This window comes from Ochotona curzoniae, unplaced genomic scaffold (genome assembly GCF_017591425.1).
Source record: "Ochotona curzoniae isolate NIBS_2020 unplaced genomic scaffold, NIBS_Ocur_1.0 contig_4105, whole genome shotgun sequence".
In the NCBI taxonomy this organism is placed as follows: Eukaryota; Metazoa; Chordata; class Mammalia; order Lagomorpha; family Ochotonidae; genus Ochotona; species Ochotona curzoniae.
In genome coordinates, this window is record NW_024466129.1 from 1495503 (window position 1) to 1639681 (window position 144179).

Genomic DNA, 144179 nt, shown 5'->3' on the forward strand with positions numbered 1-144179 from the left:
TTGGCTCATTTTCCTTAGCATGATAGTTCCCAGTTTGGCCCATCTGGCCAGAAGAAATGCATTTCGTTTTTCTTAACAGCTGAGTAGTATTCCATAGAGGAGATGGACCATAGTTTCCTTATCCAGTCTGCTGTTGATGGGCATTTCAGTTGCTTCCATGTTTTTGCTGCTATAAACATACAGAACAGTGGGAGGCGGGAAGGGAAACTCCAAGGCCTATTACACTGTCACAAAAACAAAAAAAGTCGACACCGCAAATTCCAAGGTCGTTAGAGATGCCCTTGCATCTAACGCAACGTTCCCGAAGCGTAACCCTAACCCTTCAGAGAAGACAAGAGGCCTGTGCAAGAGCCTGGGGATGTTCCAACTCCCGAGCAAAGAGATGCTTGGACAATATTCTGCACACAGTTGGCAACGAGAATTCGACCACGAGATTGGGAAGAATTCTTTTCTACAGTAGGAAAGGTTCGAGATGTGAGGGTGATTTCTGATAGAAATTCAAGTCATTCCAAGGGAATTGCTTATGTAGAGTTTGTCGATGTGAGCTTATTGCCTCTAGCAATAGCATTAATTGGCCAGCGAGTTTTAGGAATGCCAGTCATAGTACAGGCTTCACAGACAGAAAAAACAGAGCTGCAACATTGGCGAACAATCTAAAGAGGGGATAGCTGGGCCTGTGAGACTTTACATGGGCTTGTTCACTTTAATGTAACAGAAGACATGCCTAGAGGAATCTGCACCTTTTGGAAGGGTTGAAAGTAGACAGCTCATGAGGGATGGTAAACCAGGGCATTGGAAAGGATATGGGTTTATTACATTTTCTGATTTAGAATTTGCCAAAAAAGCTTTAGAACAACTGAATGGATTTGAACTAGCAGGCAGGCCGATGAAGGTTGGTGATGTTACTGAGTGGATGGATGCTGCCAGTGCTGGTTCATCTTTGGACAGTGATGAACTGGAAAGGACTAGAGTTGACTTGGGAACAACTGGTCATCTGCAGTTAATGGCAAGACTTGCAGAGGGCACATGTTGGCAGGTTCCTCCAGCAGCACAAGCGCTGGGAATGATGATTCTTTGGCATTCGGCGCTGTGGCAGATTTGCGAACAAGACTTTCCCAGGAGACTGAATCAGCTTCCGCTTCAGCCGCTGCCGCCACTATTTAGCCACTTGCAACGCAGTGTTTCCAGCTCTCTAAGTATGTTTAACCCTCAAGCAGAAGAAAAAGTGAGATGGGACACAGAGATTAAGGATGTGTGATTGAAGAATGTAATAAACACGGAGGAATGATTCATTTTATGTCGACAAGAACTCAGCTCAGAGCAATGCGGATGTGAAGTGCCCAGCCACTGCTGCAGCTGCTGCCACTGTGAATGAATTGTGTGGCAGGTGGTTTGCTAGGAAAATGATAACAGCCATATATGCACCTCTTCCAACTTCTCACAGCCTGTTTCCTGCTTCTAAGCAACAGCAATACTAGTTGCAAGTAGACGACGAAGGAAGATGCAGTCCCTGTGTATATGGCATTTTTTGTTTCTTGAGAATTCATTTTGAGTTTTCTTTTATTTAGATGAAAATAAAGAGGCCAGGGTCTACTGTCACTTATAAGCAATTCCTGTTACCTTGAAAAAATAAAAATGTACACAGGAACGAAGTGTGTGCTTTCTCCCTAACTGGCAAATCCCACTGTGTACAAGGCTGTTCTCTTGTTCTGCCTTCTAAAATGTACACCTAGAAAAATACACTGAGAGTCTACCGGAATAGCTCTAGGGCAACAAATGTGCTTTCTGTATAAAGGCAGAGAGGAATGTAACGTTTTTAATGTTTTGGAAGACTAACTTCTTACACAACAGTTACATTTCACTACTGTTTATACTTGGTTCGTGGTTTAGCAGAGATTTCTGGCACACGGGTGTAGTGTGGAATTTCAAGACAGCTAAAGGGCTGTTTGGGTAACATCTCACTTTGCATTCTGATAATTCTATAAGAAAAAAAGGAGACTTCAAAATTATATTTCCTGATGGCATTTTTTTCAATTGCTGTATCTATAAAAGTTACTTAAGATTCCAAACAAAATGATCCCTGCATTTCCTGAAGATGTTTGCTTCACAAAGCAGTCTGAGTTAGAAATAGGAAATGCAGAAATGGATTTTGTCTGGCTACATGTGATCTTTGCTCTTTTTAAGCTCTGTGAGCTCTGAAATATATTTTCAGGTCACTTCAGTGTGTTTGACAAGACAGCTTGATATTTCTATCAAACAGATGACTTTCATATTGCAACAATCTTTGTAAGAACCACTCAAAATTCTCTTTAAAAAGCAAAAAACAAAAAAAAAACAAAAAAGTATTGGACCCAGCACAACAGCCACTATATCCTGGGGCAACATGACTGTAACACTGGGCTCGGCACAATGACTTAATGACTAATTCTTCACCTGGCACATGTCAGGTCCATATGTACATGTTTCGGCTGCTCCACTTTCCATCCAGATCCCTGCTTATGCCCTGGGAAAGCAGTAGAAGACAGCTCAAAAACTGGATGGCTCCTGGCTCCTGGCTTTGATTTGCTTAGCTCTAGCAGTTGCTGCAACTTGAGGAGTGAACCAGCAGACAGATGGCCTTTCCTTTCTGGGAATCTGCCTGTCCAATAAAAACAAATAAAAATCTTTTTAAAAATTAAAAAGGGGCCCGGCATGATAGCATAGTGGTTAAAGTACTCACCTTGCAGGCGCCAGGATCCCATTTGGTCGTGACAACAGGGATCTGAGCATGGCTAAGCCAAGAGAGAGCTCATTTCTACCATCATGCATTGCTCTGGTCCCACAGAGGAAACAGCACCAACTTAACATCCTACATGTTTCACCCAAAATAGGTCCAGGTGATCACCAGACCTAACAGCCAGCAGGCCCAGACCTCCACCAGTAACATATTGGGTGCCATTTTAGGTACTGAGGAAAAGTCTGTGGGGCTAAAGAAACAACAGTAAGATATACAGGTGCTGAACTAAGACAGAACTCATTTCCAGCTCAATGTGTTGCACTGCTGTCACTGAGAAAACAGTACCAACTATGACATCCTACAGATTCCACACAAAATAGGTCTGGGTGGCCTTCAGACCTAACGGCCAGCAGATTCTGGCAACACCAGCACCATTGACAATCCAGTTATTGAGGACACCTGGTGTCTCCCTAACCTTAGGAACTGCTTGGACCAGAATTGGGAGCAAAGTTGTACAGGCAAAAGTGCAGCCTAAGCACGGTATCACAGGAGGTGGAGACTGCTGAGTCAGGAGCTGGGCCTAAGGAGACTGAGATCGTGGCAGAAATCTAATGTAAGAGTTAAGACCTGACACTCACTGAAGGGAGTGACTGGAGTGCCTGCAAATAAACAATTGGGTAGCAAACGCAATCAGTAAAATTTAACAGTAGACCTGTGGGTGACACAGCTTCGAAACCTGCCCTAAGGTGAAGAATCTGATAGCCAGAAGTACAACAACCAAGAGCAAAAGAAGAGACAAAGGCACGATGAATATTACTGAAGACTCCAACGCGAAGGAGCAAAAGCCTTTGCCAACCTCAGAGTTCACTGAGAAAGACATCAAGAAAATGGGAGATACAGAACTTTCAAAATTTGTTATAAAGCTTCTTATCAACAAGAAGCACACACAGGGATTTAAATACGTCATACTAAAACAAAAATTAGCCTGGATTATTAGAAATGAAGGACACAATGGAGCAAATAAAAAAATCAGTGGAAAGTCCCAATAATGAATGAAACAGAAGAAAGAATCAGAATTGGAGATATATCATCTTGCCACAATGGTGACACAATCAAAAAGCTGGAAGAGGAACTGATCAAAAAATTGGGGGGGGGAAAAAAGGGGGGGGGGGGGGGGGGGGGGGGGGGGGGGGGGGGGGGGGGAAAAAAAAAAAAAAGGGGGGGGGGGGGGGGGGGGGTGGGGGGGTGGGGGGGGGGGGGGGGGGGGGGGGGGGGGGGGGGGGGGGGGGGGAATAAATTGGGGGGGGGGGGGGGGGGGTATTAATATATAAAGGTGGGGGGGTTTTATTTTTTTTTTATTTTTTTTTTTTTTTTATTATTATTATTTTTTTTTTTTTTTTTTTGGGGGGGGGGTTTTTTTTTTTTTTTTGTTGGGGTTTGATTTAGTTATTTTGTGGGTTGTTGGTGGTATAGTGGTTTTGTTTGTGTTGTGGTGGGGTGGAATTTGATTTATTGTTGAGGGGGGTTTTTTGGTGGATGGTTTTTTTTTTTTTTTAGATATGATGGTTTTGTGGGGGTTTATGGTATTTGTGGGATATGTTAGGAATAATGGGGGTTGGATTTTGGGTGATGATAACATGATATGGTGTATTGGCTGTAGAGTCTTAATCTGTTGATGTTTAAGGTTTTGTTAAGGTCCTTTTATGTACCTGCTAAAAAAAAATTGCGAGTTGAACAAATAGAGGAACCCCAATTAGACTCACAGCTGACCTCTACAGGAAAATTCTACTATGCCTGAAGAGTATGGTATGATTTTTACCTAGATGTCTAATAGGTAAAAAAAATTATGCCATGCAATGTATATATACAACCCAAGTAAATAACCCTTTTGTCTTTGAAAATGAAAGAAAATTCTTTCACAGTAAAGAAAAGCTCAAAGAATTAAATTCTTCCAGATCTGTCTTACAAATGATACTTAAAGATGTTCTATTGCCAGGGAAAAGGAATAGCACCCAACAAAACCAAAGACATATGTGAAGAACACCCCAGTAAAACAACAACAAAAGACTAAATCAAACAATGAACAACCCATTGCTAAAATGACAGAACCAAATTACCACCTATTCCTATTAACCCTGAATGTAAATGGCTTAAACTCATCAATCAAATATAGGTAAGTAGACTGAATTAAACGAAACCCATCTGTTTGTTGCCTACAGCAACCACATCTCACCAAAGATCAGTGAAAACTATATTTCATGATTTTGATGCTTTTGTTTTTATTTTTGTTTCATCAAAACAGTTTTTTTCTCATATTAAATTCATATCTGACTCATAGGTCACGCAGTAGCATCATTTTCTTCAAGAAGGTTCTTGATTTTCATTTCTTTGTTGACACATTAGTCATTTGGTAGCATATTATATAACTTTCTTCCTGTTGTAGATTTTTTGTGTGTGGCTTTTCATTTAAGGGGATGTATAGTAACTGTGTAATGGAGACTGTCATATCCAGATGTGAAGATACAATGCAGTATGCATCTCTACTTCCAGATCAAAGATGGACTTTCAATGAAACTCCCAATGAAACAAAGATGGACTTCCAAGATAAGTATATCTTGACGACAGGATGCTGGACTGTCTGCCATTGTCCACGCCCACAGTGATGGACATATGACTGTGTATGAAGAACTATACTGTAGTAATAATAGAGGGGAAATCAATGGGGGGGGGGCACGAGCAATCCCAGGGCCTATGGAAGAAACGAAATAAGCCAAAATCTAAATATGAATAATTTTAATGCATCCAGGTGGCAAAAAAAGAAATACATGAAATGTTCCAAACGTCATTATTCATTAGTAAAATACAACCACAAACCACAAAGGTATAAATACTATCACATACCCACCAGAACTTACAAAACTCAAATACATGGAACACCAAACTTGAAAAGCATTTAGGGCCCCTGGAGTTCTCATACTGTAATAATAGAAAAAGAAATTTCCGTGGTTATTTTAAAAAGTGTTTGGTGACGTATACTGAAGTGAAGCACAAATTTACCCTATGAGTTAATAATTCTACTTCTGGGCATTAACAAATGCATGTGAATTGTTATTCCTTGTACCAAAGACATGTACAAAAATATCCATAGAAGTGTTATTCATTGTAACTTCACACTGGAAACTACCTAAGTGACTGTCAATGATAGAACGGAGACATTTTAAAGCAACAGCACACTGCAGAGCAACAACAAAAAAGAACAAATATGACACACAAAACAACACAGGTAATTTTTCTTATTTTTCCTTGAAAATTCATTTAAGGATGAAGTACGTAAACATGTAGAGAAATGCTTCCAGCTACAGCAAAGTTGACACCAAGATTACCATTATCCCCAATTAAATTATTTGCCTCTTATTGCCATAATTCAGATCTTCCTAATCATTTAGGGGGGAAAAATGATTGTTCAGCATTCTTTTTTTAAATGTATTGAATATATGTTTAGTTCTTAAATATAGATTTTTTTATTTTTACTTTGTTTGAAAAATGAAATAATTAGAGAGAAAGAAAGAAATATTCCATCTGTTGATTCACTCACCAATTGCCTTCAGCAGTGCAACTACTCCAGGTCAAAAGTCAAGAGCCAGAAACTTCCTCTGGATCTCCCAGGTGTGTTGATTGCTTAGCATGCTGGACATCAGTTCACACTGTGTACGGAAACCTGTTTCCACAGTTCATAAAAATGGAATTACAATGTGTGTATCTTTTGGGACTTGTTGGATTTGAAATGTGCTGTTTTTGAAGTTCACCTCCGTTTAGTCTGCAGCTGTAGTTTATTCATTTTAATTGTTACATAGAATTGCATTATTTAAAAATGTTACCACTTAATTAACATTTTATGGGTTATTTTTCCAGTTTATGTCTGTAACAGGTGTGGGGCTGTAAACATTCTTGTACATTTCCTGATTAATGCCACTGCAAGCTTTGCTAGAGAACACCACAGTTTAACCTTCAAATCATAATGTTCGGGAAAAAATCAGCTCATGTTTCTGTTTATGTGACATTCAATACTGCACAAACATCACTATTAGTAGAGGTCTGAGTACTCGCTTCCTCTGTGTGGCCATCTGACAGGAAGTAGATATAAGAATTGCCACAAAAAGAGAGTGTTCTGTATCATAATGTAGACCTGCATGCATGTGAGAGTGTGAGTATGTGGTAGGAGTGCAAGTGAGTGCGTTATGCATGCGTGTATTTGTGTGTGGGTGAGTGTGGGTGACCTGCGTGTGCACGTGTGAGTGTGTGCATGTGTGAAAGGCAGAGAAAATTCCTTGAAACGTACACTTGAGATCTCTGCGCTGTACTGTAAGTGATCCCCATCGCAGTGTTTGGAAAGTCTACCGTACAGAAAGCACGTACTGGTGGAACTATGTAGAGAAACTGGCAGTTCCACCAGCCCAGCACGCACTGAGCATTCCTACTGCTCAAAAGCAAAATCAACAATGTCCCACGTTTTGCAAATTTTCAGCTCTGACATGATGTCACAAGTGAAAGGTTCCACCTCCAACCTCATGTCTCAGCTAAGCACAGTAACTCAGAATAAAACATATAGTGAGACATAAAACATAAAACTATGCAATTTGTAGAAAAAAATGTAAATCTTGATGATAAGATACATAAAATTTTCCTACTAAACTGAGAAAGCGGAAAGTATGAAAGGCAAAAATTTGCAAATTGAGCTTAATTGAAACTAAAATTCACTCTTCAGAGGAGTAGACTAGGAGAAAGAACATAAGCAGAAAAGATTTACAATGCATATGATCAACACAAAAACGTACGTAAAATAAAGGATATTTAGGACTGAATATGAAGGAAATAATCCGTTTTTAAAATGGGCAAAGCATGTGAATAATCACAGAAATTACACGAATTTCTAGTGAGAGGATGCCATCATTAGTCATCAGGGAACTGCAACATCAAACCGCCGTTAGGTGCCGCGGCACACCCACTGCGATGGCTAAGATGTAAAAGACTGACAGGAACAAGTATTGACGCTCAACTGAAGCTCACATATTACTGGCAGAAATTGAAATGATATAACCACTTTTCAAATACCTGGGTCATTTCCTATAAAGTTAAACATGCACTCACTACATGACCCAACAATTCCATATCTAAATAATTGCCCAGAAGAAATGAAAACACGGCTCCACACAAACCTGCATTTTTGTGTTCATAGCAGTGTTACTCATAGTAGTCGAAAGTAGAGAACAATTCAAATTCATCATGGAATAAGTGGGTAAGCAAATTGTCGTCACCCATTCCACAGAATATTAATCTGTAATAAAACTGACTGTTGTTTTTCAAATATTGATTTGCTTATTATTTGAAAGGCATGACAGAAAAAGAGAGGGAGAGGCAAAGGAAGAGATCTTGGAGCTTCTGGCTTACTCCATCAAAAGGCTACAAAAACCACGTGTGGGCCAAGTTGAAGCCAGGAGCCAGCAGGGAAAGAATAAAGACTTAGGCAGGATCCGGGCAGCCATGGCCACAGCACCAAGCACACACCTAATTGTGTCAGCGGTCAGGTAGGCAAGAAGAAGAGAACATGCCTCTTCCTAGTTCCTCCTAATCATCCTTAGCCAATACTGCTCTCACTTCCTTCAGTGGAAAACCCTGGACCCAACAGGTTCTAGGAACAGCAAAGATCAAGAACCCAACACCAGGGCCGCTGTTGTGCTGTAGTTGGTTATATCTCTACCTGCAATACCTGCATCTCATACAGACTCCAGTTCAAGTCCCAGCTGCTCCACTTCCAAGCCAGCTCCCTCCTGAGGCAGCTGGGAAAACAGCAAAGGTGGCCCAAGTCCTTGAACCCCTGCACCCATGTGGGAGATCTGGAAGAAGCTGCAGGCTCCTGGCTACAGACTGGACCAGCCAGTTCTGATTGTTGCAACCATTTAGGGAGTAATATCAGCAGATGGAAGAACTCTGTCTCTTTCTCTCTCTCCTTCTCTCTGTAAAACTGCCTTTCAATTAAAATTCTAACAATTAAAAAATAATTTTTAAAAAAAGACCCCAATACCCTCGTTATTTTCAACACTGCCTGTCAGCAGGTCACTGACACGCCTGGGGGAAATGTGATTCTTCAACATCTTCTCTGGAAACTGGAAGACAGCACACACTTCCCAGAGTTAGCTCGGTGGTAAATAGTTCTTCACTAGAATTCCTGCTTTCCATCCCAAGATGTAATGGTAAACAAGAGAATTTGGTGTCTAGCAGGAAATAAAGAGAAAATACGATAGCGTAGAATGCACTGGGTCATGGAAAGGCTCCCCTGCTTACCCATGGGAACAGGGCCAACTTCTGCGAAAAAAAGAAAATGTTTTCATTAGTGTCATAGAGCATCTAATCATGTCACACCATGCTTCCTTTGAGAAATCCAGGGACCCAGGAAGAGAGTTACCTGGCTATATAGAAAAAAAAAAAAAAAGAAAGAAAGAAATAACAAAACACCGATTTGAAGAATATATCCATCACAATCCAAGTAAGAAAAAAATCTAGGCAGTGGTATGTGTCAAGCGTGCTTTACAGATAAAACGCAGGTAGGATGTTGTAAGGCCAGAATGAAGCACCAGATTCACAACCAGTAAATCCTGAAATAATAGAAAACACAAAACAGTCCTGACCACATCTTCCCTGCTGCTTTGTGGTAATCACCCTGGCCAGGCATCAATGCCCAGAAATGGAAGCCAACCAGAAAATGTGTGGGTCCCAAGAGCGAGTGATTGCAGTCAAAAGCAAACTCATTGGGCCTGGTAGGGGCACTCTGGAGACGCCTTTGCTGGGCTATAGCTCCCACTGATGAGTGCAAGAGTCGGGGCTGTGGGGAGATGGCAGTACCCATCAGCATGCGTGTGAGATGGATCTGGGAGTGGACCAAGCTGAGCTGGACTCTAGCACCTACTGGTACGCAAGAGAACCAAAATGAGTGTGGGACAGGCCAGGCTAGGTCAACCCATCTCAGACTGGCCACAATACCTGCTGGCATCTGTAAGACCTTGGCCACAGAGTAAGCCTAGTAAGGGAAACTCCAGAGACTTCCTAGCTGGGCTGCTGCTGCTACTGTTGAGCACAAGAGCTGGGTTGGATCTGGGGATGGGAGAAGGGAGGGTGGCTGGTCTTGGGGTAGACCAGGATGGACTGGACTACTGTCCAGCTGGTGAGAAGCCTGAATGAGTAATGCCAGCCAAGTTAAGCCACAGCACCAGCTGGCAAGTGCCAGGACCGGGTGTGAGTCATGTCAGACTGGACTGCAGTACCCACTTGGCAGGCATAAGATCTAGGGCTGGGAACATACCCGGAAGGGAAACTGCGGGCACTCCCCCGCTAGGCTCGGCCTATCACTGGTGAGCCCAAGAACCAGAGCTAGAGGGGCAAAGCTAGACAAGGCGGTGGCACCTGTCTGGCGAGGTCTGGGGGTGGATCCAGCTGAGCTAATCTGCAGCACTCATATGTGTATCAGAGCTGGATGTGGACTCGGCTGGGCAGGCCACAGCAGAGGCTGGCCTATGCAAAAACTGGGGCTATGGGAGGGTCCAGTGGAAGATATTGGGGTAAGCCCAACTAGGCCATAGCACCCACTGGTATGCATAAGGACCAGCTCTGAGATAGCCACCCTTGGTTTGTGTGAGACATGGGGCTGAGGCAGAACTGACAAATCTACAGCCACCAGTATCTGCATTGGCTGGTGCAGGTGACAGACTGCACCTGATCCTGCATTGGCTGATGCTCACAAGAATCAAATCTGAGGTCACCCAAGGCGAGGTTTCTTGGGGGACTCCCAGACTGGACCCTGGACATAGGGAGAATCACAGGATGTGTGGTCCGACCTTGGAGTGTCAAGATTGGGGCACCTCAGCTGTTGAAGCCTCATGCTTGCGCAGTGGACAGCATGCACACCAAGGACATGACAGCCAGCAGGGATGTCAACTGCCTCATCAGAGAATGAGAAGCAGAACAGGTTGAATAATTCTGGCCAAGTTTTGCAGCCTGGTCCTGAGTCTGTGGATGCACTGAGGTAGACTTTGTCAACCAGTAGACCTCAGAAAGATTTCTCAGTACTGAAACAGAAAACATCTCGAGGCTATCAAAACCACTCAAGTAACATGCTTGAAACACTTCTCCCCATATCAGGGTCTCTAGCATATCATCAGAGGACCACCCCCCATCCCCACGTGAAAACATGGTTTGACAACAAGGAGTGGCCCTCTCCCCCTTTTCCCGTGTCGACGCAAGAGAAAAAGAAAAGGGTGGAGCATGTGACCCACACACCTTCCTCCATACCTGACCCTCCCCACCCTAATCAGAGACTCGCATGTATATTCATCCCTCTTTACTATGCAGACAATATTAAAAATAAAATTAAAGTTAAAATGGAGAGCCCTGCGTGATGGCTTAATGGCTAAATCCCCACCTTGCAAGCACTGCGATCCCATATGGGCACTGGTTTGTGTCCTGGCTGCTCCACTTCCCATCCCGATCCCTGCTTGTGGCCTGGGAAAGCAGTATAGGATAGGGCAAAGCTTTGGGCTCCTGCACCTATGTGGCTCCTGGCTTCAGATCTGTTCAACTGCAGCTGTTGTGGCCATTGGGGATAAACCACCGGATGAAAGATCTGTCTGTCTCCTTCTCTCTGTGAATCTGATCTGCCTTCCCAATCATAATAATTCAATATTTTCAGAAAAAAAAAAAAGAAAGCAAGGTTCATCAAACTCCAACCCACACAAAACTGCGGGAGAGAGTACGAGTGACACAGTGCATCCCAAGCTGTTTCCCTGACAAGAAAGAGGGACACACATGGAAGCACTGCGGGAGAAAGAAAGAAAGACTAGAAGGAAGCAAACAAAATATGAAACCGAGAGTCTCTAAGGGTAGAAGGGAAACCAAGCCAGCTGGGAGTGCCTCAGGTTAGAAAACCAGCTACTACACTGCATCGGACTTGACCGCGTATTTTTCTCCAGTTTTCACACCAAAACCAAGACTGCGCTATCACAGTTGATGAAGCTGAGAATGCAAAGGAATTTCGCTTGCTGTGGGTGATGTCCGGGGGAAGTCCATGCTAACTCCACTCAGACCTGAAGGATCGTCTCTTACTTTCAGGACCAGGACTGAGAGAGGGCTGCCAAGAGAAAAGATTAAAAATGAGACTAAAGCGACCACAACGAAAAGAGAGAGAGAGCTAGAGACTTAGAAATGTACACCCACCTGCTTTCAGACGAAAACGTTGAGTCAAAGTTTGTGAAGGAGGTGTTCGAGCTCATTTCGTCTCCACGAAGCTCCAGAACTCTGCCAGTGCCATGGATTTTCCTTTTCTCCCACAAATGTCTCTTCCTGGGAACAGAGGGAGAATATGTTCGGAGCTGCTTGGCAGGGCTCCTAATGGTAAGGATTGACCAGCTGATGTGTGTATGTCTCGTGCTTTGGTTTTTGTTGTGAAATTTGTGTCAAGCTAACCTGAGTTGCCATGGCCTTCAGCATCTTAGGAAAGTCCCACCTTTGTTCCTTATGTCTTTTCATTGGAAACTCTTACCCCATTCCTCTCTGTGTGTCCCCAGCCAACCGAGAACTCATCCCATGGCAGCTTCTCCAGCTGCCTCTTCGCCCACACTCAGGGGGCTTGGCCAAGTACCTTCTGGTTTTGTACACAACAAACCTGTAAAAATCAGCATATCCTTCTCAGCAACTGGAGAGGAAAGTGAAGATGAAAAGGTAAAATACCTCGTTAGCGGCCGAGCTCTGACAAGGATAGAGGTCGCTTCGTTCAGTATTTCTTCAAGCAGAGCACACTGAACAGACTAAAAGAAATACAAACCAAGTAAAAATCTAGTAATTACAGAACAACTAGCACCTAATCAAGTTAAAAAAAAACACATACATGAAATCGGTAACACATGCCACTTAGAGAAGTGGCTGGAACATGGTATTTACTTAGTTATATGTTTTGCACATTGCCGATGTGACATCCAGATCCTGGCATTTATGACTGAAATGCGCTTTCCACTTAGCATGGACCATGGCCGACAGCTCACAGCTTAGCACTTGTGAGCTTGGACCATGGCCGACAACTCACAGCTTAGCACTTGTGAGCTTGGACCATGGCCGACAGCTCACAGCTTAGCACTTGTGAGCATGGACCATGGCCGACAGCTCACAGATGAGTCACTCTCTAGGAACTGACTGCAGCTTGCAAACGCTACCTTTTCCGAGGTCAAGACTCACTCCTACAGCCAACCTGCATTCAAAGACTGGTAAATGGAGAAAAAAAGACCCGGTTTCCTGGTCTCATTGAGGATTCCACAGGCACCTGTGGGATCTTAGAAGGATCTTAGATGGATTCATGCCTCTTTAATACAAGATTTTAATTGGGGCTAGCATCATGGCGCACCAGGTTGTAGTCAGCACCAGATTTCTGATTATGCACCTGGGAAAGCAATAGAAGAGTACTTACGCCCTGCCATCCACTTGGGATTCCAGAACGGAGTTCTTGGCTCCTGCTGGCAGCCTGGCCCACCCCAGCCATTAGCAGGAAGCTGAATCAGAAGCAAAGTAGCCAAGATCTGACCAGTCACTGTCTTACTGATGTTGATGTCTCGGCTCTTATACCAAATACCCACTTAATGGACATTTCAAGCCTTCCCCCTTCATTTTCGTACAAGCGTTGTGGGATAAACACATTTGCACACAAATCTGCCTCATGGGATGTCTTTAGCAGAATCCTGTCTAGGATAAGCCTATGGAGACAGGCGGTGTGAGCTGCCTTTCAAAAACTTTTCCCCGCAAGGAATACACAGAAGGGAAGCCGAGATTATAACATAGGGTGGTGAACACATTTAAGAAAAGAACTGAGATGATAGGTACAAATTCAAGAGACAGACAAGTGTGTGCCCTGACAGTCTTAAGGTCTAACATGCAGCTGTCTTTTTGCTTTTCACATTATAGTAACTCTGCTGGTCAATGTGTTACGGTTACCCACTTGCGAAAGCAGCATCACACAGATGTGAGGGAAAATGCCAGAGTCTGCTGTTTACATAGTTTCAGGGAATTCAGAATTGTGTCTGCGTGTTTCCTTGAAATGTTTCTCTGCCACATTAGAAGAGTTAAATCTTAAAATGTAGATATTACATTGAAAGCGTTTAGCAGGTAGCTCACTAGTGATTTTTTTTTATTGACTGATTTATGAATCCAGAATTTTATCTTCTAAAATGACATATAACGACGATTTTTGCAGAAATAATATAAATGTGTAAGCATGGGTGCAGAACTCATGGTGACTAGATGAATTAGGATTTTACCATGACCCCAAAATACAGAGCTTGCAGAAAATCCCTAGAGGGATGAGGTAGGAGACGTGGGGAGGCTTTTCCTAAGAACAATATTTCCTGGCAGTATGAAGAGTGGACTGATGGGCTTCTCAGCTGCAAAGACTAAAGAATATTTAAATCACATGCCAGAAATAGAGTTTTGCCAAATTTTGTTTTAGATCTTTGTCAAACTAATGATTAAGAATGTTGTATCATTGTTACAGTTTTAATAAACTGATTGCTTTAAATGCTGTGAAATGATCATTGTTTTTCATTTGATCATTGCTTATAGCTCTTATCTGTATTTCCACTGACTATGGTCTCCATGTCTTTCACTCGTTGGAGCTTTTGTTTAATGGAACCTTGACTGTAATGTAAGTTGAAGATACCTTTTCTATGCAATGGGAGGAGAGTGGAACAGGGGTAGTGAGAGGCAGAGGGTGGTAGGAAGTGAAAGAGCGAGGGAGAGACTATCACAGATTTTTCTGGGTTTTCTTCCTCTTATTTTCTTTTCCGTATATTTTAAATTGTGTCTATGAATTATTACTGGGACTGTTAAAAGATCAATTTTTTATTTTACTGATTTTTTAAATGTCTCAAAAGATCACACACAGCCAAAAGAAAAATGCTCCTAACCGACTTATTTCTGCGTCTGGAAGGTATGTTTTGTTGATTGTTTAACAAGCTCAGAGGATCCTGAGGTCCCATTGGCTATCTGATGACTGTTCACTGCACCTCCCTCCTCGACAGCGGCCAGATGACAGCCAACACACAAGTGGACGTTGGTCTTCAAAGCTGTCCAGTCTTTTACTTTAGCCCACCACTACTGGGAACTTCTCCAGCCAGAAACTTCCTATGAGGAAGGAGGAGAATGCCGAGGGAGAACTCCTTGGGTCAGTCCGCAAAGGCATGCGAGAGAAGCTGCCGCTGGTAAAGAGACGTTCCTTGATGATCTAGAGGAGTAGCAAAGGTCCCTGGGGCACTTCGTTGTCACAGAGGGATTTTCATAGCTTGGAGATTTTCCCCAACACTCTGTCAAGTTTCCCTATCTGTAGTTGTTAAGGGTCAATCGCGTGACTGTCCACTGGCTTTGGACATCAGTGTATGCATCACACTGTAAGCATTAAGAGAAACATAAGTCAATCCTTTACTGTTAAGTGTTTTTTTTTCCATCCCTCAACTTAAAAAAAAAAAATTCTCGATATAATTGCTAGTCTCTGGAGTAAAAAACATTCTATCCAAACAGCTGAGACCTCTGTGGTCAAGCTGTGAAATTGTCTTACTAAGAGAGGGGGAATAACAGCATGATGTATTGAAACAGCGTATCTGACTTTGAATGCAAGGTGTGACACTGAGCCGGTTCCTTGGGCCTCTGAGTTTCAGGTGGTTTTTCACTCCAGATGGGCGTCTAACACCCATGCCATCGCAGCTGTGCTGAGCAATAGATGTGCTTGGAGAAGCGCGTGATTTCTGAGTGTTAGACAAATAACGGGCATCTTTCCTACGGTTTCACTCACCTAAATTCTCACTACAAAAAACCACAGTCACATTATGAAAATGGTTATTATCCTTGATAACCAAATGGTTGTAAACTAGTACCATCAGACTAGTTGAATTGCAAGGCTAGTCTCAAACTTTCTGTGACTTAGTTACAACATGTACTTGCCAACTGAGCCTTTCAAAGGGGATCCTCTGAAGCACAGAGGGTTTTCTGCTTACAGGAGAGGATACTGATAGCAGAAATGTCTTGTAACTCTCATAAGGAAAGAAAAACAGGGGAAACGTGGAAAGAAGGGAAGAGAAGAAGGATGAATGAAAGCAGTCAAGGCTTACACCTTCTGCCATCCTGACACGGATGCGCTACAGTCCTCCCAGCCACTGGCACTTCCATTCTGTCCAAGGAGACAGTGAAGTTCAGAGAGGCGACTTACCACAGGCAGGCTCCCGAGACACGAGGCCAGTGCATCCAACCTGCAGCCCCAGACTTTCCACTTTTGAAGCTTCCAAGAAAAGAGCAACCAGAAATCACATCATCATTTCCAAACAGCAGAGCGTTGCCTGTCTTCTTCCTTCTTTTATATGAGGCCCAGGGAAACATCACATGCAGTCACATGAGAATTAGATGATATGAAGAATTTCATAACACGTAGTAGTGGTTTGGCCACTCATGACTTTTGAAGGCATACTTTTGGAAAATGGTTTCACAATGTGATTGAACCCTGATATAAAACTTCCCATCATCCCAGTAGGAATTGAAGGAGAATTTATGTCAGGACAAGGAAGTAGATACAGAATGGAATTCTCTTTTTAAGTTGTAAATGTGTATGTTTTTAATTAGCTTAATGTTTGAAATGTGTAATGTTGGAACACATGTAGTTACACAGCAGTGATTTAAGCGGCTACTTTTGACACCAGCATTCTACAGAGTGCCAGTTTGAGTCCAGCTGTTCCTCTTCCAATCCAGATCCCTGCTTATGCAGCTGGAAAATAAATGGATGTCAGCCCAAGCGCTCGGGCCCTAAACCCATGAGGGAGACCAGAACAACTCCTGGCTCCTGGCTTTGGAGAATGAACCAGCAGATAGAAGATTCTCTTTCTCTCTCTCTCTTTCTCTCTCTGTCTCTCTCTCTCTTTTCTTCTTCTTCTCCCTCTCCCTTGCTTTGACAATCTTCCTTCCAAATAAATAAGGCTATGAAAAGATGAATGCTGTAGAAAATATCCAACACACTGCCCCCTTAAACATCTTCCCCATAGGTAATCGTCATTAACAATGTGTGATAGTCTTTATATACCATTTGAGTTTGCTTAAAGGGTACTTGAAGTTTTTTATTGGAAGTAGAATTCATAAGTTTATCTTGTACATATTGAGTTTTTTCAAAAACTGTATGGAAATATGCCTGAGTTTCAAGAAATGTGTGGGGCTGGTACAATAGCATAGCAGTCTAATCCTGTGTCTGCCAGTGCTGGCATATCCTGGGTGCAAGTTTGTGTCCCAGTTACTCCACTTCCAATCCAACCCTGCTTGTGGCCTGAAATAGCAGCAGAGGATGGCCCAAATCCTTGAGACCTTGCATCCACATGGGAGACCCAGAAGAACCTCCTGGCTCCTGGCTTTGGACCAGCTCAGCTCTGGCCGTTGTGGCCATTTGGGGAGTAAACCAGCAGATAGAGAGATCTCCATCTCTCCTTTTCTCTCTGTGCAATCTGCCTTTCAAGAAAAAGAAATAAACATTTTTAAAAGAAAGAGAAATGTGCATGGATATTTTTTAAAAATGCACCAAAATGAATGCCTCTTAATTCCATGAACTTTCAGAAGTATCCTTTCATATAATTTTTTACCTAAAAACATCCTCTGCACATTAATCACCAACCATTTTCTCCACTCTATATGATGGACAGTGGTGCAGGTCAATAATACAGATTAAGCTTTTTTGTTTCAATAGTTATATAATATATATGGTATAAATAGTATTCTCTTTTTGCATTTGACTTTTTATATCATTTCTCTTATTGATATGAAGAGAAAGTATCTAATTATTTCATAGGTAAGGTTTTCAAAACAATTCATTCAGTCACATTTTCAGAAGGGTGCTAAATTGCTCCTGCAGCACCCCCCTCACTCTCCCCTCCAGTTCTACCTACCTACGGAGCTCTTACAGTTTCTGTTTTAGGAATACAAAAAGGCATTGTTTGTTCTTTCCCAGAAGCTTTAGTCATTTGCTCTACTAATTCTGTGCATGTGGGAAACATTACCATGAAATAAATGTTCATTTCTAAACCAAAAGTCTTCAAATTGAGGCTATAATATCTTTTGTTTCTACAGAACTTTGAAAATCAAAATCCTTATCTCTTGAAATTCCAGTTGAATTCCCATGATCACAGGGTTAGCACAACCTCAGAGCACAGCAACACTGGGAATGCTTATAAACCCAGGAAAAGGGTTTGGATTTTATCCTGAAGGCAGTTGGACTGAGCGGGGCACAGAAGCCTGGGCTCACACAAGGGCAATATGGTCAGAAGAGTCTCGATGACGGTAGACAGTGGTTTAGAAAGAGGAATCAGAGCAAGGAGACCTCGGTGTTCACAAGGCAAAGATGCTGCAGGTGTTCTGCGTGGTTACGGCAAGGGACTTGGGCTTTGGTGTAACATGGCTGACAGAAGCGTAAACGCAAAGTCTGGTCCTTCCTTCCAAATTCTTCACCGTCTTTCATAAATTGCCCAAGGTACTGACAGCCACTTGCAAGACGGGGCTTCAGCATGTGGCTGTTGGAGGCGATCTTGGTCTTTGCCCAGGGCTTCTTTTACCACGTGGGTTTCTCTCTACAGGGCTGCTTGCCTGTCCTCAGGATAAAGCAGCTAGTTCCCCAACAAAGTCATCTGAGAAGTTGAGGAAGCCACACGTCTGGTTAGTTAGTCTCAGAAATCACTCATTATCACTTCCACCACAACGTTTCATTAGAAGTAAGCCAGTTAATCCACACCACATTCAAGGGGATGTCTTACACAGAAACATGTCAAAGAATTTTTGGACACCTTTTAAAACCACCGCAGGAATCTAGACTCAAATCTCGATTGACACCCTTGACTATCTCAGGCTGAAGACCTGTAATTTAGAATTCTCCAGAAATTCACAGAAGCTGAGAGGAGTTCTTCAGATTTTCTGGGTCCACAGAATTTGAACATCTGAGAGGCATAAAGGCCTCATGATACTTTAGTTATATAACAACTTCCACATGCTACCAAACATGCAAATGAGGTCATGAACACTGCAATTTTCAAAGTGCCAACATGGGAAAAGTTCAATTTCCTCACAAATTATGAGAACACCCCAACTATTTCAATATGTCCACGTATGCCAATTTTCAATTCCAATCAAGAAAATCTGACAGCTCTCGGCACTCGGGGGACGCTCTGAGAGGCCATAGAGGAAACCACAGACCTCATGACTTAGTCTCAGAAACCACTCCGTCTCCTGAAGCATGAGTCCACAGTCAAAGGGAGAGAAATTGGATGCGTGAGGTAAAGGAGGTATACCTGCTGGGCATCTGTGAAGGGCATGTTTGAGTTAGGAGTTCTTCTTCGGGAAGAACAGACTTACTGAATCGGCTTAGTGGACACCGCAGAGTAAAAGCAGCGATCAATATTTCTTTATATCACCCCTTTCACATTTATCTTTCCCTGGATGAACTCCCAGGCACATGTCATAATTCTTCCTGACACTCTCTGAAAAGTTAATATGCTCATCTGCTCCAAGGTAAATGTGTTTGTCCGTTTTTGCTTCTCTTTTTGTATGAAACCTGAATTTTAATGGCATCTCATCATTGAAAGGATATTTCTCTAGTGGAATAAAAAAAAAACGGAGCACCTTATCTACAACATCTCAAACTCAATCTTGTTTCTCCAGATTTTTTTTAATACAGTCAATTATAGCATTTAAAATCCTGTTATCATCAAATTTTAAAAGTTACTCTTCTTTGAACTCTGGCCTATTTCAAGCTCAGACGCCTATAATGAAAGAATATGGGCTACTTAAACTCAGCTCCAACTCTTACTCCACTTCACCCCATAGCTGCTTCATTGGGACATCTCAGGGATTGGAACAAGATGAAGAAAAGATAAATAAAAGCATTCTCTCACAGTACAGCTAGACGCTGCTGCTGGAACCCACTCTTAGCTGTCTAAATGTCAATTCTTTCTCTCTTGAAGTGGTTTTGTAGGTTTTCCAGAAATGACCTCCATCATGGGACATCTCTTGTCCTACAATTCCCTTGATGTACGCTACGGATCCCCCCGCCCCCAGTGGGGCTCAACCTCTTATGTTTGAGGTTACTGAAAAGCATGCAGCCATGACCATTCCTAGAGGTATTTCTTGGTACAAGAGAATCATATTTTTAAAATATACACATTTATTCAATATTATTTAAATATGCTGGTAAGGATATTGCTATGATATGATTCTGGGTCATATGGCAAATTTTATTTTTTTATAATAATTACATGGTTGGTCAGGGTGGGAAAGTCAAGGCTTAGGGAAAATTGGGTGAATTCATTGTTTCCAAATTTGCTATTTCTTCTTCTTGTTCCTGGGGGGAGAGGAAAAACAACGGGGGAAGCCACACCCAATTTTCCAAACGTCCCAATTCCCAGGGATGAGGAACCGCCACCTCATATCAACCCAGAGTCTCAGGGTGTACATATTCCGAGGGTTCCGTCCAAGTGGTTTGGACAGTTCTGAAATGCTGCCAATTTCACCGATCCAAGGATAATGTCACCCTCCCAGTGCCCACTGGCTGACACAGTAAGCCTCAAGTCTCCATTCATCGAGATTTTTTGCTGTCCTTGTTTGACTAGGGAAGTTGTCCAGTTTGGTTTGTTCTCCTTCTACTACATCAAATGAGCTGCCATATTCTCCTTTACATCAGGGTCTGTGTCCACTGCTCCTCCTTTTTCATTAAGCAGGACATGTTCCTGGAGGTGAGCTCAAGGGCCAGGTGTCCCAAGCCCCTCCAGATCTCCCACCCTGGGACTCACAAACCCAATATGCACCTCATAGGCAGGCCCCAAGACCCTGGCTAGACCACCCAAATCCCGCTGGATCCCTCACCCCTGGGTTTCATGAACCCAGGACCCACCTAGAAGGCAGACCCCAGAACCTGGGCCAGGAGACCCAAGTCCCACCGGACCCTCCATCCCCAGGGTTCACAAACGCGGCCTCCACCATGCAGGTGGGCCCCAGGGCCAAAGCCACCGGAGCCCTGGGACTCACAAACTCAGGACTGTCAGGTCTCCTGCCTGGGGCTCACGAACCCAGCCCCCTGTTGGCCCCAGGCTTGCATCGCTGGCCTCACATCAGCATCCACAATCTTATTGCACAGCTTGGCCTGGTCTAGCCTAACCATTGTTCCAGCTCCTGCTGGTGGGTGTGGCAGCCTATCCCAGCCCAGCCTCCTCACCGTCCCAGCCCTAACGTGAACTGCCTGGTGTTGTGGCCCAATATGGCTCCCTCTGCGCCCTGTCCTGGTTCTCAGATCTGCCAGTGAGTGTCATGAATTAGCCCATACTGCTCTGTCCCCAGACCTGACCCACATGTATGCCAGCGGGTACTGTAACCTGCCATGGTCTGGGCTGCTCCTTTGCTTTGATTCTTGCGCTCGCTCACCTGCAGAAACTGTGTCCCAGTGAAGGAATTTCCCAAGCTCCTCTATTGAGTCTCCTCCCAATGGCTGTTCCCGTATATACCATGGATCGTTGGCCCAGGCTGACTTTGTCCACCTCCTGTCCTGGTGGGAACAGTGGCCTTGCTCACCAGCCACACCCATTCTGGTTCTTGCTGCTGGGCACTGCAACCCAGCAACACTTGGTGTGCATCCAGACACAGATTTCATTTGGTTCAGTGGGAGTCAAGACCCAGCCCAGCCTGTTCTATACCCAACCTGGATTTCACAAGTACCAGTGGGGGGACTGGAGTCTAGCCTAATGTGTAACTCCCCAGACCCAGTGCACACCCACACCGGTACAGGCTATAGCCATGTCCAGCCAAGCCTGCTGCCCCCAGTCCTACTCTCCTCCTCACCAGTGAGAACTCCAGCCCAGCTGGGGCGCCCCCTTAGTGCCCAGCTAGCATGTTCCCATCCGCAGTTCTTGGGGGAGCCAGCAGAGATTGCAGTTCCATAGAGGTGAGCCCACATTCCCCCACAAATTCTGCTATCAGGCCTACTTCTCTCACTCTTGTTCTTCCCCTCCAAACCATGTGCACGTAAACCCCCTACTTAACCAGCACATGTCGTGGACTTATCTATGGAAGTCCCTCAGCTGTAATTCCTAATCTGGGCATAAAAAACACCCACTACCACCTGTGCAGTCCCATATCCCCTTGCCAACCCAGAGTCTTCAAACTGCCTGGCCACACCGCCGGACTGCCCATGGGGCTTCTCCCAGCACCTTTGGTGCCCAGGCCACCCGGGCCCTTCCAGAGGGGGCTAAATGGCCTGGCTGCACACACCTGGATGTGTGGGTGGTCCCAGGAGCCTGCTGAGCGTCCCTTCCCCCAGGGAACCACTGGGCTCAGCTGTATGTACCTGTGCCAGTTGGAAAGCCTCCAAGCTGGCAATCCTGAAGACCTGCCACGAGCTCCCCTCCCCCAAGGGGGCCACGCAGCCCCCAACTGCATGCGCCCATGCAGGTCAAAAAGCTTCCAGGTCCTGTTCATTGTTTTAAAAAAAATACCCATATGGGGCCTGGCATGATGACCTAATAGCTAAATCTTTAGCTTGCTCGCTCTGGGATCCTATGTGAGCACTGGTTCATGTCCCTGCTGCTCCACTTCAATCCACCTCCCTACTTATGCCTGGAAGATGACCCAAGCTATGGGACCCAACATCCGTGTGGGAGGCCAAGAGGGGACTTCTGACTCCTAGCTTCAGATCAGCTCAACTCTGACTGTTGCAGCCACTTGGGGAGTGAGCTACCAGAAAGATGATATTTCTCTCTGTCTCTCCTTCTGTCTCTAAGATCTACCTTTCCCATAAAATAGATGATTGATAGACAGATAGATGATAGATAGACAGATAGATGATAGATAGATAGATAGATAGATAGATAGATAGATAGATAGAGAGAGAGATAGATAGATAGATAGACAGATAGATGATAGATAGATAGATAGATAGATAGACAGATAGATGATAGATAGATAGATAGATAGATAGATAGATAGATAGATAGATAGATACACAGATAGATAGATGCGTAATGCTTTCCCCAATGGCTACACTAACTTGCATTCTCATTGCCAGTGTAGGAGTGTCCCTCTTTCTCCATGTCTTCATCAGTATGTGCTGTTTTCTGTCTTTTGGACAATAACCATTCTGACAGGGGGAGGTCATACTCTCATTGTGGATTTAAGTTGCGTTTTCATGATTCCAAGTGATGCCGAGCGTTCTTCCATGGATTGGGACAGCCTGTATCTCTTCTTTCGAGAGCTCTTTGTTGAGCTCCATTGCCCAATTCTTAACCGAATTTGGTTACTTTCTTCATTGTTGAATTTTTGAGCTGCTGTTACAATCTAGATATCAATCTTTTTTTTTTGAGTTCTCATTCTTTGTTTTTGCATTATTTGCTTTATTTTTTTATTAATTACATTGCATTATGTGATACAGTTTTATAAGCACTGAGATTCCCCCCCACCCATCCCCAAACTCTCCCCTCATGGTGGATTCCTCCACCTTGGTGCATTACCACAGTTCAAGTTCAGTTGAGATTCTTTCATTGCAAGCATATAACAAGCATCTTATTGTCCAGATAAGTTCAATGGCTTCTTAGGGAGACCATCTCTGGTCTGAAGGTAGAGCTGGCAGAGTACCATCCCAATCAATTAAAAGCCCCAACATAACATCAGCCACAACTTATAATGTTATGGAATTAATTGACATAGTATTGAGTAACCAATATGTTAAAAGAAGAAGGAAAAAAAATGTAAGTTCTTAACTACATCCTGTGACTTCTTCATTGACATTCCAATTTTAGTTTATATACAATCGGGTTCTATAAACCTTAAAAAGACTATAGATTATTATTCAGCTGTCTCGTGTCTATTTTCATTATAGTATTTAGCATTTTATAGCGTTGAAGCATAATTTTGCTGAACCTGGCTGTTTTTCGGGTAGTCTAGACTGGCTTATAACTCTAACAAGACATATGCCAACAGTTTAGGTGCAGAACAGTTTTAGGAGGGGTGTGCAGAGAAATCCTCAATACCCTAGTGAGGAGTAACTAATCTTTGTGTCCCACCTAGTAAGGTATAAGTGAATCCACACTGTTTCCTGTCTGATTCTAAGCTTTCCTTGTTGTTCTCTGTCTATCTATTCTAGATTGTTTGTTTGTTTTGAGGGGTTTCTGGAGCGATCCTGATGGTCATTGCTAGAGAGGGTGGGGATCCAAAGTTGAAACCAAGCAAGAACCAGAGAAAGCTCCCTTCCCTAGTCCGAAGGAACTTTATTGTTCTTCTGTTTCTGCAGACCGCTCAGGGCTCCTGGCTGTAGTTCCGATGTCCTTGTATCCTACAAGGAAGGTTTTGGACTTCTTCCATCCCATGTGGTAGATCCAGTTGGGGGTGGGTGACCTCAGAGTTCTCGGCCTCTGAAGGCACTCCAATTCCCCGTGGTCTCCTTGGCAGTTGGGATGTAGTCCTCGGCGCTCATACTGATAGTCCTTGGTGAGGATCCAGGAGTCTCCAGGGTTGGGATACAAGCCTCCTCCTGTCCACCTGCTCCACTCTGGGGTTACCCCTGCTCTGTGCATATGACCTCCTGTTAAGAGGTTGTCAGGATTGCTCTTGATTCCTCCCATATGCCTTTGTAGTTTTAGTATTTTCTAATGCTGATTCGAGTCTGTTGTCCATGAGTTACCAGTTATGATCCTGATAGGCCATACTTCACGTCTTCCTCACATATTCTAGGGAGATGGAAGATTTCTCTGCTCTCCTGCCCTGTTACAGAATAACAAAAGGTGTTAAAGGTATATTAGGTCATTCGATAAGTAGCTTACAAGTATTTTTCCTGAGTCAGGGGTCTCCTTCTCTCTATAAATCTAACTTTCTTGTAAGAATTAATAAAGTTTAAAAAATATATTCTTTTCCCATTGTGTCAACTCTCTTTTCATCCCTTTGATGTGCAAAAGCTCCTGAGTTTGAAGGAATATACTTTGTCTGGTATTGTTTTTATTTCCTGAACTTTGGGGATTTTGTCCAAGGAGTCAGAGCCTATCCCAATGTCTTCAGGCATCTCCCCACATTTTCTGTCAGTAACCTCATAATGTCGGGTAGAGGATGGCCCAAAGTCTTGGGACTCTGCACTTGAATGGGAGACCCAGAAAAGATTCCTGGCTCCTGGCTTTGGACCAGCTCGGCTCTGGCTGTTGTGGCCACTTGGGGAGTTAACCAGTGGATGGAAGCTCTTTCTCTCTGTCTCTCCTTCTCTATAAATATGACTTTCCAATAAAAATAAATAAATCTTAAAAAAAAAAACTACCATTCAAAGTGTCAAATCTGAGAAGCAACTGATGTTTCTATTATTTTTTCTCCTCAGGAAAAAAACCTCTGTTCTCACTTTTGCAATGCTCACTGGGGATCGTTTAAGGCTGCGGCACTCACACCAGGGGCCTGGGCCAGCCGAGAGGCCCCGGGGACTCACTCATATGCTTGGGTTCCAGACAGGTTGGGGCGGGGAAGAGGAGGGCGCAGACTGGCATGCCAGCATGGTGTGCTGGTGAACTGTGCTTGGGGACTCATGCGTGTGATTGGGTCCCAAACTGGCAGGACCAGTCTGAAGACCCATGCATGTTGGGCTCCTGGATGGGCAGGTGGGTCTCCAGACCAGCGTGCCATCCCACAGAAGATGGGGCTGCACATGTGCGGACGGTGGCAGTGGACCATTCAGGGTAGGGGGTATGAGATGAGCACGAGGGGAACGCTGAAGGAGGTCATTGCAGGTAAGGAATGACTTCTGTGGCACTTCCACCAACAAGACGACTGTACTTGCACTGAAGCAAGGGGGCTGAGACCGAGTGATTTCAAGGACCGAACTTGAACACTCTTTCTGAGTCAGGCCTGTGTGGCTGCACACGTGGGAGACCTTAGCTGTGCTTGCTGGCATTGACTGCTCACTAGCACATAAATGTTAGGTCTGGGGGCCTACTTGCCAGGGCTGGACCATAGTGCCTGCCAGTGAGTGTCAGAGCAGGGCATGGGGCAAGTTAGACTGGGCCATGACACTAACTAGCACTCAAAAGAACCTGGGCTGGGGGTTTTATGGGCTCACCCCTGTCAGTTTGCAATATCTGCTGGTTTGCTCAAGAGCTGAGAGCAGTGATGGACCAAACTAGATACAGCCATGTAACTCACTGTTACTCATGGGTTCTGGGGTTTGGAACAGGCTGGTCCAACTTTCAGCACCTGAAGGCAAACCCAAGAATCAGGTGTGGGGCAGGCCTGGCCGTGACATCCATCAGCATATGCAGAGGCAGAGTCTGTAGGGAGACTTGCTAGGTAAGGGCCTAGCACCCACAGACACATATGAGATCTGGATCTGGGAGTGGGCCCAGGGAGGTGGGCGCAGGCTATGGTGGGCCATAGCTCCCACTTACACATGGCAAAGGCAAAGGCACAGGGCTGGGTGTTGGTCAAGCAGGGCAAGGCTGCTTCACATGTTGGCAGGTGTGTGATATGGCTCGGATGGTGGACCAAGCAAGGCCAGCCAAACAACAGCACATTGGCATGTGCAGGAGCCAGGATGGGATGTGAGCCATACCAGGCTAAATTATCAGACCTACCAGTTTCCATGAAAGCCAGGAATGGGGGCAGACTGGGCATGGTTAGGCTGAAGCACCCACCAGCAAGAGTTGGGCCTGGGGGCTGACCAGGCCAGACCTGGCTGCAGCATCCAATGGCAAAGGCGAAACTGAGTGATGGCTTTGCCAGACTGGGTCAGAGCAACCACCAGCATGCACAAGTCCTGTGGTTGGGAGTGGCCCTGGTTGGGAGCTAAGGGGAATGCCCCTGATGGGCTGCGGTTCCCAGCAGCAAGCGTGAGAGCCTCAGTGGGCTCTCATGGCTGCAGTATCCCTTAGCATGGAAGTAGACTGACTCTGGTTGGCTAGGCTCCAGCACCCACTCGTGCTCACAAGAGTCTGAGTAGGTATAAGACAGACTGGGCTAAGTTTCAGCACTTGCTAAACCGTGAGTAAGCTGGATTTGGAGTGGGTCAGGTGGGACTAGGCATAGCACCCAACAAGAAGAGCCAGAATATAATGGTGTGACTGGTTGGGCAAGGTTCTTGTACCTGCTGGAACAGGAGGTGGACCAAGATCACACTGGTGTGCGCAAGATCTATGATTGAAAGGTGACTTGAAAGAGGTGCTTGGGGGACTCTTCTGCCAGGATGTAGTCTGTAGTCGCTGTAGGAGATCAAGCACCAAGCTAGGAGTGGTCCGGACCAAGCCATGTTACAGTACCCGCAGCATATGTGGGCTCAGGTCTGGGCTAGGCTGAGCTGGGCTGAGCCAGATCATAAGAACAAGAACAGGATGCAGGACACGTCTGTGGTGTTGGACCACAACACCATCCAGTTCACACTAAGGCCGGAAGTGGGAACTGGTTAAGTTGGGCTAGGTTGTAGCACCAGATAGCATGAACTGCAACTGGCAGAAGGCTGGGCAATTCCAGGCTTCAGTACCCACTGGCAAATGCTAAGATGAGGCAAGGCATGCCAGACTGGTCCAAGGTACCCAACAGCACACATAAGACCCCAAGGGGGAGGGTGGCAAGCTCACAGGAGAGCTACAAGGGCTCCCCTCCTGGGTCACTACTCCTGCTGGTGAACATGTGAGCTGGGACTTAAGGTGGATTAGGCTGGGCAGGGCTACAACACACATTGGCCTGCATGTGGCTGGGTTAGGAGGCGAGCCAGGCTGACCTAAGTGACCATACCCACTTGTGCATGCTTGAGCCAGAATAGGTGTAGGATGACCAGGTTTTGCTGCAGCATCCAGCTGACAACTGTTGGGACCTGGGACAAGTCCTGTCAGGCTACCCCACAGTATCACCTGGAACGTACAAGATCCAAAGCTGGGATTGGGCCTAGTAGGGAAACTATGGGCACACCTTTGATAGATTGCAGCTCCCATGAGATCCAGGGCTGGAGATCCAGACCTGGCTGCACAGGTGGTAGAATCCACAGGCCTGAGTGTGGGCTGGATAATGGGGTCATCTGGGCTACGCTGGATGGCAGCACCCAACGATTTGTACAAGAACTGAATGGCATGTGGGACCAACTGGACCATCTGTTGCATGAGCTGAGGCTGGGGACAAGCCTAGTGGGAGTCGGGGGAGGCCACTCCAACGAGGCTGCAGTTCCTGCTGGTGTGAGTGAAGGCCGAGTGTGTGGTGGACAGAATCAAGCTAGGCCATAATATCCACTGGTTTGTGTGTGAGATGTGGCTGGGGACAAAACTGACCAGGTCACTGCAACCACCAGTGTGTGTAATCTGAGTGATGAACTGAGCCCGACCCCACGCTAGCTGGCACACACAGGAGTCAGGTCTGGGTTCATCTCCTCCCCAACTGGACCGCTAGACTCAAAACTCCAACTGTCAGGAAAAAAGGCACAGGTTCCGTGTTTTGGCCGTGTTAGTGCGTGTATCAGAACCGCGTCTCCTCAGTCGCTGTAACTCGTGCAGCGGACAGCAGGCTCACATGACAGACATGACAGATCACCGAGGCCTGCAGGGGGTGTCTAGGATCATGGGGGCAGAACAAACCGGACAACTCTCCTGGCCAAGCTTTGACAGCAAGAATCTGAGCGAGTGGAGACTCTAAGGTGGACTGTGTCAGCCAAGGAAACTTGGAAGGGTTTTCTCAACCTTCGAGTAAATTGCTAGTAATCTATTGATGTTGCAGAATGAGGTTAAGCACAGTTGGTTGAAAATCTCCTCCATTATACTTTATCTGGTGCTTTATTCCTTGATGGCTGGACTTCCATCTCTGTGTGGGATATGGCTTTACTTCAGAAGAAAATGAATGGAATATCTAACTTATTAAAACAACTTTAAAAAATTCACCTTTGAAAAACATATTAAAATTAGACAATAGTCTGGCAATAAAGATAGTCATGTTAAACTTTATTGACATGGTACGTTAAATTCTTAGAACAAAGCTTTTTTTTTAAAAGATTTATTTTTATTATTTTTTCATTGGAAAGGCGGATATACAGAGAGGAGAGACAGAGAGGAAGATCTTCCGTCCGATGATTCACTCCCCAAGTGAGCGCAACGGGCCGATACTATGCCGATCCGAAGCCAGGAGCCTCTTCCGGGTCTCCCACGCGGGTGCAGGGTCCCAAAGCTTTGGGCCGTCCTCGACTGCTTTCCCGGGCCACAGGCAGGGAGCTGGATGGGAAGTGGGGCTGCCGGGATTAGAACCGGCACCCATATGGGATCCCGGGCGTGCAAGGCGAGGACCTTAACCACTTGCGCCACCGCGCCGGGCCCAGAACAAAGCTTTTAAAAAAAAAAAATTTATTTTGGTGATGTTTATGTAGTTGAGAAGGACAGATGCCCACTGTTGAGGATGGGAAGGTCTAGGAATGGGAGAAAATGGATGAGACCATTGTTTCTAATTTTTTTTCTTCCTGTATCTGGAGGAAGGGAGAAGAGGAGAGGAGAGGACGGCTCCCAGCATCTAACAGCATCAGTACCGGGGTTGGGGCACAGCCACTATTTTCTTCCAGCTCTCCCACAGGGCACAGAGACCCAAGGACCTCAGCCATCCCCTGCTGCTTTCCTGGGTCATCCAGGGAGCTGGATCAAAAGTGAAACAGCTGGGGGTTAGGGAGACAGGTGGCAGGGCAGAGAGCCCAGTGCAGTAGCCTAGTGGCCAAAGTCCTCACTTTGCATCTGCCGAGATCCCGCATTGACACTGGTTCATGTCCCAGCTGCTCCACTTCACGTCCAGCTCCCTGCTTGTCCTTGGAAAGCAGTCGAGGATGGCCCAAAGCCATGGGATCCTGTACCTGTGTGGGAGACCTGGAAGAGGCTCCTGGCTCCTGGCTTTGGATCAGCTCAGTTCCTGCTATTGCAGCCTGTTGGGGAGCAAAGCAGCAGATGAAAGATCTTTCTCTCTGTAAATCTGACTGAAGAAAGAAAGAAAGGGAGGGAGGAAGGAAGGAAGGAAGGAAGGAAGGAAGGAAGGAAGGAAGGAAGGAAGGAAGGAAGGAAGAAAGAAAGAAAGAAAGAAAGAAAGAAAGAAAGAAAGAAAGAAAGAAAGAAAGAAAGAAAGAAAGAAAGAAAGAAAGAAAGAAAGAAAGAAAGAAAGAAAGAAAGAAGCAGCTGGAATGCAAACTGAAATTCCTAAGAGTTGGCCAGTGCCGCCAGGTGGAAGGTTAGCCTACTGCACCAGCATGCAGGTCCCAGGATTTTTAGGAACTTAGGAGTGTTTCACAGCTGAAATATATTTGACTTCAAAATTAAACCTTGAGAAGTCAAGATCAACAAAATATGCTGCTATCGTTTTAATGAATAACTGTAATTGCTTCAATAATTATTAAGCTTACTGTTTATTTTTAAAAGTTGTTATGCTCAAAAAGGTGATAGCCAGTGCTGTTCTAAACAAGTTATTGTAATTAAAAGTCATGTGGAAGACAAAAACATCCTCTCAAAAAAATTTGTATGCAAAATTTCAACTAAGAGGAATAAGTTCAGAAGACCTAAATTTGAAGAATACAAAGTACAGGCAACCGCAATATATTTTATTTAAAATTGTTGAGAGTAAACTTCAGGTGTTCTGCGCATAAATAGGATCATCATACGAGGTTATGCATGTTAATTAACTAGCCATTCCACAATGTATTCGTATGTTTTTAAAGATTTATTTTATTTTGATTGGAAAGTTCACAATGTATTGATATTTTAAAACATCATATCGAACCCAGTAAGCAGACAATTTTACAGAATCACAAAAGAAGCACCTGGCTTCAGATCAGCTGAGCTCTGGCCATTGTGTCATTTGGGGAGTAAGCCAGCAAATGTCTCTCCTTCTCTCTATAAATCTACTTTTTCAAGAAAAGCAAATGAAATCTTTAAAATATATATACAGTTAATGGGCTTCTCCAAGGTTATGAATAGACATGGAGATGTCTTACAAACATTGTATCTTAAAAGACATGGAGCATTTTGTGCCTTTTCTCTTAAAACAAAATTAAGCATTACTTTCCCTTGGATTTTTGTTTTATATTGAAGTCTGTACAAAATCCACACATCTTACCTCTATAGCTCAGCCCATGAAAAATAATACAGAAGAGTATAGTATGGAATACCCCAGAAGGTTCCCTGGTTGCCTTCTCATCAAACGCACTCCATCACTGTTGATTAAATTGGTCTTAATCCCGTTCCGTAGAAAGAGAATCTTAAGGCATGCACTGTTTTGTTCCTGGCTTTTTTCGCTTGCATTCTGTAACACCGTTGGTTTTATACAATGAAACCGGAGTTCGCTCTTTTTGTTGATGTAGTTTTCATTCATTGCCACATTCATTATACCAAAATAGCACAAAAGTCATTCATCCGTTCTACAGTTGATATACACATTCTTTTTTTTTTTCACAGTGTGAGATTATTTTAAATAAAGCTTCTAGGAACACTGTTAAATGCTTCTGCAAGCATATACATTTCCTGTTGTTCAGTATCTCTGCAGCAGTGGAATTGTTATGTCATGGGCTGTGAATAATTGTATTATTTGAGAGTGGCATCTCGCACTGCCACCTATAAAGCCAGCCACGTGCCTCCTCCAGCTGGAGTGCCAGCTGCTCCACTTCCCGTCCTGGTCCCTACTAAATCATTTAGGAAAGCCGCAGGAAGCAAGCCAAGTCCTTGAACCCCTGACACTCAAGTAGGAGATGCCCTGGAGTTCCAGGCTCCTGGAGAAGCAAGCAGCAGAACCAACTCATGGTCCGATCAACATTCTCTAGGAACGCTAGTTCTGCATCGTGGCACCCACTCGGGGTCGGGAGTCCTTCCACTTCAGGCCTGCTGGTCATGGCTCCACAGTTTCCTTTTATCTGAAAACATCACAGGTATTGAGTATGCTTTTTTATCTTCATTAGGTATTCATTTTAGTTATGTGACTGTTTAAATCACTTTTAGCAGATTTATGTCTTATTGATTGAGCAGTTCTTTATTTTCTGGACATATTTTAAAACATGAAGATTATTACCTTCTAAAAAGTGCTTTAGTGTACGGTTGTTAATTTTAATAAAATCAGATGTACTCAGTTTTTATTTTGTGCTTCGTTCTTGCTGTGTCTATCTTAAGGACTCCTGCCTCTCCTGAAGCCGTGGAGCTTCCTCTCCCCGGTTTTCTTCTGAAAGCTGTGTCTTATTAGGCCTGTGATCCACCTGCTATGATAAAGATCGTCCAAGATCTGTACTGACCCTCTCTCCGTGAGTCTCACCTCTGTGGAGGTGGGCTGGCCTTAGGGTCTTCCGTGACCGGTTACACCGACAGGCACGTCACCCTAGGATTTGTGAAGCTAGGTCACAAAGTCTTAGAATTTCCACCAGCCCCTGGGAACAGTCACGGGAGTTTCAAGCTAGCAAGTTAGAGCTCAAATGACTTGAGACTAAAATGTTGTAGAAGCCGCTTGTATGCCTTGATTAGCAGTCCCAGCAGCATCTAAATTCCAGCCGTTCCCACCAAGGAGCCAGGTACGTGAATAAAGTGAGCGTGAATCCGACAAACCATCCCCCCCGCAGCTGAATGCTGCCGGCGCCATGTTCTGCGTGCTGCCCAGATGTGTGCATGTGATCTAAATTCATAAGAAATGCCATGACCATCCTCATGTGACGATCTCTGTGTCCAACCGGTACCGCAAGTGCCTCGGGCGAAGATGCTAACATTAAAGAGGGTATTAGTCAAATGTGTATCTTTCGTGTCAGCATTGGTTTTGCTTCTCGGGAGTCACTAAGTAATACATGTGCAATGGAATCAGGCTATTTAAAAGCAACTCGATTGGAAAAAAGTTATTCTTCCATCTGTTGGTTCACTCCCCAGACGGCTTCCGTGGCCAAGACTAGGCCAAATCGAAGCCAGGAGCCAGGAGCCAGGTGCAGGGGCCCAAGCCTCTAAGCCTTCCTCCATGGCTTTCCCAGGCTCATTAGCAGAGAGCTGGATCAGAAACTCAAACCAGTGTTTATAGGAAATGCCAGGATTGTAGGGAGCAATTGTTTTTTTTAATATTGAATACATTTATTTTTAATAAAAATATTATCTACATATCAGCTCTTGAATTTTCATCTCTGCATATTGATCTCTTATGAGCTTGTTTAATAGCAGTCTTCCTTTAAGAAGTAGATCCATATTCAACTTGCATTATTTCCAACATATTGTCTACTCAATACTATGTCAATTAATTCCACGAAACTGTATATTGTTGCTGATGTTTTGTTGGGGCTTTTAACTGACCGGGACTTTACTCTGCTAGCTCTGCCCTCAGACCAGGGAGGGTCGCCCCAAGCGGCCACTGGGCTTGTCTGGACAATAGGATGCTGGACTCTATGCTGGGTATATGCTTGCAACGAAGGAATCTCAACTGAACTTGAACTGTGGTTATGCAGCAAGGTGGAGAAATCCACCAAGGATGGAGGGTTGTGGGTCGGGTGGGGGGAATCCCAGTACCTATAAAACTGTTTCACATAATACAATGTTACTAACAATAAAAAAAAACAAGGAAACTAATAGTTGGCTTCTCGCCCACATGTAGAATAAATGATGGTTTTAAATATGTAGGGAGCGATTGTAGCTGCTTGTGCCACGGCACCTGCCCAAGAAAGAACCATTCCTGGATAGGAAAACAAAATTATCTAAAAATACTAATTATGATCTTCATAAACAATTTTGACAAAACTCCACCTAAAATATCAGTGCGATTTGGGGGCCAAAGAGGGGAATTGAGAGTGGTCATTTTAACATCCGTCCAAAGAACAAATAGCCAAGCATAGTGTTTTGAATTTATCTTTGAGAAAGTAGAGCACCAGGAAGAGGCCAAGGCATTTTCAAGTAAGTTTCAAGAAAGATCTTGCCAAGTCTGAAGTCGGCCCTGTGCTTTCGCAACCTGCTTCTCTATAAAACTCAAACCCTGGCAACCCTGGCACACCATAAATCACAACGGATAACCTCATTTAATAACTTCCTACTATCATTAAAAGGTAGTTCAAAAATAGCGATTTTGAAATCTAATATCTAGAAATAACTCAATTGCACTTCAAGGTGAAGAAATATGTCTTGATAAGAAAGATTCATTTTGGGGTCTGGTGCAATAGCCTAGTGACTAAATCCTGGCCTTGCATCTGCCAAGATCCCATAGGGTTGCTGGTTCATATCCTGGCTGATTGCTTCCCATCCAGCTCCCCTCTTGTGGCCTAGGAAAGCAATCAAGGACGGACCGAGGTCTTAGGGCTCTGCACCCACATGGGAAACTCAGAAGAAGCTTCTGGCTTCGAATCAGCTCAGTTGCACCACTGCAGCCACTTGGGGAGTGAACCAGCAGATGGAAGATCTTTCTCTCTGTCTCTCCTTCTCTCTGCAAATCTGCCCTTCCAATTAAAACAAACAAGCTAAAAATATTTTTTTAAATCATATATTTTAATAATGAAAAATGCTGAATTCCATTCTCATTGTTGCCTAGCAGACTTTAGTTTCAAAAGTCAGTTTAAAATAAAGCACAAACTTCCTTCTTATCAAAACACAGAACGTGATATTTCTCTGAGGTCTCAAGAATTGTGTGACTTTTCAACACTCCCCATTCTCTCCAATCTTCTCCCCTAGTGTCAGGAGCGATTACCGCACACTTCCGTTTCTCAAGGCCGTTTTGTATTCTGCCGTCTGGAACACCGCCACCGGGCGGGGTGCACGCGGTCGGCGGTGACGCACCTCCTAGGGGAAGTGCAGATTAGCCCCGGCTCAAGACTCACAAGCAGCCAAAAACAAAACCAAGCGCTTCAAAGAGGAAATTCAACTCCTTCCCTTTCAGAAAGGCTACGTGAAAGTCTATCAGAATAAAACTAAGAAGTGAAATCTGGTCATAGCAAAGTATTTACCGGCGTCCTTTTGTCAAAATTCACGATGTAACAGAGGCTTTTTTGTTCTGCACTCAACACCGACACCTCCCTCCGGGTTGAGTCGAGATACTTTTAATTATTTACTGTTAGAGTCTTATGAACAAGAGCGCTGGCATGGAGCCAGATGTGAGCTGACCCTGTGAGTAAAGTGCAGAACAGGCTTCCCCCGGTTAGAGCTCGGCAGGCCCTGGAGCCTGTGAACGCGGGAGCGATGCTGGGTACACCAGGGAGCAAAGATGGGACACTGATGCTCTCCAGGGGACAGCGGCAGGTGTCTGGCCATCACAGCGGGGGGTAAAGGTGCTGCCTGATCCGTGGCAGGTTTAGGCCAGGGACACCAACAGACATGCTGGAGGAAACAGAACAGGCTCAGCAACGAAGACTCACGCAGCCCAAATGCCACAAGCCACAATCTGAGCGGGACAGAATCAAATCACTCTGAGATATGCGTCCGAGACCCGAGGGAATCCCCCAGATGAGCCAGGACGACGCTCCACCCGGAACGGACACTCCCTGGCTCGGAGCTGAGTGTCCTCCCTTGGCATGGGTGAGGAAGCAAACGTCTCTTGCCCTTCTCCCTGGCCCACCGCTCCACAGGGCGTTGCGGCACAGATCTGAAAGGGAAAAGAAAAACAAAATGTCCTATTTCTTCTGTTCCTCTCAAAACGCTGATTGCAAAAGTTCTGCATGCCAACAGTAGACTCTGAAGAGCATTTTAAGCATGAATTTCCTTCTCTTTTAATTTAGAGGCAAAGAAACAAAAAGACAATCGAGAAAGACATCCAGGAAGAGAACTAGAGCAAGCACAAGGGAAAAAGCAAGAAAACTTGCGCCAGCTAGCTAGCTCTTTCTCCAGTGGCCACAGTGGGCAGGCGTGGGCTGGGCGCAAGCCGGCATTCAGGAAGTCGTGGGAATGATAAGGACCCGACAAGCTGAGGCGTCACTGCTCATCCTGGAACCTGCGTGAGCAGGAGGCCGGAACAGGAGGAAAGGCTGGACAAACCCAGACAGACTGGGCAGTGTCACCAATGACTGCCACACTACCTGCCTACCCCATGCGTGAGAGCTCTAGAGCGGATTCAGAATGTCTGGACTTGGCTCTCTAAACCCATCAGTGTTTTTTAAAAATGACTTAATTTGCAGCAGTAAGGAACATTAATAATCTGTGGCATAATCTGGCAATAGATATCACTATTGGACACTCCCAATCAACCAATGATAAGAAGGAAGGCTCTGAATAACTGTGTCAATAGTACTTTCATTTTTCTCAAACGTTATGACATTGACCAATTGAGCCCAACATGGGGAACAAAATGTTTAAGCTCAGGGACTTGCACTCGGCTCCCAAGCACTGTGTACACGACCCGAACGCTCCTGGAGGATATCCTTGCCTCCTGTAGCTACAGGACGGACATAAAGAGGGTCAGCCAGAGTCTGACTTTGCAATGGGCTGACAGAACAATTTCCAACACAACTTGAACTTGCAGACCTGTAGGTTGCCCACTGTTAAAACAAGGCTGTTGCTTAGAAACTAATAGAATCCCGAGAATTGGGATGGGCTGAATCTGATGAATCTAAAATGCAGAGATCCTAAATAATCAAGTCTTCTTGTCAATTAAGGAGGTATCTCCGACCCAGTCTCTGGGGATTAACGCTGAATTTCCCTGGAAACTTTAACAGCCTCCCCTGAGGTAGTCCCTTGCACGACAATGGCAAATCCCCAAGGGATCAAACTCCACAACAAACCTCTTTTCTCTTAGAGCTATATATGGACTCAAAACTCAGAAGGCTTCTAAAGAGGAGGTACCAGGGATAACCCCAGAGGAGACTACACTCCCAAAGGCCCCTTGAGCCTTCTAGTCTATACAGGCCAAGTCCTGGGAACACTTGCACTGAGGTAGTAGTCAAAGGAACACAGAGTCGGATCAGGTAGACCACGCGGAAGCAGCTGCGTTCTCTGCGAAGCACAGATCGTTAGAAGTGACGGTGTATTGGGTTGGTTGTTGAAATGTAACCCAACCGTGTATTATTACAACCGTGTATTTAGCATTTGCTTCCCTGATTGTGGAATCAGGATCATCATTGTGGGAAAAGCAAGAGATAATATCATGTTTCCAGAGAATAGCTGTGATTTGTATCAATACTAGGACCTGAAAGATGGGCAGGGGGGAGAGTTTAGCTCTCCTGTTTGGCTTGTGCCCAAGACAGATCTCAGAAAATTGCAAATCGGAAGGTGCCCCAAGTGAGGCTCCTGCATGAGATGTGCTTTCATGAGGGAGTCCACACACGCCCTGCTGCCTGGGATGCACCTGACAGGGCAAATGCCCACTGCTCCAAGGGGCTTAAGCCCATCTTGGCCAGTGTGGCATGATCCGATACTTTCCCTGCCTCACCTCAGGGCTGCAGCAACCCTTGGGCCTGGTCCACAGGGCTCACCATCACCTCCCCTCTCACAGGATGTCACACTGGTTCGCTCCAGTGATATCATGTGGACTGGACTAGTGACCAAGACGCAGCAATTATTCTAGACCTACTACTAAGACATTTTCATGTCAGAGAACAGAAAAATCTAAAAATTTAAGGGTATTTTCTTCAGTGAAATTTTTGAGAACCCAGTGACACGAAGCAGGTGGAGACACTGCTTCTCGGCGTGAAGGGGCACGCCCCTAGCGAGCCTTGTTGGATCCTGAAAGAAGCACCTTCCTCATCTGAGCACCTGTTGGCCAGCTCATCCAAACTGCTGGTTTTGAGTGAGACCTTGAAGAACAGACAACTGCGAAAGAGACCCATGTGGCAGGAGCGATCTGATGCAATGTGTCCCGTAATCACTGAAGGAGCAATACAAGTAGGTTCTGTAAGGGCAGGCCTTGTAGGATTTCAGAAAAGTTGTGTACTCTGAAATAGCTTTTTTCCTAATACTGTCCTAAATGGATACTAGATAATTAATTATGGACCCCAATATACCACTGGCTCTGAACTTAATAGCACTGGAGCCCACTGTGATGGCTCAGTGGGTAAATCCTCACCTTGAACATGCAGGATCCTGTATGGGCACCAGCTTCTGTCCCGGCTGCTCCACTTCCCCTCCAGCTCCCTGCTTGTGACCTGGGGAAGCAATAGAAAATAGTCCAAGGACTTGAGACCTTTTACCTGCGTGGGAGACCCAGAAGAAGCTCCTGGCTTCAAATGGCTCTCGCCATTGTGGCCACCTAGGGAGTCAACCAGCAGACAAAAGATCTTTCTCTCTTTCTCTCTATAAAGTTGTCGTTCCAATAAAAATAAATCTTAAAGAAAAAAGAAATGAGCAATGGATATAAATAGATGTTTCTCAAATAAAGAAATAAAAATAGCTAACAAATATACAGAAAAATTCAGTATCATGAACAATCAGGGAAAGGCAGATGAAAGCCACAATGAGATATCTCATCACTATATTTAGAATGGTTATTATCAAAAAAAATAATAACACCAAGCGTTAGAGGAAATATGGATCCTGCAATGACCCACTGGTGTGTGCAAGAACTGCCACTGGGAGGAGACTCGATGGAGGAGCTTGGGAAACTCCTTCATTGGGATGCAGATCCTGCAGGAGAGCACTAGACACAAGGCAAGGAGCAGCCCGGACCATGCCAGGTTACCTTACCCACCTGCATACATGTGGGTCAGGGCTGGGGACGGACCAGTCTGGGCCAGCACATGACACCCATTGGCAGATCTGAGAACCAGGGAAGGGGGTAAGAGGAGCCAGACCTGGCCACAACACCAGCCAGTTCACACTCAAACCCAGACAGCAATCAAGCTGGACCAGGATAGGCTGCAGCACCCGCCAGCAGGAGCTGGAACGCAGGGCAGACTAGGCTAGGCCAGGGAGCACAATAAGTCTGCGGAAGCTCAGGTGAGGCAAGTCATGCCAGCGTGGGCCAAACAGGGACCAGGTATGTAAATCCCAGGAACAGGGGATCTGATATGGCATGGGTAGATAGACTCAGGTCATGGGGTCCACGTGTGTGTTGGAGGATGGGTTCCTGAGCCCTGGGGATGGCGGAACTGGGGGAATTTGGCCCAGATCCTGGGGCTCACCTTCTAGGTGGATGTTGGTTCCGTGAACCAACCCGGGTCTCAGGGCTGGCATGATAGGTGGGTGTGGGGTTTGTGAACCCCAGGGGTGCGGGATGCTTGAGACACCTGGCCCAGGTTCTTGGACTCGCCTGCAAGAATATGTCCTACTTAGTGAAAAAGGCGGAGCGGTGGACACAGGCCCTGTTGTAAAGGAGAGAGAATATGGCAGCATGTTTCATGCTGTAGCAGAGCAGAACTAAATGGACAACAATCCCAAACAAATGATAACAGTGATTAATTTCGGTGAATGGAGCCAATGGACACTGGAAGGGTGACGTCATCCTCGGATCGGTGAAATCAGCAGCATTTTAGAACTATCCGGGCCACTTGGCCAGAACCCTCGGGGTGTGTCCACAGGGAGACTGGGTTGACAGGAGGTGGCGGGTCCTCATCCCTGGGTACTGGGACATGTGGAATGTCATGAGTGGTTTTCCCCTTTGTCTCTCCCCTTCTCCCAGGAATAAGAAAGGGCAAATTTGGAAGTAAGAATTCACCCAATTTCCACCCTGATCAACTATGTAATAATTATTTTTAATGAAATAAATTTAAAATTCAAAAAAAAAAGAAAAGAAAATATGGAGGCTGAGAAATTCTTTAAATACTGTAGGCTTGTAAATGAATATAGCCATTATGAAAAAACAGTATGAAAGTTTCTTGTATAATCAAAAAATACATCTGCAAATCTTAATATAGCAATACACTATTGGCAAACATCCAGAAGAGATGTGATCATTGCATCACATAGCTGCTACCCCGTATTTATTGCAGCTCTAGTCGCACTAGCCAAGGTGCCCATCTGCAGATAAATGAATAAACAAAACCTTGTGTGTACATATACAAAGTGAAACATTATTCAGCCATCAACAAGGTTAGAGCCCGTTATTTGCAGAAAACAAACGAACTGGGAGACACCATGCAGAAAACCCAACACAAGAAGGAAATGCCACATATTTCACCCCATGTGGAAGTTTGACGATAGAAGCAGCAGCTCAGTGAGCACAGAGCAGTGGCCCTGACGTCGGCCTTCTGGAAGGGAGATGGCTCTTCCCTCACGCTCCCCAGAAACTTGCAGGATGGTTGGTGACTTGCCGGGCTCTGACAACTACGCTGTCCTGCAGGTTTCTCCCCCAGGTTGAGCAGCTTCCGTCGCTCATTGAGAAGGATCCCCCACAAACAAATCACAATATATTACTTCTTTCCTGTTCCTTCCCTGAATCTGGAAAAATCACAACACTGAAGGCACATGATTCACAACAACGAACACCCCGGGATGGGTGGGAGGCTGGGCGGGGCTTCTTCCTTTATCCACCCCCTTACCCCAGATACAGAAAAAAAAGAGAGAGACAGAATGAGGAAACAATGGTCTTACCCACTTTCCTGCAGCCCTTGACCCTTTGTGCCCTAATCAATAATGTAAAGATCATCAAAATAAAATAATAACTTTTAAAAATATATACAGACATCTTGTCAACATAGTGTTTCCTGAACAATTCATTCATCCCGTGACAGCTCGGAGTTTCATCATGCCTGCCCCATTAACTCCCTGCAAACAGATGACCTATGCTCGGACACACTGAGAAAGCAGAATCCATTAACCAAAAACTCCAACTTCCCTCTCCGCCTCCCAACAACTGCATTGTGACAGTGAACGGTAACCAGGAAATCCACAGCTCTGCAGAAGCAGCTTTTGTCTCAAAGGGAAAAGCCCTTCTCAGGAAACTGGAAGTGAGCCCTCGGTGGGGGTGAAGGCTCGAACATTATCTGGGAAGGCGAGGGAAAATCAGTCAGCAGCGCCAACCAAAACAAAACGCTTTCCTTTCCCCTTTGCAAGGCCAACACTCGCCAAGGCTGCCACGGTGCTCCGCTCACAATTCCACAACAGTTCCCTACGGAACCACAGAGGGAATCCGGCCACAGAAGAGTTTCGGCATTTCTTTAACACTTCCCATGTCCTTACTTTGCACTTCTCGTTTCCTGGATGGGCCAGGGAAGCCCTTTCTGATAAAGTGACATAAACATAAGTCCTGAGGAAAAGTGGTTTGCCCACCAAGACATCTATGAGAAGACTGCATGGAGAGCAGGGCTGTGAGGTGAGAGACAAAGTGGGGAAAACAGCAGCAGGGAGGCCAGCAGTGATCCCGATGGCACGAGGGAGGCCAGCAGTGATGCAGTGATGCTGATGGGACCAGGGAGGCCAGCGGCGATGCAGTGATGGCAATGGGACCAGGGAGGCCAGCGGTGATGCAGTGATGTGGTGATGGCAATGGGACCAGGGAGGCCAGCGGTGATGCAGTGATGTGGTGATCCCGATGGCACGAGGGAGGCCAGCAGTGATGCAGTGATCCCAATGGGACCAGGGAGGCCAGCGGTGATGCAGTGATGGCAATGGGACCAGGGAGGCCAGCGGTGATGCAGTGATGGCAATGGGACCAGGGAGGCCAGCGGTGATGCAGTGATGCAGTGATGACAATGGGACCAGGGAGGCCAGCGGTGATCCTAATGGGACACCATTGTGGGCATCATTTCTCTTTTCCATTCTCATTTATCTTCTTGTTTTCCATTTTTTCCCCATTTTGTTTGCCTTCCCAACTCAATTGGGTTTTTCAGTCTCGGTTCAGATGATAAATTTCCTCGAAGAAGTCATCTCTGTAGCTCTTTCCCCAAATTCACCAAATGATCCTCTTCTCTGGACAGTCTTAGCACGCGCATCGTGCTGTGTGGTGAGCACCGTTCCTCGTCTTCAGTGATCCCGCACAAAATGTTTGCTGACGAAATGAGAGGACGGACAGATACATGGGACGGAATGAAATGTTCAGGGAACGGAGAGGTGAACTCAGCCCCTGAGGCTGGCTGCCAGCGGTGGCTGACAACAGAAACAGACAGGAAAAGTGGCCGGTAGAGACTCGCAGTAAGCCCGTCTCTGGCAACGCCATGAATGCCAAAGGGGTCAAGGAGAGAAATGGCTCCGAGTGAGTCTGTGGGGTCTAATAACTGGAAGGCCTAAGAAGAACAGAAATTCTTACAAGAGGAGTTTCTATGGAAGGCTTTGATTTTCATTGCTACGTCTGATTTTCTGCATTCATTTTCATAGCTCCTAAATTCCTTTCACCGTGCTAAATGCTGGTAATACAAACGGGGAAGTCGCTACCCTCAGATGGATAGAGGGACCAAGCCCGAGTCCTTACAAAGCAAGGCCGTGGAGTAATGCCACCACAGTCACACTGCAGGGCACACTCACTCCGAGGAAGCTGGGGGACTTCGAGCTTCTCAGACTGGCAGGAGGGAATGAGAGCAAAAGGGATCCCAAGTCAAACGTTCTGGCTTCCGGCCCTGCACCTGCACTTAAATGTTGGCACCAAGAAGCCATTTCGATTCTGGTTAGCCTGACACTTCCCATTTGCAAGAAAACAAACAAAATGAGACAATTAAGTCTGCTTTGTGGGCAGGCAGAGCCGCGGTCGCTGAATGAGAGGCAGAGCTATCGTCTCCTTGCAGACATCGCTTCACACATCCAGCCACCTACACAAACCCCAAGGAAGCCGGACAGAGGTCACTGCGTCTGCTTTGGATTTTATCATGATCACAGAGGCATTGGAGAAGGCGTCCAAGCATTGCCGGCCTTACTGCTCCCCAAATCCTGCTCCAAAATCACGCCCCCTCCTCAGGGAAGAGGGAGAGGCAAGTCAGGTCCTGAGACTTCAAACCCAGTGCCAAGCCCACCACGGTACACGCAAGGACGGGGCGGGGCTCCACAGCCCCACTCTCAGGCCAGTACAGCCACTGGGCCTAATGAGGAGGGACCGTGCTGACCACCCCTCCCCCAGCCTCTCCCAGACAGCAGGACAAGATTCCAGCCCCTGGGCAAAAGAAACAAAACTGAATACAGAACTCTGTCTTGGAATTCAGTGCCCAACTGATAAACCAGCCACTGTGCCGGTCCAAAGGCACCCTGCCCCAGGTCAGTCTTGGTGGACACACCCAGGTGCAGGTGCAAATCTGCAGTCCTCATCAACTGGATGGCTGTCCCAAACCTGTGGCTTGTTGCAGGACACCTCCGCAGCAGGCAGCCCGAGGCAGACGCACGTGTGTCTGTTTATAATTAGGTACTGCGTCATGGGTGGCCGCAGGCCTGCCTGCCCACTGGACTGCCTGCCCACTGGACTGCCTGCCCACCGGACTGCCTGGCCACAGGCCTGCCTGCCCACCGGACTGCCTGGCCACAGGCCTGCCTGCCCACTGGACGGTCTGGCCACAGGCACGTGGGCAGCCGCTGTCCGTCAGGAGAGGAAAAGAGAAGGTTTTCTATAAGCAAGGGAGGCTGTTTCCCCCACAGTGAGGCCTAGAGACACTCCTGGCCATGGGATAGTAACTCCGGGGGGGAATAAATGAGTGCAGTCTCAATGAGGAAGAGGCATGCGAGGGTAGACTTTCAACCAATCTCCCCAGCTATTCCGAACACATCCACCGTGGAGTGAGGGCAAACCTGAGGCGGGGCGCCCTCTAGTGCTGAAAGAGAAATAACGGCGGTGGACCTGCAGCCGGCTTCAACCCGCTGTGCCGAGCAGCTCCAGGCCAGTGACGGGATCCACAGACTCGGAGAAAATAGGCCCACTGCTTAGACAGACGAACATCAATCCAGATCACAAAGACTAGAAAGCATTCCCAGTACTTCAATGTGCGGGGAGTTTCATATGCCAGCAGGCATCAAGATTCTCAAGAGAGCCCAGTGTGACAGCCTAGTGGCTAGATCCTCACCTAGCCTCCATCAGGGACCCATAAGGGCGCTGGTTCGTGTCCTGGCTCATTCGCTTTCCATCCAGCTCCCTGCTTGTGGCCTGGGAAAGCAGTTGAGGACGGCCCAAAGCCTTGGGACCCTGCACCCATGTGGGAGACCCGGAAGAGGCTCCTGGTTCCCTGCTTTGGATCGGCGCAGCATCGGTCGTTGCACTCACTTGGGGAGTGAATCATCGGACGGAAGATCTTCCTCTCTGTCTGTCCTCCTCTCTGTATATCTGCCTTTCCAATAAATAATAAATAAATCTTTAAAAAAAGAAATTAATTTTCAATCAAGTAAGAAGGACGATGAGGCTTTAAGCTAAGATGCACGAAAGGGGTACCTTGGAAGGCCAGGGCCTGACAGTAATTAGCAACTTCTCTCGAAGTCTTATGTAGGATAAGAAACTGAAACAATGAGAAAATAATATGTCCCATGAACAGACACGGAAGGAGTGTGGAGACAAGTCACATTCACTAACTATATTGTGACAAATAATGCTATCAGTTTAACTATTACTGATACTTTGGAGTAGTTGTCCCATATACAGCCTACTTCACACCAGCATCTTCAGCCTCTAGCACTAAATGCCATTGCTCCTCTCTGCTAATTATGATAGAATCAGCAGGTGTGACGGAGGACGTCCTGTGTGGACCAGCAGGTCAGCAGGTGTGACGGAGGATATCCTGTATGGACCAGCAGGTGTGATGGGGGATGTCCTATATGGACCAGCAGGTCAGCAGGTGTGATGGAGGATGTCCTGCATGGACCAGCAGGTGTGATGGAGGATGTCCTGTATGGACCAGCAGGTCAGCAGGTGCACTGGAGGATGTCCTGTGTGGACCAGCAGGTCAGCAGGTGTGATGGAGGATGTCCTGCATGGACCAGCAGGTCAGCAGGTGTGATGGAGGATGTCCTGTATGGACCAGCAGGTCAGCAGGTGCACTGGAGGATGTCCTGTGTGGACCAGCAGGTCAGCAGGTGTGATGGAGGATGTCCTGTATGGACCAGCAGGTCAGCAGGTGCACTGGAGGATGTCCTGCATGGACCAGCAGGTCAGCAGGTGTGATGGAGGATGTCCTGTATGGACCAGCAGGTCAGCAGGTGTGACGGAGGACGTCCTGTATGGACCAGCAGGTCAGCAGGTGTGATGGAGGATGTCCTGCATGGACCAGCAGGTCAGCAGGTGTGACGGAGGACGTCCTGTATGGACCAGCAGGTCAGCAGGTGCACTGGAGGATGTCCTGTGTGGACCAGCAGGTCAGCAGGTGTGACGGAGGACGTCCTGTGTGGACCAGCAGGTCAGCAGGTGCACTGGAGGACGTCCTGTATGGACCAGCAGGTCAGCAGGTGTGACGGAGGATGTCCTGCATGGACCAGCAGGTCAGCAGGTGTGACGAGGATGTCCTGTGTGGACCAGCAGGTCAGCAGGTGCACTGGAGGATGTCCTGCATGGACCAGCAGGTCAGCAGGTGTGACGGAGGATGTCCTGTATGGACCAGCAGGTCAGCAGGTGCACTGGAGGATGTCCTGTATGGACCAGCAGGTCAGCAGGTGTGATGGAGGATGTCCTGCATGGACCAGCAGGTCAGCAGGTGTGATGGAGGATGTCCTGTATGGGCCAGCAGGTCAGCAGGTGTGATGGAGGATGTCCTGCATGGACCAGCAGGTCAGCAGGTGTGATGGAGGATGTCCTGCATGGACCAGCAGGTCAGCAGGTGTGAGGGAGGATGTCCTGCATGGACCAGCAGGTCAGCAGGTGTGATGGAGGATGTCCTGCATGGACCAGCAGGTCAGCAGGTGTGAGGGAGGATGTCCTGCATGGACCAGCAGGTCAGCAGGTGTGACGGATTTGTCGTGCATGGACCAGCAGGTCAGCAGGTGTGATGGAGGATGTCCTGCATGGACCAGCAGGTCAGCAGGTGTGATGGATTTGCCGTGCCTGGCTCCAATACTGCTGTTGCAGGCTCACTGGATTTGTCTTATCTCCATCACTTGCTTTTTAAATTAATTCATATTGGAAAGTGAGTGATACAGTCAGGAAGAGAGACAGAGGAAGATCTTCCATCCCTTGATACACTCTCCAAGTGGCCGCAATGGACAGAGCTAAGCCTATCCAACGACAGGAGCCAGGAACTTCTGGGTCTCACAAGTGGGTGAGGGGGTCTCACTTTGTACTGGATTCAACAAAAGAGTTAAAAACCTTAAGCCTGAGATGTAAAGGAGCCCGACCACACCCCTGCCCCCGCCCAGGCTTTCCTGGACTGCTGGCGAAAGGACTTGGGGCTTTTGCTGCAGTTCTGCCTAGCTTTGTGACAACAAGCAATGATTTTCATGTCCATAGCTTGGTTTCTTGGCTCAAAAGGTGAGTAGATCCTTTTAAGTAGCTTATGAAATAGTCTACAATATAAGCTCCATGAAAATAGCCATTCAGTGAGTAACTAATCATAGTTAAGCAACGCTTCTCAGAGGTCAGCCGCCCGATGTCACGTGCTCTCAGCATCCTCTGATCCATCACAGCCACAGTGGGCATTTCCTGCAGAATCCACATCCGGGGCAGCCCAGAAGTCTGTGTTTTCTGCCTGTTTCTGGCCCAGCTTCACCTCCTCGCAAGCTCAAAGGCACCAGAAAGGGGAACCATATGTTTCTACTTCCTTAAAATGTCATTAACCGACTCATGATTTCATAGTAAACAGAGATTTTCTAAGTATAACAAGTGAAGAAGTGTTTATGAAAAGGATTAATAAAAAATATGCTGAAATTGCATTCCTAAATTGACCTCAGTAAGAGAGTGAAACTGCAAGCCAAGGTCTGCAATGTGTGTGCCCAGCAAAGGATTCGTAACCAGAAAAGAGAAACAGTGCAAATCAGTCAGAAAACAGATCAGCAGCCCAACGTCCTGGAGATAGAGCGGTCAGTTGTTGAAACAGGCATGGCTCGCCTCACCTCGGCATTTGCCAGTGGGTGCCATAGCCTGGCCGGGCCTGGTGCAACCCCAATTTCAGCTCACACTGGTATAGGCCCAACCCAGCTAGCTCCCAGTCCTGGCCCTCATGTGAACCGGCTTCTGTTGTGGCCCAACCCAGCCAGACCCACATTCCATTCTGGTGCTTGGATTCAACAGCAGGTGATATGAATTGACCCAGCCTGGTTTGCCTCCGACCTGAACCAAATGTATGCCCATGGGTACCATCACCTGGCCAGGTCTGGACTGCTCCCTATTGTGATTCCTGTACTCACAGCAACCGTGTCCCAACAGAGGAGTTCCCCATGCTCCTCCATCACAACCTCTCCCAACGCCAGATCTCGCACACACCAGTGGATTCAACCCTACTTAATCAATCTCCTGTCCTAGCAGGAAGAGTGGCCTTCCCTCACCAGCCCTTACCCATTCCGATGTTTTACTCTTGGGTGTTATAGCCCAGCCAAACCTGGCCCACACCCAGACACAGCTCACACATGGTTCAGCAGGGGCGGAGACCTAGTCCAGCCCGTCCTACACCCATCCTAATTCTCACAAGCACCACTTGGGGCTGTAGTTTGGCCCCATCTGGCGCACCCCAGATCCAGTGCACGCTTGTGCCAAGGGACACTGCAGCCATGTCCAGACCAGACTGCAGCCCCTACTCTGGCCTTAGCACTCACCACAACCCAGCCAGGGAATCCCCTTAGCACCCCAACCAGATCTGTCCCCAGCCACAGATATTGCACATGCCAGTGGTTGCTCTGACCCGGTTTGGCATATTCCCTCACTTGTTATGACCTTTGTCTTTGGGTGATGTAGCCTGGCCTGACCCGGCCTTTCCCAGTCTCAACTCTTGCCAGCGGGTGCTAGAACCTGGCCCCGCTCAGTTCGTTCCCATTCCTGACTCATGCAAACCGGTAGATGTGACAGCCTAGTCTGGCATGACCTGTGCTCCAGCTTGGTTTCTGCACTTGCCCATGAGCTAAGGTTTGCTTGGTCCTACCTGGTCCACCCCCTTCTAAAACCAACCCACACTTGCCAACAGATGGAGCTACCTTGCCTAGCTTGCCCCTCCCCCAGACCTGGACCACGTGCTCACCAGCAGGAGCTATGACCCACTAGGGGAGTTTCCCACGTTCCCCCACTTGGCCCACTCCTAGACCTAGATCTCACACATTGCAGTAGGTGTTAGGCCCTTGTCTGGCATAGCCTGCCCCTCTTCTTGGCCTTTGGGTGAGCTGGTGAATGTTGAGGCCTTTATCACTCCTGCTTGGTGTTTTGACATTTTATTATTTTATCCCCAAGACACTGGTTATTTCCTTACTCTGCCTTCATTTTTTGCTATAGTCTTCACCACTTTTCATATGCTGTTCTTCCAGACTTTTGAGACAGCAACTTAGATCATTAACTCCGCTCTGTCTTTTCTAAATGTTCAATGCTGTGTTTCATTTTCAGCCCCTCTCTCACTGTGTTCCATGAGTGAGAATATTACTGTGTTAGACTCACTCGCAAGGCATCATCTTAGGTAAGCGGCTCTCAGCTCGGGCTAATTTTGTCTGTCTCCATGACCAGGACATTGGGTGGTGCCTGGCCCATCTTTGGTTGGTGTAACTAGGGGAGAGGAGCAGCTGGCATCTCGTCATTAGAGGCTCAGATGGAAGACTCGTATGCCAGGTCAGACACAGGACAGGCACACGGCTGAAACGTACGAACTGCTGATTTCTGGAACTTCCCACTCCCTATTTCAAGCTACTGTTGGCCACAAATCAGTGACTCCACAAAATGATCACCACAAATAAGGAGAGGGCTCTGTAGGTGACGTCTAACTCTCATTGTTAAAAGTCCACGAGACCTAAATCGCTTGGATGTGTTCATGCTCCACCGTGAAGTCTTTAAGCAACAGGATTTTATTTTCACACAGGACTGGAGATGAAATGCCAAGTACCGACCAGGGCTGCAGGTGGCTGCCTTCTCTGTTTGCATGGAGAGTGTTCTGTACTCGTCTCCGTGGAGAAACCAGTCCTCTTGGATTATGGCTCCACTTTTGTGACCTCTGCATCCTCACATTTTTTCCACAGAGGGCCTGTCACCAGCCCTGTGACATGGGGCTTAGAGCTCAGCAGGATTTGTGGAGAGACCCAGAGAGTCTCTGAAAGGTGTTGCCCCAGTTTGTCAAAGAACAAGCACCTAAGGCTGCCACCCTTATTCAGGTCTTCCTGCGCTTAATTCTTGCCTCTAGTGGGAATCATGAAACCAAAGAAAGTCAGGCTCATAAAGTGCAATAAATAAATAAATAAATAAATATAAATAAAGCAGAGCTCACAGTGTAGTAAGAAAGCAGTGGACGAGAGATGAAGCAAGTGTGTCTGCAAAGCCCAGTGCTGGAGTCAGAGGCTAGAACAAATCCATCACTTCATCACACCTGCTGACCTGCTGGTCCATATGAGACATCCTCCATCACACCTGCTGACCTGCTGGTCCACATAGGACATCCTCCAGTGCACCTGCTGACCTGCTGGTCCACACAGGACATCCTCCAGTGCACCTGCTGACCTGCTGGTCCATATAGGACATCCTCCATCACACCTGCTGACCTGCTGGTCCATACAGGACATCCTCCGTCACACCTGCTCACTATTGGGTCCCTGGCAAGCATACCCCTGCCTCTCATCCCTCTGGTTCTCATATATAGAGACCGACTGACACACTATTCAACAAACCCAACAAAGACTTCCTTTTTGACCAGACTCTAATCTGACTCCGCTGCCTCTCCTCCACTGGGCCCCACGCCAGCATCCATCTTTGTGAGGAATCCTGCTGAGCCACTCTCCCAAGCAGCTTCCAGCCCTGATACTGTGCCAGCTTCCTCTTCCCTCACCCTGACCATTGCAGTGAGGCCTGTCCGTTCCTGGCACAGTCATGGTTGACTTCACTCTCCCTCCCTCGTGCCAACGTCTGAACCTTTCTGTGCAGTTGTGCTGAATGAGGTGTGCCTTACCATGGCTTTTGCTGGTTTGTTTTCTTGAGGCCAAAGCACGCATCGCACTGCCTTTCTGCAGCTGCAGAGCTCCGAGCCTGAGGCTCAGCAGGTGTCTGCTCTAGAGACCAGAGAGAGGACCGTTAGGTCAAGTAGAGCCCAAACACCGCCCGGAGACCCAGTGAGCACTCTTGGGGTGGAGCAGCCTGAGGCCCAGAAGGGGGAGCAGGCCGGCTGCACACACTCCGCCGGATTCAAAGTCAGTTGGAGCCAACTGGGTCATGCTGCCGCTTTAGGCATTCCAAGAGCCCCAGTCTGGCGGATTCCCGGGGCAAGAGCTGGCACAGGGCCAACGCTGCCTCCGCACTGCCTGGCTGTGTGTGCTGGGAGAAGCAGCAGCCTTTGGGTCCTCAACTCCCTGTGTGTGAAGGAGAGTAATAGGAGCTTCCCGACAGGGGCAAGGAGCGCATGCGTGGGAAACATTTTTCTTTCTTTCTTGTAATGTCTGAGTCACAAAAAGACTGTAAGTCCTCTATCCAGAGCGCATGAAGACCTGGGATTTGGTTGTTTTCCTGATAGTGGTTTTTGTCCAAATGTGTACATCTGTAAGACTGATAACATTTGAGAGAAAAATGACAGCTGCACAGAACTGGTGAATAAAAGAATGTCAGGCCCAGTGCAGTAGCCTAGTGGCTAAAATCCTCACCTGACATGCACCACCAGGATCCCATATGGGCAGCGGTTCTAACCCCGACAGCTCCACTTCCCATTCAGCTCCCTGCGTGTGGCCTGGGAAAGCAGTTGAGGACGGCCCAAAGCCTTGGGACCCTGCACGCACGTGGGAGACCCAGAAGAGGCGCGCACACAATGAAATGACCTGCCTCTAAACTGGGTTGGAGAAGCCAAACTACGGAGCAGTGTATATGCGAGCTTAGACGTAAGTCCCACGCGAGCAGGTTAGAAAGGTGCTCCGCCAACCACCAGCTGAATGATCCAAGTAGCAGCCGTGGGTCTTCATGTCCACCAAGTGCGATGCCCATGCTGCGAGGCTGTCCGGAGCGACTGACCGCCACACTCCTCACCACGGCAGGTGCAGCAAGTCCGGGGCCACCGGGGCTCTTCCTGGTCTCACAGGCAGTCTTAAGTTACTAGGCTGGACCTAAGGGGAAGATCGATACTGCTCCGAAACAGCCCTTGGTGGACAGCTGGCAGGGCCAAGTTACCAGACGTCAGGGGCCAAGGCCAAAGTCCAGCAGAGCCAGAGGCCCCAAGGCTGAGGGCGCCCAGGCCGGGCTGACAGCTGGCACTCACACGGAGACCCTGCTCGCAGACAGAGGGCGTCCTGGGGCTCCACCGCCCTTCTCAGCACGGTTCCACCCTCTTCCACACGCTTCCACACAAAGCCTCATCCCTCACTCACGACTGGCTAGAGCACCACGAGTCGGGTTTTCTTCTTCTTCACTGCCTGAACCCTGACGAGCTTGTTTCCATAAAGTTTAAATGAGTTGTCAAAAGGCCAGCATTTTTAATTAACTTACTTATTTTGTGATACAGTTCCAAAGACTCTGGGATTTCCCCTCCCCCATTGATTTCCCCTATTTTATTACAATAAATTTAGAAAGTAGCCCTAAGTCCAGCATTGTGCTGTTTAAGTGTATCCTGACACCGCAGGCGTGGACAACGGCAGAGGCCGGCATCACATCCTGTCGTCAAGACAGTAAACAGTTTCTCTGGGAGTCCATCTTTCATTCAGAGTAAAGGACTGTTGAAGGGGCCTCTGAGCAGCAGGGAAAGGTTCCAAGGGTTCCGCAGCTCAGAGTCCCCGGGGCGCTCACCTCACACCCAGGCTGCAGCTCAGAGTCCCCGGGGCGCCCACCTCACACCCAGGCTGCAGCTCAGAGTCCCCGGGGTACCCACCTCACACCCAGGCTGCAGCTCAGAGTCCCCGGGGCGCCTACCTCACACCCAGGCTGCAGCTCAGAGTCCCCGGGGCGCCCACCTCACACCCAGGCTGCAGCTCAGAGTCCCCGGGGCGCCCACCTCACACCCAGGCTGCAGATACCTGCCCGGATGGCCTGGCACATCCGGCCTGCACAGGCCCCTGACTCCCGCACCCCACCAACAGCCAGCAGGCCTTGGGTCAGCCCCCAGTCTCAGGGGCTGTGCTCCAGGACAGAGAGGGTCTGCAAGCCCCTCAGGGCCTGTGCTCAGGCAGCACACCTTCCAAGGCCTTCTTACTGTTTCCTGGAACTCCCCCAGTGGGGCACTTTTGGGGTGACACCCAGTAGGTCAATGCAGCAGCCAGGGTGCCCGGGCGTGCTGTGTGGAGTCGCACTGGCGGCCAGCCCCGCTGCCTTTCATGAGTCATTTCAGTGCACACAGCTGTCAGGGCTCGGGCCGTGTTCCACTCGTAGGCGGCTTGAAAACTTTCATACTAAAAAAAGAAGTCAAGAAAACCATGATCATTCGAAACGGGGAGCACAAACAGAAGGCCTCCGGCTCGGGGTGAAGGGCAGCACCTAGCACTGGCCTTGACAGGCTCACCTGCAGGTGCGGGATGCCCGGGCATCCTGTCCCTCTGCTGGGACGCCAGCGCCTCCCTGAGCTGGGGGTGAGAAGGCCTGGGCAGATGCCAGCAGCATTCAAGGGCCACCAGAGGACACGAGGGGAAGACACAGAATAAACCAGCAGAACCTGAAGGACAAACTTGCTTTTTCATGTTTACAATGTATTTCTTTAAGAAACAAATAGCCCAGCCATGATTCCCTCCCAGAAGCCTGCCAGAGCCCTCAGCCAGGCCGGAGCCGAGCCAGGAACAAGACCCAGAGCTCAGGCTGCTGCCAGGACCCGATCCCAGGAGCAGCGCGGGACAGTGGGGCCAGGAGCTGGGCATGGAACCCAGGCCCTCCGACGTGCCCTTGTGAGGCTCGGTGGATGCAGCTAGCCCTTGATTTGCCCAGTATGAGACAGGAAGCGGGGACTCACAGGCCTCTTGGCCCGCAGTGTCAGCAGCCCCGTGCTTCCCGCCCCCTTCCCTTAGCCCCTGGCACACTTGTGCATGTAAAGTGAGCGCTGAATAAGAACTGGCACATTCACTTTCTCTTTGTTCTTTCAACCCCACTCTCGGAGTTCTTCCCGTCCCTGCCCTTGATTTGCCCTGCAAAGATAAAAAGGCATGCAATGCCACGGATTTGCTGAACTAAAAACCCTGAGCGGTTCAAGCCTGGCCCAGCCTCCGCAAGCCTCCAGACCCACAGCTCCTCCAGCACCACTGGTCCACGCCAGCCTTGGGCCTCCAGGGTCCTACCCGGGCTGGCCTGGGCTTCACGGTGTTCCCTGCCTGTCCTCCCTTAGCTGGCTGAGAAGCCTCAACCTCAGGCCTCATCAGAGGGAGCCGGAGAAACGGGAACAGCTGGTGGCCCTCACCAGCACAGGCGACCTGGGTGTCCCAGGCCTTTGGAGAAGTTCCAACAGGGACACACCTGCAGGGCAGTTGAGGACACCGCAGTAAGGGCCAGCCGCCACGAGGTGGCGGTAAAGCCCTTCGCAAGGCCAGAAGAGCAGCCCTTGGGTTGGAACAGCACAGAATTTCTTAAGCACGCTTTCCCTCCGTTTCAAAAGAAGCACGTGAAGACACAAATGTGCCAACTGTAACAGTGCAGGATAAACATAACTTAAGGAGCACGCCGCAGGAAGCAGGCTTTCCCCAGGTGGTTATTACGGAATTACAGCATTAATTTGCTGTGTTCCTCCCCGCCACGTTAGTAAGGCTTATTTACAGACATTGAATGTAACGTACCAGAAATTCTTCCCCAAGGGCTCCTTGTTTGGGAAATGCTACTTAAGGACGGCTATTAAATATTAACCGTCCTAGTAATGGTGTCCATTCGCTTTCAACTACACGCCGATTGCTGCTGTGAGGCTTACGTATGCTACGGTTTTATCTCCACAGTGCCCCTACAAGATCTTCCTAGCACCCAGCCCCTCGCAGGGTGGCCGGAGGAAAGCCGCAAACGCACTCAGGGTTGAATTTCGGGTGAGCGATACACAATATTTGAGTATGTGTTCCATGCAATTTGGGGGACGTATTTATTGCGAGGAACATACGTACCTCATGGGTACATTTCTATTAAAAGGAAATCACTGTTTATCTAAATTGCAGACTTGGTGGGCATCCTGAGTTCCGATCTGCTGGATGCGGGCAGCCGGAGCCCGTGGGAAGGCAGGGCAGCTGCTCGAGGCTCACGCGGTAGTCGGCCACAGCCTGTTCCCCTGGCATGTGACCCGAAACACCTGGGCAAGGAGCACCACCACGACCGTCGCCTGCTGGCCACACTGGACGGCGACCTCTCCAGCTCTGAATTTCAAATCAGTGAAACTTGAAAAGAGAGGTAAGTTTGGATCTCTGACTTTCACCTTTTCTGCTAACGTTTCTCAGAGCACGATTCAGTCAGAAATGAGCTAGATCGTTGTTTTGTAAGCTCTCCACTGGATAATACTCTCACAGTCTAATATTTTCCGGGCCCAGCGCAGAAGCCTAGCGGCTAAAGTCCTTGCCTTGCATGCACCAGGATCCCGTATGGGCGCCGGTTCTAATCCCGGTGGCCCTTCTTTCCATTCAGCTCCCTGCTTGTGTCTGGGAAAGCAGTCGAGGATAGCCCAAACCCTTGAGACCCTGCACCTGTGTGGGAGACCCAGATAGGCTCCTGGCTTCAGATCAGCGCAGCTCCGGCCATTGTGGCCGCTTGGGGAGTGAGTCATCAGACAGAAGATCTTTCTCTCTGTCTCTTCTTCATTCTGTAGATCTGACTTTCTAATAAATAAATAAAAGTAAATCTTTTAAAATATCTAAATATTTCCCAACAGAACCATTTTCTTATGAAAACAGCAATTTCCTTAAACAATAAGCTAAAGTACTTTAGTTCCTTTGACCTTGAAGATCCTTGCCATCTAGTCCTGAGGAAGCTGCTGTGCTGGGAGCACAGCGGGACAAGATTGGCTGGCATGGCACCAGGGAGGCCTCGTGCCAGGAGCGCTGGGCTCTGACAGCTGCCAGGCCTCCAAGGAGAAAACGCCGCCTCCTTGTGCCTCCCGGGTCCTCCACTGCCAAGCAGCAATTCATCGGCCATCAGCGAGCTAACCTCCGTGGAGCTTGCCCCTCCGGGAAGGTTGGCTGCCGAAAAGACTGTTTTTGCCAAAACCAGTACCCTCTGAATGAAGATTTCCGAGTCAGTGAGCTGCTTCCACAAGCATCGCCCGGCGTGCTGCCCTGCACCACCCGTGGTCCTTCCGTGGTCCCAGCATGCAGAGCATGGAGCACGTTGGGACTGGACACACTGCCGCTTGAGGGACCAGGGAGCTGGAACCAGCCGAGCCCTGCCCGCCGTGACCTGAGCACGCACCCCGACGTGCTCCACTGAATGGCCTGTGCGAATACTGGGCAAGGTTGAGTAGTGAGAACACGCAGGAAAAGGAGAAGCCAGGCAACAGGAACTCGCTCCTTGCTCCAGTCTTCTGCAGCCTGTCTGAAAGGACACGTCCACTCCCGGGCCGCCCCGTGCACTGGCTCTGCCAGCCCTCCATGCAGGAAGCCATGGCTAGGTGACCGCCGTCAGGTCTTTGCTGCTTTGCTCAGCAGACACCTTCTCCTGTCTAAACGCGTGGCCAGCGATGAATGGAGCGCCGGTCCGAGCGTGTGTGACCATGCTCTGCGTGGAACTGCGCGGGGCGGGTGAAGGATGCCCGCTGACAGCTAACACACCTGGGCAGGTGGAGGAAGACCCGTCCTTCCACATTAGCACATCACACATACCAAATGGAGCAGGTTGGTCCTTGCCTGAGAGCAGGTGCCCCATGAAGAACGCAGTGTCTGTGGTGAGACAGGTGGATTTCACAGCCGTGCACTGAGTGGGAATTCAGTGCCATGTCTATCGGCCTGTGTGTCTATTGGCCTGGCCCGGTCCGGACAATCACGCCCACGTGCCGACTGTTACACTTAGGAATTTTCGGTCTCTGCCAAACATTCAATAATTTGCCTTGTGGTATCTTCTCATTCTCTTGTCACTTTGGGGAGCCCTGGCACCGAAGAAGAGATTAGTAGGCGAGCAATCAATCGGCGTGCTTCCAGAACACGGAGTATGGTGTGGGTGCCAGCTTGACCCCTAACCTGTCACTTTGTTCCTCCCTAAATGCTGAGTCAGGCTCGGGTGGGAGTGGGAATGGAAGATGGGGCATAGGGGTGCGTGGGCGGCAAGGCTGTTGGCCATAGTACCCAGTAGTTCCAAGATTTGTGGGGTTTTTTTTTTAAGATTTATTTATTTTTATTGGAAAGGCAGATTTACAGAGAAGGAGAGACAGAGAGGAAGATCTTCCGTCCAATGATTCACTCCCCAAGTGAGCGCAACGGCCGATGCTATGCCGAGCCGAAGCCAGGATCCAGGAACTTCTTCTGGGTCTCCCACGCGGGTGCAGGGTCCCAAGGCTTTGGCACATCCTCGACTGCTTCCCCAGGCCACAAGCAGGGAGCTGGATGGGAAGTGGAGCAGCCAGGACACAAGCCAGTGCTTGAAGTGGGAGAGTTAGGCAAGTGAGCTGTTGTGCAAGGCCCTCAAGATTTATTTTATTTGAAAGGCGGAGTAACACAGAGAAAGGGAGAAACAGAAAGAGGGGGAGAGAGAAAGAGAGAGAGTCCTTCCATCCACTGGTTCACTCGCCAGATGACCACCAGAGCTGCGACTGGGCTAGGCCAAGGTTATGAGCCCAGAAGCCCAGGCAGGTGTTCATGGCGGTGGCAGGGGCCCGTTTTCCACTGCTTTTGCAGACACACCGGCAGGGAGCTGGGTCAGTGTTCTGATGTGGAATGCCGGCTTAGCCTGCCGTGCCAGAGCTCTACACTAGGCAGTTAAGTGTTTCCTTGCTTCAAAGGACTTAAGGTCATGAAATGCTCATGGTTTTAAAGACATGCAAACTGCTCAAAGCCAGGGGGATAAAAATCCTTGTCCGCAGAGCCTGGCACCCGTGATGCCATCCTGATCACTGATCCTGGAGTCTCAGGGGAGGCCTGGCCCGAGCTCGCTCACACAGGACTTTGGTTCAGGAAGTCTAATTTCTCAGCAGGAAGAAGGAAACACAGCAATGCCCACAGTGTCAGCTGATAGGCTGTTCTTGGCTGGGAGAGCCATCAAATGCCTCACGGGACAAAATGGCAAACAGTAACAGCCCCCCAGCCAAAGGCCCAGCCCTCGCCAGGACACAGCTGCCCGGTCCTCGCCAGGACACACCGGCCCAGCCCTCGCCAGGACACACCTGCCCAGCCCTCGCCAGGACACAGCTGCCCGGTCCTTGCCAGGACACAGCTGCCCGGTCCTCGCCAGGACACACCGGCCCGGCCCTCGCCAGGACACACCGGCCCGGCCCTCGCCAGGACACAGCTGCCCGGTCCTCGCCAGGACACAGCTGCCTGGTCCTCGCCAGGACACACCTGCCCGGCCCTCGACAGGACACACCGGCCCGGTCCTCACCAGGACACAGCTGCCCGGCCCTCGCCAGGACACACCTGCCCGGCCCTCAACAGGACACACCGGCCCGGCCCTCGCCAGGACACACCTGCCCAGCCCTCGCCAGGACACAGCTGCCCAGTGCTCACTAGGACACAGGCCTGGTCCTCACCATACTGGACTTTCCAGTCCCTAGAAGTGAGAAAAGACAATTCCACAGCCACACTTTAAATCACACCTGATGGCATTTTGTTACTACAGCTCCCACGGGCTAGTGCAGTGTACAACGCATCCGAAGTCTTCCCATGACCAGCGACGGGAAGAAGAGTGGATGGATCCACCGTGTGGGTTTCCTGCCTTGTCGGGAAGGCTTCTAGCGGCTCATAGTTACTGCTGAAAGGAATCCGCCTTCCATTGCTTGCTGTGCTGCACCTCGTGTGTGTGAAACAGAAGTTTCTCAAACGCTGAGGGCGGTGTCGGTTGCACTTTCTCACACTTTAAAAGTAGATGCACAGAAAACGGCAAAGCCAAAGTCGTGTCTCGGGAGACAGCCGCAGAGGTGCCAAGTCAGGCCTGGGTCCACGTTCAGGGTACTCGATACCCTCTCCAGAGTCCACGACGGACTTGACGAGAACATTCGTTTACCTACACGCGCAAACCTTCCCTGAATTTCATCTTAAATTTTATTTCTTGGGCCCGGCGCGGTGGCGCCAGTGGTTAAGGTCCTCGCCCGGTTCTATCCCGGCAGCCCTGCTTCCCTTCCAGCTCCCTGCCTGTGGCCCGGGAAAGCAGTCGAGGATGGCCCAAAGCTTTGGGACCCTGCACCCATGTGGGAGACCCGGAAGAGGCTCCTGGCTTTGGATCGGCACAGCATCGGCCGTTGCGCTCACTTGGGGAGTGAGTCATTGGACGGAAGATCTTCCTCTCTGTCTCTCCTCTCTGTATATCCGCCTTTCCAATAAAAAATAATAAAAATCAATCTTTAAAAAAATAAAAATAAATTTTATTTCTTAGTTTTATATTTTTCCCAAAGCATCCCCCGAGACAAGGATTAAAACCCAAGAAATTCATGTGAGGAACTGTTATGTGGCGTAATTGGTAAGCCTTTCACCCCTAAAGCCAGCACCCATACGGGTGCCAGTTCTAGTCCTGGCTGCTCCATTTCCGATCCAGCTGCCACACACCCTAGACAGGACCGACATTCCCCCGTGGTCGGTCTCCCAGGATCTGTGCCCTTCCCGAGGGGGCATTCCCCCGTGGTCAGTCTCCCAGGATTTGTGCCAGCCAGCCAGCCTTCAGCCCATCACTAAGGAACTCTGTGGCCTCAGGGGCGTCCCACACGGCACACCTGCTGCCTAAAGTGTTCTTATCAGAGCTCGCTGCATGCTGGCTTGTTTTTGTCCCTCAGGCTCCTGTTAACAGACACCGGCTGCCAAGTTTTGTCTCCATCCAAGCTTGCCCTGCTTTGGCAGCCCTGGCTCGGTTCCTTCCCAGGATTTAGCATAATTCATGTATTTATCGATCTTTCTCTCTCGGTTCTGTCTCCCTTGTTGGACTGCAAGCCTTAAAAAAAATAAAAATAAAAAAAGCTGAGGGCAGGCACCCTGGTGTAGCAGCTGGTGCTCTGTGGGGCCGGCATCCCACATGAGCGCCAGTTCATGTCCCAGCTGCTCCACTTCCCAGCCAGCTCCCTCTTTGTGACCTGGAATAAAACAGCAGAGGATGGCCCAAGGCCTTAGGCCCCTGCACCCACATGGGGGGGACCCAGAGGAGACCCCTGGCTCCTGGCTTCGGCTAGGAGCCACTGCATCCCCTGGATCCACTTAGGGAGTGAAGCAATGATAGAAGATCTTTCTTCCCACCTCTCCTCCCTGTAAAGTTGTCTTTCAAACAAAAATAAATTAATCTTTTTTTTAAAACTAAATCTGCATATTTCAAAATATTTATATAGTAATTCCATATTACCTGAAAATGATGCTATAGCCACTGTTTTCTTTCTTAAGGGTTTTATCTTCTTACGTCTGAGTAATATGCAATACTCATCTATAGTTTGACACTGCGACACATTCACGCAGCATCACGGCTCCCATAGGACTCAGCATGTCCCTCTCCTTACGCTGGTGCCTGCCAGCCCCTCTCTGCCAGGCCTTGCCGCGTCCACGGGGCAGTCCTGCGGACTACACTCACCACAACCTTCAGACCAGAACACAGGTTCAAGCTCGTGAGAAATCAGCTTCCTTCTCTTTCTTAGTCCAGTCTGAAACCAAGTATTTTGTTCAAAGAAGTTAAATAATCAGTAGACCAATGACACCTCCAGCTGCGGTAACTTATCAATTCACAGTGTCTTAGGTTTAAATACAGAGTACATTGGTATAATCCTAATGGTTGAGTACTCGCGCCATAGAATTACCACATCTTTAATTCTAAGTAGTTTCATAACCACTTGGAAGTGTTCAAAGTCCCATGAGAAATGCCTGGATTGCCAAAAACAATGAAGGAGGAAAATGGAAATACAAGCCTCCTTGCCCAGTATGATTGTTGTCGCATACGGTCACAGCAGGTGGCCCCTGGCGTCCCTGGCACTCCCAGTGCCACCCCGACCCTAAGCACAGCCGGCACCTCCCCTTGGCCCCACAGCCCACCCCCCTCTCGCCTGCTTGGCTCTGCCTTGTGTGTTCAGGACGCCCGCCTTTGCAGACACTCCCGAATCTGCTTCAGCTGAATTTGTGCATAAAGAGTATGCTCCTAGGTAGAAGATAATAAATGAATAACTAGCGAGCTTGCTTCTTGGGGCCCGGGACATGGCCCAGTGGACTAGGCCACTGCCTGCCAGATTGGCATCGCCTACGTAGACTGGTTCAAGTTCCGACTGCTCCAGTTCTGAGTCACCTCTTTACCAAGCTCCAGCAGACGAACCCCAAGGACTTTGGTCCCCACCAGCCACACTGAAAGACCTGGACAGAGCCCCAGGCTCCTGCCTTTTACAGCATGTCCTCCATGAAGTCTCCTCACACGTCTCCAGCCTCAGACCCAGGACCCCTTGGCTCACATGGTTTGGATCTGCGAGGAAGAGGAGTAGCTACTCACACCAATCCTACGATTATGGGGAACTGAAGATCAGTTTATTTTAAGGCTCATTTTTATGAACACTTTCAAGACTCCTTACATGCGTGGGTTTTGAAGTTTTTGCCGCCATAGTAAGCTTGTCTTTTAAAAATCAATCTTTTCACACGGTTTGAAGGACTCCCTATTAGCTGTGAGCATCTGCTATTTCCTTTTATCACAATTTTGGATACTTACTAAGAGGTTAAAAAGCAAAATCTTTTGAAGGGAACAAATGGATGTAAAACTGACAATCTCAGAGCAGCGTGGTGTGACAGGCCCGGCCTAGTCCTGCCCTTCTCCCCAGCTGGTCCTCAGGCACGCAAAGGGAAAGATTAATGCTGTCCTCAGGGCAGATTCCTGGCGGGTATTTACCACTACACTCCCAGCCAGTGAGAACATCTTATCCTAACAATGAGAAGTTCACCTTGCAGAACAGCTGGGGAGGTTTGGAGTGCCCACACCCACCTGCCTGCGAATGCCCGTCCTGGTGACTCCACTTCCAATCCAACTTTCTAGAGTCGCACACCGCGGAGGACGGCAGGTGTTGGCATAAGTACTTGAAACACACCGTCTTCACGGAGATCCAGATAAAGTCCCCGTCTCCTGGCTCAGACCCCATTATCTCATACTTATGTCACTGGTGAATGAAGCACACCAACAACAGTGTTTTATGGAAAGAATAATTGGCTGGCACCACAGGGTCCGGAATTTATCCCACCGTCTTGAACAGAGGAGTTCCACACAAGATAATGCAAAAGCAAAGGAACTTTATTGCTAGCACACTAGGGTCCAAGTCTCATCCAACACAGTGGAGTCTTGACAAAGACCCTGACCATACATTTCACATAGTTCATAAAGGGTTTTGGCTGCAGTTTCAGAAATGAGCCATGGATTCTACGAACAGGCATTGGCAAGATTGTAATTGACCAGTTTCTATCTCCATGACCACTCTGGTGGTCAGTCTCTCCCTTAACCGCACCCACCCCAGGGGTCCCTGATGACTAGGGACCTTTCAAGTCCCCTCTGATTGGTCGGTCCTGTCTAGGGTGTGTGGCAGCCAACTTGGGGGAAGCAGGTGCCTCAATCCTAGGGACTGACACTTAGGCCCAGCCTGTCAGAGGCCTGCCCATGCCTGGCATGGCTTTACCTTGGTTCCCTTTATAGCAAGTGGTGTACTAATCACAGAAGCCAAACTTAGGGTTAGCTTAGCAATCAGTCAATCAGCATTATTCTAACATCATTTATCCCATGTTCTAATTACCATTACTTATCCGACCATCTACTAGTTGCTATCTCTTAACACCTGCATGTTCGTTCTAATTACCTTATTACCAGCTACTTATTTAATGCTATCCCTTGACCTTAATCTCTATAATTATCTAATGTTATCTTTTAACACTTACATATTTTTGCCATTTGTCTATTACCTAGCACACTTCGAGCCGCTCAATACTACTTAGCTCCTTATTTTAGCACCTCAGTCTCACACCATCAGTTGGGAAATCTACACCCCACTCACTAGCGTATTGCCTGGACTCTCAGCTGCTCCCCTTCCAATCCAGCCTCCTGCTCTGTGCGCTCAAGGTTACACCTACAAACGTAACTGTCTTTCTCTGTGGATGCTGAGACTATCGGGGAATTTTTCTTGTTTTAAATTTTTGAACATTTCCAAATTCTCTATAATAATTATAATATTTTTAAAGTAAAAATATACAACTTCATTTATCTAAAAGATACAATTACGGATCTTTCAAGACAAAGAAAATTTAAAAGAGAATAGAGAAAATAGGCTGGGAAAAAAGTGAAAAGGAAGATGAGAAGAAAAAGAATGAATTAGGGCCGAGTGCAGTGGCCGCAGTGGCTAATCCTCCTCTCAAGCCCTGGGGTCCCATGGGTGCTGGTTTGTGTCCCAGCAGCTCCACTTTTAATTCAGCTCCCTATTTGGAGCCTATGAAAGTAGTGGAGGACAGCCAAAAACCCTGGGACGCTGCACCCATGTGTCAGGCCCGTAAGAGGCTCCTGGTTTCAGATCAGCTCAGCTCCAGATCAGATCTGTAAATCTGCCTTTCCTATAAAATATTTTTTTTCAAGATTTGTTTTAATTTTTTTATTGGAAATACAGATATACAGAGAAAAGGAGATACAGAGGAACAAATTTTCTGTCTGCTGGTTTACACCCCAATTGGCCGCAATAGCCAGAGCCGAGCAGGTTCAAAGTCTGGAAGCAGGAGCTTCTTCCCGGTCTCCCACGTGGGTGCAGATTCCCGAGGCTTTGGGCCGTCCTCGACTGCTTTCCAATGTCACAGGCAAGGAGCTGGATGGGAAGTGGAGCTGCTGGGATATGAACCAGCATCCTATGGGATACTGGCAGATACAAGGCGAGGATTTTAGTCATCTGTCAAATATTGATGAAATAATTCTGCATAATTCCTTCCAGAAGAAGGCAAGGACTACCACCCCATCCACTTTGTGAAGGGAGAATTACCCAATAGAAGCCAATATGGAAAAAAAATTTTTTTCAAAGCCAAATCTCTCATGAACATATTTTATATCTATTGTATAATACATAATTATAATTGTATAATACGATGCAAATATTTTTGCTAGCAATATATTAGCAAACTAAATCCAATGTTATGTTTAATATATATCATGACAAGTGGTACTCAGCCTAATATTGTAAGAGCCTTGCAATCGATGTAAGCCAACACTCCAATGAAAATACGTGAGAAGCTCACCGGGTGTAGGAAACATGTTGCAATGAACTTACCTGCATAATAATAATAAAAACGATAAATATTCTCAGCAGACAAGGGCAAAAAGGCACAGGAGGACTTCCTTAACCTATCACGACACATCTAGAAAAAAACTAGCAAAAGGTTAAATGCTTTCCTTTTAGGAATGTAAACAAGTGGAGGGGCTGACAGTGGCATAGCATGCTAATCTTCCACCTGTAACACCAGAGTCCCATATGGGCACAGCGTCGTGTCTTGGCTGCTGCGCTCCCATCCAGCACCCTGCTTAGGGCCTGGGAAAGCAGCAGAGGGCAGCCTAGGTCCTTGGAGCCCTGTACCCACATGGGAGACCTGGAAGAAACCCCTGGCTCTCAGCTTCAGATGAGCTCAGCTTCGGCTGTTGCAATCATTTGGATGGAAGACCTCCCCTACGTCTCTTTTTCTCTGTGTAAAATCTGCTTTTCAAATAACAATAAATAAATCTGCTGAACATGGAAGATGAAAACAAAGACCTAAATAGTTATACAGACATACGGTGTTCACGCGTTGGAAGATTCAATATTGATAAGCACTGATTTTCCCCCAAATCCTTTAGTAAACATAACCCCGATCAAAGCTCCCGCAGGATTTTTGGCAGATTCAGACAAGCTGATTCAAATTTTCATATTGAAAACGAAAGGAGCCAAGATGTCCAAAAAATAAAGTAAAACAAAACAAAAAACCTTGGAGTTCTCACACTGTGATTTCAAGCCAGAGCAGTCAAGTTAATGACAGAATGGAACTGTACTGCAGGCAAAGCAGTGAGGTGAAATTTCAAGTCTAGAAATAAGCCCTTCTACTTATGTTTACAGCCAGTTCATTTTTTTAACAAAAAATGCAGAAGGAATCAAAGGGAGAGATTATAATATCCTTAAGAAGTGGTACTGCAACTTTGGATATTCAAACGTAAATACAGTCGTGTACACAGCGTCGTGGGACTGTCTGGCTTACACGTGACATTTTGTGAAAAACTAACACGAAATGAATCGTGTAACTAAATACAAAACCTAAAGGTGATCATCTCTTAGGGGGAAGAAAGATGGTTCAACCTTCGTGTGTCTGAAGAATGAGCCCCCCGCGCCCCCTAAAACCATGTGATGACCTCACAGGAAGCAGGTGCCTTATAAAGGGGAGAACGCCACTCCCCTCAAAACCCTACCCCACAAGGATGACGTTTTAGCATGTTCCAGCAGCCTGGAAGGGGCAGCAAATCTTGGAGGAAAGCTTGGAGCTGAGCCCAGATTCCCAGGTTTGCCTCTTCTTCGGCAGGTCACTGCTTGCCCTGCAGAGTGCGGGTCAACGTAACTGAAAAGTTATGAAACTCTTGCAGTGTGCGCATCCCTGGGCTCGTTCTCAGAGCTTGTTTCCTCCAGCGGCCCACAGTCTTTCTGGCTCCAATTTAGGATCTAAGGCTGAAATACAAATACAAACATGAGGTAGGAAAGGTCAAGACGCTTGACTTGGTCTCAGCTAGTTCCCTCCCAACCAATGAAACACAAAGGCCAGCTTCGTGGTATTTGTTCTTTGCGAACAGTAAATATTTACCAAGTGAGCAAACCAGATCATGTGTTGGACAAACTGGAGTCCCCTGCCCTCAAGGTTCCATTTGGGATTCACAGTACATGCATGCCTTTATATTTTCATAAATTGTACCTACAGTTGGAACAACTCTAAATTCTTTTATTTGGGTGGCACACTTTTGTGCAGCCAAGTTTAGCAGGCCCTCCACAGGCTAGGGAGCTGGGCAGAGAGAATCTGCTAAAGGTAAGACTGTGTCAGAGGAAGAAGGGGAGGTACTCACAGCCAAGGTAAACTTTTTAGAGCTTCGAGTCCCGCATGATGGAGCTGATCTCAAAAGGGCATCAGGCCTTATGCGTACTCTCCCATGCCCCCATCGTCCCACAAACAGATCCTACTAGCTGCTAAGGGAGAGTGCACCAAGTACGGCCTGCCATTGCTCTAAGAACTACTCAAACGGCATATCTTCTAAATTTGAGTTGTCCAGATATTAATAGACAATTATTTTTTTATGAGGGGTCTTCAGCAATTTCATGATGGGGGTGGATGTTTAGAATGTCTGTTTCCCACACTGCAGGGAGGGCCTGGGCACAGTGCCTGCCCCTGGCTCCCGACCCCAGCTCTCGGCTAGCGGGCACCCTGGGCATGGTGCCTGCCCCTGGCTCCCGACCCCAGCTCTCGGCTAGCGGGCACCCTGGGCGCAGTGCCAGCCTCTGGCTCCCGACCCCAGCTCTCGGCTAGCGGGCACCCTGGGCATGGTGCCTGCCCCTGGCTCCCGACCCCAGCTCTCGGCTAGCGGGCACCCTGGGCATGGTGCCTGCCCCTGGCTCCCGACCCCAGCTCTCGGCTAGTGGGCACCCTGGGCGCAGTGCCAGCCTCTGGCTCCCAACCCCAGCTCTCGGCTAGCGGGCACCCTGGGCATGGTGCCTGCCCCTGGCTCCCGACCCCAGCTCTCGGCTAGTCCTGGGAGTGATGACGGCTCAAGCATTTGGGTTGCTGCCACTTACAGGACAGACCCGGATGGATTATGTTCTCGGGTTTGGCCATCTGCGGAGTATGACTTTGAGCAAGAGAACATACTGTCTCCCTCACACTCTCTCTGCTTTTGAGACAAATGAATAAGCTGCTTTTTAAAAGGAAAAATAATATATGAATTTTGAAATATTTTTGCAACAAAATAAACACATCTTTATTTCTCCAAGAACTTTGTGAAGTTCCCTCACATTATGTATTTAAATAAAAGGGGGAGTGGGGAATGAAAACTTGGAGGAAAAGGGAGTGACTTGGGAACGAGAAGGTGGAGGGGCTGATGGAGGCTTTGTGTCTCTCCACTCAGGACTGCGGAGTGTTCTGTGGCGTGAAGAGGTGAGCCGGGGGTGCGGGGGGAAGGAGGCGCACTCATAATTCAATTTTATCAAGATTTCCAAATACCAAGCAAACCAGAAGCATGAGGTCAAATTCCGGCCTTTCAATCTGCAAATCAAAACTTCACCAAGGACTTTGAGTGTTACTTGTAGAATGAACCAGAAAACTGCCCGGGGAAAGAATGTTACTGATTGTGTAACACATGTAAACGCTGCGTTTACACAGTCTGAAGATTGCTCAGCCCTCTGTAAAAACGAGAGACAAGTATGCGTTCCTTCTTAGAACACAGCGGCCACGTCCCTGCCCTGAGCGACTGCCCGGACAGTTGAGCAGAACTAACCTGGAAGAAGGGGAGACAGCACCCTAGCATCACAGACTGAGGAGTGTGCTTGTCTTAGCGTGACAACGCCAGGGCACGGTCCTGACAAGTCCAGGATCAAACAGCAGTCACCACGGCTCTGTCTCTACAGAGAATCCTTTCATTTCAGAGACTTAAAGTACTCCTTGGCTTTAGCTCTGGAGCTGCAGGAATCTGCATAAGGTGGATGATAAAGGCCTGACGTCATTGTTTCGCATGTAGATTCCCAGTTTCCTCGGAGTTCTCTGTTTAATGGACTCCTTTCCTGAGTACGTAGCGCTGGAATCCTGTCAGTTATTGGACTCTGTACGCTTTTTTTTTCATTTGAGCTGTGTGTTCTGTTGATCTATGTCTGTCCTTATGCCAGTACAATGTCATTTTGATTACTGTAGTTTTGTGCTATGTTTTGAAATCACAAAGCGTATAAAACCTCTGTCTTGAGCCCAGCATGATAGCCTAGTGGCTAAATCCTCACCTTGCAAGTGCTGGGATCTTAATATGTGTGTCAGTTCATATCCCAGCTGCTCCACTCCATCCAGCTTCCTGCTTGTGGCCTGGGAAAGCAGTAGAGGATGTCCCAAAGCCTTGAGACCGGGCCCAGCATGGTAGCCTTGAACACGCCAGGATCCCATATGGGCACTGGTTCCAATCCCGGCAGTCCCACTTCCCATCCAGCTCCCTGCTTGTGGCCTGGGAAAGCAGCCAAGAACTGCCCAAAGCCTTGGGACCCTGTACCTGCATGGTAAACCTGGAAGAGGCTCCTGGCTCCTGGCTTCAGATCGGCTCAGTTCTGGCCATTGCAGTCACTTGGAGAATGAATCAGCAGATGGAAGATCTTCCTCTCTGTCTCTCCTCCTCTCTGTATATCTGACTTACAATAAAAATCAATAAATCTTTAAAAAAAAAAAGCCTCGGAACCTTGCACCCACACAGGATACCGGAAGAAGCCACTGGCTGCTGGCTGCCTTTAGACTGGCTCAGCTCCAGCCGTTGCAGCCACGTAGGGAGTGAATCAGCAGACAGATCTTTCTTTGTTTCTCTTCTCTCTGTATATCTGCCTTTCCAATTAGAAAAATAAAATAAATATTATTTAGAAAAATTTTAAAAATGCCTCTTTGCTCTTTTTCAAGATTATTTTGGCCATCCAGGGGCCCTTGATATATATAAATATAAATTACAAAATATAAAATTATAAAATATAAATTCTGGATGGATTTCTGCATTTGTGGAAAATTGAGATTTGCATCGAGGCTGCACTCCTGAGATTGCTGCGGGCAGTGATGGGCTTGGGTCTGCTCTGGTTGCAGCAGTCTGTGATTCAAAACACACAAAAGTTCCAAGGGGCCATTCACAGCAAAATACTTCAGTTTTGCAATTTAAACCACAATCACGGAACTACTGTTTTTCACTTCATATCTGTTTTTGATGTTTATTTATTTATTTTATTGTTTGTCTTGTTCTTTAAGTAAAGAAACGATCACCTCAGGAATTGGAGACAGAAATTGGCCTGGATAATAAGTTGTACTATAATCAATTGACTCTTGAAAGGAAAGAGGTTCCTTATCTAAATCTTTTTATTTCCTTATTCTCAGTTTATTTCAGAGAATGTGCAAGGGAGGCGGATGGAGAGAGGCCTTCTATTTGTCGTCTCGCTCTTCAAAAAAACCATCAGCAGCTCTGGTTCTCGGAGGACACACAGCCATGGCCCCTCCGCAGGCTCGCCTCCTTGCCTCTGCTCACCCCAGCGTCAGGCTTCCAGCTGGAAGGCTGTTGGCAGCTTGCAGCTTGCAGGACGGGGCAGATCCCCTTGCAGCCCTCAGCGCGGCTCAGCTGTGGCTCCGCTTCTAGAGTTCCACCGCCACCGGGTGCAGCTTCTGCAGGCTTCGCCTCCCGCCTGCTCCGATCTGTGTGTTAGTGTGAGTGTCCACCCCCTCCACCCCGTGCCCATGGGCTGCAGGCCTTGTCGCCCACGTTTTAGGTTACTAGCTAATCAATTATGGTTGAAAAGTTAATCCAGTCGTGGTGTCTGACGGCAGAGCTGTTGGGAAGCGGTGAGAAGGGAGAAGGCTGCTAGGGCCGAGCCCTGGTGACCACAACGTGGTGACCTTCTCAGGAGAGATCACACGGCCAGGGGCATGCGTGCTGTTGGTGTCCGTCCTGGCTCAGGTGTGCCGCCTGCTCTGCAGGCATCCCCCCACCCCCCACCCACATCAGCGTCCACACCAAAGCGGTTTCCCAGTCTTGAACTGTGAATGAGTGAGTCAGGAGAAACCTCCCTCCATCGGTGGCTTACATGTAACTAAGAAGTCATCTTTCAGCTTCTATACCTACAACAAACGCGGGCTAAATCTCTCGTCTTGCCTTTCACCACCCCGGTTCCCTCCAAAGGCTGTTGGCCGAGCTGTATGTTGGCTACCATAGGATCAAACACTGAGTTCTGTGTCCTCCTTGAGGTTCGAGTGACAGGCCACGTGCCCAGCTTTCCTTGGGAGGACAGGCATTCAGAGGCTCCTCTACAGACGTTCTTTTCTCAGCTCATTCTTTCTCTCAGTTGCAACTTCTTTATTGGCTCTCTCTCTCTTTCCTCTCTCCCTCTGGGACACCTCTGTGGACAGACAGATGGGAGACTGGCATTCCCCACCTGCTGTAGGAGTCCTGGAGCAGACACGGCAGGGAGGAGCGAGCAGGCTGGACAGCCAGCAGCGCGAGGTGATCAGCCCCCTCCTGTGCAGGTTGACAGCACGGTCCTAACACCTGCGTAGTTTCCTGTGCCCTGGCCTTTTTGCATGGTTATAGAAAAGATCATCAAATCAGACCATTCCGTACAGGTGTTGCTGGGTTTTTTTAGAACCTAATCCTGCCACCGCAGCGTTGACCTGGAGCTTTAGAGGTCTCCTCTCGCATGCGCTGGGATTTTTACTAGGTTAGGACTTCGGCTAAGAACACGTTTCCCATTTTATTCCTGGATGCAGGGGCCAAGCAGCCTTGCTGCTGTGGCTCAGGAAGGCAGCGCCCACTGCTGCCCTTGGGTTTTGTGCCTGCGAGTCCTCGTGTGGAACAGCCACATGATTTGTCAGTAGCTCTGGAGCTGACCGTCTAACTACACCCTCTTCCAAGTGAAGCCTTCTCCGGGCCTGCCTCTCCTCTCCCCACCTGGGTTTCTCCTGGAAGGCCTTCTCTGGCACTCCGCTTTCCACTTCTCTGGAATGAGGCTCAGTCAGTGGGGCAGGGGGCAGAGGTTGAATCTCAGCAATAGGCAGGAGGGTATAAGCAATTACCTGCCCTGGCCAGTCAGGACAGCATTCCTCCAGCCTCACATATGAAATACGTGGGGTAGCTTTTGCCAATATGTTCTGTCCAGTTTTTCCTGAAAACGTGTGGTCAGTGACCCGCTGTGCAGTCTCACAGCGCTGCCACTCACAGAGCTGCGAGATCGGAGCGGCTCCTTTCCTCCTAACCGCTGTCGCTGCGGTGTAGGGGCCAGGGGCTCTCCGAACAACACGGAACTTCCACTGCAGTGGACACAGCGTCGCTAGAGCTTCTCACCTAGTGTTGTGAGAAATCATGTTTTTAAAATGTTCACAGCAAGGCTGGGCACGATGTCTCAATTGACTAACCCTCCTCTTCCAAGGCACAGGCATCCCATGTGTGCGCCGGTTCATGTCCCAGCAGCTCCACTTCCCATCCAGCTCCCTGCTTGTGGCCTGGGAAAGCAGTCGAGGACGGCCCAAAGTCCGGGACCCTGCACCCGCAGGGGAGACGAGAGGAAACTCCTGGTTCCTGACTTCAGATCAGCTCCAGCCACTGCAGCCACTTGGGGAGTGAATCAATGGATGGGAGAGCCTTCTCTGTGCATCTCCTTCTCTCTGTAAATTTGCCTTCTAATAAAAACATATAAAGTTTCTAAAATGTGCAGATTAGTATTAGGTTTCCTAGAGTGGCTACAAAATCTCCCAGTCATCTTACTATAAGTTCACTGAAGAACTGCAAGTACGTGACAAAACACATCACTAGGGGGAGCACCCGGGTCAGTGAGGACCAGCACCACGGCTATGGGAGCACCCAGGTCAGTGAGGACCACCACCACGGCTATGGGAGCACCCGGGCCAGTGAGGACCAGCACCTCGGCTCTGGGAGCACCCGGGCCAGTGAGGACCAGCACCACGGCTATGGGAGCACCCGGGCCAGTGAGGACCAGCACCACGGCTCTGGGAGCACCCGGGCCAGTGAGGACCAGCACCACGGCTCTGGGAGCACCCGGGCCAGTGAGGACCACCACCACGGCTCTGGGAGCACCCGGGCCAGTGAGGACCACCACCACGGCTCTGGGAGCACCCGGGTCAGTGAGGACCAGCACCATGGCTATGGGAGCACCCGGGTCAGTGAGGACCAGCACCATGGCTATGGGAGCACCCAGGTCAGTGAGGACCACTCTGATCTCTGTCAGGAGCCTCCCTGAACCCTACCACACCCCACCCAGTGGGTCTTCCCTGCGCTGAACCTCAACCCTACGTATCACCCCATCAACACCCATCACTGCACCAACACTCCGATGTCCACACACTGCCCTCCTGAGAGCAGGCCTCTAGCATGGTGACCTCTGGGCCCGGGAGCACCCCAGCCCTGGACACCCCACTAAGTCACAGCTCAGCTGGGAGCCGCCTCCCCCTCTAAGTGCAGCTGATGCCGCCCACATGGCCCTCCTCAGGCTCCGCTCGGGGACAGGCAGCAGTCTAAGTCCCCGTCTCCCGTGGCAACAGAGCAGTGAAGCATATTTCACCATGTACGTGTGGATTTCAGAGAACGTGTATGAAGGCGGTTCAGAAGGGAACTGGGCCGTGAACGGCGAGAAGGCTGAATAAAAATAAGAGCTTGGTGACGCTGCCCTGGCATTAGCATGGGGTTTTGGCTGCAGTCAAGGCACTTCCTCTAAGGCCCGGGCCTCGCCACATCCTCTGTGGGACACGCATGTACACTGCACGGCTGGCCTGGCGGGGGAGCCGCGGGGGCGCCGGGAAGGCGGGGCGGGTCCGCGCGGGTCCCGAGCCCGGGACTGCCCTGCGGCTCCCCGGCGCCCCCAGACCCACGCCCCGGCCCTCAGACCCGGAGCACCGCAGGCCGCCGGGGACCGCCCGGAGCTGGGCCCGCGTCACGTGTGCAGGGGCCCCGTGAGAGGCCGCGCGCCCCGCCCTCGGCCAGCCCCGCCCCTCGGCCAGGCCCCGCCCACCGCCGGGCGCGCCCCGCCCCTCGACTCCCGCTCCTCAACCCTCGGCCCTCGGCCAGCGCCCCGCCCCTCGGCCAGGCCCAGCCCCTCAGTCTCATTCCCCCCACCCCCGGCTCCGCTCCCGCCCTTCGCCCCGCCCACCTGCCGGCCCGCTGCTTGCAGCCGCCGCGCGCCTCTCCCAGGCCCCGCCCCCGGGCCCGCCTCTTTGCCTCGGCCCCGCCTCTCTACCCCGGCCCGCCTTCTGCCTGGCCCCGCCTCTCCGTCCCGCCCCCTCGCCCCGGCCCCGCCTCCGCCCCGCCCACCCGCCGACCCTGCTTGCCGCCGCGCGCCTCGCCGTGCTCGTCTGTCCGCGCTGCCGCCATGCCCGGAGGTCTGCTTCTCGGGGACGAGGCCCCCAACTTCGAGGCCAACACCACACACGGACGCATCCGCTTCCACGACTTTCTGGGAGACTCGTAAGTGGCCGCGGGGTGGCCTGGGTTCGGCCCGCGCCTCGCGCCGTGCGGCCGGGCCTGGGCGCGCCCGCTGTCCTGCCCGCGGTCACTGGCCGGGCCCGGTGCCCGGTGCCCGGGGCCCGGGGCCGCGCCGCCCTCCCAGCTGCCCTCGGCCTGCAGCTTTGCGCACCGGGGCAGCCGGGCGGCCCGTGAGGCCAGCGGAGGGCTGCTGCTGGCCGCGGCCTCTGCAGGGGAAGGGCGCGGGCTGCCCAGAAAGTGACCCAGAGACCGCCCGGAGCCTGCCCGGCTGGCCGCGATGTGGTAACGGCTGGGGAGGAACCAGGAACCGGCCTGTGTAGGTGTGTCCGGGGCACGGAGGTGCCCTGCCCGCTAGGCCTGGGCCGGCCAGGGCATGCGCGCCGACCCCTTTGTTTCCCGCGGCCCTGCTGGTGCGGCCCAGCGGGTGGCCGGCGCTCTGGCCTGGCCGGTGCGTGGACTCTGCTCCTGTGCAGCCCACTTGAGGGTGCAGAGTTGGCACGCGGAGGCTGATGGGCCTGTGCAGTTGCACGGGCAAGCTTGCAGGCAGGCGTCCACGCCCCGCGCCTCCGCTCTGCAAACTTTTCAAAGCACAGTGGCCAGAGAGGCAGAGAAGTTCATCAAAGCAGTGCTTGAACAAGCCTGTGCTGGGAACGTGGGCCAGAGCCTCCTACCGCAGGCCCACTCTGCCCCATCTCAGACCAGGGAACAGTTAACCTTGGAGGAATAGAATGGAAAATCAGTGAGATGGAACATTGAGACCTTGAAGGCAACGGAGTGTGCAGAAGCAGAGGTCGTGGCCAGCCTCCTGTTCAGAATCTAGATATTAGCGTTTCTCCAACCCTTGTGGGCCTTTCAGAACATACCCGCCTCCCCCACCTGCAGCTCTCACCGCCCGGAAGTGCTGACTGAAGGTGGGAAAGCATGCTGCAACCCCGAGCGTGAGGCCGGGGTCCTTCTGGGCTGCCGTTTCTTGGCCTGGGATCCCCCCCAGGAGTGACTGAGAGTGGTGCCCATCAGGGAGCCATCTGGAAGAAGAGGGCCAAGTGTCTGCTTCTGTGAGCGAGTAACACGCAGGCGTGTCTAGGGGCACACACAGTATAGAGAGGACGGTGGGCTTCGGGGGCTTGGTGGGCAGGGACCTCCTCGAAGAAGGCTGGAAGGCGTGGAGTGGTGTAAAGTCATTGAATTGCTCTTAAGAGCAGCAGTAGGAAGACTTGGGAAGAAGGCAGACCAAGCTGAGACATTCCTGGGGTTCAGCCCCTTTCTGGCCATGTGCTGGGTGGGTGTTTGACTGCCCGGTGGCTTAGTGCCCACTCCGTGGCACGGGTGAGCGAACCAGACTCTGTGGCCCACACCGAAACAAGGAATTTCCTAACTTGCTTCCTCTTTACCAAATTCCCGGATCCACTTTTTCTCTGCTTTGGTGGAGTCTCATCTCACTCTTGCTTAAATCCTTTCTGAAAACATCTAAGGCCCGGAGCTGGATAACTTGCCTCAGAAAGTCTGCGTCCCGCCCTGGCTCTTCATGTAAAGGAACCTGTTTCTTTTGTCTCGGGACTTCCGCCCTGTTTTTCAGTCTTGTCTCAAGAAGAAGGAGGTTCCCTTGTTATCTGTATTGTTCTTTTTGTGCCAGAGGTCAGCGTAGTGTCCAGGCTAGATCTACTGGCTTAGGACACCCCGTAATTGGTGTGAGTCAGTTGAGGGTGTGGAGAACTGAATGTTAAATGGAAAACTAAGCATTTATTTTCTCATCAGAAGCCCATATGGGTCTGCAACCCCCTCACCTTTGTGATAAATAATATAATTTTTTAAGAATTTCCTGTTCAGTTGAGAGAGCATTTGTTGTCAAGGAGAAGTGGCCCTCAAAGTTTCTTAATGACTCAAAATGTGCTGCAAATCTGTGTGGTTTTAGCCTTAAGAGGATGATGAAGCAGAAATCTGCATTTATCTGAGCACCTGCAGTTAGAGTCTATTACAGCTACCGAGCAGGAGCTGGGTGGAGCCACCCAAGTGTTCTGGGTTGTTAGGGCGCAAACCCTGGCTGTCCTGTTTGCACATTAGTGCATTTGCAAAAGGTTTTATAATAAAGCCAAGTGTCAGCTGCAGTTTTACTTGAATCAGAGAGGTCCCTATGTGGTTCGCTTACGTCACCTGTTCACTGTTGCAGGCAAATGTGCGCTTGGACACAGCACACATTGAAACATGCCTTGTCAGAGCTGAGCTTCGTGGTCTCTGCCAGGAAAACACACAAAACAGAGAAATAAAAAGTGACTTCACCAAGCTTTTGGCTTGGGTAGCACACAGATTTTATTAGCTAGAAGGGAGTCAGTCAGGGTGACTTGTTCGCTATTAAAAGAGACAACACCCTAAAATTGCTATTTTTAAATGCCATCTTGAATTTTGTATCTTTGAATTGGGCTGTAAACATAGGCCTCGCTGGAGGTAAAACATAAGCCCTCCCCAGTCAGTGGCTTCCTAAGCATTCATTTGAGAAAGTAAACCTTTTTTTTTGGTTTGCTTTGCTAGGAATTGTGGCTTTACAACTGCGCGATGTTGGCAGCTCTTCATCAGCTGTGTCCTTTGTTTCAGATGGGGCATTCTGTTCTCCCACCCCCGGGACTTCACCCCGGTGTGCACCACAGAGCTCGGCAGAGCTGCGAAGCTGGCCCCGGAATTTGCCAAGAGGAATGTTAAGATGATCGCCCTCTCAGTAGACAGCGTTGAGGACCATCTTGCTTGGAGCAAGGTACAGTACTGTGCACCTGGCCTTTCTGCTGGTGCAGCCTGTGGAGTCTCCAAAGGGATGCGTATGTCTGTGTGTGCTAAGCCGTCGACTGGCTGGTAGCCCTTAGCTGGCTTCAGCATTGGGGCTGATCCAAGGAGGGCGTGCTGAGATGACTTCCAGCCTCTGAGGAGGAGGAGGGTATGAGCTTTTCGTCAGCAGGCGGTGCATCTGATGAGGCTTCCACAGGTATTCCAGCACTGGCTTTGAGGAGCTGCAGGGTCGTTGAACCTGAGCCATTGCTGGGGAGGACTCGGTGCTCCCTCCCCTCTGCCCACACGTCCACCTGTGGGTCTCTTCATCACCGGCCATCCTGACAAGCCAGTAAGTGCGGCCCCTGGGCTCTGAGCCCTTTGGAAAGCTGACGGAGCGCCAGAGGGCTCGGGGACACACTTGATGGCCAGTTGTTCAAAGCACGAGTGTGAAATTCCCTAAAACTTAAGAGTGTCATCAGAGGTGGGGCCAGTCCTGTGGGTCTGGGGACCTCAGCGCTGGCCCGGTGGACCGTGTGAGAACTGGATTGAGTTAGGTGGCACCCGGGTGGTGTCCGCTTGAAACTGATTCATTGTTCCACATGCCACAATTACAAACTGGCTAATTACACATAAGCTTGGTTCTTGAGGTCTGAGTATACCTCGGGTTTAAGGTTTAGAACATGACCTCCGCATTGTGAAATGCGCCTGGCTCCGTCTGCCAGCAGTGTTCAGCTCAGCTATCACTTTGGTCCTCTCATGGCCTCCAGGACACCGTGGCCTAGCCGTCCTGCTCAGGCTTACCCTGATGTTTTATGCTAATTTATAGGAATGTTGCCCCAAATTTATTCTTGCTCTTCTCTGGTCTCTGCCCTCTTCCACTGACTCAGTCCATTCACTCCCATACTGAACTGCTGTGTAGATAGACACTGGTTTTCAACCCTCCTTCTCTAGGCCAGTTCCTGGGGTTCCAGGTTGGTGTGGCCACTGCCCCCTCTGACTGTCCCTCGGACGCCCAGTCTTCTCACGCCTCACCTGCCCAATCCCAGAGTCGCACTCCTCTCAGCCAATGCCAGCCTCATTTTTGCAGTTGCTCAAGCCAGAACCAAGGAGCCATTCCTAACTTTTTTTTTCATGCCATATGTCTGGTTTACGTATCCAGATTCACCTTCCAGATACATGTGTGTGGCTTGCCTGACAGTCTCCGCTCAGATGACAGCTATGAGGCTTACTTGTAAAGTGCTGGCAGCCTTTCGGGTCCGAGTCCCCAGCAGCTACCGTGTGCGTGTTGCCTTCTGCCCATGAGTGTGCAGGCTGAGCGCGAGCAGAGGCTCCTGGCTGGGCAGTGCTGCAGAGTGCTCAGGACCTGGCTCGTCTTAGGTGGTCGGTACTGCCGCAGGAGGGTGTACCTGACAGCGAGCGTGGTGGTCCAAACCTGCCTTAGCAGCTTGCTTTTAAAGGTCATAGCCACAGTGTGTTACTAAGCAGTGCGGCTGCAGTTTGAGGGCTGCCTGTGCCAGGCTCTGTGTCAAGTGCATGCAGCTGACTAAAGGACAGAGTAGTACAGCTTAGTCCTTATTGTCTCAGATCAGAAGATTGTAGGAGGAAAAGGAAAGGCGATCTTTTGTGGGGTAGATTTCTCTTTCATTCCTTACACTTGGCAGTGGATGGAGACCAGCATTTCTACAACATTCTCACACACGGTTTCCCCTTAGCGGCTTAGCGAGCCCTTGAGGTTAGGCGTGTCAGCTCTGCTCTCGTTTCAGGGATGAGATTATGTGTTTTTTTTTGTTTCACTCACAGAGATGGAGGGGTTTGCCCAACATTGGCCAGCTAGAAAATAATGGCAGTGTCATTTGAACCTCAAACTGACGTACTTGATACCAGGCTGGGACCTCACCCGGTCTGGGAGAGAAGAAAACGCCGCAGTGGTGCTGAGCCACGGCTCCTCTGTGTTGGTGAATAGAACAGGGTGGAGAATCACTGCACAGCAATAATCAGAATTACACTTCCTTATGGGAAGACTTCATAGCCAATTGCATAATACCTCCTGAGCAGTATCAGTGTCCCTAGGTACATTCTGCCAGGTGAACTTCCGCCCTTGAAGTTTAAAACATTGTGTCAGCAGAACAGTCCATACACTGTCAGGTCAGAAGCAGTGTCCCACTCCTGACGCGCGCTTAGCTCATGGGACGATGCGGTGTCCATTTGGAAGATGTTTAATGCCACATCTCTTGCTGCGAAGCCCACCCATGTTTCATATCTTGTGCCATCCGCCCGCTGTTTCACTTCCCAGGCTGCACATGATTAATAAAATACTTCCACTTGCAACTTTAAATCATCTTTTCCTCCACTTCCTGAAACGGCCAGCCAGGTTTTCACTTTCCTGTAATTGTTTCTGCTCTGACTAGCCTGCATGGCTCATGGATACCATCGCGACCCCATGTGCTGCTGTGCTGCGCAGGCCACCTGCGGTCCTAGCCAGCGCTTGCTCACACGGTCACACTAGGTGACACGCTGGCTGCCTGCCGTGCTGCGTAGGCCACCTGCAGTCCTTGCCAGTACTTGCTCACACGGTCACGCTAGGTGACACGCTGGCTGTAGCGCAGTTTCTTTTTAAAATTTTTTTTTTAAGATTTATTTATTTTTATTGGAAAGTCAGATGTACAGAGAGGAGGAGAGACAGAGAGGAAGATCTTCTGTCCAGTGATTCACTCCCCAAGGGGAGGAGTGGAAGAATCCATCGCCCTAGTTGGGAGAACCCCTACTGCAGTTCAGAACCAGCTCTGTCTTCTGGGCTTCGCCGGGCCTGCCCTCCATCTGCCTTTTTACTCCTCTGTCCTTAAAGTTCATACTTAGCTCCTTGGGTTGTTCCAAGTCTTGTGTTGGGTTTTTGTTCCTCTTTGATTTCTCAGTGTCGATCTTCCAGTTGAGTATCTGAATCCTGGTGCTTTGGAAGCAAAGATAACATCTACAGAATTTGCTTTGCTCACTGCAGTATCAGGCTTGTTCTAGAACTGGCAGCATTGTGGTGGCTTTCCCAGCGTCTGAGCACCCAGCACCCTGTGTTGGCATCTGGCTGTGCCCACTTGTGGAGCAGTGCTGTTGCGTTCTGCAGGCAGGCAGCACGGAGGCGGGAACAGGACCTCGAGCCATGCTGGTAGACCGAATGCCGACCCTCCTCACCCTCCTCGTCTGATTCCTGCAGTGAGCCCTTGGGAAGGGAGTTTGTTTTCTTACTGAAATTGTTCTCAGAAACATTGATTCTGTTCATAAGCCTGTTCCCTGACCCGGAAGACATACGTTGGTAACACTGAGAGGGTCCCTCAGCCTCGCGGTTCTCGTTCCGTGCCTTTCAGGATATCAACGCCTACAATGGTGAGGCTCCCACAGAAAAGCTGCCTTTCCCCATCATTGATGACAAGAACCGGGACCTGGCCATCCTCCTGGGCATGCTGGACCCGGCAGAGAGGGACGAAAAGAACATGCCCGTGACGGCGCGCGTGGTGAGTCGGCTCGGGAGCGGCGAGGGAAGCAGGCCAGTGGAGGGGTTGTTTATTAGTTACAGAGAGGGAAGGAAAGGCAGAAAAGCAGCTTTCGAGCACTGACACGCTCTCCACGTTGCCCCAGCAGCCAGGTCTCCCACACGGGCGTCGGGCCCAGGTACCGGGCACTCTCCCACTGATGTCTCAGCTGTGTTAATTGGGCTGCAGCTTAACGCCCTGCGCCCCAGCCCCTCAGCCAGATTTTTTTTTTTCTTTTATTTATTTTTTATTGGAAAGTCAGATACACAGAGAGAAGGAGAGACAGAGTAAGATCTTCTGTCCGCTGATTCACTCCTCAAGTATCTGCAATGGCTGGAGCTGCGCTGATCAGGAGCCAGAAGCCAGGAGCTTCCTTTGGGTCTCCCATGTGGGGTCAGGGTCCCAAGTCGAGCTATCCTCGACTGCGTTCCCGGGCCACAATGCTGAAATGGAAGCAGGGCTGCTGAGATTAGAACTGGAACCCATATGAGATCCTGGCACATGCTAGGCGAGGACTTTAGCCACTGGGCTACTGCGCCGGGCCCAGCCAGATTTCTTAATGCCTGATTTAGAGCTCTGGAGATTCAACAGAAAAATCAGCAGCTTTTCCCAAGACAGACTCTAAAACTGAGAACACTCCTCTAGCTCTCCAACAGCCCTTCATCACAGTGAGCCGTTTTTGAATCCTTCTCAACTGTGTCTTCTGCCTGCCAGAAACCAAACCCAGGCCCAGGAAAGTACGGCCATTTGAGGACAGGCATCGGTGCCCTTTGGCACTGGTGTGCGCGGTGTCTTCCCAGGGCCTCTCCTGAACAGCCAGCCCCAGTGTGATCCCCTTGTGTGGAGAGGGCGTCTGCTCCGGCTCCCCGGGGAGGTCCTGGGTGCTGCTGTTTGTGGGTGAGTGCACAGCTCCCTTCACGAGCCCTGGAGACACTTCCTGCCTCCCCGTGCCTGCAGGTGTTCATCTTCGGGCCCGATAAGAAGCTGAAGTTGTCCATCCTGTACCCAGCCACCACGGGCAGGAACTTTGATGAGATCCTCAGAGTGGTTAACTCTCTCCAGCTGACCGCAGAGAAGAGAGTTGCCACCCCGGTGGATTGGAAGGTACGAGGGGCCCCAGGGTGGGTCCCCACTGGCCTGGACAGCGGCCTGTGGGGTCTGTGCTGGCTGGGCTGGGGCGAACCCCCAGTCCATCAGGAGCAAGTGCGCGTTCTCAGGGTCTTGAAGTACAAACTCCCTGTGTTGCTTTCCGAATCCTACAGAATTTGGACAACTTGTTTGGTCAGAATCATGCCTTTTGTTAATACAAGGGGATTTTTTTTAAAGCCTTTTGTTAGTACTTTCCAGATAGCAAAAGCAGAATTGATCACTTTTCCCAAGTTGTGGCTGGAAGGCTATTGCCATATTAGCATCGTGAAGGATTTTATTTCTCTTAGGCTTCTGTCTTCTTTAAATTTTCCCAGAATTCTGTGAAATGCGAATTTACAATCCGTGGGATTGCTTCATATTTTTTAAACATGCTAACCTGAATATGAGGTCTTACTGGTTTGTTTTTATATGTTTTATATGTTTTTCTCCAATAGGCAAATCATGTAAGTTCTGTGTCCATTAACTGAGTCTGTGTTTACTGAGCCCAGACACTGGGGAGACGCCAAAACGTTGAAATACATGCTTAGCTTTTTCTTTGGATTTAGCATCTAATTTATTTATTTGAAAGCCAGAATTAGAAAGCGAGGTCTTCCATCCACTGGTCCACTGCCTCATTGGCCAGAGCTGGGCTGCTCTGAGGTCAGGAAGCAGGAGCCTCATGCAGGCCTCCCACGTGGGCGGCAGGAGCCCAGGCACTGGGTGATGGTGCCCTAGCAGGGAGCTGGATCGAGGTGGAGCAGCCCAGATTTCACACTCGTGCATGTGTGGGATGCCACTGTCACGGGCAGTGCTCTGCCCACTGCACTAGCTTGTGGGCCCTTTGTAAACTTGAAGACACTGCGCGATGGAGTCCCTGCCCTGCAGAGCTTGGATCGGTAGGTGGTCTGATGAGCAGTGATTTCAGGAGCTACAAAGAATCACCCAGCAGAGTGGCAGGGCATGGGGACGCGGGAGCGGGAGTGTTGTGTTCTCTGTGGAGGCATGTCTTTCTCCCAGGGAGGAGACAGGTGGCCACACAGTGCCCGCCTGAGGAAAGGGCACTCCCAATGAGTGCCCTTCACGTGAACTTGGCGTAGTAGTGCTATGGAAGGGAGGCCTAAACAGCAAGAGGTGGGGGCGACGGGACAAAACGTGAAGCAGGGGATTCATTAGCGCAGGATGGAGTCAGAATGAAAAGGTAAATAAAGGACGGTGGCTAGCCGTTGCTGATTTCAAAACAAGACCGTTTCATACCAGCAGGTGGAAAAATGGGCTCTGGGGAAATAAAGAACACTTGGTCATTCTCACTGGCTGCCTTTCCGGAGTTAATGTTTGAAGATCTTTAAGCTTCACCGTAAGATTGAATTTCAACATTCTCAACTTCTCCCAACAGGAGGGAGATAGTGTGATGGTCCTTCCAACCATCCCTGAAGAGGAGGCCAAAACCCTTTTCCCCAAAGGAGTCTTCACCAAAGAGCTTCCGTCTGGCAAGAAATACCTCCGCTACACGCCCCAGCCCTAGAGAAATCACGGCCGGGGCTGCTCGTGTAGCACAGTGAACCGCAACATGCCAGCTGCCAATCATGTTTTCCTAACAATTCCATGCAAACATCTCAGTTTAATCACCGCCTGGGTCTTTAGGTCACCGTACTGCTGACTTATTAAATGAAAATGACACTCAAGTACCTTGGGCTTCTTTACTGTGTGACGTCACCAGCGTTTGTCCCGTTCCCAGGCGTCAGCAGGCTGAGCTGGCTGGGCCCTGGGGAACACGCCATGTGTGTGAAAGCTCCCGTCTTGGTGGGTCTCTGCTGTTTGTGATCAATGAATAACATCTCTTGATTGAGAAGCCTGCTTCGCTCCATCCTAGGCTGACTGCTGCTTCTCTTAACTGTTCCTCTCTTCTGCTAACCCATTTGGAGAAAAGATCTCTGTAAATATCTACAGGTACTACCTGGAACCCAAGAACTTAGGAATTTCACTTGAAAGTTCTTTAATCAGTGTTTTAACCATAACCGGAAGAAAGATTGACTTTGTGTACTTTTCTAGTAGATAACTATTTTTAAAAATGGGGGGGGGTGGAGTGGTTGAAATGGGATCCATTTTCAGTTCAGGGAGAGGTTGGAGCAGAGGTGCACCACCCACCAGGGAGACAGCCAGAGCTGTGTCTAATGCCACGTGCCTTCCACACGCATTGTCCCCTTGATGTCATTGCACATGGAAGGGCTCACAGCATGATTGATGGACAGTATTTTATTACAGGACTCTTGCAAGGGGTTGCTATTTTTCTGAACTTTGCTTTCTGGAGATCAGCAAATAAAATTCTTCGTTAAAACCGGATCACAGAATTCTCTTGTCACACTTTGAAGAACTGCTGTGCAGTCGTGTCGCCAAGGGCAGAGGTGTCCTTGTTACTAGGATTAGCGTGAATAGGTTTCTCAGAAGACACAACCCTGTGATTTGACGCACTGAAAATGGAGAGGCAGCTGAAGGCTTCCCAGGCTCGCCTGCTTCACGTACTTCTGAGCCCTGAGTCTCATGGTCTGTTCTTGGCCGATACCTTACTGAGATGGCTGGGGCATGCGCTGTGGCACAGAGGTTAAGGTGCTGCTGGGGTTGCCCACATCCCGTACCTGAGCGCCTGTGTTCAAGTCCAGGCTGCCCTGCTTCTCATCTAGCTTCCTGCAGAGATACAACTGAGGCAGCAAAGGTTAGAGCGAGGACTTGGGTCTCTAGCACCCACGTGGGCTCTGTGCTCTTTGAGCGCAGCCACAGCCGTTAGTCTTGGGGATGAATGGTTTCTCTGCCTTTTAGACAAATCACTAAAATTTCAAACTATCGCTCCTTTGTGCCTCGAGTTTCCCTGTTTGTTGATAAAAGAATGAACCTTAGAGATAATGATCGCTTGCTACAGTCCGAGTCCACTTGGACTGCTCTGATGCAAGTTGTAGACTGGGTGGCTTAAGCGACAAGCGTTTCCTGCAGTGCTGGTCATTGAGTGGCCTGCGGGTCCGGGGTCAAGGCACTGACTGCTGAGGCCTGCCTTTCCCACAGCGCTGGTCATTGGGCGGTCTGGGAGTCAGGGTTGAGTCGTGGGCAGTGGCGGCTGAGGCCTGGTTCAGCATCTGTGGACAGCTGCTTTCTCGCTGTGTCCTCAGGCTGCGCAGTCCTCCATGAAGCTGGCTCTTGCAGAAGTCATTTGCAGTCCTTCGCCTTCTCTGGCCCCTGTGGGTCCTGAGAGCCTGGTGGCCTCGCAGCTCTCTCTGCTGTCAGGGACACACTGCAGGGATCCTGCAGCCACTGCTGTCGGGGACACACAGGCAGGGATCCTGCGGCCACTGGCGGGGACACACAGGCAGAGATCCTGCAGCCACTGCTGTCAGGGACACACTGCAGGGATCCTGCAGCCACTGTCGGGGACACACAGGCAGGGATCCTGCAGCCACTGCTGTCAGGGACACACTGCAGGGATCCTGCGGCCTCTGCTGTCAGGGACACACTGGCAGGGATCCTGCGGCCACTGCTGTCAGGGACACACTGCAGGGATCCTGCGGCCACTGCTGTCAGGGACACACAGGCAGGGATCCTGCGGCCACTGCTGTCAGGGACACATGCAGGGATCCTGCGGCCACTGCTGTCAGGGACACACTGCAGGGATCCTGCGGCCACTGCTGTCGGGGACACACAGGCAGGGATCCTGCGGCCTCTGCTGTCAGGGACACACTGCAGGGATCCTGCGGCCTCTGCTGTCAGGGACACACTGCAGGGATCCTGCGGCCTCTGCTGTCAGGGACACACTGCAGGGATCCTGCGGCCTCTGCTGTCAGGGACACACTGCCGGGATCCTGCAGCCTCTGCTGTCGGGGACACACAGGCAGAGATCCTGCGGCCACTGCTGTCGGGGACACACAGGCAGAGATCCTGCAGCCACTGGCGGGGACACACAGGCAGGGATCCTGCAGCCACTGCTGTCGGGGCCCAGTGGCTCTTCTTTTCTATTTCTCACTGCCACAGAGTAAAGGAGATAGTAACCTACACACGACTCCAAGTTGTTCTCTGACCTGTGAGAATTGGAATCTGCTTCACCTGGGCCCTGAGCCCCAGGCATAAGCATCAGCTCACTCTCTAGACAAGGCTGAGCCAGCCGAAGCCAGGAGCTTTGGGTGGGTGGCCTCTCAGGTTGTCCAGGCTGTGTTCCAAGTCACAGATCCGACGGGGACTGGTGGCTGACGTCACCACCACAGCGCTTCCTTCTCCCCATGTGTCTTTCAAAGCCTTTTTGAAATAGAGTCAGCCATGAAATTTGACTTTAACTTTGAAAAACAAGATGGGAAGACATCAGAAAGCACTACACAATATAAGAATGTTAATTTTTCCTAAACTTGGTTTCCAATAACTCAGAATACAGAACATAGTTCTATTTTTCAATATTTACTAAAGTGGGTGGAAAGAATAACCGTACTCTGAAAAGTATGAGGGAGAAACTAATTACAGCAGTTTCACAAATTAAAATGGCAGTGCCGTTCTCGTTGAGCTGCGGTAATGGACTCGCATAACTCACTGCCTGCTGCAAGCGAGGTTGCCTGTGCTGTGCCAGGAGTGCTGCGGGGAGCTTATGTTACCTGCAAGAACTTGGAACATTTCAAGTATAATGCAACTGCTGAAAACGGCAGGTGTCGACAGTCGTCTTCCGATCGCTCATAAAATAAATATAGCAGTGAATGCTTCCAGAGCTTCCGAGCAAACTCCTTGCCAGGTGAGCCCTCCCCGGTCGAGCTGGGGTATGAAGGTGGACATTAATTTGACTCCACCCCTCAGGGAAGTACGATGAATCTTCTTTTCAAAATGGACATACAGTAGCCCAACTGCAAAAATTAAAAAGAAAAAAAAAAGGCAAAAGTAAAAGATTATGAGCATTTCAAGAAAACCTTTTAACATGTTGAATGAAAGAACGTGTACCAATGAGTTTCCATTCAATTGCCTGCAAGTCCTCCCGTAGCGGATCTGACATATTCCAGGTTTTGAGGGATCCCTTATAATGAACCACATGTGCACCTCAACACTGCCATCCTGCAGAGGGATGCTAAGGTAATTCAGTAAGCCTATCAAAGGCGTGCTGAAGGAAAAGAGAAATCCAACAGTGACCTTATTCCAGAGTAACTGGAATCTGCGTCTTTAAACAATGGGGCCTGGAAACAGTCAACAGGAAACTCGGTGCTCCCACTCCCAATTCCTTTTCCCTTGTGAAATGGGATTCCTTTAGTAAGAGAGAGGATGATCCCAGGAGGACTGCCCAGAAAGAATCAAGCGGCTATTACTTTACCTTCTGTCACTGGGGTGAGTTTCCTACCCTGTGTGCCCAAGTGCACGAGCTGCAGCTGGAAGACTTTTCTCACCGCTGGCATCTTGCCATCTGACCTGATCTTATTTTAGCCATGTGCTAAAATATTCTAAAATATGCTAAATATGCACAGAAAGGAAAAGCGAATCACATTACCTCACCTTTGTGGTTATTTTCTCTCCCTTGTCATTCGAAGACCAGCGTCCACCGAGGCTAACCAAGCATAAGGAACAGAAAAGCCACGTCAGGAATTGAACTCTGCCTTCTCCCTGTCAGCCCCCCTTGCCGTTCCCCTCTTCCGATGGGCTCCTGACTTTCTTCTCCTGGAGCTTTGCAACAAATGTCCAACACAGGAACTGGCCAGCTCCAGTGCAAATCAGCACATCACACAAACACAGCCGTGCTGTCCCGTGGCCTGTGCCAAACCAGACAGTAACTATTGTCCCAGGAGCCAGCTAGTGCCCGGCTCTAAGCGCTGCCACACACAGCAATGAGAACTGAGTACTGGCCAACCGTCCCACTTTCTGTGAAGACCTCCCTAGATTTATGTGTCCATTCACTTGAAAGCGCAGAGGGCAAGAGTCTGAGAGGCAAAGATCCCCCTCTGCTACTTGTCTCTGAGTGCCCAGGGTCAGGGCTCGGCCACACTGAGGCTAGCAGTCAGAATGCAGTCCACACCACCTCCGTCAGCAAGTGACGCCACCGCTGGACCTGCTGCCTCCAGCATCAAACTGTCATCAGAGTAGAGCTGGCACTCGAACAGGGCACCCCGGCACCACAGGAGGCAGCTCCCGGCCGTGCCAAAGGTCTGCCCAAACCACTCTGAAAGTGTGAAACTTTGTATTTAACTCAGAAAATATGAAGGGTGGCAAAGCTAGAGTACAGTTTGGACTGCTGTCCGAAGGCCTACTCTTCATGACACGTGTCTCAGATCTACTGGGGACTAGAGTGTGGTGTGTTTCCTTCAATCTCAAAATGATTCCAGAGGGCTCTGTGAACCTAGGACTGATAGAAGTCTTTATTCTACTTGCTAGCCATGCTTAAGATCTCGGAGTCCCAGCCCCAGGTGCTATGGGGGCCGACAGAGGACCCTGAGCATCCCACCTTGCTGCAGCCTCTCAGGTCCCCAGAGGGCTCTGGAAGCAGTGGAGCACATGAGCTGAAGGACTGCGGATTGAGGAAGGGTAATCTCAGTGCTCAGCTACCTGGACACCAAGGAGCCCAGGAGCACACGACACTCTTGGAGTTGTGGAGGAGCATATGAGCCGAGCCCAGGACACGAAAGGGGAGCCCCGAGCAGATCTGAGGCTGGGGCAAGCACTCGGCACAGCACTTCAGACACTGCTTGAGACCCCCTGCGTTGCATGCTGTGGTGACTGGATTCACGTCCCTGCTGGTTCCGGCTCCAGACTCCTGTTCACTCACGCCCAGGAGGCAGCAGGGTATGGCTCAGGCTTGGAGTCCTGTCGCGTCCCCTGCTCCTGCTTCACAGTGGCCCACGGCGGGCACCTGGGAAACAGCCCAGCAGGTGGAGGGGCTCTCCGTCTTCCTCCCTTCCTCCCTTTCTTTCTGCCTTTCAACTAAGAAGTAAATAGATTTGAAATCTCAAAAATAGGTACTAGAATGTTTTTAAATCTGAGGTTGTAATTGTTGGTAAGGGCAAAAACCATATAATCACTTATTCAGTGTCTATTCCTCCCACAAGAGCTGCAAGCATGTTCGGTCCATTCACTGATTAGCACTTGAGATCATCCCAAGCACACAATGGGGTTTCATTTTATAAGAATTATACCAATGGGAGACAATAATGTATTAGTAGAAGCTGTTTATACACCCAAATTGAAATCATGTAGATTTTACCCTCAAATTAGCAATTCAGTATAAACTCCATGATACCTAAGCTGACTGGGGCCACTTGAGCGATAAACAGGCTGGTTCAAGTTTCAAGCTACGAGACTCGGAGAATGTTCATGCTGGGCTTGACGGAATGGGGACTGAGCACTGCATGGCGGAGCCTGAGGACATTTCTCTGGAGCAAGGCCTTCCTGTCTAGTTTTTCTGCATCTCCTTCAGCAGCGGGTGTACAATTGGATGATAATAAATGCTTGGTGGCTTTCAAAGCACACACCCGCAGCAGGGTATCTGACCTAGGACTATGAGCAACCATGGGTCAAGTTGCTGATTGCAAAACACTTGCATTCCAGGTGGGAGAGATGATCCTTTCCTCATTGCTACATCGTCTGAAACACCAACAGCACTCAGCAGCTCCAGCCTACCACGGCAGAAGGGTGAAGCGTGAAAGTTGCTCTCCTGAAGCCTCTGATCTGATGGATGAGCTCAGGATGGCAGACTGCCTGGGCCTAGAGGCGGAAACCAATGGGAAGCCCACACAAGGCCCTCACCAACACTTGGAATGGAAGGAACCCGGCACGTGTGGAAGTTCCTTCGCAACAGTTTTCTGTTGGCCAGGAGCTGTCCCTTACCCCCGAGGTTGGTGTTATCATCTTTGTCTGGATCCGATGCTTGGATTATCAGCAGTTTACTTAAATCTGAAGCTCCCTGGACCTAGAGGGGAAGCATCAACATTAACCAAAACCAAAAGATTCCTTGATTATTAAACTGCCTGCTTCCCAATCTTTCTAAAGATGATAAGAAATAAAGCAAAATATTGCACTAAGTCTTAACCCTAAGATGCACCTTTTCCATTAGCAATCCTCTCTGATGTTGTTTACCGGCCCAAAAGCAGGGAGCCTGATGGGAAGCAGGGCTGCTGGGATTAGAACTGGTGCCCATATGGGATCCCGGGCGTGCAAGGAGAGGACTTTAGCCGCTAGGCTACCGTGCCAGGCCCTGCATTAAGTCTTACATGCAAAGATGCAGCTTTTCTCTCAGAAACACGCTCTGATGTTGTTCACAGGCCCACATCTCAGACAAGTCGATTGTCCTGCACATTTACAGGCACCACGGAGGAGAGCCCCAACCTGACTCCCCAGCATCCTTTTGGTCACTTGAACTCCAGCCAGAGTTTCTGTCCCCCATGCTACAAAAGCCACCTCTCAGAATACAATTAGCAACAAATGATCGCTACCATCACGTCTCGAACCACATCATGTCACTTGAACCTCCTAGCCTGATGAGCCAGCTGCTCCTATGATCTCCATCTTAGTAAGGAGGAAACAGCATCAGACGAGTTGAGCAGCCGCCCTTCACTCATGCACCTGCTGGGTACGCAAGTCAAGCTTTTAATCCAAGTGTACCTGACTTCAACTCTCTCTTAACTGAACTCGATGGCTTTCCTCTTGATTACTTCTCTCTTTTTTAAAGATCAATTTTATTTATTTGAAAGGCAGAGCTACAGATTGTCTGTGTGTGAGAGAGGGAGAAAAAGAAGGAGGGCTTCACTCCTCAATGGCCACAATGGGCAGAGCTGGGCCAGGCTGAAGTCAGAAGTGAGGAGCTTCTTGCGGGTGTCTTTCCTGGATGCAGGAGCCTAAGCAGCTGAGCCACCTCCTGCTGCTTTTCCAGTGTGGGAGCTGGATTGGAAGTGGAACAGCCAGGACTTTACCCAATATTCAGATAGGATCTCAGCAATTGGGGTGATGACTTAACCCACAATGCCACGGCGATGAGCCTGACCATCTCTTACTCCACCTTTTGCTTCAAAGATGAAGCGATTTTCAGTTTCTAACGCAAATGCTAAAATTACCTTCATTCTCTAAGTCACTGAAAGATACTACACAAGAATATTACAAAGGGAGCATGCGTACGTCTTAACAAGTTTCCCTAGACAAAAAATATTTGCTTAATTAGGACAGTTGCAGAAATAAGAAATAAGTATCTGTGAGCCAATTTGAGCCCTAGATGCTGCACCTCTAATCCAGCTCCCTGCTAAAACTGTACAAGATGGTCCAAAAGTCCATGGGCCCTTGTACCCAGTAAGGAGACCTGCAAGAAATTCCTGACTCCTGGCTTCGGCCTGGTCCAGCTCCGGCTGTTGTAGCTGTTTGGGCAGTAAACCAGGAAATAGATTCATCCTTTTGTCACTATTCCTTTCAAACAAATAAATCTTTCAAATAATAACAATAATGAGTGTTCATTTAGTCCGTCGGTTTTTACAGGGTCACAGGCTAAAGGCATCCCTTTCAAAGATTAAGGAGATACTGGCTCTCTTCCAAGCCTTTTGGTCTTCCCCACTCCTGTCCATCTGTCCATGGTCCAACAGCAGGACAGCTGGCATACTGGGGCTTTTATTTCTGCCATTACAGATGTTCACATGCCCCCTGTCCCTACAGAGGCATGAAATGGCCAGGCCCTGCTAAGGGCCCACCTGCAAGTGGTGTCCACTAACCTGGCAACAATGCGAAGAGGCCCCAGCTCAGTTCCTTCTGATAAGCAAGGGTGGGCAGACCTTCCAGAGCCAAGGTACTGTTCAGCATCTTACCTTGCTGTTGGCCAGGGGAAAAATGCACCAGGTGCCATCCTTCCTCTGGGAAGGCAAGCGGCTCAGCAAGCAGCGAGTAGGCCGACTCAAGCCCTCCTGCTCCATGGCCACCCCTTATGGGGGCACGTGCAGACCCTAGGTGCCTCTTAAGGACAGGTAAGAACTGCAGGTTTTTACCATGTTGACTGTCCTCTAGGAAAGGGGACAGTTAGCTGAGGTTTGCTTTTTTTACTTCTTTATTTTTTACTCTGATCTTATTCGTTACATTTATTGCTTTTAAATGTATTTTTATTCTTTTTAAGTTGTATACATATATATTTTAAATTTCCACTTGACAAATAATTGTATGTATTGTAACATACAGTACGACATTTCAGACCATTAACACAATGTGCAACAGGCAGATCTGGTTAACTGGCGTATTTATCACTCTCAAAATTTGTCCTTCTTTTGTGTTAGAAGCAGTCAGAATCCTCTCTACTAACTATTTTGAAATATGCAAATGCTGCTCTGGGAGTTTTGAAGTCGCCTGGGAGACAACAAGAAAACAATGCCTCACAATGATTCCCCTCACCTGATCACAGGTTTTAGGTATGATGCACGGTGCAAAATACGACTCCTCGGTCTTGCTGTTGATCACATTGCCATACACGACGATAACAAATTTCATGGTCACATTATTGATAGGCAATTCAACATAGTGTGATAACGTCTCCACGTATGCGTGATTGTCCATCACACAGCTCTGAAACTTCAAGTTCTATAAAAAAAATTACATTATTTCTGTAAGTTACATAAAGTGACACAGAATACCAGGAAGGAGACATATTCAGCCATCTGTGTGAGTTATTTGAGGTAACCAGATGACACATGAACCTGGCACCCTGACTGGTTTCTGAATTCAAAGCCTTGCACCGTTGTCAGCTTGTGACAGTGGCTGTAGCTGCTCGGCCCGGACTTACCAGCTCTCATCAGCCGCAGTCACTGGCCACTCAGCTCCGTCTTGTCGGATCTCTATAATCACAAGACCCAGGCCCATTAACATGGGATCTGCAAGATCTTCAGCATTTCTAGGTTCTACTTAACAGTAAGCAAGTGTCCCCCTTGACAACTGAACAAACTGCACCAGAAACCCAACCAGAGCAAAGCACAGAACTGAATCCGAGTCATCCTCCAGGGCTCAGGAAGGCAGCCACGTACAGGCCACGGAAGGTATCCCAGACACAGGCTTGCACTGCACAGTAGGAGCCGAGTCGACCCAGCACCTGGATTTCACATTTCCGGTTTCCACAGCATTTGCCTGCTGAAGTCTGTGGCATGGCCTGACAGCAGCGCCTAGAGGTCAGTTCAAGGAGAGGACTCCTCCCGCAGAGCCTCAGGTGAGTCACCCACAGGCAAATCAGACACCTGCTTGTGCAGGGTGCCAACGACACTAGACATTAACATCGTGGCTGGACGCTTACACCCAAGTGAGCTTGCAAATAAAAGTGGGATTCCCACATTACAATGCTAGGCTTCCTGCCCTTTCCTATACTTAGCACAGCATAATACATTTAAATGTGAAAAAGTTAAGCATGGAACTTACATTGAAGGACTATACTACCGTGGTAAACTGGGAACAAATGGTGGAAGGTTAAAATGAAGAGAAAGGCAGGGAAGCGGGAGGGATGAACCCCTCTATCAATAAAACTGGTGAAAAATGCTTTTAAAAAAATAATGGGGCATCATTGTGGCACAATGAAAAATATGAAATGCATTTTGTGAAACACACAAAACCTACAAAGCATTCATCATGTAACTTACCTCGTCCTCAAGGCTTGCTTTGAAATACTGATAGGCGATACTGAGAGCGAGCTTTAGCCATATCTTATATTCCAGGGACGGCCAGAAGGCATCGAGGCCTTCGTATAAATCCTCCACGGAGATGAAAAAGGCCTGAAACGAGAGGGCACCAGACCATGAGCAGCAGGGTCCTGGACTCAGTGAAAAACCACCAGCATGCAAGAAGCCTGCCGAGTTCATCTCCATTCTGCCCCAAGAAAACTGAGCACCAACTCCAGCACAACCAGCTCACAGTGCTGTTTGAAAACAGAGTTGTGGAAAAGTGGTTTGCTATGATGAGATGGTAAAATCTGTGATCTAATTAGAGCTAGACTCAATAATATGCCAGGAAAACTCATATCAATCACTGTATGATTTGAAAGGAATGGCTCATGAAACCCAAGATTCAGGAACTGAGACCTACAAAGGTATCTCTACTGACTGTCACAGTAGGTGAAGCCACTTATTCGCCCTGCCTCTGGAAACCAACTGCTTACCCAAAGAAGGGGGACTGTTCTCTCAGATTTCAGGTTAAATGAACCTTGATGAGTCCAACTCAGTCTTACGACTACACGCATGCCTCTGTGCTTGTCCTTCTACTCCACACAGGTTGGAGGCTCTAGCTCCTCCCAGGCTGCATATAACAGTTCCCAAAGAGGGACTAGCGTTTGTAGCAGAAATTCAGGCTCATTCCCATTGGAACCTCCTCCCACCAGTAGGAGAGTGTCAGACCAAGTTACCAATAAGTAACTTCCTACTTGGCATAAAAATGGAAGAAAGATTATTTAAAAGCAAATACTCTTCAAAAGCAACGCCCTCTTAGCTGCATCAATGTAGGGTGGCCGAAATTGTCATACTCTCTGTGACACCTGAAGGTAGCTATTCTCTCTGCTTCATTACCAAGGACATTAACATTTAGAAAGGTTGAATAATTTGCTCCAGGTCCCGTGCCAGGGCAAGCTAGAGCTGGCATGGGAGACACTTAAGTCTGCCTTCTCTTAGCTAGCTTACAGAGTCAATTCATGGAAAATGGACTTAAAAGATAGGTCTCTTTTGGTGCAACAAATTTTGAAATCCATGCATCTAATGGGCCTTCAAAGATACTGTGGAAAATGTAAATCATGAAAAAATATGCAAGAGGGCCAACACATCAGCTCAACTGACTAATTCTCCACTTCCAAGTGCCAACATCCCATATGGGTGCTGGTTCAAGTCCTGGCTGCTCCACTTCTTACCCAGCTCCCTGCTCCAATGCCTTGGGACCCTAGCTTGGGACCAACACCCAAGAGGAGATCTGGAAGAAGCTCCTGGTTCCAGGTTTCGAATCAACTCAGCTCCAGCCAATGCAGTCATTTTAGGCATGAACCAGCAGATAATAGATCTTTCTGTCTCTCCTTCTCTCTGCAAATCTGTTTTTCCAATAAAAATAAATCAACCTTTTTAAAAAAAATATGCATGAGTTTCAAAATATCTTGAGGTCAAATTAAATACTTTTTAGTTGTGTTTTTCAACAGGCTATTATTTGAAGTAGCCTCGTGCACTGCCTGCTTGAAGGCTGGGCAGGGGAGAGAATGAGCTATCAGAAGCCAAAGGCAGGCAAGATGCTGGCATTCCTATCTGCTTGTGGAAGAGTTAGCCAACCCATCACGCAGTCAGCTTCTTGCCTGTAGGACAGTCTCGCAGATGGCGGTATACTGAATTTCCCTCTTCACCAGGCAGCTCAGCTCCCCCAGCACGTCACCGCTGGTGCAGTACTCCGTAAACGGGGCCTTGGCGTCCCCGCGAGGCTTCAGGATGCTGTCTATTCCAAAGGTAGGGGATGAACTCCGCAGCTGCAGAAGGGGAAAGCAGGCGCAGAGGACAATAACAGGTGAAAACTTGCTGATGGAGCCACGGGCTCTGGGCAAAGATTCCTTATGGATCCTGTCGGGGGCGCACAGAAATCGGCTGCTTTCACAGTTCAACACTCCAGAGCAAGGCTTTGCTTTCAATGCTTACCTTTACAAATGGCCTCTGTTGGCAACACACAGATATATGACAACAAATCCTCACCTAACCAGTAATTGCAGCTAGTACAATCAGCTTCTCCGAGCCCACTGGAACTCTGGGTCACAATGGGATGACGCCTCCAGCAGAAGATGGCATTTTCACTGTGTGGCGTACTATCCTGATGACACAAATCACTGTGTCAAATACGCAAATCAGTTCATGCCCCGGCTGCTCCACTTCTAATCCAGCTCCCAGCTTATGGCGTGGAGAAACAGTGAGGGGTGGCCCAAGTCCTCCAGCCCCTGCACCCATGTGGGAGACCCACAAGAAGCTCCTGGATCTTGGCTTTGGATCAGCTCAGATCGGCCCTTGTGGCCGTTTGAGGGGCTAGCCAGCAGAACCAAGAACCTTTACTCACCTGTTCTCTGTAATTCCTGTCTCTCAAATAAAAATAAATCTTTAGAAAATTATTATCAGGCTATGAATATAAATAAAGTTTTTGAGGTACTTCGAAAAACTTGTAGAAAAGTGGAATCAAAGTTTGAATTTGGTGCAAGAATTTTTTGAAACTCATGCATAGTGTTTGTCATAATATTCATTCTCCAGAAAAAAAAACACTTTGAAAGATTTATTTTTATTGAAAGGGCTGATTCACAGAAAGAGAAACAGACAGAAAGATCTTCCATCTGCTGATTCACCCCCTAAGTGGCTGCAATGGTTGGAGCTGAGCTGATCTGAAGCCAGGAGCCAGGAGCTTCTTCTAGGTCTCCCACGTGGGTGCAGGGTCCCAAGACTTTGGGCCGTCCTCGACTGCTTTCCCAGGCTACAAGCAGGGAACTGGATGGGAAGTGGAACAGCCAGGATACGAACCAGCACCCATATGGGATCCTGGCATGTGCAAGGTGAGGATTTAGCCACTGGGCCTTCATTGCAGGCCCACCAGGAAATTTTTGAAAATCCCTCATATATGGGCATAAAAGAATTTTGAGTTCAGGCTTAGGTCCTTTCCCCAGGCATCTCAAAATGTAAGCGCAAACACAAAATCTGAAAAAAAATCCAAAATGTGAAACACTTCTTTCAATAATTTCACACAGGGTGCTCAAGGTGTATTCCTTTCTTTCTTTTTAAGTTACTCATTTATTTTGTTCATTATCCCATCTCTTCTATTCTTCCACCAGAAAATCTGCTCTAAGAAGGCAGAGGTTTTTGTGTTTTGTCAATTCCATGCCTGGAATGAACTGTGTCTGCTACTCGTTAGCAACAAAGTAAATATTTGTTGAATGAATAAATCTTACTATGACAGTGCCAAATGCTTGCCGTATTGTTATATTGTGTCTTATCTATTATAGTTCATGTCCATGCGATTTTCATCTTAACGCTCGAAAGCCAACAATGAAGGTCTGAGACTAAGATTGTCATCTGAAGTTGGGAGTCATTTGGATTACCTATATGTGAAGCTGCTACACTTTTGGTTCAGTTCCAAAGGATTCCTGTCCCCACTGCTTTGCTGGGAACAGGACCTGGAGCCCGCAATCACGTACGGGTACCCGGCTGTGGGATCTTCCCTGCGTTGCACCAGCACCTGATCTCCATCCCACTGGACCTCTCTGAGCATCTGGCCTGGCAGCCTACCTCCTCATTCTTAAATGACTTCAGGTAAGTCATTTACATCACCCAAGTATTGGCTCCTCATCTGGACATTGCTGGAGTCGGTAAGGGCAATGACAGCATTTTGTAGTCTAGGAAACACACCACGTAGTATTGGCTCTTAGCGTCGTGCTCATTTGGAGCACAAGTGGTTTCATCTGCAGTTCCTGAATCTATCCTTATGTTATGATTACATATTTCAAAATACACTTTAGGTAAAGAATCAACAGGTCCTTACACTTGCCATTCCTGACACAATTAGGTAGATTCCTTGTGCCCTGTCGCCTTCCCTGCAGATAACGTCTCCATAGTCAAAGAAGGCAAGTTTGGTTCTTTCCTGAATGGAGAAAAGGAAGGGGCGTCAAAGGTGAGGTGGGGAGTTCACACACAAAGCCAAAACGGTTTTAGAGCAGCGTAAGAAGACAAACTACAATCTTGGTTCGTTGGTGAACTCTAACACGCTGTGTCACATCCCCTTCTAGGGGTAAGAAGATCAACTGCAGATGGCGACTACTCAGCAATAACTGATGGAGACACTAGGTAATACTTACCGAGGGAGCAGCGTTGTGGATAGAGCATTAAACCATGACTTTCTATGCTGGTGTCCCACAGCTGAGCACCAGCGTAAATCCTGCACCAGCGTAAACCCGTTCCAGCTTCCTGCTAATGTGCTGGGAAAGCAGCAGCAGAGTGTCCAGCCATCTGGACACTTGTCACCCTTGTGGACAGCCAGAATGGAGTTCATGCTCCTGGCTTTGGCCGAGCACGGCACCTGCCATTAACACCATTAACACCACTGGGGGAGTGAACCAGAGGATGGAGGATTTCTGTCTCACCATCTTTGTAACCCTCCATCTCAAAAACAAAACAAAACAAAGCAAAAGAAAGAAACCTTTAAAATGAATGTTTACAGGGAGAATAAATTAATGAATAAAAATTTTTAAGCCCCCATTTAGTCTTGGGTGATAGCTAAACTGACACTCTCCAAAAGACCTTTCAGTTAGCAAGGGTCATATTCACAATCAAGTGTGATAATTGTTACAAAAGAGACAGGGATAAAAATACGGAAAAAATGTAGAAAAGCCACCAAACCCTGTTCTCAGTTGTTCAGTGAAGTCTTTCCAGTTAAAGTTAAGCTGAGGCCTGTAAGAAGAGAGAAGATTAGCCAGGGCACGCTGGGAGCTGATGGTCACTCAGCATCTGGGCAGCTGTAGGAGATCCAGTGTGTCTCAGGCAGGAAGAGTCACCCGTTAGCCATCAGCAGACGCAGTGCCAAAAGTCGCCTCTTTTCTCCGTTTTACTAGTTCAAGCCACCATCATTTCTTGTCTCCGTTGTCTGCCCCTGATTGGTAGTCAGTTTTTAACACAACCATGGAATGGTCATTTCTAAATCTAAGTTACACCTTGTTACTTCTTTGCTCAACACTGTCACGTCTCACTCAGCTTTGAGGTTAGTGCCAAGTTGCTTGCAATGGCCAACACAGCGTGTGCACATGTGTCTGACTTCATCTCCTCCATCATTGCTGCAGGATCTGTGTTAGGCTCCTTAATACACCAGGTATCCTTGACTTCAGGCTCTTGCATTCGGCTGTCATTGGCCTGAACATGCCTTTCTGAGACTCTTCATGGCTCGCCCTCGTTTCTTTCAGATTTCTTTTCACTGCTGGTGGCCATGATTACCACACAGGAAACAGATGTCCACCACCTTTCTTCTTCTGTGTTCTCCACAGCACTTGTCATCATTTGGAGGATGCACATTTCCTTACGTGTTGGCGTGTTTATCGCCCATCTATGTCCATGAACTGCCAAGTCTGTGAACATACAGACTTCTCTGTCATATTCCAAAATCTAGAACAGTCTCTGGCACACAGAGGATTGCCTATAGATAAAAGAGTTCAAATCTCTTCAACAACTCTCAGCAGACTTAAGACAGAGTATGAGTTCTTGAATATACCATAATCCCTACTGCTCCCAATGATTCCTCACGTGGTTGGTTTTGTTTCTCCATTTTCTGCCTAGCCTGTGTTGTGATTTATTTCTATTAATTTTAATACTTGTTTAAGAGAGACACGCACATGGATAGAGGAGGGTTGGGGAGGGAAGAAAGAAATGGAAGACGGAGAGAGAGACAGAGAACACTCCAATCGACTGGCTCACTTCCCAAGGCTGGTGTGGCTCAAAACTGGAACCAAGAACTTGGTCCAGGTCTACTGGTCCAGGTGTACACAGGCGGCAGGTATACAGCTGCTGGAATCATCACCTGCTCGTCCCAAAGTGCAAATTAGCAGCAAGCTGGCATCAGACGCAAAGCCAGAGCTGGGACTCCAACCCAGGCACTCTGAGATGGGCCGCAGGCATCTTAACCACTATGCCAAATGACCACCATCTGAGACCTTGCTTGGAAAACTGTGTCTTCCCGAGGATACTTCCAGAAATCCGGAGCCCTATAACACAGACTAGAATGGAATCAGCAATAATAAGGAAACATAGATAGCTCATCCAAGAAGATAAATCACTATGAAATCATGTCTTCGCCGTTTGTCCGAGAATAAGTTGCTTTTACTTTGGGCTTTGCTGGGTCTTTGTTTTAGTTGGAACTGAAAATTACAGAATTTGTTCTTTGGATGTGCTTTTCCATTTTCCTTGCATTAAGAGATCGGAAAAGCTGGAAAAATAATTATCATCCATCCTGAAGCTGAGTGGAAGACAGCATCTTTACCTTGAAGAAATCAATGAGTACGTATTTATTTTCCAACCAAACGATGTTAGGAAGGTATTTGTCAGCAGTAGGAGGTGGGATTGCCATTGGAAAGTTGTTCAGTGCTTTTATTTTTGTAAGAAGAACCTAAAAACAGTCAAAATAATGAAAATGTGATTCGATGACAGGAAGTGACAAGCACTCGGCAAAAACGAAGGAAGTTAAGTAAACTCCTGTTGTGCAAACTTAAGCTTAGTTTCTGGCTTGCATGTGAAGTTGCCCTCTAACCTCTTCTCTCCTTGTTCTCTCCTTGTTATTATTTCCAATGATTTGCTTATCACAGTGACCTATCATCTTAATGATCCAGCTAACACTGTATCCTACTTTGTCTTAAGTCTCAAATTTTCTGAATCTCACCATTGATTACTATATGGTTAATAATCCTATTCTCCCCGTTTTTGTTTTTGTTTTTTTCTCCAAGTGCATGATTCACTCCTCTAACTCCTTCTAATTGCAGAGGGCGTGGCGCCAGCCTGGAAGCCTCTAAGGAGCCTTCTCTGGCTTCCCCCCAGGAGGGAAGAGAAAGCCGCGTTGTGTGCCTTATTCCCACGGCAGCACCTGTTAAGGAGCACATCACATCGCACTATTACCCTTAGCTACATGTCTCACCCTCCTTATTTTGTACCTTGTAGATTAAACAGACTCCAGTGTCAGCATTGTATTAACTGCCTCAACTGCCTCAAGCACCCAGGGCTCTTCATAATTATCCAACATCTAATGACTCCATTTAATGAGCAGATTTTCCTATCTCCTGACACCCAGGACAAATAATTGTATTCTTTTGCTGAAATTTATGCGAAATTAGCAAGCATTCAAGGATTAACTGTTCAATATCTATTACCTTTCTAACAAACCTACATCTCTCTCCATTCATAAAAGCTATTACTTATCTTAACCAAGGAGCCTCAAGCATTGCATTATTGTACATCACCTTCAAAGAAATACAAGAAAGCACAATACAGGTGTAGGTGTAACTGAAGAATACCACGAAGTGTCCTGTCCCTCCTTAACAGGCATTTAGGAGAAGTTATAGAAACCATGCTGAGTTCCTTCCTGTGAAGGAGATGGAGCCCTACAAGGGAAAGCTGTCTGTCCCATTTCTACTTCCATGAACAGGGCCAGGGAGAAGGACTATGGACAGGGCACCACATCCAGGGAATGACCACATGGTCCACGCGTGGAAGCCAGCAGTAACAAGGAAAGGCTGGTAACATTGGGAACATTGTACCAGTGAGCAATGCACACAGATCCTGGGAGTAGAACTTCCATTTTTCTGCTGTCTCAGAAGCTAACATGTGGAATTAACACAGGTGCTTTCAAAAACACCTTCTAGGTGCTACATGCAATTGAGTGGCAGAACTGTATGTGGCTTCTTCCCTCTGTTACATTCCTAAATGTTTTGGCCAATACATTTTTAATTGTTTTAAAAGCCTGTTTATTAGTCGATCAACACGGGCATTTTCCCTGCTCCTGTCCACACACCGAGGTTGGTCCCTTCCTCACAGTGTTAATATTCAGTGACTCCCATACCCTTTGCTGTCATGGTGAGGAGACAACACAAAGATTCCATGGAGAGTAACTGCTGCAGTTTGGATGTGGTTGTGTATATCCCCCAGGGCTTCACGCCTTGAAATTTAATCTCCATTTCGAGGTATTAAGAGGGTAGAAATTTTAATCCGATTATAGAGCTTAGAGGTGGGGCCTGTGGGATCACGAGGATTAATGTTGTCAGGGTGGAGTTTATGACTGAATTAGTGTTTATGTTAATAAACCGGGAGAAGAGATGAAAAGACATGAAACACACGCCCCATCTCTCTCCTGTCTCATGAAGCCCCTCACCACCCGGGCACTCTGCTAGCAAAAGGCCTCAGCAGGTGTGACTCCTAGACTTCCTTCCGCAAGAACTCTGAACCAAAGCAAGCTCCTTTTCCTTACAATGTAAACATGATGTAAACATGCTAATAGCAACAGGAAATAGACAAATAGAGCAACTGAAAAGCTCTCTCTCCGTGTTTGTTCAAGTCATTTCCTGTTGTTCCATGTTGTTCAAGTCATAGCATAGATCATGTGGCCTCATGTTCTGGAATACGGCCTGTGCTGTGGGTTCCATAAGACTTAGCAGCTCTTTTGAACAACCCTCCCTAACCCTATTGCCTGCTTAAACCTTGCTCACTTTGGTCTCTGCTGTTTGCAAACCAAGCAGTTCTGAATGATGGAATGCACCAAGTAGCCTTGGCATCGGTTCCCATTGACATGAACAAACCTTGCGGGCAATTACAGTTAATACGTGTAAGTAAACCGGTTTCTTTTCTTCCCATCTTCTTCACCCATTACACTTTACTTACACTGCAGGATGGGGTGCTGGGCCGACAGACTCCAGCAGCGTGGGAAGTTCTCCTCCTTACCTCATTCACCTCGCTGCCCTCGTGTTTATCGATAATGCCTCTTGACCAGAGGAAGTTGAGGTTCTTCAGAGCCTTAGCGATCACGTTCCGGATCGCCTGCTCCGTCTTCACGGCGATGACGACATCCCGATCCTCGTGCTCCATGAGTCCTGAGGTGCGACCGGAAGAGGCGCTGGTACCGGGTCACAGCGCACGGCTCCCAAAGGACTTACACGGTCTCCTTCCATTCTGCGTGCGTACGGAGCTTGTAAGGCCAGAGGAGCAGGATATATTCATTCCCATTTTATGCATGGGAAAATTGAAAACTGGCCTCCCCCCGGCAGCAAAGAGAAAATTCACTTTCTTTCTCTTAATTCTATGAGATCTCCACCATATCTTTGGTGGAAGTAACTTCATTATAGTGTAATTTTAACTAGCTGTCTCATCCTTCATATTGCATGACTGTTTAAGTGAGCTAAGTATCTCAATGACAGTGTGGCTCTGGCTTTGGCTGGGGAGAGACATTCTGAGATATTCTTTCTGCATATTCTTTTAATAAATACGAGGAGTCACAGTGTGGGCTGCAAATCAAGGTTAAAACTGCATCTGTTTCATCTTTATAATCCTAACATGAGCAAGATGCCTCGCATACAGAAAGAACTCGCTCACCCAATGTTTAGCCACAATGAGTTGGAGAGGGCAGTGGGCTCCTCCCATAATGTGGGAAATTTCTTGTCCTAGCTGGGAAACCAAGAAAAGCAGATGTTTTCTCGCGTCGAGGCCAAGCAGCACGCCAGGTGCCTGGAGTTGTCTGGGACCAGTCTCGCGAGGATGGTGAACCGCGCTCCGACAGCGCTCACGATAGGACTGTATGTTCCGTGAGAAAACGTTTGCTGTTTGCTGTGGATAATCCGCTACCCAAGAAAGCAGTACAACTCACCTTGTCTCCTAGCTACGTTCACATGAGTTTCTTAACTTTTTTGGTAAAATCACCTCATGTTTGTTCATCTGGTTTTGTAATTCACCGCAGACAGAACAAGTTCCAGGGTGCGTCTCAGCCGTGTAAGCTGCCGTGATGGCCCCTGGTGTCAGTGTCAGGGCCTGGCCTTGAGGTCCGGCTGGCTCCTTCCTAGCCGCCAGCCGCAGGCCAGCTTACTGCTCTCCGCCTCAGCGCTCTACCCATAGGGTCAGGATGATGGTGGCGTTAGCCTTGAGTGTAATTACAGCGAGTTCAACGGGGCGGCGCGCGCAGAGACCTGCCAGTATGCAGATGGGGCAAGGAATCCTGGCTTCTCCCGGACAACGTCAAGTTATTGCGCCCTATGTGCATTCATTAGATCATGTTCTCTGTCTTATGATTTGGAAGACATGCCCCTCACAAATCAATATAGCATTTAACAGTGCAATTTTAATACAAAGTGCTTTAATCTTATTTCTTTTCTGGTAATGCTCCTTTCTAAGGACTTATGTAGGCCTGGCCTTCAACCAGTGGAAGGCCTAGTTCCCAGAAAAAGCCTGGCTCGTTGTTCCCACCATGGGAATGCAGACAGGGAAGCTGCCTTAAATCCCCGGCCTTCTGGTACCAGTCAAGGAGAGCACCTTGATGCTCGGGCTGCGGTATCACTTCCACTGCTTCCCCAAGAAAAAAAAAAAAAAAAACAAGAGAAAAAACTGTCCGGCGTCACCTTCACATCTGTTACAATCTTAAGGAATCTGACCGTGCCACCTTAACACACGCTCCATACTCCTTCCATTCCCATTCTCCCTCCGCGCTCTCGGAAGCAACTAACAGAATTCCTTGACGTTTCCGAAGTTATCTATTGGCACGCTCACACACTCCATTAGACCCTGCACTTTTTACTGACTCTTGCACAGCTGTCTGTGTTTCCCCATTCCTGGCCCGTTTTACGTGTTCAATAAATGCTTGCTGATCGATTCAATGAGTCAGTGAAAGCAAGAACTTTCAATTCTTTCATTGAATTACAGGATAATAAAGTGTGATTTCAAGAAATGCAGACCACAACTACCCACCTAGTTCTCTGACGGCATCTCGCTTGTTGGTTTCCAAAATGTCTTGTAGTTTCTGAAACAGATTAAGAAATAATGAGCTTTTCATCGCACCCACTGCATTTCTGAGCTTGAATTCAGAGGGGAAAGGTGTGGCAGAGGACACCTCATGCAGTCAGGTCGAGGAGTGCTGTCTGGCTCAGTTCTGCTGCTTTCCCCACTCTCATGCTCAAACTGCAGACTAGAGTGCAGTCCGAAGTTTGCACAACCACTGTGTCTAGAAGTTCTCAGACCCCACTGTGCACCGAGGAACTCTCATACACAGCTTCTGGTATGGCATGAGCCACCTGAGTAACTTCTCAGGAAGCCAGCCTTTTGGGAAAACAAAAGCAAGTGGAATCATGGCAAAAACAGGATGCCAGTTAGTTCATGCAGTAACTCCAGGACTAACTTAATGATGTCCACTCAATGACATGAGATGGCTGTCACGTTCCTCCTGAAACCCAGGCAGTGTTCGTCCAGAAGCTTCCTCTTGACTTGTGGAACCTGTGCTTAGCCACACCAACAGCTCTGGACCAGCAGCTCACGTTCCTAAATTTTCAGGTATGGGAGACTCCAACTCTGCACCCAAATGCTGTATGACCTGCCGCTGTTTGCAGGAAAGAACTGGCTTATCTCTAAGGTTTAAGCAAAGTTAAGTTAGGAAGTTGAGATGGCTCATTATCAAAACAAACAAACAAAAAAGGCAGCTGAAGACATAAGCTCTGACCCATCCATGGCTTTATGCATATACATACAATCACTGTATCTAGCGCATAAAATTCCTGAAGCTTAAAAATCAGAAGTCTCAGCTGGGTTGAGCAAATTTCTTTCAACTATTGATGGTATTCAGTTTAGATCTCATATATGCAAAATCCAGGAGAAAATCATAATGTAAAGAAACATTAAAGTTTACAACTTTAGCAGCTAGGCCATGGCGCCAGGCCCACCTCATTGCATTTCTAAATGGCTAACAGACATATGAAAAGATGCTCAGGCTCCCTAGCCATCAGAGAGACACAAATGAAAACCACACTGAGGTACCACCTAACTCCAGTGAGATTGCCCCACATTCAGAATTCTACTAACAACACCTGCTAGTGTGAATGTGGGAAGAAAGGTACCCTCCTTCACTTCTGGTGGGATTGCAGGCTAGTGCAACCACTATGGAAATCAATATGAAGAGTGCTTAAAGAACTCCAAACAAACCTGCAATATGACCTATACTTCCCTAGGAATATACGCAAAGGAAATGAAAACTTCATATGGGAAGGGGATCTGTAATCCTATATTTGCAGCAGCACAATCTACAATAGCAAAGGCATGGAAACAATCCAGATGTGCGTCCAAGGAAGAGTGGTTAAAGAAACTGGCTCATCCACTCCATGGAATATTACTCAGCCATGAAAAAGAATGAAATTATACCATTTACAACAGCTAAAGTCCTCGCCTTGAATGTGCCGGAATCCAAATGGACGCTGGTTCTAATCCTGACAGCTCCACTTCCCATCTAGATGGTCCCAACTAGAGACCATTATGCTCAGCGAAATGAGTCAAACCCCAAAAGACAAATACCATATGTTCTCTATAATATAAAGAGACCATCGTGCAAATTGGAATGTATTGTGATGGAGTAATAGAGACTACCATATCCAGCTGTGAAGACACAATGCAACATGCATCTCTACTTTCAAATCAAAGATGGACATAGCTGTTGGACATAACTAGACAATGGGATGCTGGACTGTCTGACATTGTCTGTACTAGCAATGTCAAGCTACACTTAAATAACAGACTGATGAGGCCCAGTGGCGTGGCCTAGTGGCTAAAGTCCTTGCCTTGAATGCTCTGGGATCCCATATGGGCACGGGTTCTAATCCTGGCAGCCCCACTTCCCATCCAGCTCCCTGCTTGTGGCCTGGGAAAAGCCGTCAAGAATGGTCCAAAGCTTTGGGACCCTGCACCTGCGTGGGAGACCCGGAGGAGATTCCTGGTTCCTGGCTTCGGATCGGCACAGCACCAGTCGTTGCGCTCACTTGGGGAGTGAACCATCGGACATAAGGTCTGTATATATGACTTTCCTCCTCTCTGTATATCTGACTTTGTAATAAAAAAAAAAACAGACTGATGGAATTACAACTCCTTATAAAGGACTATACTATTGTAACAATATGAGGAAATCAGTCAGAGGATGGGAATTTGGGCGGGTGGAAATCCCATACTCTATGGAATTGTATCAAAACTTCAAAATTAAATTTTAAAAAAGCAACATTAGAAGAGCATTTATAAAGGGTATTAGGAGGCTACCAGGAGACTAGGACCAAGGCACATCATTAACTGCTGCCTGCAGTATGGACTCTGGAACTGGGCAGATGCATATGGACTTGTGAACTCGGCTGAGTTTACAAAAGGCGTCCGTATACGTTAGGGAATGCTACAGCTGCAACCGTCACAAGCAGGCTTCCCCCTAGGGAGGGCATCACTCTGCTTTCCAACTAAAACTAAATCTTTAAGTTAACTGACTGACTAAATAAGAGTATATTCAAACTATTCAGCCACTGGATGGGGGAGGGAAATAATGAAATATAGAAGCCCAGCACACAAATAAGAGAATAAACCCCAGCATAGACAATTAAGGATTAGCATGTTAGTTTTTTTATGAAAAAAAATACTTGCTATATAAAGAAGCAATCTGCTGTTTTAAGATTTTAAAAATGTTGTCAGAGAAATAGACACCTTGATATGTAAACTGATATGCAGACAGCTGCGTGAGCAGAGCTCAAGGCTGAATTGGTACCATGGAAAATCAAGTTGAGGACGTCTTATTGCAAGAGCAAAGAGTTAGTAGTTATGAGAAAAGCTGAAACAGGTTCTAGGTCAGAATCCGTAGAGGCAGGTGAGAGCCTGAGAAGGTACGAACAGGCAAAGAACGAAGTCGTGCAGGAGGATAATCCACAGACAGCAGACTCCACCAAGTGCAAGGTGCAGCTCTTACTTTAACCACACCCGGACACACCCCAGTGGAGTTTTGTAACTCTAAAGATTAAGAGAAAATCCTGAAGGCTCCAAAAGAGACGAGAAAAAAAAGTTACCTACAAAATCTAGAGTAAAAGTAGAATTTTATTAGCAAACCTGAAAACAGAGATGCAATGTCTTCAAGTGCTCAACAACAACAACAAAAATAGTCTTTCAGAGTCAATGTATTAACCACTAGAATGAAATAACAATCATTTTAGAAACATTAAACTCTATGAAGTTCTACGGAAAAGTGACATAGTAATCCAGCATAACAAGATGGGAAAGCTGTAGAAAGAGGCTCACGCAGGATGCAGAGTGACCGGGAGAAAACAGGAGTGCTTCTTAATCCAGTGCGTTGCATTCCCAAGTCTGGAGCAGTAAACTGTTAGTGAAATTGGGTCGGGTTGAGTCAAATGATAGGTTCTATGGTAAATATTACTGATACACTCATAAAGACTGCTGTCCACTTGTCCATGCGTAGTCATTTATTAAAAGGAACACTGACAAGACAGACTACACAGTTAATATATATAAAACATGTCTGGAATTTAAAAGCTAACTAGAAAAGTGATGTTTTTATGGGTGACAAACAAACAAAAAATCCATATATATATATATATCATAAATCTTTTTCCTGTTAAAGTATCAGCTCCAAAAAAACGTAAACGAAGAGTAAAAGTTAAAGGAGAATGTTCTGATCTCATATTCATGCTTCATGGAAAACAGGAAACAAAGACTGCTTAATCCAGAACTAAGTACGGATTCATACTACTGCTGTGGAAACACTAGAGGAATTTGACATGGGAATTATTAGAAGCCATCTCTGGGTATGGTAAATGAGAAGAATACTTCAACTTTTCTTATTATGTTTATGCATGAAGTGATGGCATTCTATATGGGCATCAGTTTGTGTCCTGGCTCCTCCACTTCTGGTCCAGCTACCTGGGACCAGAAGTAACACCTGGGAAAGGAGTTGACGATGACCTCGGGTCTTGGGCCTGTGTGCCCAAAGGGGAGGCCGGAAGGCTCCAGTCTCCTGGCTTCAGACCAGCCCAGTTCTAGGCACTGCAGCCATTTGGGGAGTGAACCACCAGAGGGAAGAGTTTAAGTCTATCTCTCTCTCCCTTCCTCCCTGCCTTTCTCTCTCTGTCTCCTTCTCTCTGTAATTCTACCTTTCAAATAAGTAAGAAAAAATGATAGATAGATTGGTTGATTGGAAAGGCAGAGTGAAAGAGAGATCAAGAAGGAGAGACACACAGACATAAAGGTCTTCCATCTGCTCATTCACTCCCCAAGTCACCACAGTAGCCAGGGCGGGACCAGGTGGGAGTCTAGGGCCAGGAATCCCATCTGGGTCTCCCATCTGGGTGGCCACCTGGGTCTCCCACTGGGGTCTCCCACCTGGGTCTCCCATCTGGGTGGCCACCTGGGCCATCTCCACTGCCCTGTCCTTAACAGGAAGCTGGACCAGAAGCAGAGCAGGCAGGATTCCAAAGAGGTTCTCTGATATAGGACGCCAGCCTGACAAGTTGTGCCACAGTCCCCTATCAGCATTTTTTATTTTTTCTGTATCTGTCTATATTTGCAGTCACAGATCTTATGCTTTAGACCATACGGAGCCATTGAGTACTCATCAGAAAACAGATGTGAAATCTAAATAGGTCTTTTAGGCACCTTACTCAATTGTCCAACGTGTCCTGGAGAGGACCGACTACACGGGGGAGCCCAGTAGAGAAGCGACTCCCGTGAGCTGCTAGCTCCCCATTTGACACTTACTAGATATGCCTGGAAATGCAGAGGGTCTTGAATCATAAAATAGACATCGTACTATTTACCCACCCCACGGTAGCATCATTTAAAGTGTTTTCTCCCTTTCTGCTTAAGAAGCCTTCCCTCTGCAGCCTTGTCTGAACTCCAGCTCCCGCTTAAAGCCTTTCCCAAGTGTCTGGTCTTTCCAACAGCATTGCAGGGATAGATGCAATCCTCTCTTTACTGTGAACTCGGAGAGTGAGTCGGATATTTCTGCTATTAAGACAATGAGTTTGGCAATGAGAGCTGAAAGGTAATGAACAGACTTTCCTGCAGCACCTCGCGCAGCACGATAAACAATTAACTCCCCTTCAACTGGTGGGTCTGAAAGAAACACTCTTAAAACGAACTGACGCACCCAAGTGTGTTGTGTTCTTGCCAAACGACCAATACTTGCTTCTCACCTGGTATACAGAATCACAGCCAGAAATCTGTCTCAGTAGAAGTTTGGTGTCTTCCTGACTCTTGATATATCCTTTTGTAATATGGAACATCATGCACAGGCGCTTCTTAACCATCACTTCCACCACCTTTCTCAGTACTGGGATTAGTATCTGAAATGATGGGGAGGGAAAAACACTTTCAACACGGTGATGAAAGGTACCGTGCAAGGTGGAGTTTGTCTCCAGACAAGTGGCAACACAACGCAGAAACTAGTATAGATTCAAAGCCTTGGGCCTCAGCACACCGAGTGGGGTCCAGAAACCAATCCCATGTAGACTCCAGTTGGAAACCCACCGTGATGGAGCCTTTATGGGGATGCAATAAGGGAAAATGGTGCCTTTCCCTTCATTCTCGATAGCCTCCGATTTCAGGAGACTGGAACTTGGGTCAAAGTTAACTAACTGCACAGACCCTCTGTTCTCCTCAGTTTTGCCTCTTGTAAGATGAGGAACCGGAGGTATCTGAGCTCTTCTTTAGCGCTCGACTTCCATAATCATGACCCGAAAATGTTGCAGTGATGTCAGAATGAGATTTTCAATAAACCCCTCTCTAGACGCAGACACCAGCTCCCTTGTTCCCAGGCTCAGTGGACTTGCTTAAAGGACTGAGAGACTTGGAGGACTTGGTTTCATCGTGTGTGAAATGCGGAATGCAGTGTAAGCGCTAGGAATCCCATGGCACTGCTCTTCCAAAGCCACACTGACCCCAGTATCTCCTTCTCTCTGTGAATCTGCCTTTCCAATAAAAATAAATAATTTTTTAAAAACTATATAATTGCTAAGGGACAGGTGTGTTGGTACAGTGGCTTGCAAAGTATTTGTAACACTGCATCTCACATCAGCCTCTACAAGTCCTGGCTACTCCAGTGTTCCATCCAGCTCCCTACGATGCACACTTGGATGATGACCCTAATAATCAGACCCCAATAATCAGGTCCCTGCCACCCCCATGGGACACCTGCTGCATCCCAGGACCCTGCCACCCCCATGGGGCACCCTGCTGCATCCCAGATCCCTGCCACCCCCATGGGGCACCCTGCCACCCCCATGGGCACCCTGCTGCATCCCAGGTCCCTGCCACCCCCATGGGACACCCTGTCACCCCCATGGGGCACCCTGCCACATCCCAGGACCCTGCCACCCCCATGGGACACCCTGCTGCATCCCAGGACCCTGCCACCCCCATGGGACACCTGCTGCATCCCAGGACCCTGCCACCCCCATGGGACACCTTGCTGCATCCCAGGCCTCTGTCACCCCCATAGGACACCCTGCCACCCCCATGGGATACCCTGTCACCCCCATGGGGCACCCTGTCACCCCCATGGGGCACCCTGCCACATCCCAGGACCCTGCCACCCCCATGGGATACCCTGCCACATCTCAGGCCCCTGCCATCTCCCATGGGATACCATGTAGCAACCCAGGTCCCTCAGTTCATTCTGGTCCAATGCTAAACATTTAGGGTATTTGGTAAGTGAATCAGTGGATGGAAGATTCTGTGTGTGTGTGTGTCTCTCTCTCTCTCTCTCTCTCTCTCCCTCCCTTCTTCTCTCCCCCCGCCCCCTGTCTTTATCTTTCAAATAAAATGAACGAATACCTGGGTCCCTGAGGACTCCATCCATGGGGAAGACCCAGACTGAGGTCAAGGTCCCTGATTCAGCCAACCCAGCCCTCTGCTGTGGGCATTGGAGTGAACCAACAGACAGAAAATTCCTCTCTCTGTCTCCCTCTCTCTTTGTCTTTCAAAGAAAACAAAAATAAACGAATACTTTAAAAAAAGAGAGAAATTTCTTTAAAAATTGGAATTAATTAAGATGGAGATTTTAAAGTGTCTATTTTACTATCAGGACTTATAAATTTTGATGTTAAGCCTCTGTAACTTGAATAAATACTAGTAGATTTACTTAGCATAATAAGAATTAAATCCCCCCCCAACATGAGATTTTGATTCCGTATGATTTTTGCCCTAAGCTGAACTTAGCAGGAAAGGCTCATGTAAGTTATAACTGTATAGTAACACAAACTAATCTAGGAGTCAGAATGTACAATGAACTTAGTTGATAAAGTAAGAATTAAACAACAGAGAAAAGATGGCAGACAGAGCCATCGAGGGCTCCTTGCTTACTTCAGTGCTGCTTGTCCTGACACAACAGAGGCATGACAGTGGAGACTAAAATCACAGAGCTCTACTTAAAAAAAAAAAAAAAAAGATTTATACACTTTTATTGGAAAGGCAGATTTACAGAGAGAAGGAGTGACAGAAAGATCCTCTATCCACTAGGTGACTCCCTAAGTGGCCGTAATGCCCACAGCTGAGTTGATGCAAAGCCAGGAGCCAGGAGCCTCCTCCGGGTCTCCCACACAAATGCAGGGCCCCAAGCTTTGGGGCCATCCTCGACTGCTTTCCCAGGCCACAAGCAGGGGACTGGATGTAGAACAGCCAGGACGTGAACCAGTTACCATATGGGATCCCGACAGGTGCAAGGTGAGGATTTAGCCATTTGTTCCAGGCCCATGAAGATCTACTTTTAAAATCAAACCCAGAAACACAAAAGGAAAAGATAGCAATTGCTGTGGAAATTGAAGTTCACACACAAACTCAGTTCTGCAGACCAATTGCTGTGTGAGCCTAGGCCTGTTGGAAAAAATATTGTTTTCTTTCTGCAGTTTATAAAATACATTTCATTGAAGCTGGAAGAGCTTGTTTCTGGGTCACCCTACTCCTAGTGGCACCCAGACCTTGCTGACCCCTTCAGTGGGCCCTGTTTCAGTCCTAGGTATTAGCCATGACTAAAGCCAACATCCCCACCTCCTGGTGAGTACACACAGCTTATGGAAGGCAGGCAGGAAGTGCCATGGGGGCTAAATAAAGACCAAGCAAATGGAGAGGGAGCAGGCAGGCAGGGTGAAGACCTGGGAATTTTACAGAAAGGACGCCTATGTGACAAACTAAGGTGTGAACAGCGACCCAAAGAGGGTGGGGGTGTGAGTCCAGCAGACACCAAGGAGGGGAGTCCAAAGAGAAAGCTCCTTCCTTTCAAAACAGTGACTTTTTCAAAACTCATTCAACAGTGTTTAATACAACCCCAACAATTAAAACTATCAAGTCTTACCTTGAAGATATGCAGAAATCTAATTATTCTTAAATATCCCAGCATTACAGTGACCTGAATAAGAAGCAAGTTATCTGGTCTCAATCTGACAAAATATATGCAAAATACATCTATGATTCCAATGATGACAATGAGAAATTCCAAAATATTCCAATGTTGTTCAAAGTATCTCCTTTTCAGAATTATTATCTGTTTGGAAAAACAGATATATTATTTAGTCACTATACAGTGATACAGGAGAAGGGATATTTTTAAATTAACAGTGATGTTAAATGAACTGTATTCTGAAACTTGTGCTTTAAGTTGCTCATTTTTTTTTTAAGATTTACTGATTTTTATTGGGAAGGCAGATTTACAGAGAAAAAGAGAAACAGAGAGAATGATCTTCCATCTGCTGGTTCATTCCCCAAGTGGCCACAACGGCCAGAGCTGAGCAGATCCGAAGCCAGGAGCCAGGAGCTCTTCCAGATCTCCCACGCGGGTGCAGGGTCCCAAGGCTTTGGGCCATGCTCTGCTGCTTTCCCAGACCACAGGCAGGGAGCTGGATGGGAAGCAGGGCTGCCGAGATTAGAATCCAGCACCCATATGGGATCCTGGCATGTGCAAGGCGAGGATTTAGCCACTGAACCATCACTTCAGGCCCAGAGCAGTTCTTCTTCTCCCCTCACCCCCGGCATAACTTATTATATTCACATAAAGTGAACAAATTTCAGATTTCACAATTCAGATTTGAGAGCCTAGCGTACTCCTCCCACCCCCCCAGCCTCCTTCCATGTGCATTTTCGACCCACCCCCTCCCTTATTTCTACAATACATTTCTATACAAGCAGTACCTTCAATGATGATTGCAACATACATACAAACATAAAATAGTAGTTTAATGTTATCAGTGTTGACACGTTCAACTCTCTTGCCATTGGCCACAGGTGGATTATTAGAGGATAAACATATATTAATGTTAAAATATGGCCTACATATTCAAATTCTTCTGAAAATACAATATGGTGTACAAACATCATGAATTTATGACTCCTGAAAAAAAATGAGAACAAAATAAAATATCAGTTCACTTAAAGGTGCAATTAAAAGCAGAACACCTGCTTCAACATCATGTGACGACGATGACAATTACAAGCAGACGTGTACGTCACGTTGGAGAAGGATAGAAAGCATTGCTGGTCTGTATGCTCATCTATGTCACAGGTGGGGTGCATTTCTAAAAACATAGAAAACAACGCAAAGATGGAACTGTCGAGGAGCTGGTTTTGTGGTGCTGCAAGTTAAGCCCTTGCCTGCAATTCCAGGGTTCCTATCAGAGCGCAGGTTCTAGTCCAGGCTGCTCTGCTTCCTACTCATCCAGAGATGAAACAGACAGGCATCCATGTGGTCAACCAGTTAGACGTTTCTCACCCTTACTCAGAAGGATATGTGAGCAACCTGGTACACAGCATGATCAGGTCAGAGTGGCTTAAACTCGGAGAATTACAGCATAAGCATCCTTTCCTATTTCCTGCCCACTCTCCAATGTAGATTCCAATGGAGTTAGTGAAAACAACATGCAGGAAGAGAATCGAGCATTCCATTCCTCTAGCAGGTGTTGAGATGACCACAGAAGTAGTCTAGGTTTAATAAAGAAAACAGACAATCTATTCCAACAATGTAGACATGGTAGTATTTTCCAATATATCACTGTTAAAGCCTCACGCTACTTACCCAGGTGGAGGAAAGGGTATCCTTTCTTTATGATATTCCAAGTAGGTTAACACATTTTTAAACTTCATGAGCCAACTTCTAGCTCGTACATAAGTTGAAACGTCATAAATACTCAGGAATCTAACAAAACAAAAGTATGCATATGTTACAAAAAACATCAAGTGCTACACTTTGGGGAATGTAACAGGAGAATTCATAATCCTTACAAACTTGGTAAGAATTGGCTGCCAATGCTCAGTCAGTACCAAGCCCCAGCACCCTCCCAGCTGGCCCCCATGGTCACACCACAACGGGTCACCTTCAGTGTCACACTTGTGCAGCTGCTGTTTCTGGAGCCATTCCTGGCCCGAGACGGAACAGGAGCCAAGCTCCCCCAGGCCAATCCTTTGGGGTTCAAGCTTGAGCTTCCTTGTGTAGCACCTCGCCTAGCCCAAGCTTCTTCAGAACCCTGAAGAGCCTGCTGTGACTGGACTTCACTGTAACTCCAGCACGCTGAACTGTCCCCCACCTACTTCGTCACATCTGCTACGTCAGTCGGGTCAGTGCCTCCAGAGCCAGCCTCATCCATGAGAGCAGTCTGACAGCACATACACTTCAGGCCTCCGCACCTCCTCCAGTCACTGTCTTACTGAAACTAACACACAGACAAAACTATGCAAGTTTTCTTACCTAACTATATTGCAAGTAAAATGTTACCCTGAAGTTATAGCAGTGTTCTTATCTTCAGTTAGAACTTCCTCAAGAATCCACTGATGTCTGAGCTGCGCAGTGGCACATCTGGCTAATCCTTCTACGACACCGGCATCCCACATGGGTGCCAGATATTCTGCTTCCCATCCAGCTTCCTGCCCATGAGCCCAGGAAAGCAGTGGAGGATGGATCAAGTTCTTGGGCCCCTGTATCCATGCAGGAGACCCCAAGAAGGCTCCAGACTCCTGGCTCTGGACCGGCCAAGCTGCAGCCATTTGAGGAGTGAACCAATAAATAAAAGATTCTCTTTCTGTCCCTCTCTCTATACTTCTGCCTTTCAAGTAACTTAAATAATAATTTTTCTGAGAAAGGAATCTGCCAACTGCAAGGGAATGGGGAGCCACCATTGTGGTATAATGGGTCTAAGCTGCTGCCTATATGGGCACTGGCTAGAGCCTCAGCTGCTCCTCTGCCAAGCCAGCTCCCAGCCCTGGGAAATCAGCAGAAGACTGACCAAGTCCTATACCCCTGCACCTACCTGGCAGACCTAGATGAAGTCCCTGGCTCCTGGCTCTGGACTGGCCCAACTGCAGCCATTGTAACCATTCAAACAAATAAATCTTTAAAAAGAGCTAGCCCAGTGGCAAACTAATCCTTCACCTGCAACACTGGCATCCCATATGGGTGCCAGTTCATGTGCCAGTTGCTCCTTTTCTGACCCAGCTCTTTGACTACAACCTGGGAAAGCAGCAGAGGACGGGCCAAAGCACTGGGCTCATGCGCCAGTGTGGGAGAGCCAGGAGAAGATCCTGGCTCCTGGCTGCGGATCCTCTCAGCTCCAGCCATCGTGGCCATTTAGGGAGTGAGCTGGCGGATGAAGACCTTCCTCTCTGTCTCTCCTTCTTTCTCTATAACTTTGCCTTTCAAGGGAAAGTAAATAAATCCTGTGGGTTTTTAAAAATAGAAATACAGACAAAGAGAACTAGAAAAGAGAGAAAAAAGAAAGAAAGAAGGAAGGAAGGAGGGAGGGAGGGAGGGAGAGAGAGAAGGAACTGCCCCAGTAAATTTTAAAGAACACTATAGGAGAAAATATCAACAAATAAAATACGAAGTGGATGAATGCATTGCTCAGTTGACAGACTGATATGGTCAGGTCAAGTAACAGATTGATCAAGCTAAGGATTTAATTCTCTGCCTGCCCATTCTTGATTGCATACGCCTTTACTGGGAAAGAACCGTTAAAGGAGAGCGACACTTACTTTCCTTGGCTGGGACAGTAGCTTTTCACTGCACCAATTAATATCCGGGCTGCCTCTTTTCGAAGGATTCCATCATTACACTGCTTTTCAAAGCTACTCTAGATATACCATTTTAAATGAAAATTACAAAGAATGAAAAATAAATGTAATGAACCCTCTTAATTGTTAGATTTCACTACCGAACTCAATATGTGAAAGTATACTATCTTTCAAAAAATATCTCTAGCAAGAAATAAATCTCATTCAATTCAAATATCAATGTACAGTACTGGTTGTTACAGGTACAAAGGTTCCTGGCATGAAGAAGCTCAAAGTTTATCAAACTAAAGCAATCTCTTGAGTAACATCAATGCATTATCAGTAGTGCCAAGCTTCCTCAGCAAACAGAAAGTGAAAAGTGGACTGGGGCGGTAGCCTAGTGGCTAAATCCTCACCTTACATGTGCTGGGATCCCATACAGGCACTGGTTCCAATCCTGGTAGCCCCACTTCCCACCCAGCTCCCTGCATGTGGCCTGGGAAAGCAGTGAAGGACGGCCCAGAGCCTTAGGATCCTGCACCTGCATGGGAGACCCAGAGGAGGTTCCTGGCTCCTGGCTTTGGATCAGCTCAGCTCTGGCTGCTGTGGCCATTTGGGGAGTGAATCATCAAATGGAAGATTTTCTCTCTATAGCTGACTTTCCAATAAAACTAAATCTTAAAAAGAAAAAAAAAAAAACTGACAGGAACTCTCGGTACCAGAATCCACCTTTGACGGGTGATTTCTAGACAATCAGAAATGACCTTGAGCAACATGCTAACATAGGAAAATCCTGTCGGAAAAAAAACAAGAAGTGGAAAGTATTAACTGAAAATGTGACTAATCACCTCAGACTACTAAATACTTCCCCAGGGAGGGAGGCAGCCTGAATTTTGGGCCAATTCCTTCTTAAAATAGGAGAAAACCCAGCTGTGGAGTGCCACTGATGCTCAATTCAGAGATGGAAACTACAGCCTTGGGGCTGCTACCTCGACGTTCTGCTCCCTATTGACTGCGGGTTCCTGTCGGTACCTTTTCTGCAAAGGCGGTCTCCAATCTCGACTATGTCCAACATGTCTTCCACAGTGTTACAGCTCTAGGGAATCCATGTCACCCACAACTCAAGGCCATGGCTGTGCCTTCACCAGCTTCCTTTCCAGGACAGAAAAATGACCGACCTGTAGCATCTTTGATGGAGTATATGCAGACTCCGAAGGCACCTGCCAGAGGACGGGGCTGCGGTTGGCCTACCCTGATGCTGAGAACTACACTTGCTGGAGTTCAGGAAGTTCAGGCTGTGAGCCTCCAGGCTAGTCCTGGATACCCACCAGAGAAGAAAGAAATGTGCCACGGGTCAGTCCTGAGGCATCTGCCTACAAGCAGCGGTTATCACAGTTTTTCCATTCCTGCACAAGCAGAAGTAGGCCTGGCTCGAGAAAACAGCGATTCTACTCTGATGGGAATTAACTTATCCCTTAAACAATTATTTATTGAGTACTCTATGCCAGGACAAGGATGGTATAATTCAAGGCTTTGTTCATAGTCTAGTGAGGGTGGGGAATGCAGCATACATAGCATTATAAAACAGATTAGGAAAGAGAAGAGTATAAAACCAAACACACCGGAGAATTCATCGTAGCTGGCGTGCAGATGGAGACAGGCAGAAGTTCATTAAGGGACCGAGAGCTGCGCTCTTACAAGGAACTGAGGGAGGAGCATACTTACCCAGACAAAGAGCAGACATGAGGAGTGGAGATGGAGATGAAGGCAGACAGAAGGTGCGTCTCTAGGACATGCACAGAGGTGGGACTATACGGTGAGTGTGAGAAAGGAGTGAGTGTGAGAAAGGACATGCTATGGGGCACAGAGATGGGATTATACAGTGAGTGTGAGAAAGGATGGGTTATGGGCACAGTGGTTGGACCATATGGTGAGTGTGAGAAAGGATGGGTTATGGGCACAGAGGTAGTCAGAGAAACAAGCTGGCACCAGCTTTAAAAAACCCAGACTTAATTTCACAGATTAGCTTTTTTCTTGGAGCATGTTACACTTAATACTCCTCAAATTCCAATCCCAGGAAAGTTAGGCAGGACATGCACGAAAGGGGAAGGAAATACATTGTAATATTCCCTCTCGGAGAAATTTCCTCATGCTTAGGCATCTTAGAAACCCCTAAAATTTCTACCAGAAGTCCCACCAAAATACCTATTTATAAATCAGCATTTCTTCAGCTACTGAAAGAGGAAACTTCATTTTTGTTCGGGTGCGATTGGCACGTGTTCTTTGGAACTTACTTTGGAAAGTCTATTCAGTGAGGATGGAGTTAGGACTTTGAGCAGGAAGGCAGCACAGTCGCATCTGCCTTTCAGCAAGTCGTTGTGATTTGAGAATGGAAATATTGGAGGAAGGAAGACCAGTTTGAAAAATACGTAGAAGGTGAAGCTGACAGAGCTGGGCGAGCGAAAGGAGAGGCCTGATGCGGGCAACTCATGCCCACGGGCGTGGGCTCCTGCACTGTGGTCCAGAACGTGACAGCTGGTTTGTCTGATGCTCTCAGCACACGTGTGGCACCAGGAGCCGCCAGCTAGCCACAAGTGGATTCTTGAGTGTGAAGAGCTGTCGTAAGGGCTTTGGAAAAAATGCTGCAGCTCCCAAGGGCTTTCTTGGGTAGTATTAGAACCAAGAGTGCGGCTGAGACCAAACAGGGTTACACCATAGGTAAAGTGAAGACAGTGGACAGCGATAACTGTCCTGCGGAATACCAACATTAAAGGAATAAAGGGGAAAGACACAACTGATAGACAAGACTAGGAAGCAAACGGATCAAAAAAGCAGACAGGCTGTGACTACAAGGTGCTCTCAGGAAAGCCACCTAAAGATAGCGTGGAATAAGTTACTCTACACAATTGTTGTCTTTTAAAAAATGAAGCTACGACAGGTAGTCGTTACAAGGGACCCATGCACCGTGCCCTTCTGCTTCATGCCTCTTCGCGACTCACGCTGCTGCATCCACATCTCTCGTGATGCTTGGCTTGGCTTTGTGACTTGCTCTAACAGGATGGGGTTAAACGTGACATTGTTGAGATTCCAGAACCTAGGATTAAGGAGGCCTTGCAGCTTTCCCCTCTTCCTCTGTTGGAAACCACACTGCCATGCCTTACAGGATCCTGGCCCAGCCTCCCGGCAGGGAAGAACAAGAGCATCCAGAGGGACAGCCGACCCCAACTGCCAGGCCAGTGAATGGAGACATCCTGGGCCCTCCGCCCTGCCTCACATACGAGATGACCAGGAACACGTGAGTGATCCCAGGCCAGACCAACACTAAAATTCTCCAGACTGCCCAGGCCCCGGGTCCTTGAAAAACAATAAACCGCTGATGTTTTAAGTCCTTAAGTTGGTGTGACTTGTATTACAACAGAAATGAACCAAAACTGTGGAAGTTTTGGAAAGTTGTGAAAAACCTTATCCGCAAGCACCTATACAGCGGAAGGTGGGACTGGATGGTAGGCTGAGGCTAGAAGGGCAGGGGGGACACTCGGTGGGAGCCGAAGGAACGGTGAGGCAGCTCCTGGAGGCGGCTAGGGGAGGCCGCTGTGCCGGGGGGTGGCAGCACCACTGCCAAGGCTGCCAGCTGGGGCAGAAGCACCAAACAAGCCTACAGATCTGCCGAGGGAGTTTCTGAGAACATAGGGACCTCGAAAGTGTCCATATGGTAAGATACAGACATAAACCCAAGAGAAGCTGTTCCATACACCACGTTCTGAGATAAAAGAAAGGCAGGATCTGCCAGATAAAAGCCAAAGCTGTTTCTCTCTGTAGTATCTGCCGCTGGCAAAGGTTCAGGAGTGAGAAGCCAAATCCGGAGTCTGCCAGTACAGTGAGCTCAGCTTCAATACCCAGCTGAGGGCATAGACACAGGCTTTTGCTACACGGGCTGCTCCACCTTGTCTCCAATGTCCTCTGGGTGACAAGAAGGTGTGGGGTGCATCGGACTAATCACATTGACTAAACACGTGGTGAGGTCTTAAGGAAACTATCCCAGGCCACACTGACACTGAGAGAGGCAGCCTAAAGGCATACACATCTAAGTCTCCCAGTCTTCTAGACTGAGCCAGCCATCTAAGCTATCATCATGGGCTACTTCCTGCAGACATGGAAACAGCAGCAAGAACTGTGCGTGTCACCACCTGCATTTCAGAGTGGCCGTGGACAAGGATTCTTTGGGGTTGCCCTTGCTTCCCTGTCCTAAACACAAGTATCTGCTAACCACCCAAATGTTGGCTAGAGGCGGGCACAAGGAACTTGCCTTTTAGCTCACAGGTCTCTAGGTAAAGAGAGTCATAAAAAGCTAGAACCAAGGAGCCTGGACTTGGACCAGAGGCAGATCAGATGTTGAGTGTGACCGCATAATAAGGCAACAGGCTAGGGAATCTTAGAAAAAGAGTAAACATTATGTATGCACAAGGGATCTCAAAAGTTGTGGCTGACAACAAAACTATGGACGTGTTAAATATGATCACCAAATCTCTGAATCTCTTGCCATAGTGAGTCCATTGCCCTACTCCTTGAGTTTGCATGGCCTCATTCACAAGACTGGCAGATGGGTAGAGGCTTGGCTGTGTGCCTCGGCCCTCCTCTGTGTGGCCTCCCGTGACACAGAGGTTAGGCCATGAGCCTCACCTGGCAGCCCCAGCAAGCCATCCAAAGCCTGGTCTAGCCCACAGACCATCACAGAGCTACTTGTGCTGCATTTACCCGTCAGAACAGATCAAGAGGTGGGGACCAAGTCGCTACCTTCTAGCAGGGGGTTTGACAAAGCCCTTGCAGCCATCCTTCATTTCCACTACCATGTGTGACAGCCCTTCAAACGCCAAGAACATCTTAGATTAAGTATAGAGTTGTTTGAAAGAATGGAAAGACACATTCTGTAGCAGGTTTAGCTCTCTGATGCCATGCAGGCTACCCGTATGACCACTGGTTTATGTTCAGGCTGCTCCATTGTCTATCCCACTCTGCTAATGTTCCTGGGAAAGCAACAGAAAATGGCCCAAGGGCTTGGGCTTCTCCACCCACAGAGGAAACTGAGGCAAAGCTACTAGCTCCGGACTTGAGCACAGCCCAGTTGGCTGTGGCTGTTGCAGCCACTTGGAGCAGGAATCAGCAGGTGGAAGAGCTTTCATTCTTCTTTTCCTCTAACTTTCAAACAGATCCATCGAGGCAGTGGCCTTCAAGGTGCATTAATAGAAAGCTGGATCAGAAACAGAGCAGCTGGAACCCAAGCTGGCACTCCAGTGAGGGATGGTAGAACTGCCATGTGGACACTTAACCTGCTGTGCCACAATGCCAGCTCCTTAAAACTACGCTTTTAAAAGAAAGTTAAAACCAAACAAAAAACTATGCACAAAGTATTTTATATACCTGCTATAGTGAATAATATCTGCCCATTAGAATCTAAATCCAATTTAAATGTCCAATTTGATAGGTTGATTAGAATTTTTTAACTTAGAATTCTTCCTATGTTTATATTAGAACATTTAAATATTACTATTAGAACATCTTAGGAGAGTGCCAGTTTCTGCAGCCTAATGTTAACTTACTGTACTTCTAAGAATTCAATAAGCACTTTAAAAAATTCTGTTCTCAAAAATTTGACTAAAATATGCTAAATTTATAAAAGTTTCAAATACTTAGAGATGCTTAATTATTAAAGTATGCAAATGGCACAAAATATCATGCTAAAGACCCTTGAAAGTAACTGGCAAGATTGGCCAGACCTATATCTGTCACTTAAATTTAAAGCCTAGGTTGTTTTTTAACCTTCATAAACCAAATAGGTTATCAGAATTTGAAACAAAAAAAAACAGTCTAGTTGCCTGGAAGCCATATGTAAGAATTAACAGCATTGTAAGAGGAAGGATTTCATAGCAGCACCAACCACTTGTATCATAGCTACGTGCAACCTGGCTTCTTCAATCAGAACTGCATCTGTCGGAGACGCCTCCACTTCGTCGGGGGAAACGCAGAACTGCTTGGTACCAGGCTAGATGTTAAAGCATAAAAACATCTTAGGTGCCAACAAACATTGCATCCAGCAGCAATTCCATAACTTAGATCAGAATTGTGAAAATGATAGGCTAAAGATTGTTAAAATGGTCACTTGGATAATGTTTTTCATATAAGAAGTGCTTCTCTCAAACATAGCAAGTATTAATTTGGAGAGATTTAAATTAAGGCCAAACTCCTCTCCACACCCATCTGAAGCAGCTCATGCTCTCTGCTCCTTACACGCGTGTACTGGGAGAGACAGGTCGTGGATACACAACCAGGTAATTTACAAAAACAACCATTCTCCTGATATTAGGCAGATAAGGTGGAATCGCCAAGTAAACCTCTACAGAGACAAAATTCAGAAAATTCGCCAAGAGTTAGAAGTTAGAAGACGTCACCTGACGTCACCTGACAGAAGCAGGGTTTTTACAATCCCAAGTCAGAGGGGCAGACTTAGGGAGAACAAGGGCTACTGCTTTACGCCAGCCAGCAACTAACCCAAGTCATGTAGCGTATCCTCGTTTTGTCTTCTACGAAGTCCCAGTTAACATTTGCCAAGTTTTTTTCTGTTTTAAATAAAGTTATGGTGTTCTGAATTATCTTCTGTATGTGCTGAATGACATTTTGGATGGCCATTTGTCTCGGGAGGGTTATATTGCACAAACCTGTGACACAGGAAAGCAGGGGCCTGAAGACAGAATAATGAAGACCGCGAGGGAGAACAACGTTGCACGATTAGGCAGTGAGTTCTTAGCCCACACGGAGCACAGTCAACCCACCTCCTCACCCAAAACTTCCCCAAACCCACATCTGTTTCCCGCTGGCTATAAACTCAGCTTTATCTAATTCAACTGGTTAAAAATGTGACTTGCTATTTCAAGGCATCTAATCAGTATTGTTCAAAGTGTGAAAAATTACCCTGATTGTCTGCAGGTAAAAGGGAAGCTTATTAAACTACACAAGCCACAACACGGACTCTCACTGGCCTCAGAATCTACATTCTAACAAGCTCTGTGTTTCTGATACATAATGAAACATGAAAACCACTAGAATAGACAGTCTTCAAATTTAACATCTCATTTCTTGGCCACCAAATACATATTTCCCAAGTGAGCAGCACTTGGTTTTGCTGTTTTGTTTGTTTATTTGTTTGTTTGGTTTGGTCTTGGCGTGAATTTGAAGTCACGGCATTGAGGCTTGCATGCGAAGACAGTGAACCCATGAACACTCAGCCTCCTCACAATCCATCTCAAGAGAGATGCTCTCTCCTTGTAACTGCACACAAAATGTCTTAGTTCGCATGCTCTCTAGTTTACTGTCCTTGATGGGCAGTGCGCAGCGGTAACATTTGAAAAGTGGAGGTTTCAGAGAGATCTCGCAGTATATTTTTCTCGAGGACCAGGAGTAGTTCACTCAGGTGCAAAACAAAAATACAATCGACTGCGTGCTGAAGAGTCAGCAGCTGCTTGGATTTTCAATTTCGTGGCTGAGCACAAACAAGGAGTCCCAGGTAGACTCTATTCATTGATGGGACAAGAGCAGTAAACTTGAGGGCACGTGGGTCTCTTGTTAGGACCACAAACATGTGAATTCCTCATGTTTCACTTGACCATGGGAGAGTCTGAGAAGGGATCCCTTAAATTAGACCACATACACAAAACCCTATTTTGTCAAGTCCCCATTAAATGTGTGTGACATAGTATGTCTAGAAAAAATGAGCAACGACTGAGTGGATAAAGCATTTGCTACCTAATCTTTACTGCACAGCAAATTAAACTCTGAGGTTGTGGATATAACCAAAGATGGACAGTAGAATCCTTTGTTGGGCTCCACTTTGACTATCAGGGTAGGAAGAATCGCCAACTGTGGGAGAAATCTAGAAGTAGTTTCCCAAGCAGAGAGCAGGATGGCTGGGAAGGAAGATGTGGATAACCCCCAGGCAGCAGAGGTTTCCACCCATCCCACATGCGCTTTCACTGCAAACAGGATAACCCACAAGGTACTGAAAACAGGGAGGTCACTGGTGCCTTTCCCGTGTCTGAGCCCTTAGCCTTGTAGAGGGAATTCTGGCGTGGTGCTCATAAAACACAGTGCCAAGAAGCAGCAATGGCATTTGAAGAGTCACCAGCAATGAGGGGCCAGCTTTATGGATGGGGCAGAAACTCCTGTATCAGCTCCCACCGACTCCATGCTCTCCAGTTAACCTTCTCGAGGAAGCTGCCATTTCAAGGTGATTACTCTGAACATGACGACAAGCGTTTCCAATGTGGAAGGAAATCACCAACAACAGAATCAGTCCCTGCCTCAGCCTTCATGGAGGATACTGGTACCCTGGCGTGGGACCCCAGCTGATGCCGCCCCCCGTGACCCAGGGCTGCCAGGCACCTTCTCCTGCTCTTCTCTGTGGGCTGTGTCTGTGCTTCTGGATCGTGTGTACAGCCTTGATTGTGAACAGCTATATAGCAGACAACTATGGCAGAGCCTGCTGCTGTACCCAAGCATTCATTCTCTTTCTCCTTTCACCAAGAAAATGAGTTTGGACCTCAAGCTTTCCTTCCTCATACCTGCTTATGTCAATTCATGCACGGATTTTTAAAATTCTTGCACCAAAATCTTTTTGTGATTCTCTTTCCCACAAACTTGTCAAAGTGCCCTCCTACATAACTTTGGGATTGTGCCCTTCTAAGGGAACCACCCTGACCCGCACTGCAACATCCCCTCGTCTCCCCTTCCTCCTTGGCTTCCTGCAGACTTGGCAGCCTTCAGCTCTGTAGATCAGGGGTGAACACCCTCCCAGAATAGAGGAGCAGTCAAAGGAAGGAACCCTGGCCATGGCCAACCCTGGCATCGTGCCATCCTACTCTAACTGGCCATGGCCAACCCCGGCACCGTGCCATCCTACTCTGCCTGGCCATGGCCAACCCTGGCATCGTGCCATCCTACTCTGCCTGGTCATGGGCAAGCTCTGGCACTGTGCCATCCTACTCTGCCTGACCATGGCCAACCCCAGCACCGTGCCATCCCACTCTGCCTGGCCATGGCCAACCCCAGCACCATGCCATCCTATTCTGTCTGACCATGGCCAACCCCAGCACCGTGCCATCCTACTCTGCCTGGCCATGGCCAACCCCAGCACCGTGCCATCCTACTCTGCTTCACGCTTTGATGCAGGCAGGAAAGGCTCTTGTTTTATCTAGGCCCCAGTCCATGTTGTTTCTATGAAACGGACTGAACCAATATTGGAAATTACTAAGGCATCTACATAGAAGTAAACTGACTTCTAAACCAGTTCCTTATGCTCCGCAAGGCATGTCCCCATGACTCCCAGCAACAATTGCCTGCGTTTTCCTCCCCAGGCAATCAGCAAATGTCACAAATACTTTACCTAATAGCCTGGCGGACTCACTCATCAGGTAGGAATTTATGCCCATCGTCAATAGTGATATTATTTGCACATAGAATATAAACTGCGAACAAAGCACACATTGCAGAAACATTAGACAGGTTCTCCAGACGGAATCCTTACTCAGTTAATCACCAGCACAGCTCTATCCCCACTGACATTTTTCTAATCCTCCCTTTGTTTTGCACATTGGGGCAACAGGGCTGTTTTGCAGAAGCAGCTTAAACACAGTACACTGCAGCAAAAATGCCCTTCCATCTGAATGAGTCAAAGCGGCAGGTCGATCCTGGGTTAGGGAGCCTGAGGGAAGAGCTCTCACAGCTGCCAGACAGCAGTCACCCAGAGCACACAAAGCCACTGCAGCCACAGACCCAGCTAGCAGGATACAGGCTGGAGGGAAACTCCACCACAAGCAGTTCAGAGGGTGACCCTTGCCTGTGGGTGCTGCACAGAGCCCCTGGGGGGCAGTCTGTGGGGCAGCTGGAGACGCACTGCGCAGGACAGAGACACAGCCAAGCCTTGGCTTGCTCTTCATGGGTCATGGTAGGTGGGGCCCATTAAGCTCCCTGGGCCAGTTAAGCACCCTGGGCCAGTTAAGCGCCTTGGGCCAGTTAAGTGCCCTGGGCCAGTTAAGTGCCCTGGGCCAGTTAAGCGCCCTGGGCCAGTTAAGCACCCTGGGCCAGTTAAGCGCCTTGGGCCAGTTAAGCACCCTGGGCCAGTTAAGTGCCCTGGGCCAGTTAAGCGCCCTGGGCCAGTTAAGCGCCTTGGGCCAGTTAAGTGCCCTGGGCCAGTTAAGCACCCTGGGCCAGTTAACCTCCCTGGGCCTCAGTGTCTGCCTTCACTGAAAAAATGGAGTTATTCACAATATTCCCTCCACAACGCCTTTCCCAGACTTGACTGATGAAGGGCTTGGGAGGAGCCAAGATAATTCTTGACATAAGACATAAGGAATTGGAAAATGACACCTCATGAGTTGCTTAACAGCTCACTGACTTGGTTTCAGGCGAATTCCTTTCATAAAGAGAATTCAAAGAACTCATACTTTGATATAAGTGGGTTTTTTCCCCCCATTGGAGCATGGAAGCTTCCAAAGTTTGCAGAACTTTAGGTTTGTTTCAACTTCTAGTCAACTTTCAGACCAGGCCTTCAGCTAGAAGTCCTCGGTGGTGAGGAATCTGACATGCCACTGAGACTAGAAGGCTAGAGTCAGGGACCCGAGTTTTCCTTGGCATGCTACATGCGGCATTTGGGCTTTTTTTTTGTTATTCCACATGTTAGAGGAAGAGGTTGACAGCTATTCCCAAAAAGAAGGCATTCAAAAAATACTCTGCTTCTTGGACCTTCTAGCACAAGACCAGAACAGCAAGGAAAAGAAAAATCCTGAGCTGGAAACCAGATAACATGGGGAATCTCCCTCCCTCTGGATTCCTTGGTAAGAAGGAAAGTGGCCTTCTGCTTACACTATTCCAGCGGTTTTTAACCCCCTCTCACTCCCCTGAGAACTAAGTGTGGGGTTTATCTGACTAACAGGTAGGGAGGGGCAGGTCCTGTGGTTTAGTTAGATGTCCTGCCTCCAGTGACAGGGCGCCCCCATGCGGCCAGAATATGCACTCCACACTCTGCTCAGAAATCTACTGAGAACTTTACAAAAAGTAAACTTTCAAAATTATCACTGGTGACATAAATACCACCTGATCCTTAACTCAGCATTTTATAAAATCCTCCTTCCACCAGTATACTTAATCACAAGTTCCGGTTTTTTCCTAGCATCAACAGGGATTAGACAGTCTCTTTAAGGGTACTGTTTTTTCATTCTTCCTGACAGCTCTTTTAAAATAGTATTTGTGGATCCAGCATGAAAGCTTAGTGGCCAAAGTCCTTACATTGCACCTGCCAGGATCCCATACAGGCACCAGCAGTTTGTGTCCCGGCTGCCGTGTTTCCCATCCAACTCCCTGCCTGTGGCCTGGGAAAGCAGTCGAAGACGGCCCAAAGCTTTGGGACCCTGCACCCATGTGGGAGACCCAGAAGAAGTTCCTGGATCCTGGCTTTGGATTGGCTCACATCTGGCCATTGTGGTCACTTGGGGAGTGAACCAGCAGATGCAAGGTCGTTCTCTGTCTTTCCAATAAATAAAATAGCACTTGTATGCTAAGCAACAGTCATTGAACATCTATAAAGTGTGAGATATTCACTAATCACCACAGTCCTCACCTGGAAACAGGCTGGCAAGGCTCAAGAATTTGGCCAAGGCTCCTCAGGATGTGAACGCTGGAGACAGGATGGGAATCTAAGCCTGTCTAAGACCATGCCCACAACTACTACAAGACTGTTAGTCCCTTTCACATGGTCAACACAGAAACTTTCCTCTGAGTCTATCTACTTGAAGAGAAACTTTATAAACAAATTTAAAATCCACTGCTGCCACTTGCAACAAAATGGTCCCAAGTAGAGATCATGATGCTAGTAAAATTAGCCAATCCCCAAAGGACCAATATCGTAGGTTCTCTCTGATCTAAGGCAGCCTTCCTACAAAACACAACATCAAGAGGTATATAGGTAAGCATGTGCGTGCACATATCCTGAAAGGACATGTGTGCTGGAGACCAGCATACAGAGGAGAAGATACAGTGCAGGCTGCATCTCTACTCCACAACAGGATCCTCAAGGATGCTGGACTTCTGCCGTTGTCCATACGTACAATGTCAGGATACACTTCAAGAGAGGAACGATGGCCCATGGACTAGTGTCTGTTGCAGAATAGTGTACCATTGTACTATTGTCGTAATATGAGGTGAAACATTGGGGGCAGGCAGAATAGGAAAATTCCTGAGCCCAAGGAACTATATCATGAAAAAAAATTAAAATTCATGTTAAAACTAGTTAACTTTACTACTGCATAGTCTTACAACTGCTATAAAATATGTAGACATAGATAGCTACAGCTCATTCATGAGACGTGGGTTCTCCTACCATATGTGGTGCCAGGACTTTTTGGCCAGCAAATCTATGAATATCAGGAGCCATGAGTATGCTAAAAATCCCTTTAATTCCAGACCATGCGATAACAAATCCCCATCGCCAGCTATATTCATAACTCCAGCGCATCAGAATGGGGCTCACCAAAACAATGGCAAGCATTCTGTGGAGAGAAAAGCATCACAATCTAACCACACACACCTTGAACACTAAGCATACCAGCTGGGACCATCTGCTTCATCCACATTTTCATTTTAAATTTTTAGTAAGGAGAAGACAGTGCAGCTTATTGAGAAATGATTCATATATTCTGATATTGCCTAAATCTGCTATCTAAATTTGGTATACAATATTCATCATTAAAAATGTTTAGAAGATCTAATATGAAAATAAGAAAACTTCATTAACCGTAGTGCACAAAATTTGGACTTGGAAAGTAAATTACAACTGGAAAATTTCTTCAAAGAACAGTGACAAGCTGCATCTACTGTACAGGTCATAGGATGACTGGATTCAGAGATTTGGGAAATTGTGAGATAACCTAAAATAAAATTATTATAGACCAATCATAATATAATCCATCAGAGTTTTTCTTGAATTCCAAAAAAATACACTAAATGTTATACAAATACTTTCAACTGTATCTGTAAGAAAATGGCTAGTGGTGAGGGCAACATTGTGGCCTAGCACATAAAGCCACTCCCTGAGGGGCTGGCAATGCTTAAGACAGTAAGTAGATCATGGCCTGGTTGCTTCACTTCTGGTAATCAGAAAAGATGGACCTGAGCCCCTCCCACCCACGTAGGAGACCCAGATAAAGCTGACTTTGGCTTCCTCCTGGCACACTGAACCCAGCCACTGCAGCCAGCTACAGAGGGAATCGGTAGATGGAAGATTCTGTCTTTCCCTCCCTCTCTGTGACTCTGCCTTCCAAATAAAAATAAAACAGATCTTTAAAAAAAGTAAAAAGAACTCCACAACTACCTAGGAAGTCCCAAAGAACTGACTTAAGTCTCCTTAAGCATGTATCTCTTTACGTTACTGTCACTTGTAGGACTGTCTTATCCCTCCAAATAGATTGAGTTTACTCACCTCTGTGACCCTTGAAATTTCAAAGAGCAAGTCCTGTTTGTGCTCACAAAGGCACTCCTTTTTGGACAGGGACATGCAGTTGTCATTTGCCAGAGATGGAGGTGGAGATGCGGGAACTGACAGAGACCACTGGACACAAGCTTTCTAAGTTAAACAATCGGTTACTTCTTAAAGCCAACTTGCATACATGTACAACTTTGTAAAAATGCGTACAAATGAAACTGTTGTCAGCAACACAGTTTTTCCCTCACTCCAACGGCTTTTTGCTTTCCAGTTCTCATTCTGGGCTCGGGCCCCTAAATTCTAAAACAGTATCTGAAACATAATTCTTACCTTACCAAATTTACTGATGTAAACAAGATGATCACAAACACTACAGTGTGAAAGCTAAAATACTTTGTTTCTCCACATCCAATCACAATGCCAAAGAAAGTGTATATTAGATTTTGGTATACAGATGATAACATTGTTAAAAACCTAGGACAAATAAAAAGAAAGCCACGGATTTAAACAATGCAAAGCACATTTTAAATATTTTCCAATTTTACATAAAAGAGCGTATTTTTGTGTCTGCCACTTGGATCTCAACAGGAACAATCTCCTTCACCATCGTCAACATTTGGAAGAATGTCATAGGGGAACCCAGAGAGATGGCTCAATGGCTAAATCCTCACCTTGCATGGGTCAGGCTTCCATACGGATGACGGTTTGTGTCACACATGCCCTACTTCCCTTCCAGCCCCCTGCCTGTGGCCAGGGCAGGAAGAAGCCTTCGGCGCCTGCACCTACAAGGGAGACCTGGAGGAGCTCCTGGCTTTGGGCCAGCTCAGCTCTGGCTGTTGCGGCCATTTGGGGGTGAATCAGTAGATGGAAGATCTTACTCTCTCTGTTCTCCTTCTGTCCATAAATTTGATCTATTTTTCTGATAATAAATACCATTCTGAAGGCTGTGTTGCTGGATGGAGACATGCCCAGTTTCACATCCCCAGTTGCCTTCATTCCATCAGTATCTACGAACTGCCTCTCAGGACAGAAAAGGCAAGGCAGAAAAATGAACACTTTCCCATTGTGTGCACCCACTGAGTCTTGGGGACCAACTGATGGTGTGTCGCTGTGGGCCTGTCACCACCATCCAGAGCTGTCAGGTCACAGCTGGCTGACTCCTGTCACCACCGGGCAGAGCTAGCAGGTCACGGCTGGCTCACTCCTGTCACCACCAGGCAGAGCTGGCAGGTCACGGCTGGCTGACCAACCGACCGAGGGCTGACTGATGGTGTGTCGCTGTGGGCCTGTCACCACCAGCCAAAGCTGGCAGGTCACGGCTGGCTCACTCCTGTAACTGCCAGGCAGAGCTGGCAGGTCACGGCTGGCTGACCGACTGACCAACTTGGGGCTGACTGATGGCAGGCTCTGCACAGCTTCTCCCTTGGTGACTTGTACATGTGTCCTCTACTCTGAAAGTCTGTGTTGTCTGTTTTCACACCCACTGAATTCCTAATGGTCTTGCCAGGCTGACTACGTCACACTACTCCAGGAAACCACCTGGTGCGCTCTAGGTAGAAGTGATTCGCCATTGAATCCCTTCGGGTTGGTTGTCTGCACCACGCGGTTCTGACGGGGAAGCTGGTACTACAATCACGCAGATTGCCAAGCTAACCCCTGAAACACAGTTCTTAGGGTCTGCTCGCCTGTGGTAGCCAAACATGACCCTTCCTTTTCTTGATTCCCTCTCTTGGGACTTAGCCTTACAGCTCAGTGGTAACTGTGTGTGCCCCTCAAGCCATTTCCTTACGGACAATCTCAAGGAAAAGCCGCATTTCAGTCTGCAGACACCAGCCATGTTCTGACGTCACAGCATTACCCCAAGCCTACAGCTTGAGTCTGGATGACTCCTGGTGCCTAACTCAATGGATCTATAGGGAGAAGATACAGCAGGAGGGCCTAAACACCCAGTGTGTGGCTTTCTGCAAACTCAGAACTCACAGAATAGCTGAAGTGACTATACTTAAAAAAAAAAAAAAAAAAAAAAAAGACTCTCTAAAGGAACTGAAAAGATGCCTTACATATAATCAGATCCAAATAAATACATAATTCTTCATGTTCATCATTAGATTCTTGCATACAACATGTCTGCCCTTTCCTCCTGAGTGTTTTCTGAGAAGTGGCTTGTTTCCATAACACCACACCTGAGATGTAACACCTGGGACCCAGTAGACAAAGGTGGGCTGAGGGGGTGAGAGAAGCAACTGGGTGAACACAATGTCTCACTTACAAGGAGGCTCTCATACAGACTGCTCAAATTCGGAACCACCGCCAAGCGTGCTCTATAAGCATCTGGGTCTTTAAATAACAGTGAAGTTTTATTTACATGCACACAAAACTAGAATCGTTCCAGGTGCCAACTCTTCACCCAGGAGGGCAAGAAAGGGCCCTCTCGTCTCTGAAATGTCCCGAAGGAGAGTTGGGGCGTCAACAGAGCAGAAAGGACACAACTTCCACCATAATACTTTTTCACAGTGATTTTTGTGGAGATTTTTTTCTGAAGGCATGGTTTATTTTTCTCATTTTAGCATGTGGTCTCATGCACTGAGAGAATTCCCGCCATGCACTAGTCCATGATTCGGTGTTGTGTGTCTCAGCAGCCATTCAGGGCAGTGCCTTTGGTGGGAAGGCAGCATGTGAACTGCCAGAGCCCAAAGACACCCGGTGAGCTAGGCGCACTACCAGCTATAAAGGGTGGGTGAGCTGTGCCGGCATTGCTGCTCTCCTAGCCCTTTCCACGTCAGCACACTGTACCTCAACTAACTCCACAAGGAAACTAAGGGCAGGAAGGAGTCTTTCTTTTTATTAATTGCCACAATTCAAAGTAATCATAAAAATAATCAATATTGGTGACTGCTTGTACCTTAAGTTCTTTTCAAGCAGAACTGATAGCACAATTAATCATTTTAAAGTAGAGAATCCTTAAATAATGGACATTTTATTAATGTCCACACAGGCAGGACCCTTTCAGCCCAATATTTCTCTCATGAGATGATACCAAGTACGCAGCAGATAACTTACTTAGTGAGTAGGAACTCCATGCTTGGCTTGAAGCTTAAGGAATCTAAATTCAGCCCGAGAGCGATTAAAGCAACAATGCCCGACATTCCACAAAATTCCACTGAGGAGGCAAAGTGAATAGATGAGACTAAATGCAATCAAGTCTCCAATGGAGAGACTTGGTACTAAGTGAAGACCCTGGAGAGCCCTTTCCGGAAGGCTGAGTCAGGTGCATGGCGTAACCCTGCACAGTTGCTTTAAAGGCTGCATTTGTCAAATGGCTGTGGGCATCCAGCACCTGCCTCAGCTGCTCCACCCGGATAGCATGCAAAGAAATGAGTGTTCCAGACACTGAAATCTGAACTTCACATTATTTCCACAGACCACAAAATATTTGCCTTTAGTTTTATGTTTTAAAACATTTTAAAATACAGGGACCATTCTTATATGAGTTCACAGACTGCCAAGTCCTGCTGCAGACTGTCACACAGGACTCATGAAAAAGCAGTTTAAGCACCTCTGTCCTGCACCTGTAGGGCATGGCACTGGGAGTCCTGGGACAACCTCAGGGTTAGGGCAGAGAGCAGAGTAGAAGAGAAGGGAGGGGAGGGGAGGGGAGGGGAGGGGAGGGGAGGGGAGGGGAGGGGAGGAGAGGGGAGGAGGAGAGGAGAGGGGAGGGGAGGGGAGGTAAAACAGGAGAGTTTTGGAGCAGCCGCAGTATTTGCTTGTGGAATGTGTCCTCCCAACTCCATTAGCATCCCTACATCTGTAGACTAGATATAAAACATCAAGCTTCATAAAGTTATCATAAAGATTAGTTCAGATTACATTTAAAGTGCTTGGCACACTTAGAAAGCAATGAATAAATTACAATTACTATGCTCCTATTTTATCTTTTTATTGCTTACTTTACTAATATTATTTGTTAAAGAGGATTTTATTATTCCTTTGGTTTATCCAAGCATTTTGGCTCACTTTAGACATTAGGTAGCTATAATCACAGTATAGTTTTTAAGGAAAATTACCAACTTCTTTAAGACTGATTCTCAGAGACCTGTGCCCACTTAGGAAAGTTAATTGTCAAATGTTTTGATAATTTTGTTAGCCACCTCCAGCACACTTGCTGGAGTGATTCTCATACCACACGGCATCTCAGTGAGACCTGCCAGCTTCTGTAAGCTAGAGCACATTTGTGGAGGAAGAAACAGAAGCTTAGAGACGTGAGAGAGTTTTTGTGTCCCTGGGACGTGAGTGCAGGTCTGCCGAACTTCCAAGCCCCTCAAGGACTGTCAGCGGCGTGTTAGGCCAACACATGTCTCATGGCTACTGGGCATGCAGCAAGCCTTGAACTTGTTTGAGGGAAGATCGGAGAGAGAGGAGGACGATTATGTAGCAACCTTTGCCTCAGAAACTCTAGCAGGAGAATGACTCAGACTTTCAAGGCATCCTTCAGACAAGTCCAGGAGAGAGGAAACGCAGAACCGGAAACTGGAAGTCGGACGCCGGAAGCCAGAAGGGGAGGCAGGCGGGCAGGGAAGACAGAAACGGAAACCAGAAGCCGGAAGCCGGAAGCCGGAAGGGGAGGCAGGTGGACAGGGAAGGCAGAAACGGAAGCCGGAAGGGCAGGCAGGCAGGGAGGGAATCACTGTAGCTACAAAACAATACCATTGAAAATAGTAGTAAAAATCTTTAAAAACAAGTTGAACAAATATTGAAATGCTGTGCTGACCAGCACAAAAACGTAATCACCAACGTTATCATGGATATTGTTTTCTTCTATAGATGTAAAGGTATTTGACAATGTGTTTGCTTTCCAGTAGCTAATAACATTTTGTCCACATTAAGCATTCATTTTCTGAAGTTCAACTATTTTGAAAGTATGTGCCTTTCTTTTTCAAATTGCATGCTTTCATTTTAAAATCACCAGTAACTGCATCCCAATTTTTTTTTGAGGAAAATATGCAATAAATAAATTACCTCAGTAATTTTTTTAATCCCCTCAACGTGGCACTCACTAAATTCAAGATTGTTGAGCGGCAAAGCACCTCAGGAGTGCCTCCCTCAACTCTGTCCTTTTACAAAGGGACTGATCAGGGTGAGGGCAGCCAGGAGCCACCTTGACTTCTCAGGGCTCTCAACAGAGCCACTGTGTACCCTGAGAGGAACGCCGAGGAGAAGGGGCCTCAGGGCCATACACAGACCGAGCAGAGACCTGGAAGGAACCGCAGCTTCCCATCCGGATGGGCTGCTACTCAAGAATTAACAGAACACAACAGTGTGACACACGGAGGGGCCACAAAGAGGCGAATTCGGACAGCAGTAACTGGGCTGGATGTCCCAGGGAATGCAGAGGCCTAAGGACAGCAGTTTTGGGTGTTTCTGCCTTACCGAGGTAGAAAATCAAGTACACCATGGAGACACAGAGAATGACGTTGCTCCGCATCTTGCTGTGAAGTTCAGACAGCATGGACGGGATCAACCTTGAACACAGGTACCCGCAGAGGGCGCTTCCACAGATGTCCTTCAGGATCTCCATGAGCACGTGTATCTCTGAGGAACAAAGCAACTGGAGCTGTGACCCTGCGCCTGCTCTTGAGAGAGTCCTCTAGCTCTCTCTGCAGATCCTCCCCTCACGGCCCGCAGCTGGAGCATTCCTTCTCAGTGGATCCTTCACTGCCACAGGAGGCAGGCAGGAATCACACATATGAAAACTATGTGACAGGGCCGGCACAACAGCTCAACTGACTAATCCTCCATCTGCAACACTGGCATCCCATATAGGCACCGGTTCAAGTCCCAGCTGCTCCATTCCCCTTCCAGCTTCCTGTCTGTGGCCTGGGAAAGCAATAGTGGACTGCCCAAAGCCTTGGGACCCTGCACCTAAGAGGGAGAGTCAGGCAGTTCCTGGCTCCCAACTTTGGATCAGCTCAGCTCTGGTAGTTGTGGCCATTTAGGGAGTGAACTAGCAGCTGGAAGATCTTTCTCCCTGTTTCTCCTTCTCCTGTAAATCTGCTTTTCCAATAAAAATAAATAAGTCTTAAAAAAAAACTGCAACAAACTGGAAGCTCAATATTCAAACAAAAGACACCCAGATTCAATTTTTTTTAACAAATCATTGCAGGAGCAAACAAATCACACACAGTCTCTTTTTCATTTGTGTTTGAAAAGCAGAGCCAGAGCAAATGGAAGATCTACTGTGTGGGGTTCAATCTCCCAGTGCCCGCCATGAGGCCAGGCTTGAGGCGTGCACTGTGCTTCTCACAGCTCACAGTAGCAAAGTTAGGGTTAGGGCTAGGGTTGGAAGCAATGCTGGCTTTGACACCCGATCACTTCAACACGGATGTCGTCCTCCCTGTCCTGTCATCCTCCCTGCTGCCCAACACCTGCTCAACACCTGTCCTTTGGCTCCTGTTAGTCTCTTTTTTTTAACTATCACACAAATACATTAGTAGGACACTTTTCCTCTTTCATTCTGTGATAACCATCCCTGCCCCTAAATTTTCTACTAGTACTACATCTAGAAATCTAACAAGGAAACACTTTTCACATTCTAGTGAGCTTTCACCAGAAGAATCCAGCTATGGTCGTTTCAAGGGCCCGACTGGCCAGTGGTACATGAAGCATCATGCTTTCACCCTTTTACCCAAATCCAGGGTCCACACGCCCTGAGATGCAGACGGACCCAGGCAAGAAGTCGGTGTGAGCCAGCGGATGCAATGCTCTGCGTGCACACAGGGATGGTCAGCCAAGGGGATGGAAGAGAACATCCCTGGACACATAAAGAAAGAAACCACACAGCTGGAAACTGTGTTCTGGTACCCGACATTTTCTGGTCCATGTAGATACAAGCAGAGGGAAAGCAGCAAAGTTTCAAACATCCTGAATGGATTTTTATCTCAATAAGAATGATTTTAGAAAATATACAGACAAAAAAGCAAACCCTCCTACCACTAAACAGAGTCACATGCATGGGCTGGCTCCGGAACATTCCAAAAAATATGGCCGTGACACCACAGACGATCAGTGACTCTCCTCTAATGATATCGGTATACATTTTGGAACCTCCTGGAAAAGAAAATATAAAGTAAAATTTAATGAAATAAGTGAAAGTTCTACTCACACATGAAAAATGTAAGAAAAAGGACTAGAACAGGGAACGTGCCCAGTGCTGAGTGCAGTGGCATGCTGGATGTGGGCAGCGCCCTGGGCTGATGTGTCCTTCCCAGGGCAGTGACCTCTCTGTGCAGCCTCCTTGGTCTCATCCCACAGGAGCTTCACAGGGACACAGACACTTCTCAGGACGCTGTGTGAAGTTTGGCTAAGTAAATGAGAACCACACTAGAAAGAATTCTTTCTTTAGGAATAAGGCCAAATAATGACCAGCAATGCCACTCCTAGGTTTTCACAAAGGACACCTAAATATATGCACCACACAAAGAAAGAACAAAACCATGCACCTAGAGGTTCATAACAGAATGACTCTCAAGAGCCAAAACATGGAAACAACTCAGGGTGCAGCCGCTGACGAACGGAGAAGCACACATCATAACACGGCAGACCAAGCCAGGCGCAGAGTGGCTGCCCCCGGCCACCCCTTTATCTGGAGCTTTGCTATCCACAGTTTCAGAAGCCCGCAGTCAACTGTGGTCCAAAAGCATTAAGAGAAAAATTCCAGAACTTAAAAAAAAACTCACTAGATGTTTTGCTCTGTTTTTGTAAAGTTTATTTAAAAGCTGAGGAAATCACAGACACACCATCAGAGAGAGAGCGGGCAGGGAGGCGGAAGGTGGGGGACTGTTTCCCCTGTGTCCATGGTCACAGGGAGAGAGCATACCTCTTCCCATCAGGCAGCTTATCCTGAGCCAGGGAAGGGGCGGGGGGCGGTACCTGATATCGCCCCCTCAAAGAAAGTCATGCGTTTTAAGTAACTTGTTATAATGCATTATTATAATTGCATCTTCTGATTGGTTATTACTGTTCATTATGCCTAATGTGTAAATTAAGCTTCGTGCTCTGCATGTGCAAAGCAAACGTGTCGACTGAAGAGCCACCCGCTCTGACTTTCAGAAGGGCACATTCGGGGCACTACTGTGTAGTCTCCAGAATATACTGAGAAACCAAAAATGCCAGGGGCTTGACAAATTCCACATCCAAATTTCTCTCTGATGCCATTTTATTTATTTATTTATTTATTTTGGATGACCTGAAAGGCTGCTAACATTTTCTGATGTGTAGATGGGCTCATGATAAATTACTTCAGCTATTGTATGCTTAAAAACCACTTATTTCCTCTTCACTTTGAGATTTTCCTGAGAATTAACAATAAAAATGGGATGCTTCACAAATGTATGTGTCATCCTGCACTAGGACCATGTCAATCATCTCTGTATCATTCCAGTTTGAGCACATTTGCTGTAACAATGACTATAAGTATGGATCTTAAGTCAGTAGAATCTTCCTCTCAGTCTTTGAAAAGTATCGAGGCACCACTGTTCAATTGCGTTGCTTCTCAAGTGTGTCATTGTTACTAGCTTTGTTTCTCTCAGTGTGCGCCTTTTTTCCTTTCGCTACTTTACCATGTTTCACTGGCTGTAAGGGCTCTGATTCCATGTTGGCCTTGCTGAGCATTGTCCATCTGTGGCTTTGTTTCCATCAAACTGGAACACTGAAATGTTTTTACCGCTCCCTTCCTCTCTCTCGGGGACTCATACATTGTGGTTGAGGCTGCCCCACAGCTCACTCGTGCTTGTGGCTTGTTGCCTGCCACAGGATTTTCCCCCCTGTGCACATTTCATCTTGGACGAGCTCCATTCGCTCACCCTTCCCTCTGCTGCCAATCCTGCCAATCCAATGTGTTTTTCATCCTAGACTTTCTTTCACCTGTTAGAGGTTTACTGATACAAAGGGCTCAAAAAAGTGTCATGTATATGAGTGAAATTGACAGGGGTTGATTATTTTTAACAGCTCTTCCTATCGTCTTGAGGAAGAGTGGTTCTTCTACTCACCAGTTGTTGGGTTCTGTATTTTAGCGGAGGGGTAAGCTTGCGATCATACAGAAAATTTAAAGGATGACATTGTGGGAAAAGTAAGAAAAGAAGGAAGGAGTGTAGGAAGTATTATGTTCTTAAGACTGCATATATGAAATGCATGAAATTTGTTCCCATTTTATAAATTTAAAAGATTCAAAAAAAATTTCAACCTTTTATCTATTATGTCCAGTGGTGTGACACATCAGCTCTCCAAAACTAAGTTTAAAAGAAACTTACTTCCAAAAACTTCCACCCGGCCAATTCTAAGCTACCAACAGTTTAACAATCAGCTTTCAAAATCCCTAATGATTTAATAATTGGTTCTCATACATTCATATGAATTAATTTCTGCCCCAAATTCAACGTTTAGCCTCACGACTGCCTGAAGCATAACTATAATTAACTTAATGTTATTAAGCTTAATGTAATGTCTTAATGTTTTCATCCATTAATTCTATCATTGTTGAGTCGGCTTCTACTCATAATTTTTGTACTTTGTGAATCATTTTTCCTGTTTCTTTGCATATCTGGTCCCCTTTTAAAAAAGATTTATTTACGCTTATTGGAAATGCAGATTTACATAGAGAGAAAGAGATCCAAAGAAAACAGTCTTCCATCTGCTGGTTCACTCCCCAAGTGGCCACAGTGGTCAGAGCTGAGCTGATCCAAAGCCAGGAGCCAGGAGCTTCTTCTGGGTCTCCCACGCAGGTGCAGGATCCCAAGACTTTGGGCCATCCTTTACTGCTTTCCCAGGCCATAAACAGGAAGCTAGATGGGAAGTGGAGCAGCCAGGACATGAGCTGGCGCTCATATGAGATCCTGGCATGTGTAAAGCAAGGATTTAGCCACTGAGCCATCACACAAGACCCATTTGGTCATTTGCAGTTGGATGACACAATTGTATTTTTTCTCCTATTAATGAAGTATTGTGTACATTATATTCCTATAAATCTTTCTGAGCTTCATTCAGAGTCCGTGTCAGCCCTTCCAGTCGTGAGGTTAAGCTCTGTCAGATGGTATCAGAGCAGCCTTTAGTCCAAGGCCATGCTCCCTGCTCCTTCAGGTCATGAGTAAGGAGGGTCCTCCATTCCATCGAAAACAAGAAGGACGTTGGTGCCTTCGTGCTTTCTAGCTGTTGCTTTCTCCAGCCTTTCCCTGCTTGTACTCACGAGGGCTTGCCCACACTGAAGGAGGAGCCTCTGCTGGGACATTGCCTGCCAGGCAGTGTCATCCTGAGGACTCCAGCTGCTCTGGCCCCTCGACTGTCCGCTGGAGATCTCCCCAGCTCAGTGCACTCAGAGCAAACACTCTCCTGTCACGTGGCTATGAAAGTCACCAAGGACACTCTGCTCTCCTGCCTCATGGCCAAAGCCTGAGCACAGGTTTGTTGCTGTCTTTGTTTTTGTCTAGGCGTTTCTTCCAGTGCTCCAGCAGGAAGGTAAATCCAGCCCCTGTTAGTGCATCTAACCATGAGGGAATCTAAGTGAAGGGGCCTTGTCTCCAGTGAGTGTGGGCAACCCCACTCCTGCCATGGACTTTTTCCCTTTAAGGGCATAAACCCAAGCTTAAGAATACAGACCCACATTGGTGTATCATGCACCTAATGCAATTACAAATTGATGTAGAAAGCATTGCCTTGATAAAGATATTCATCTATCGCAGCAAAACCTAAACTGATCATATGAAGCGATGTGATTATTTTTTAAATCCAAGTGGAGCTGGACCTGAGTAATGCCCTGTACCTTTGCCTTTTGGGGGTTTTCAATCATATAATAATTGTTATTATTTGTAAGGATGCTTCATTTAAAATAAATGTTTCCTTTTTAATGTATAAAGATGTAAAGTATCAATCAAGACGTTCAGACGGTGTCCACGTTTGTGAATAAATCCCGAGTGACAGGGCGACTACTGGACTATGTACCACCTGCTTCTGGGTTCATGTTTGTTCCTGTTCCTCCTGCTTCATGGCGGCAGCCCCCAAACAAATGCAGTCAACAAAATGTGCTGTAACCATCCTCATCTTGCAGCCTGTTGTCGACTCCGCAATGGCAGGATGCAGCAGCATGCTGGTCAGGCAGGTCTGGAGGGTGTTCACACATTTGATTTCTCTGGGGAAGAAACTCCTCAGTCGCCTGTCTGAGATTCAGTGAGTCAACAAGCAGCACCTAACCTGTAAGCTCCAGCGCGGGAAGTTTTGCAGCTGAACATAGTTCTTTTCAGTAATAAAACATACAGAAAGAAATGACAATGTTTGAGGGGATATTTATGTCTACCCAGATTTAAATATTACCTAACAAATACATGGATGGAAACATCACCTCATGCTCAAGAAATATGTGAGATTTTTACATATCAGTAAAAAGCGATACTTCAATAATTGGCAATCACCACCATCATGTGCAACCAACCTTTACTGATTTGTTGTGAAATTTGTAAAAATTGGAAAAGATAAAAGTAAAAATCACCCACAACCCAGCTGTGATCTTTCTTCAAGTCTTTTTCTAAATGTAGAATTCCTTTTAAACAGCTGAAATCATACTAAAACTTTGGGTTTTAGTTCAAGGTCCTCTTATTAATCTGCTTTAAAATAAGAATTGAGTTCTTTACTTGCCTTTAAAACAGTAATGGAGAGCCTTTCCAACAAAAGGAAATAAATATATATTTTTTTAAAAAAGTAGATAATGAACGGACATGTTTCTTTAAACTTGCATATAGCCGTTACTCTGTCCAGAGGAGGCCCAGCCCTACACCCATGGTGCAAAGAGCACCCCTCCAGGACGCGCCAATCACGCTGTGGAAACTGTGTCTGGTATAGTATGGTAATGTGGAGAATGTAGAAAAAAATCATTTTCCTCATAAAAATTAGCTTATTATAACTATTAGGTGGAGAGCTGTTTTTTTTGTTTTAGTTTTAGGTTTTTTTTTTTTTAATTGGAAACTCAAATATTCAGAGAGGAGGAGAGACAGTGAGAAAGATCTTCCATTTACTGATTCACTCCCCAAGCAATTGCAATGGCCAGAGCTGAGCTAATCCGAAGCCAGGAACCAGGAACCTCCTCTGGGTCTCCCCATAGGTACAGGGTCCCAAGGCTCTGGGCCGTCCTCAACTGCTTTCCCAGGCCCCAAGTAGGAAGCTGGATGGGAAGTAGGGCTGCCAGGATTAGAACCGGTGCCCATAAGGGATCCCAGTGCATGCAAGGTGAGGGCTTTGGCCACTAGGCTACAGCGCTAGGCCCGATAAACTGTTTTTAAGAAAAAATTCATTTATCTAATTCAAACAAAGGAACTACATGGTAGTCCTACCAACATCAAAATAAGTTAATGTTGGTTTTCCCCATAAACACAAGTTGAGTTCATCTTTCTAGGAAAAAAAATTGTTACTTATCCAGACCCTAAATAACACCTGAACATCCTCGACATAAAGGAAATGTCAATGTAGGCCTGGCCAAACTTGTGTGACTTTTCTAAAACAGAAGATTTTCTACTAAATCGCTCTTTTACAAAATTAACACAAAAACCACAATTGTATGTAGGGAAATGGCCAGGATAAAGGAACTTTATGACGTGATGTCAACTTACTCCAGCAAATAAACTAGAAGTGGTACAGGAGTCCGCAGCTTTTTCGGGATCAGCTTCTGTTGAATGTATATTGACTGCCCGATTGCATCTTTCCCCCTCTTCTTTAAAATAAACGACCGAAAAATAATAATAATAACAAAATAAACGACCACCCTGGCCATCACTGTCCAACCTCAGGAGGCAGTTTTGACAAGAAGTAACAAGGCTTTGGACAATCTCATGAGAGGCTTTGTCTGTGCATTGGCAGAGGAACTCACCTACTTAGAATCTCTATTGTGTAGCCTAGAATTCAATGGAATGGAATAAAAATATCCATTTTTGTCACCAAGATTATGATTTGTTCTTGAGGGGAAAGAAAAACTACTTTGCTATTCTATCTGATGCTCTTTCTTTCACACCCTCAGTGGCCGCACCACTTTCCACACGTCAGTCAGTACGCAATTCCCAGGAGAAACCCCTCCTCCACCAGTACTGATTCAAGAATACCATGCTGCTTCCTGCCTTCAAGATAAGCGGAAGAAGCAAGTCTGACATACCAATAATTTTTAGAGCGTTCACCGAATAAAAAGGATCTGTAATGGCAAGGACGATGCTGAACAGCAGGCAGGACTGCGGGTCCCAGGCCTCCGGATTGAAGTTCATAACCACGTATCCAATTAGGATGAATGACGTTACAAAGCTGATCAGTGTGGTTAGCAAGACCTGTGGGCCAATGAGAGCACGGCGTTATGGTCAGCATCTAGACTTAGCAAGACCTGTGGGCCAATGAGAGCACGGCGTTATGGTCAGCATCTAGACTTAGCAAGACCTGTGGGCCAATGAGAGCACGGCGTTATGGTCAGCCTCTAAAGCTGGCGTGGGTGCATCTGCCTATGCTGTGACAATCCCATGTGGGTTACAAACATACAAATCCTCTGGAAAATGCGCTTTGACCGGCATTCTAGCTTAACTCCCTCAAAGAAACCATCCCATTTACACAGCGGCATTCAGTCTTACTGTTGGAAAGATCGGCTCAACCCTCTTTCTTGCCGCTCTTCCACCTAAGAGTTCTCAATGTCAGAACATTCTTGACACAGAATGCAAGTGTCTTTCTCCTCCCTCTGTATAAAACACATTCTTCTTTCCCTCAATGGAGGGATTTTTATTCATTGTCAAGCAGATCGTACTGTAGTGTAGAAGAGAAACACCATGAAATGCTGAAATCAAATTATTTGCAATTTCTTGCTTTCAACACATTATTTGTGTCCAAGTCAAAGAAAATTACCCCTCAAGGAAAAAATACTTGTGTTAGTCATTCTTTTTCTTATTTTCCACTTCTGCTCTTTGTTCCATTTTCCATGAAGTTCCCAGGTTCCCATAACTTTCCCCCTAAATACTTTTTGTTGAATTTATTTCAGATATCATATTTTCACTTTTCAATACTTATTTCTGGCTCTTCCTCTCTTCTTAACGTGATTTTACTCCCACTGTTTCTGCAAGGCTATAAACTATATATATTGGGAAGTTTTCTCCTGTCCCTTTTCTTTCTTCTTTTAGATGATGCTTACATAGTTGATCAGGGTGGGAAGGATCCAGGGTTAAGGAGAAGTGGGTGTGATAATTGTTTCCAAGCTATTTCTTTTTCCCATTTTGGGGGCGGGGAGAGACAAGGGGATAGGCCATACCCAACCTCCCCACCATCCCAGTACCCAAGGATGGGGAGAGGCCACCTGATATCAACCAGGGTCACATGGCACAAGTTTCGAAGGTTCTACTCAGGTGGATGAGATAATTTCGAAATGCTGTCGATTTTGCAGATCTATGAATGAGGAATCCTTTCCAAGGTCCATTGGCTGACACAGTTAACCTTAGAGTCTCCAATCGCCCTGATGTTTGCTGTCAGTATTTGGCCAGGGTAGTTGTCCATATGTTCTGCTCTCCATACTCTGCTATGGTACCAGATGTCCTCTGCAGGCCCCGATGAGCTACCATGTCCTCCATGTGCATCATGGTCTGCCATCCAGCACTCCATCCTCTACACTGAGGAGGACCAGTTCTCCCAGGTGGGCTCATGAGCCTGAGCCATGCAACCCAGGACCTGCCAGACCCCCACCTCAGGGCTCACGGACCTGGCCCCCATCACAAAGGCAGTCTCAGCGACCTGGACCAGGAGACCCAGGCCCCTCAGGGCCCCCACCCTGGGGCACACAAATCCAGTACCCACTTTGTAGGTGGACCCTAGGACCTGGGCCAGGAGACTCAGGGCCCACTAGACTCCCCACCCCTCGGGGCTCATGGACCCGACACCCACCACCCCCAGACTGACATGGCCCATCTTTCTTTGGCATCCACCAGTGGATACTACAGCCTAATTTGATCCAATCTGCCCCCAGTTTCAGCTTATGCTAGTTGGTGCTGCAGTCTAGCCATTCCCAGTCATAGCCCAGTCCCAACTCGAGTGTGAATTGGCTGGTGATGCAGCCCAACTCAGGTCCTCATGTACCCAATCTGGGTCTCGGAGCTGCCAGGGGATGTTACGAACTGGCCCAGCCTGACCCACTCCCTGACCTGACCCACATGTAGGTACTGTAACCTGGTCTGGTTTGGGCTGCTCCTTGCCTTGGGTATTGTGCTTACCTGCAGGGACTGCAACCTGACAGAGAAGTTCACCAGACTCCACTATTCAGTCTCCTCCCAGTGGCACATCTTGCACACACCAGTGGGTCCCTGGCCCAAGTTGACTTCGACCACCTTTGGTCCTGGCAGAAATGGTGTCCTTGCCCAATCAGCCTATATCCTTTCCAGTTCTTTCTGTTGGGTGTTACAGCCCATCCACACTTGGTCCGTTCCCAGACACAGCTTTCACATGATTCAGTGGGAGCGAAGACCTAGCCCAGCCCATTCTACAAGAGTGGCCTCATCCATGGAAGTTCCAGGAAAGTCATTCTCACCTGGACCTGAACCCTATGGCCTTTGCTAATCCCCACCTGTGCCATCTCCCAGACTCCCTGTAAGCCCACACCCCCAGGATTCCAGAGCACATTGCTGGGTGGCCCGTGGGCTTGGTCAGGATTCCCTCAGCAGCCACCATGCAGCTGGGAGAGTCGAGCACACATGCCTCCACGTCAAACTCACCTGGGCTCCCCTACCACCAAGATGAGGCAGAGCCAGGGTCCCGCCTGCCAGAGCAGCCTGACATCCCCCACGGTGTGATGACTGTGGACAGAGACATCTCTCAGGCCTCAACAAGCTCAGGATTTGCCCACCACCTGGTAGCAGTGGCTAGGGCTGGGATCCCAAGCATGGAGCCTGAGCCAGCCTGGATTCCCCCAAGCAGCTGCCATCAGTTGGGAGAATCAAGCACCTGTGCCTCCAGGTCAAACCCACCTGGGTTCCCCCCACCAAGATGGTGGTGGTGGGCCTGTCCCTTACTTTCATTAAGAACGAATATTGTGTCCCGTGCAATAGCCTAGTGGCTATAGTCCTTGCCTTGTACACAACAGGATCCCATATGGGCTCCAGTTCTAATAGCGACAGCTCAACTTCCCATCCAGCTCCCTGCTTGTGGCCTGAAAAGCAGTCGAGGATGACCCTAGGCCTTGAGACCCTGCACCTGCATGAGAGATCTGGAAGAAGCCTCTGGCTCTTGGCTTCGGATCAGCTGAGCTCTGGCCATTGTGGCCACTTGAGGAGTGAATAAGCAGATGGAAGATCTTCCTCTCTGTCTCTCCTCCTCTCTGTATATCTGAGAGAGGAGATTTATCTTTATTTATCTTTATTTATCTTTCCAATAAAAACACATAAATCTTTAAAAAATGAATGTCAATCTTTATCGATGTTGTTGTATATTTAGTCTGATGTCACATGGCTTTTCTCAAAAGAATCTTCTTCTTGCAGCCGCTAGAGGGCTCCAGCGAGAAAGACAGGTGAAGGGGGAATGCCAGCTGATTGGGCTATTTTACAGAATTTTCTTAAAGTTTATTCAACAAATGCCTATACGCATCTAATTGGTCAAACTGTCTTCCTGGCCTACCATAGCTGTAAAAATGTATTTTACAATGACCCACTGTTAAAGCCTACCCAAAAATAGCAAAATTCTGTTGGTGAAAAACAGCAAGAGTGCATGTTAGAGAAGTAATTAGTAGTGTTAGGAGTGCTTACCACAAAAAAAAAAAAAAATAGAAATAGAACGTGAAGAGTCTGAACAAAAGAATAGGAGACTAAAGAAAAGTGAATCAATCCAAT

At 47.7% G+C, this 144179-nt stretch overlaps 2 protein-coding genes and 2 pseudogenes across 2 annotated transcripts in view; 2 read left to right on the forward strand and 2 right to left on the reverse strand.

Annotated features, from left to right (window-relative positions):
* The first annotated feature begins 324 nt into the window (after positions 1–324).
* On the forward strand, positions 325–70646 carry LOC121159226 (annotated as a pseudogene).
* A 1090-nt stretch (positions 70647–71736) lies between these two features.
* PRDX6 (peroxiredoxin 6) lies at positions 71737–81630 on the forward strand. Its single transcript, XM_040984270.1, has 5 exons — positions 71737–71866; positions 74474–74630; positions 77998–78144; positions 79120–79266; positions 80684–81630. The coding sequence occupies exons 1-5, from the start codon at positions 71772–71774 to the stop codon at positions 80810–80812; spliced, it is 675 nt and encodes a 224-aa protein (XP_040840204.1). The 5' UTR covers positions 71737–71771; the 3' UTR covers positions 80813–81630.
* A 5319-nt stretch (positions 81631–86949) lies between these two features.
* The window catches only part of SLC9C2 (solute carrier family 9 member C2 (putative)), a 63353-nt gene continuing 6123 nt past the window's right edge, over positions 86950–144179 (reverse strand). Inside the window, exons 4-25 of the mRNA XM_040984214.1 lie at positions 140492–140657; positions 134296–134412; positions 132736–132897; positions 130369–130468; positions 127639–127782; positions 126208–126376; positions 123217–123298; positions 120330–120496; positions 119719–119808; positions 113766–113863; positions 111817–111936; positions 110937–111135; positions 110104–110292; positions 106949–107098; positions 101703–101754; positions 99693–99841; positions 97249–97374; positions 94768–94866; positions 92558–92725; positions 90876–91007; positions 89647–89832; positions 86950–87196 (exon numbers count right to left, since the gene is read on the reverse strand). Coding sequence (XP_040840148.1) covers positions 86969–87196; positions 89647–89832; positions 90876–91007; positions 92558–92725; positions 94768–94866; positions 97249–97374; positions 99693–99841; positions 101703–101754; positions 106949–107098; positions 110104–110292; positions 110937–111135; positions 111817–111936; positions 113766–113863; positions 119719–119808; positions 120330–120496; positions 123217–123298; positions 126208–126376; positions 127639–127782; positions 130369–130468; positions 132736–132897; positions 134296–134412; positions 140492–140657 — 3093 coding nt within the window. The 3' untranslated portion in view covers positions 86950–86968. The remainder of the gene's footprint in view (positions 87197–89646; positions 89833–90875; positions 91008–92557; positions 92726–94767; positions 94867–97248; positions 97375–99692; positions 99842–101702; positions 101755–106948; positions 107099–110103; positions 110293–110936; positions 111136–111816; positions 111937–113765; positions 113864–119718; positions 119809–120329; positions 120497–123216; positions 123299–126207; positions 126377–127638; positions 127783–130368; positions 130469–132735; positions 132898–134295; positions 134413–140491; positions 140658–144179) is intronic.
* LOC121159347 lies at positions 135670–135768 on the reverse strand (annotated as a pseudogene).

Excerpts from the sequence above, each read along its gene's own strand:
- PRDX6 (XM_040984270.1), top strand. The coding sequence starts at position 71,772 with ATGCCCGGAGGTCTGCTTCTCGGGGACGAGGCCCCCAACTTCGAGGCC. Across the intron at positions 74,631-77,997 it reads ACCATCTTGCTTGGAGCAAG|GATATCAACGCCTACAATGG; the intron begins GTACAGTACTGT and ends CGTGCCTTTCAG. Across the intron at positions 79,267-80,683 it reads CCACCCCGGTGGATTGGAAG|GAGGGAGATAGTGTGATGGT; the intron begins GTACGAGGGGCC and ends TTCTCCCAACAG.